The sequence below is a fragment of the Rhinatrema bivittatum genome, chromosome 3 (assembly GCF_901001135.1).
Source record: "Rhinatrema bivittatum chromosome 3, aRhiBiv1.1, whole genome shotgun sequence".
In the NCBI taxonomy this organism is placed as follows: Eukaryota; Metazoa; Chordata; class Amphibia; order Gymnophiona; family Rhinatrematidae; genus Rhinatrema; species Rhinatrema bivittatum.
Window position 1 is genome coordinate 102,002,753 of NC_042617.1, and position 144,179 is coordinate 102,146,931.

General features: G+C 43.6%; 1 protein-coding gene and 1 long non-coding RNA gene across 7 annotated transcripts; one reads left to right on the top strand and one right to left on the bottom strand.

Annotated features, from left to right (window-relative positions):
- Positions 1–1,160: 1,160 nt before the first annotated feature.
- Positions 1,161–29,085, bottom strand: LOC115086978. 2 transcript variants are annotated; one of them, XR_003855378.1, is made up of 4 exons: positions 28,956–29,085; positions 18,476–18,597; positions 5,746–6,075; positions 1,161–2,196 (listed from the first exon to the last, which is right to left on the bottom strand). It is a non-coding gene; the product is annotated as an uncharacterized LOC115086978 (long non-coding RNA). The 2 variants fall into 2 exon arrangements; XR_003855377.1 differs by having other exon boundaries at positions 5,736–6,075.
- A 3,790-nt stretch (positions 29,086–32,875) lies between these two features.
- BTBD3 (BTB domain containing 3) lies at positions 32,876–97,215 on the top strand. 5 transcript variants are annotated; one of them, XM_029593546.1, is made up of 8 exons: positions 32,876–32,991; positions 33,244–33,312; positions 35,172–35,287; positions 49,462–49,694; positions 85,957–86,212; positions 86,668–86,758; positions 87,245–87,363; positions 91,025–97,215. In XM_029593546.1, exons 5-8 carry the CDS (start codon positions 86,070–86,072, stop codon positions 92,055–92,057), a joined length of 1,386 nt encoding a protein of 461 aa, XP_029449406.1. In that variant the 5' UTR covers positions 32,876–32,991; positions 33,244–33,312; positions 35,172–35,287; positions 49,462–49,694; positions 85,957–86,069; the 3' UTR covers positions 92,058–97,215. The 5 variants fall into 5 exon arrangements, with proteins under 5 accessions (XP_029449406.1, XP_029449405.1, XP_029449407.1 ...); XM_029593545.1 differs by lacking the exon at positions 49,462–49,694 and adding an exon at positions 85,481–85,679; XM_029593547.1 differs by lacking the exon at positions 49,462–49,694.
- The last annotated feature ends 46,964 nt before the right edge of the window (positions 97,216–144,179 follow it).

Sequence of the window (144,179 nt, forward strand, 5' to 3'; positions counted from 1 at the left end):
ACGCATAGACCATGGCCCGATGCAGAGGACATGGCCTACGCTCAAGCATAACACTAGACTCTCAGCCTATGCCCGGGCCTGATTCCAGGGCACCAACTGAGACATACGCAAAGGCCCACGCCAAAAAAGTTTGCTAGGGTCAGGAAATTTCATATCTCCCATTTACCATATTCACTGGGGATCTGATGTGGTGACCATGCCCAGGCCCAATGCTGGGGACTGGCCTGGAGGCTGGAACACAATGCCTGGGCCAGAGCCCAGACCTGGGTCCAACTCAAAGGCACAGCTCGGAGGCCAGGTCCCGACACCTGGGCCTTAGCCCATACCCAGTTCCTGACACCTGGGCCTCAGCCTAGGCCAAGGTGTTGAGACCTGGCCTACGAGTCGGGCCCTGGCATCAGGTCACAACATCAGATCCCCGAAGGATAATGTAAGTGAAGTCGGGAAATTTTGCAACTCCAGCAAACTTTTTTGGGTGTGAGCCTTTGCTTGAGTCTCATTTGGGGCTTTGGCATCGGGCCCGGGCCCAGACTGAGACTCTAGCATCACACTCAAGCATAGACCACTACCCCTGCTTTGGGCTTCGGCCTATTCCCTAGGTGAGGACCCAGCCTCAGGCCATCAAGATCTGGCCTCTGGGCTGGGTGGGGGTGTTGGGCCTGGGAAGAGGCTGAGGCCCCAGCATCGAGTCTAGGCTGTGGCTGAGGCCCTGGCATCAAGCCTAGGGCAGGACATTGGGACCAGTCTTCCCAGCCTGAGAATTTGCAGAGCCTAGGCTGAGGTCGCAACCTACCATGGCCTAGGTCTATGCAAGGCTGAGGTTGAGGCCTGGATCTGTGCCTAGGTATCGAGGCCGGGCCTCTGAGCCTGAGCCTGGGTCTTGCATAAGGCCTAGGTAGAAGTTGCGGCTCTGTCAGTGGATCCCCCCGGACCAGGTAAGTAGGGACTGGGGAGGATCCTGGTCCCGGCATTTTTCCAGTGCATGGGAAGAGTGGTGGGGATGGGAGGTCTCAGGAAGCCTCATGACTTTTTTTTTCTGGTTTTTTATTTATTTATTTTGTTTTTTAAAACTATAAAATGAAATAAACATTAAAGAAAAAGAAACTGGTGCAAAAACTCCCCCCCCCCCAAAAAAAAAAAGAAACACATTTTTTATCCCTGTATACCCCTATTCATTTCTCTATTAACATCCCTAAACTTCTTTCTAAATTCTTTAAATTCAGCATCCTGTTTTTCAAGATCAATTTAACATTACAAACCATCAAAGAAATGTCCTTTGAGGAAGCATTAATCAAGGAGTCTAGTCAAGCAACAACTGCCCAAATGGCATCCAAAGTAACTACCTGGAGTTTAACAAAAGGAGATAACAATTCACGATCTGTGGCAGATAAGGCATCCTATGTTCTCAATACAGGACCCTCCACTGATCCATCTCTCCCCTGCAGCATCCCAGAAGGCAAGGGTAACAAATATTTTAAATAAATAAATAGGCCCATGGGCTTCCCCTCAGCTGCTGATGCTCCTGATCTACCAGCATTTCCTTTGACTCCCAAGGCTCGTCTTTTAAAGTCATCATTTGGTGCCTGGCTTACTTCTGGACTGGGATGCTGCTTTTGGCATGGCACAGGATCAGAGTCTGTAGGGGAAAGCAACACCTGCTCTTCCACCAGATCCGGCTCTCCTCTACCAGTACCACAGTGAAGATCCCTTCCAGGACAGCCAGATTCCATTCCAGAAAATGATCCAGCCTCTGCTGGACAAATGATGTCAAGGTCACAGCAGGTAAAGTTCTCACTTTGTCTTTCTCTTTAGGAAAATTTTCAAAAGTTGCACACATAAAAAAAATAGCATTTACGCACATAAAACAACATATACGCCAGCGCCTGGATGCTTTCTTCGCTGGATACAAAAACTATCACATAAAATAATAGTGATGGCATCTAGAAATATGGAGGATATTTGATGAAATAGAAGGACACTTTCTTGTTGAAAAACTTGGATCTTGTCACATGAGGTGAACATTGAATCTGGGATAACAACCAACTATACCCATGATGCAGAAATGAAAATTTCGAAGTGTTACACCAGTGTCAGGGACTCTTCAGCATAAATTTGCACCTTCTATCAACACATTGAGGATAAACTTCATCCTTCTTCAGATACGTTTTTTCTAACAGATGCTTAAGTAACTGGAGTCTGTAATAAGACATAAAAATAATTTATAAGGAGGACTGAAGATGCATTATTTCAACATATAAAAAACATTAAAAAATACTTTTTAGTTTGAGAACAAGACGATTATTACATTTGAATGCCACAAGTGATACATAAGATACAAAAAATGAGTGCAGTCCATGGCAGAGATCTGATGGCCTCCATTTAATTTTATGAGTTTGCTGATGTTTGTAATCTATTTGGTTAAACCAGTTGAGCGATAATTTTGTTTTATTTATGTGCAAGAGTTCACGCACTATTTTCCTCTAGAGACTATTTATTATTTTAAAAACCTCAACATACATGCGTAAATGAGGGTCTGCGAGTAAATTTACACATGTACCAAAGGGGCAGGCGAGGGATGTTCTGGGGAAGGGTCAACATTTATGCGAGTGAGTTGCTATTTTATAAGGAATTTATGTGGATAAATGTGGCACCTTACTTGCATGTCAGGAGTAAGTGATCATAAATATCTTACAAATGAAAAAATTAATGGGTAGAGAGTCTGGGTGAAGTGGGGAGGACTTCAGGCTAAAGAGCCAGGAGGGTCTTTACGAGCTGCAGATGGACCAGGCGAACTGGTAGACTAATTAGTTAAACTGGCTATTTCATTACCGCATGCATGTTAGAAAACCCCCTGAGACTTGTGTGTGTAAAAGTCGAATTTCAGAGGCGTGGGGTAAATGCATCCAAATAATGCGAGCAAAATCTACTCACACATCCCTTTAAAATGTGACATACACATACATGGGTATATCATTTGCACACACTTATCCGGCTAAATTCTGATTATCCTGCTAATTGATCTTGGGCAAGTCACTTTACCCTCCATTGCCTCAGGTACAAAATTAGATATCAAGCCCTGTGGGGATAGGGAAATACCTATAGTACCTGAATGTAATCCATTTTGATGCACACTTTGAAGTGCCGAAAAGCGGAATATAAAAATCTAAATAAATAAGTAAGTAGTAGAGGTGTGAATCGTGTCCTCGATCGTCTTAACGATCGATTTCGGCTGGGAGGGGGAGGGAATCGTATCGTCGCCGTTTGGGTGTTTAGAGTATCGTGAAAATCGTTAAAATCGTGAACCGGCACACTAAAACCCCCTAAAACCCACCCCCGACCCTTTAAATTAAATCCCCCACCCTCCCGAACCCCCCCAAATGCCTTAAATTACCTGGGGGTCCAGCGGCGGTCCGTAGCTAAATCGGGGGAAGGGGAAGGGCAGGAAAACCGGCACACTAAAACACCCTAAAACCCACCCCTACCCTTTAAATTAAATCCCCCACCCTCCCGAACCCCCCCCAAATGCCTTAAATTACCTGGGGGTCCAGCGGCGGTCCGTAGCTAAATCGGGGGAAGGGGAGGGCAGGAAAACCGGCACACTAAAACACCCTAAAACCCACCCCCGACCCTTTAAATTAAATCCCCCACCCTCCCGAACCCCCCCAAATGCCTTAAATTACCTGGAGGTCCAGCGGCGGTCCGGAACGGCCTCCTGCAATTGAATCGTGTTGACTTCAGCCGGCGCCATTCTGCGCCGCCATTTTGCAAAATGGTGGCGCAAAATGGCGGCGGCCATAGACCAACACGATTCGACTGCAGGAGGTCATTCCGGACCCCCACTGGACTTTTGGCAAGTCTTGTGTGGGTCAGGAGGCCCCCCCAAGCTGGCCAAAAGTCCCTGGGGGTCCAGCGGGGGTCCGGGAGCGATCTCCTGCCGCGAATCGTTTTCCGTACGGAAAATGGCGCCGGCAGGAGATCGACTGCAGGAGGTCGTTCAGCCGGGGTCCGGAACCCCTGCTGTACGGAAAACGATTCGGGGCAGGAGATCGCTCCCGGACCTCCGCTGGACCCCCAGGGACTTTTGGCCAGCTTGGGGGGGCCTCCTGACCCCCACAAGACTTGCCAAAAGTCCAGTGGGGGTCCGGAACGACCTCCTGCAGTCGAATCGTGTTGGTCTATGGCCGCCGCCATTTTGCGCCGCCATTTTGCAAAATGGCGGCGCAGAATGGCGCCGGCTGAAGACAACACGATTCAATTGCAGGAGGCCGTTCCGGATCGCCGCTGGACCCCCAGGTAATTTAAGGCATTTGGGGGGGGGGGGGTTCGGGAGGGTGGGGGATTTAATTTAAAGGGTCGGGGTGGGTTTTAGGGTGTTTTAGTGTGCCGGTTTTCCTGCCCTCCCCCTTCCCCCGATTTACGATTTTTTGACGATAAATCGGGGGAATTGATATTGTATCGTGGCCCTAACGATTTTTGACGATTTAAAATATATCGGACGATATTTTAAATCGTCAAAAAACGATTCACATCCCTAGTAAGTAGCACCTTTGCTAATAGATGGACAAATTAGAACTCATCTATATAAGTAGGGACATTTATCCAGCTATATTCTCATTTATCTGACTAATTAGCAGCAGGATGAGTCTGAAAAATGCTACTTGTTCGTTTAAGTATTTTTATTTTATTTATTTATTTAGATTTAGATCCCACCTTTCAGGCACTTCCGAGCAGATTACATCCAGGTACTGTAGGTATTTACATATGTTTATGAGAGATTTACCAGGGTCCAGTCTGAGTCTGTTCTCTGGCCACCCCAAAGACTACTCATGCTGCCTCAAGGTTATCTGTTATCTGGATATGTAAGATAGCCATATGGCAACGTGCATGGAGTTTGGAGTAGCCGGAGAACAGTCACAGGCTGAACATTGGCAAATTTCTCATAAACCTCTTTCTTTAAAGACGAGAAACAAAATAAAAGCAGCTCTATTATTCTTCACAGTTCACAAAACAAAGGCAGAAATACAACTTACAGCTCAGCAGTATTCTCTTTCCCTGGGCTCCCTTCTCTCCCGTGGGCCTCCTCTTCCTTCCTGGGCCTAGCTAGTTATACATCTTTCCCAAGGTCCTCTGACCAGGACAAGGATTCCCTGCTGTATTAGATTTAAGGTGGACCGGGCCAGTTCTCTGGAGCCAGTCTTTTAAGATATTATGGGGTTTTCCTCTGTATACTGCTTCATAAACCAGATGATTTTTTTAAAAGCACTATTTAGCTAGATAAGTCTAAAATCTCTATTTATCCAGCTATCAGATTTAGCCGGAAAGGTATTGCTTTATGACTTACATGGCTATTTGACTTAGCCAGATAAGTAGCGTTTTAAGACTTATCCGGCTAAGTAGCGCTTTCTATCCAGCTATCTTACATACCCAGATAAGTCTGAAAAGCGCTACTTAAATAGACAAGTATCGATTTTTAGACTTATTCGGCTAAATCTGCTACTTAGCTGGATAAGTTTGAAATTGTGCGGCTGGCGGTTTTTACATACATGAGCATGTTTGCATGCATATGTACTTGTATTTTCTAACTTGAGCAGATCTTTTGCACTCAGGTTATATCATTCAGTAGTACATTTGTGTGCCCCAATATGCACACATATATAGGCGCACACGAGCAGTTTGGAAAGTTGTCCTCCCTTTTAGAAAAATAAATTAGGAAGAAAAATAGAGGGAGAGTATACCTGGACACACCTGGTTGGTTATGCTGCCATCCTAACTCCTCTCATAGGTCGGAGGGAGGAGATTTTCTATTTGCTTGACAGAATGTAATTATTCATTTTTTTTAGCACAAAATAAGTGTGTATGTGGTGAGGGGGAGGGGGGCCTCCAAATCTGATGTTGCATTGAGTCTAAACATTTCTTAAACCAGTGCTGGTTGTGTCTTTTGTAAAAGTCTCGGGCTGTAGCTCAGGCTCAATAACACCGCTGCAGCTTCTGAATCCAGCTTGGCTTTGGCAAGGCAGAACTTCAGCCACAGTTCAAAAGGAGCTGCAGTTCCTCCCTTCCCCCTCTGGCTCTGCACTGTAGGAAAAAAAAAAAAGTTCAACATTCATAGTTCAAAAGCAGCTGCAGTTTTATTATTGTTATTTAAATAATTTATATTCTGCCTCTTGTGACTTGTCATCATCCTAGGCAGAGTAAATTAAAAACTTAAACATCTTAAAATCCAATACATACATAAGCAGCTAAACACGAACAGTTAAAGACAACACAGATGTATTAAATAATTAAAACAATAAAAAGATTTTGGTAATCACCCCAAACAGTACCCAAACTTCTCCCTCCTCTTCCTGGCTCATTATTGCAGGAAAAATCAGCTGCAATTTTGTTTCCTTCCCTCTCTGGCTCAGCATTGTAGGGAAAAACAACAATTACAGTTGGAAAACACAGTCTTAAACTGCAGTCAGTGAAGGTTGCTGTTCAAATGTAGTGCCTCTTCCTTTACTAAAGCCTTTATAAGTACTCTTCTCAAATGCTGTTACCGCCTGGGCTGCTTTCATTCATGGCATGTTTCAAACCATAAAACTGTGCCCCTCCCTCTTCGCTGAAGCAATCTCTCTGAAAACTCTGCCTCAAGTCCCTTGCACCAGCTGTGTTCCCCATAAATAACAGTTCCCTTCTTCCCGTTTAAGCAGCTATAGAATTCAGCTCCCAAGGTGCTCTCTGATAGATTGTTCTCCTTCTCTGCTACCAGTCTGGCCCAATCTAGTTGCTCAGGATCATATGTGTAAGGGGGATTGGGGGGGAGAAACACTTATCATGAAGCAGAAATGACTTGGAATTCTTCAGTGGCAGCATATAAGGACACTATCAATGGGAAACTGGGATAGAAAAATAAACCTTATTTACACAGTCACATGGTTCTGTATATAGGGATTGTGTTGGTGGAACCAGCACAGTAGGCAGGAAGGTTACATCCTATCTAGATAACCCTTATAATCCCAAATCTTCCTGTGCAGGGTCAAGTGATGCAGCTGGAGGGAAGTTAACCCTTTGCTCTCTGGGCTAGAGGATAACTTTCTGCTATTGATCCTCTAACACCCCTTCTCAATGGCTGAACGGTGAACCCTAGAGATGTTTCTGTGGCTGTTTCTGGTGAAAACCCTACAACTGTCCATGCCATGCCCTCATGGGGAGAGACTTTTATTTCACAAGCTGCTCTCCTCCTCCCCCTACCCTACCCAGATCCAGTCCTCTTTCTCTTCCTCCTCCAGCCCCCTATTGTTATGTGTTCTTGTGGTTCTCATAGAAACATAGAAATGATGGCAGAAGAAGACCAAATGGCCCATCCAGTCTGCCCAGCAAGTTTCACACTTTTTTTTTTCTCATACTTATCTGTTACTCTTGGCTCTTAGTAACCTTTTGGTTCTATTTCCCTTCCACCCCCACCATTAATGTAGCGAGCAGTGTTGAAGCTGCATCTAAGTGAAATATCTAGCGTAAATAGTTAGGGGTAGTAACCGTCGCAATAAGCAAGCTACACCCATGCTTATTTGTTTACCCAGACTATGTAATTCAGTCCTTGTTGGTTTTGTCTCTATATAGATCCACTTTTCTTCATTCCCCCTGCCGTTGAAGCAGAGAGTTATGCTGGATATGCATTGAAAGTGAAGTATCAGACTTTCTCCCCTGCCATTGAAGCAGAGAGCTATGCTGGATATGTGTGAAGTATTAGTCTTTCTCCCCTGCCGTTGAAGCAGAGAGCTATACTGGATATGCATTGAAAGTGAAGTATCAGGCTTATTTGGTTTGGGGTAGTAACCGCCATAACAAGCAAGCTACTCCCCGCTTTTTTGTGAATGCAAATCCTTTTTTCCACATTCATTCATGTCCTCTAGATTTTATGGATCCACAGTGTTTATCCCACGCCCCTTTGAAGTCCTTCACAGTTCTGGTATTCACCACTTCCTCTGGAAGGGCATTGCAGGCATCCACCACCCTCTCCGTGAAGAAATACTTCCTGACATTGGTTCTGAGTCTTCCTCCCTGGAGCTTCAAATCGTGACCCCTGGTTCTGCTGAATTTTTTCCAACGGAAAAGGTTTGTCGTTGTCTTTGGATGATTAAAACCTTTCAAGTATCTGAAAGTCTGTATCATATCACCTCTGCTCCTCTTTTCCTCCAGGGTGTACATATTTAGATTCTTCAATCTCTCCTCATAAGTCATTCGATGAAGAACTTCCACCTTTTTGGTCGCCCTTCTCTGGACCGCTTCCATCCTGTCTCTGTCCCTTCGGAGATACGGTCTCCAGAACTGAACACAGTACTCCAGGTGAGGCCTCACCAAGGACCTGTACAAGGGGATAATCACTTCCCTTTTTTTACTCGATATTCCTCTCTCTATGCAGCCCAGCATTCTTCTGGCTTTAGCTATCACCTTGTCACATTGTTTCGCAGACTTCAGATCATTAGACACTATCACCCCAAGGTCTCTCTCCTGCTCCATGCACATCAGCCTTTCTCCCCCCATCGAATTCAGTTGATTCGGATTTCCACTCCTCATATGCATGACTCTGTACTTCTTGGCATTGAATCTCAGCTGCCATATCTTCGACCACTCTTCCAGCTTCCTTAAGTCATGTCTCATTCTCTCCACTCCTTCTGGCGTGTCCACTCTGTTGCAAATCTTAGTATCATCCGCAAAAGGACAAACCTTACCTTCTATCCCGTCTGCAATGTCGCTCACAAAGATATTGAACAGGACCGGTCCCAACACCGACCCTTGCGGTACACCGCTTAAAACCGCTTCTCACCTGTGAAAGGACCTCTTGCCTGGACACTTCACACACGAGGCAGTTTAGGGGATATCTAAGAGGGCCTCAATCCACCACACTCACCCTTTGAAGACAATAACCCCAAATTTATCTCAGGTTGGTTTATTATGTAGCTCAGTTATGATAATAGTGCAATAAGACATGATACTTATAAAGATAGCAGGAACAATAACAGTAATAATAAACCCATATGACACAACCCTTATGTGACAAAGTCCTTTCTGCAAGAGTTCTCAGGGCATGTCTTTGATTTCTTCTGCCTCCTTTCTTCTTCTTGTCTTTGTCTAAGTCAGTCCTTTATGCTGTTTTGCTGGGGGAAGAGGGTGGCAAGAGACATTAGGGGTGTGAATCGTGTGATCGATCGTCTTAACGATCGATTTTGGCTGGGGGGGGAGGAAAATCTGATCGTCATGTTTTTTTTTGTTTTTTTTTAAATCGTTAAAAATCGTAAATCGGGGGAGGGCGGGAAAACCGGCACACCAAAACAACCCTAAAACCCACCCCGAACCTTTCAAACAAATCCCCCACCCTCCCGAACCCCCCCAAAATGTTTTAAATTACCTGGGGTCCAGTGGGAGGGTCCCGGCACGATCTCCAGCTTTCCAGCTCTCTGGCTGCGTTGAGAAATGGCGCCGGTGGCCCTTTGCCCTTATCATGTGACAGGGCAAAGGTAGCGCCGGCGCCATTTTGGTTCCTGGCTCCCGACGTCACGCGTGCAGGAGATCGCTCCCGGACCCCCGCTGGACCCCCAGGGACTTTTGGCCAGCTTGGGGGGCCTCCTGACCCCCACAAGACTTGCCAAAAGTTCAGCGGGGGTCCGGGAGCGACCTCCTGCACGCGGGCCGTATTGCCAATCTTCAAAATGGCGCCGGCGCTACCTTTGCCCTCACTATGTCATACGGGCGACGCCCGTATGACATAGTGAGGGCAAAGGTAGCGCCGGCGCCATTTTGAAGATTGGCAATACGGCCCGCGTGCAGGAGGTCGCTCCCGGACCCCCGCTGGACTTTTGGCCAGCTTGGGGGCTCTTCCTGACCCCCACAAGAATTGCCAAAAGTCCAGCGGGGGCATTTGTATTGTATCGTGCACTCTAACGATTTTGGACGATTTTAAAATTATCTGACGATAATTTTAATCGTTCAAAAACGATGCACATCCCTAAGAGACATATCAAAAAGCAGATTGTGTCAGACGTTTCTTAACCTATAGCCTTAAAAGGTGAATTTTCAAAATGATCCATGTATAAAATATAGCATATGTGCATGCATATAGGTTTTATGTATGTATTCCAAATTTTATAAAAGTTGAAAATACGCAGGTGTGTTCACTTTCTTACACACATATATGCATATGAAAAAGGGGTAGTCTAGGGCTTTCTGATGTGGGGCTAACAATTACACACATAAGTGGCTATTTTAAAAGACACTTACATGCATACATTTTCAAACTTACGTATTTCTGCTAATTATCTGCTGTAAGTGATTTTAAACATGTTTGCTGAGTAGTACTGACAGAGTGGGAGGTCTGGGTATACTGGGGAGAGTTCAGGCTAAAGAACCAGAAGAAGGACTGAGAGAACTGGTGCACTAATTGGTAAAGTGGCTAATTTCCTTGACACGCACATGATTTAAAATTGGCCAACTTACGCATCTAAATCGGGACTTACACAAGTAAGTGTATATTTTATACTTTCACGTGTAAAATATACAGATGTATATATTTAAAATTTTGTGCGTTCAATCCATTGATATACATGGTTTCATATGTGCATATTGCATGGTAGAATAATGTGTATTTAATAAAATGAGGATATATATGTGCATATTATAAAATACTATAGCAAATATGTGCATGGCCACATACACACGTATATGCCACTGTACGCAGTTGTTTGAAATGTATCCTCCTTTCTGCCAGCAGGAAGCCCTTGTGGGGAATATGCAAGAAGAACGCAATTGTGTGGGGGATTAAGTGTCAGGGTCAGTTTTCAGCTGCCCTGCACATTTGTAAATTAAGTTAACGAGTTCTGAAGTTGGCCAGGTCCAGAACTCATTGCTGTGAGGGTGTCTGTGTGCGTATGGATTCTGAATACACAAAAGGATAGTCAGACTCATGCTGAATAATCTCATTATACTACCCCTGCAGCCCTGCTTCCTACCCCCTCACTCTCCTTCCTCACCCCATGCTCTTTTTCTGTCCTCCAGCAGCCCTCTGTATCTCTCTCTCTCTGCAAACCCCCTCCCCCCCCAAAGCTCTGTTGTCCTCTCACAACTGTTCTCTCCCACACTCTTCTCTCCCCATGCCCAAAAGATTCTACTGCCTCTCGCAGCATCCAGAAAATGCTTCTGCCACCTTTCTTCATGCCTGCCTTCTGCACCTGTGCCTCAGTTGGGTCTGAAGACACTTTTGCCAGCTACCTTGGCCCCAGGGCCCACAGCTGAGAAAATGTACTCATCCTAAAGTAGGCAGGTGAGTGCATTTTTGAAACACGTCCCTTTACTACTCACCATACGAAAATGAATATTCAGCTTCTGATGTCATCTTAATAATAGGAACACAAACTCTCTCCATTACCAAGCGATTTGTGAATCAACACAAAACCCTGCAAAAAACACACTCAGCACCGCGGTAGCAAACCTGCCTGGCCAAGACAGTACTAACGTCCATGACTTAACATAGCAACATATTTACCTATAAAAAAGCATGACTGCTAATATTGTACTGGGTCCTGGAATACCAATACACCTCCTACTGGGAAAACACAATGAGCTGGACTACTGTAGATCCTTACATAGAAACTCCATAGTTACCTGGCCTTATGTAGCCAGATAACCTGCCACTTAACCGGATATCTTCAAAAGATATACGGTTGAGTAGCGATACTTAAAAAAATAATAATAATAATTCGCTGCGGGCCTCTCAGCCAGATTCCTACACCACCTCCACAAATACCTAAACCAGAATCCCCTCAAATCACTCTAAATAAAAAAAAGAGAAGAGACGACTGAGGGGGGATATGATAGAGGTGTTTAAAATCATGAGAGGTCTAGAACGGGTAGATGTGAATCGGTTATTTACTCTTTCGGATAATAGAAAGACTAGGGGGCACTCCATGAAGTTAGCATGGGGCACATTTAAAACTAATCGGAGAAAGTTCTTTTTTACTCAACGCACAATTAAACTCTGGAATTTGTTGCCAGAGGATGTGGTTAGTGCAGTTAGTATAGCTGTGTTTAAAAAAGGATTGGATAAGTTCTTGGAGGAGAAGTCCATTACCTGCTATTAAGTTCACTTAGAGAATAGCCACTGCCATTAGCAATGGTAACATGGAATAGACTTAGTTTTTGGGTACTTGCCAGGTTCTTATGGCCTGGATTGGCCACTGTTGGAAACAGGATGCTGGGCTTGATGGACCCTTGGTCTGACCCAGTATGGCATGTTCTTATGTTCTTATGTTCTTATGTTTAATGCCACCGAGCCTCCAGCCCCTCTCCCTTTCCTCCCTGGTAAATCTCCCCCACAAAACTATTTCCTTGACATACCCCACACGCCCCCACCCACCACCACCACCACCACCACCCTAGACCTGAAGCCCGATCACCCACCCACCCATTACCTGGAAACAGCACTCCTTTTTAAAATCTGGGATCGTGATACACAGCGATCCCGAGGCTTCCACTGGAAACATAACATTATAGTGACAGTTATGCTTCCAGAGTAATATTGCTAGTAATTAGCTCTAGAAATTGCACTGGAAGATAAGCTGTCTAGAGATGTGAATCGGAACCGGAATCGGTTCGGTTCCGGTTCCGATTCAAATCATGCATTTTTTTTCGTCCGGCCCGATCATTTTTTTTTTTTATCAGCTGCGCCCGATCCGATAAACAAAAAACCCACCCCGACCCTTTAAAACCGCTCCCTTAGCCTCCACCACCCTCCTGACCCCCCAAAAAACATTTTAAAATTACCTGGTGGTCCAGCGGGGATCCCGGGAGCATTCTCTCGCGCTCGGGCTGTCGGCCGATAAACAAAAAACCCACCTGACCCTTTAAAACCGCTCCCTTAGCCTCCACCACCCTCTCGACCCCCCCAAAAAACGTTTTAAAATTACCTGGTGGTCCAGTGGGCCCCGGGAGCGATCTCCCGCTCTCGGGCCGTCGGCTGCCACTGGACGGCCGGCGCCATCTTTAAAAATGGCTCCGGCCATCCAGTGCTCCTACCATGTGACAGGGGCCGGCCAATCGCATGATTACCCTGTCACATGGTAAGAGCAAAGGGCCATCGGCGCCATTTTTATTAGTGGCAGCCGACGGCCCGAGAGCGGGAGATCGCTCCCGGGGCCCACTGGACCACCAGGTAATTTTAAAACATTTTTTGGGGCAGGGTCGGGAGGGTGGTGGAGGCTAAGGGAGCAGTTTTAAAGGGTCGGGTGGGTTTTTTGTTTATCGGCCGACAGCCCGAGCGCAAGAGAACGCTCCCAGGACCCCCGCTGGACCACCAGGTAATTTTAAAACATTTTTTGGGGGGTCGGGAGGGTGGTGGAGGCTAAGGGAGCGGTTTTAAAGGGTCGGGGTGGGTTTTTAGGTTGTGTCCTAACTCCCGTTAGTGTGTACTAACCCGATTAACGATTTTTTCACGATAAATTGGTGGAATTTCAATTGTATCGCACTCTTTAACGATTAATGACAATTTAAAAAATATCGGACGATATTTTAAATCGTCAAAAAATGATTCACATCCCTAAAGCTGTCACCAAAAGATTACTCCAGTAATTGTCACCAGTGCTATTACTAAAGCAACAGTGGAAGCCTCGGGATCACTGTGTACTGCGATCTTGGTTTTAAAACGGAGCACTGATCTGGGTACTGGGCTGGTGGGAGGGCTTTGGGGCCAACGTGGCAGCATGAAGGGTGAGGGGGGTGTCAAGGAGGCAGGGTTTTTTTTTTTTTTGGGGGGGGGAGATTTATATGGGAAGCGAAGGGAGAAAGTCTGGAGGGCAGGTGCCATTAAAGGTTATTTATGTATTTGATTTATAAGGTTTTGAGGGGGACCCTGGCCAGCCAAGGGTTTAGGTATTTGTAGTGGTGGGGTTGATATCAGGCAACGAGACCCACAGTGAAGTTTTTTGTTTTTTTTAAAGGATCGCCACTTAACCGGATATCTTTTGAAGATATTTAGTTAAGTGCCCGCCCAACACTGCCAGCATCCAGAAGCAAGTTGTGCGACACAACTTGCTTCTGGATGCTGGCAGTGTTGGGCGGGCATACAGCTTCAATCTGCAAAGAGATATCTACCATTAAGACCATCCAAGATAGTCTTTGGACAACATGAAGATAAGTTGGAAAAATGCAACCATCCATAAAACGTACTGAGTTGCTTATTTAGGAGAGTTGACTTGGAATATTAAACCATAGTTACCTTTTCAATTCAGCACTTGACTGTGACTTTGAAAAAATTGGAAAATTGAAAGCACTATATCACAAATACTTATTCACAAATTTAAAGTAAAAACGGTACCTGCTTTTGTTGGAATCTCAACTGCTATTATTGGTGAGACTCCCTGCAGTGATACCGGATACCAGAGAAGCAGCACATTAAATCCCTGTGGTTTGTATTTTCCCTGGTTTGTAGCCTGCTGCTTTAACCATTAGGCTACCCCTCCACTCTTTGATCTCTTTATTTTTCTAATCATATTGGTCTCAGTCTTTTTCCAATTTTCTCTCTCCCAACTCATTTTTCAGGTTCTCCTTTTTAGCTTCCATTTCTTCTCTTTCTTCCTGTCTGCCTCACTTTCTCCACTGTATCTGACATTGATCTTTCCCCTTTATCTCATTTTCTATAGTTCTCTCTTCACTGCTTGTGTATCCACTCATAGCTAGATTTCACCCCTGTCTTCTCTTCTCTCATCCTCCAGTTCTTCTCGTCCTAGCTTTGCACCTCCTGAACTCCTCTCTCCATTGCTCCCTCTCCATCTTCCCCCTTACTGGGTTGGTCCTCTTACCAATCTCCAGCAGGCTCCCTCATCCTTCTCCCTAACAGTTGCCCTCTTTCTGGATCTCTCAACCCCCTTGCTTCCCAGATCATTCCCAGTCATCCCTCTCGATCCCTCCCCCTGCCTCCCGCTATTTCCTATTCATATTCATCCTTTTCAAGCTCTCCCAACTTTTCCAATTATCCCTTCATGCTTTTCCACTCCCACTCGCCATCTCTCAACATATTTGTCTTGCATCCTCCATCTCACCTGTCTCTTGGCCTCATTGCCCTTCCCAGTCATCAAGCTCCCTCTTTTCGCCTCTTTTCCCAGCTCTCCCATTGCCCCTCTGTTTCTCCCACTGACACCAGTTTTCTATTTTACCCTTGTCTTACACCTACTTCCTTTTCTTCATGTCCATCTTCTGTACTCATCCACTACCCTACTTCCATTTCCTCCTTCTTTTACCCCCACCTCAGTACTTATGTCTATCAGAGGCAATTTTCAAATGTAACATACTATTGTAGCAATTTTCAAAAGCCCATTTATACATTTAAAGTGCACTTATGCACGTAAAACCTATTCACAATTCAATGGTGTATACCGTAGCAATTTTCAAAAGCCCGCTTACATGCATAAAGTGCACTTACCTGTGTAAAACCTAGTTTTAAGTATGTAAATACTTTTGAAAATTACTATCATCTTTCACTACCCTCTTCAGTCCCTTTCCACTACTTCTCATTCTGTCCCCAGTCTTTCACCCCATCTCTAGATCCTTCTCCACCCTTCATCTCTCCACATCAAATCCCTAGTCCTGTCTCCCTGTCTCTCACTCTCCACTCATATTCACCCATCCAACTGCTGGGTCCCCACAGTCCTCCTCCAACCAATCTCCAAGTAAGCACCCTCCTAATCTCCCCATCCACAAGAATCTGCACTCCACCCCAATCCCCAAGTCCTCACCCTCCTTTAACTCAAATCTTCCCAACACAGTCCCTGCTCTCTCTCTCCAGCTTCAAGGCTGTTCCTCCTGCCTCCCAGGGTCTCTTTCTTCTCACCCTCTGGCACAGACTGGATGGTGCAGTTGGCCAGACACAGTTCAGATCAGTAGTTTGAACTGTAGGTGAGAGGAGTCATGGCAGGAAGAAATACTTAGAAGTACCAGACCATCGGTACTGTTCTCTTGCTGAACCACAAAGTGGAGAAGCAAGAGAAAGTTTGAGCAAAGCAGGCTACATTGCAGGTGAGCAGGTACAGCTGTGGCAGTTCTTCTTTGGCTGCAAGAAACAGCGGTACAAGACTGGTGGCAATAAATCTTTTGCTCCATGTTCCAACCCCAAAGTTTTGCCGCCCATGCTTTTATATTTGCCCCAAATGCGTAGAAGGACCAAGTTGCAGCTTGAATTGAGAGATCCCTTTTAATAGGTCTATGGAGTAGCCAAATGATTAGAGCAACAGGTTGCAAACCAGGGAAGCCAGGGTTCAAATCTCATTGACACTCCTTGTGACTTTGGGCAAGTCACTTCACCCTCCATTGACTCAGGTACAAATTTAGGGCCTGATTTACTAAGGTTTTTTTCCCATTCTGTGAAATTGGGAAAAATGCTTAGCAAATCCGAACTTTAGATTGCAAGCCTTTTGGAGATAGGGAAATACCTGAATGTAATTCACTTTGAAGTGTCACAAAAGGCAGAATATAAATAAAAAATTATTACACCTTGTGTGCAGTTCAGGTTGCCATAAGGATACAGAAAGCAGGAACATAGTGATACAGGGTATAGATAACAGTGAATAGCTCCCCTATGAAGGCTTAGACAGCTAGGACCCCCCCCCCCCCCTTCCCCCCCAAGTTTAGAGAAGAGATATCCTAGATGGGACATGACAAAGGCCCATAACATTATAAGTGGCATATACCAGCAAAGAGGGAACAACCATCAGCCCTGTCAAACAGCACTGAGACCAGAAAACAGTGTGAAATCAACTGCCAGCAGAATCTGAACAAACCTAAGAAATGTACTAAGAGCTAAGAAGCTGTAGAATCTGTGCTGGAGGATTCAGTCAAGGTCAGTAGTACATCTGGGACCATAAAAGGACCATAGAGGTCTCTGAAGGGCAGGCTCACTTGCAATCATCAGCCAGGAAGTTGTAAAGAAAACTACCTCTCACCTCTGGGAGCAATAAGTTATGAATCCTTCATTAGGTCTGGCTGGGCTTTTCCTCATGACCTGGACTAGCTCCCACTGGAAACTGGATGCTGATATCCAGTGGATGACTGGTATGACGCATTTGTTACACTTGCCGGCCGCAGAGCACCGCAGCCGGCCTCACTCACCCGACACCGCTACGCCATGGAGAAGACAGCCCTGGGCTCCCTTGTTGCAGCGGGGAGCCACCGCCATCGAGGCTCTGCAGCTTCGCAGCCATGAGTACCACTGCGCTCGGGGTGCCGCTGACAGCATTGCTATCTCCTTGCGGCTCTGAACACTGCCAGTACCACCTCACTTCCTTGCTCCCTCTCCGTGGCAGGAGGATGCTGCCGACTTCCACTCCTGCATTGGACTCCCTAGGCCCGCGCACCTTTCCTCATCATTTAAAGGGCCCGTGGCGGGAAAAGCTCCATGGCCTCCCTTGTTGACATCATTGCCCTAGACCTATATAAGGCTGGACCCTGCTTCCAGCCTTTGCCTTAGCAATAGGTCTCCTCGTCTTGAGTAGTGCATTGCCGTTCCTTCCTTCTATGTCCCTCATCTTCATCCTCATCCTTCAGACTGACCTTGGCTTTGACTTCAGACTTGACTTTGACTTTTGCTTCATGCTGCCTGACATGACCTTTGCCTGGACCTAGACCATGAGCTACACTGCCTGCCATGACCCTTGCTTGGACATTGACCATGAGCTATGCTGCCTGCCATGACCCTTGCCTGGACCTTGACCATGAACTACACCACCAGCCTCAACCGTTGCACAAACCTCGGCTTGAGTTATTCCATTATTCCGGACCTTGGCCTGAGCACCAGTTTCATTTCTACAGAAGGACTTCCTTCGCTGCAGAGGTCCCACCTAAGTGCAGCCGGCCCCGGCACCTGAAGGCTCAATCTAAGGAGAACGTGGGCTGGTAGTGGTGAAGCTCCAGCTGGGCCTCTGCTCTTCACCAGCCTCGCCTACTGATGGTGGGGATCTGTGGGGCTCCTCCCCATAGGTAGCATCAACTCCCCCTTGATCCAAGGGTCCACTTGCATAACACCCCCCTCATGATCTAAAGGATGCAGGGCATATAGATAAACAGGTATGTTCCTATAGGAAAGTCTATTCTTCTCAAGTATTTAATAACCTTTACAATCTACACACAATTTACCACTTATTCATATTTTCAGTCTGTCAGCTTTCTCACAGTTTGCTGTGCTATCAGTCTTGCCCCATACGTCACAAAATAAAGATATCTCTGTAATATAACACAGAAAGAAATCATATCCTACGCCATGAAAAAGTGCCATGCATTTTTTATAATATGCTCCTTTAACTAGTCATTGTTTTTTAAGATCTGCTGAAAAAATATTAAGTCTAATTTACAAAGTGTCAGAATATGTTAGGGTAATTCAGCATTCTGGGAGCCTGGGGCATCAAGCAGGGAAACAGAAATGGGCATCCACTGAAATGCGAAGGAGAGGAGCACTAACCTGGCATGGTCCTCAAGAAGCAGAATCCAAGAGGAAAGCACAATATTACTCAATGCTATTGCAAAGCAAAATGATCTGCGTATCAGGCCATTCTGGTATTAAATGTATTCGTTTTGGCTCATCTGGGGAAATACAATGTGAAAATAAAGAAGGAAAAAAAGCTCCAAATTAGTGATGGATATTCTTGTCCTTCAGAAAACATGGCCTCAGCCTTTCTGTAGATTAAGCACAATACCCAAAAGATGAATCCCCAGCAGCTAGCCATAATACCTTCAATGCTTGCTGCTCTCAGCTCAGAGCAGCTGGAGCTTACAATTCCCCAAATTCCCTCCAAAATTATAAATGAGTTTCAACTCCTGCTTTATTAGCCTCGTAAAAATAGCAATGCATAGCACCGCTCCTCTCCCTGCTGCCCTGTTCATGCTACATAAATTAGAGTAAGCAATGAAATTGAGTTTCTAAAAGCTGATGATTACAGCAAGCATATTTATTTATTTATTTAGATTTTTTTTTTTTTAGATTCCGCTTTTCACACTTTTTTTCAGCACTTCAAAGCGGATTACATTCAGGTACTGGAGTGTTTCCCTATCCCCAGAGGGCTTACAATCTAAGTTCGCACCTGAGGCATAATGTACAGAGTACACCATGGCATTGTGTCCACGCTGTTAATCTGATTTCTTAAATAAGCATTCTAGGCAGTCTTTTTTAGAATTAAACAAAAAGTTTTTATTAGCAAGAGGAGTAAAGGAACAACTACAAAATCTTACTAAACATACACACAAGATTCTGAAGGGACTGGGGTCAGATCTCTGCCAGCTGCCTGCAAAAGTAGCAAACAAAAGATACCAGCCACTGATCATTTGCTTTAGTCACACCTTTATACCTTTTCCTATCTTGAATACACCAGCATTTTTTCTTTGACCATAGGGTTTATCCTGAGCCGGGAGCATAACATGGGAGAAAGCGCGCGAGATGAGAGTTAGGATCAGGCAGGGGAAGGGAGGGGAGAGGGGGCAGGGTGAGATAGGCGGGGAAAGAGGACAGGAGACCCAGAGGGGAGGGGGGGAAAGGATTTGGAAGTTGCTGGAGCAATTTTGAATCCAAACCCCCTGATTGGCCATAAGCCTGTGACGTAGGGGTAGGCAGCCAGCAGAATTAGAAGGCTGCGAAGCAGGAAAGGTGCGCGCGAATTGCTGACCCGCCCGCCCTTGTTCATATCACTGAAAGTTATATAATATGTGCAATATGATGTAATTGTCGCAGTGGTGGTTGAAAACCCGAGCCCATGTTATGTTGGAATGCTGGAGGGGGGGTGCCTCGTGTAGTTGGAGGGGCTGCTACACTGGAAGACCGGAGAACCATGGGGCTAAGTTTCACGGTAGAGCTTGCTCTCGCTGGTTCGAGGCAGAGCAAGCGGGAAAGGGGGGAGGGGCAGCTCCACCATTGGGGTCAAGGTGGTGGAGGACCAAGGCAAAGGGTAGGGGGAAAGGGGAACGTTGGGGGAGGGGTATGTTGTATAGTTAAAGTTATTGTAAGAGCTCGGGTTAGTTTGTTAATAAACTGCGGCCTATTTTAAAGCCAAGAGTGTTTATTGGGGGGCTGCAGGGGACAGCAATTGAGCGCATGGTGTTTCCCTCCCCATGTTAAAGGTATTCCCTCTACCTTTCTTTGTGTATTACTTTCTTGTGTCCTGAGTACACATCCATCACAGTGCTTGATATCTATGTGATACTTGGCATATGCATATCTTGACGAAGGAAGTCTCCTGATTGTTCAGAGTCTGAGGTTCAATACACAACCCGTCAGCATTTCCTCATTAGGAACAGAGAAGCAATACACAACTTATTATTATTCCTCAACGCTCAAGCACTCCTCCGCCCTCCACCCCCCATGTCACTAACAATCTATATGTGATTTTTGCTATTTAGGAGCAGTAGGAGGGGTTTTGATATTTTTTTATTCCTCCCTTTGCTTTAACCCCACCTTTTTGGGGTATACAACCCTTTAGGAGCATGCCCAATGCTTCAGAGGGTTGGTGGGTGAGGAGAAGGATTAGTGAGAGGAAGAGGAAAAGTGAGGCGCTGAAACCTTCTCTGGGTTTCAATAGAGAGTGGATGGAGAGCAAGAGATTTCCCCAATATCTGAAAGCAAGGTGGGTAGAGAGCTAGAGATTCCCCCTGGATCTTACAGAAGGCAATTCAAGCATTTATCAAAAAGGAATCGAGGAAGAGATTTTTTGAGAAAACTTTTTTGGATTTTGATTGACCAATGCCTGACGGAAGGGCATAGCCCCAGTATCGCAAAATGCTGGGACAAAGATCTTTTGACCCATTCGACCAGTTAACAGATTGAGTGAAGAAAAGGATGTAGTCTCTTAAGGTAACAAACTCAGGAGACTTTTATTTTTTGAGAGTCTGAATTACATTTGAAGAGTTTGACTTTTGAACAAAGTTTGGATATTTTGCTTGGGGATACTTTTTCCAGCCCAGTTCATGCCAGAACTGGAATTACACTCCAGGTAGCCCATTTTTATTGGTTAGGATATTTTCAATCAGGATGAAGGTGCAAAAGCAAGAAAGGAAGTGAACATTGGATGTATGTTGAGTCTTATTTTTGCCATCTTGACTTGGATACTCTTCTTTAAGTTACAGTAAAGACTATATTTTTATTTGAACACCAACTATGGACTCCAGTGTTTTCCTTGAGTGCTCCCTGTGTGGACTTACTAGGAGATGGAGAGACCCTTTTGTGATTCCTGATTTCTCCCTGTTGTGCTGATTTTGTTTTCCCTGCTCTTATTCTATACTATTTGGCACTTCCTGGAACTATTTAATCTAGAGTGTAAAGTGGTCACCAAGATTGTGATTGACAGCATCAAGGGCCCTGGAAGAGAAGTCTTCCTCCCCATCTGGACCTGAACTAAAACCCATAGCACCCCTAGTCGAGGATAAAGCACCAAAACAGAGGAACTGCTACATATATAAATGCAGTGGACCACATCCAAGTATCTTCCCAAGTTGTGGAGGGGGTCTCCTTTACGTCATTGCCCATTTCTCTTTGGACTAAGGGTATTGAGGCAAGGTACACTTCTACCAAGATCATTAAGTAAGCTCCTTGCCATAGTTCAGCCATTTAATGTTAGTTTGCAGATTCCAACAGAACTCTTGACTTCATTTTTTACCAGCACGCTACCTGATGTGAGGCCTTCTCTAGGCTCATGGGACCAAGTATGGCTTCAGCTTCGGGCTTGGGAGTCTATATGGTCCCCCATACCACATAGTTACTCTCCTGGGGTAGTGTACTATCTGTTTTCATCATCACTCAGGGGAAGAGTAGTCAATTTTGGCTCATCCAATGATGTGTATGGGCACAGGGTCTATCCATGAAACACTCTATCCCAGTGACATCTCCGGTCTGGAGATAATCTAGTCCCAGCAACACTGGATTGGAGATTGAGGCCACTGGCATGTCCCATTGGATTCTGCAATTACCAATGCTCAGGATTATTTTGACTTATGCTTGGGCCTTCACTATGTTACCAATCTCTACATCTCAGATTTTCACTAGCTGGCTGTTGATGTCTTCTGGCTGGAGAATCCAGAAGTATAGCTCGTCTGAGACAATTATGGCCTCTGTTCCAATGTACAGAATAGCTTGTGTCAGTATATTATTCATGACAATTAGTACTTTTATACTGAGATTTTTTTATTTGATTACCTGGCTAATAATAGTGTCTGTATTGCAACAGGACCTCCTGTGGTTCCTTCTAAGTCTAGGCTACAAGATTCAAGGATCACTTGTCCCACTGATGTCTCAGCCATTGAGACTAGATGAACGAGAGCATTCTCTCTTCCAGGGACCCTCCTCTCCACATTAGAAAAATGGTTTTCTGGTTACTGAAGTAGGGCTGGGAGTATATGAGTGGAAATCTGCCCATGAACACCGGGGCACATTGAGAGGAGAGGATTACCTTGCTGGTGGCTGAAGAGAATCGGTAAGTACTGCTTTGGGAAATTTTAGAACTTAAAGTTTGGGGGAAAATTAACTATTGGGATATATTCTTTAGTGTGTTCTGTATTAAATAGCTAGTCAGAAGCAGGCAAAAGCCATGAGTTTGTGTTTTTGTATTTCCCTCCCTCTCTCACCCTTTGATTTATAGGCAGGAGACTCTATAATAAAAAAATTAATCATCCTTTTAACTTAAACTCAGGATTGCCCCAGACCTTATCAAGAGTTTAATCAACCCCTTTTAGGTCACACCAGAAAAATAGTGAATACATTAATAAATTTAAAGGACTCTAATTGCACACATTCCTACTCCCATAACAACCTAAACTTAACTAGGAACTGAACAAAATTAAGATGAAGGCAGCAGTCTAGCAGCAAGAGGGGGTCAATGCAGTCTTTTGCATCAAGTGTCACATGTATGAGTTTTTACCCGCCAGTGAGAGGTTGTATGTGTGCACCAGGAGCAAAGAGCTGCTGGCTCTCAGAGAATGAGTCCGATCTCTGGAGGCTAGAGTGGCAGACCTGAAGGAGCTGAGGCAGACCGAGATGTTTATAGATGAGACCTTCAGGAACCTAGTAGCAAAGTCCCAACTCCATTCTGGCAGCCCTGGTTCTGCCTTGGAGGAGTAAGGTCTCCTGACTAGAAAGCATCAACATGGTACAGCAGGAAGTGATCCTGTAGCAAGCATCTGCTCTCCAGGTGATGTATTGTCCTCTCACACTGAGGATGTATCTCCCAGGGCTACTGACCAGGAGGGAAGGGTTAGGTCAGCCATCATAGCAGATGATTCAATTATTAGAAATGTAGATAGCTGGGTGGCGGGTGGGCGTGAGGATCGCCTAGTAACATGCCTACCTGGTGCAAAGGTGGCAAACCCTACACATCACCTAGATCGGATTTTAGACAGTGCTGGGGAGGAGCTGGCTGTCATGGTACACATGGGCACAATTAACAAAGAAAAATGTGGGAGGGAGGTTCTGGAAGCCAAATTTAAGATATTAGGTAGAAAGATGAAATCCAGAACCTCCAGGGTGGCATTCTCTGACATGCTCCCTGTTCCACATGCAGGTCCCCAGAGGCAGGCAGAGCTCTGGAATCTCAATGCGTGGATAAGACGATATCGCAAAGAAGAGGGATTCAGTTTTGTAAGAAACTGGGGAGCATTTTGGGGAGGGGGGAGTCTTTTCTGAAGGGATGGACTCCACCTTAACCAGGGTGGAACTAGGCTGATGACGCTACCCTTTAAAAAGAAGGAGATAGAGCAGCTTTTAAACTAGAACAAAGGGGAAAGCTGAAAGTTGCTCAGCAGTGCAGTATCTTCGAAGGATACTAATGAAGCATTAGAGTTAGGGCATCCCAACAGAGAGGTTCCAATAATAAGAAAAGTAGTCCATGTGCATTTTACTAAGGAATCACCTGAGCTAAAATATTCCAAATTATCCCTAAGTGAAAAGCAGACTGTTAATACAAACAAAAAACACACTTTGAAATGTTTGTATGCTAATGCTAAAGTCTAAGAAGTAAGATGGCAGAGTTAGAATGTATAGCAGTGAATGATGACAGACTTAATTGGCATCTCAGAGACATGTTGGAAGGAGAATAACCAATGGGGCAGTGCTATATCAGGTTACAAATTATATCACAATAAGAGAGGAGCAATTTCGTGGTGGTGTAGCTCTTTATGTCCAGGAAGACTTAGTATCCAAAAGGATAAAGATCCTGCAAAAGACTAAATGCACAATTAAATATTTATGGGTAGAAATCCCTTGTGTGTTGGGGAAGACTATAGTGATAGGAGTATACTACTGTCCATAGGCTTATTGTTCATTGATTTCTGAGGCCCTTGCCAAAGTATCAGTCATAAGCTGAACTTGCATCTCGAGGTCTATGCCAAGGTAGGCTCTTATGATTAGCCAGTGCACCTCCATGGCAAATTCTGCTGTGATCTCTTTATTCTGTCAGAGCTCTCCCAGCTTCCTACATAGATTGGTGGGTGGTTTCCATTGACCGAACCTAGCTTCTTTATCAATAAAGTGTAATTTTCCTTGATATGGAAATTTTCCTTCATATGGAATTTTCCAGTAAATGGCAGTTCCCCTTAGGATTTGTAGAGGTGGTCCACCTTCTTGGCACTTCTCCATCCATGTTTTGAAGCATGTGTGCAAAATGTACCACACACAATTCCAAGTCTTCCCTGCCATCACACGTAGCCCATCTTGGGCCTTCAAACTGACAAAGCTGATTTGTGGTTCCCCAAGTCCAGTTTGCTGCACCATTTACTGATGTGTGTTTTTCTTTCTTCCCTGGCAGAATCAATGTCCCAAGTGCTCGTAGAGAGTGCTAGATAGTAGGGATCTGCATTTGTTTCATTACATTTACAAAATAGAATAAACAAAAAACCTATGAAATGTTGTTGGTTTTACTTTTATTTTGAAAAAAAAAGCTGCAAAAAAAGAAAAAAAAAACAAACCTCCGCTGCCAAGGCTTCCCTGAGGTCAACCCAAGGCTTCCCTGGGGACTCCCAGGGATACCTTGGAGGAGTAAGGGTAATTGATGGACAGCTACCCTCCCCACCCCCCCAAAAAAAAAAAAAAGTAGCCAGGGGCCTCCAACCCCCCCAAAAAAAAATTTCTTGAGAGACTCTCTGATCTCCCCCCCTCCTGAAAAGGTACTGGAATCCAGGAACCAACCCTGCCCCTACTTACCCCATCTTGTGCAGTAAAAGGGGCAGTAGGGATGCCTACTACCCTCCTGCCCCTGAGTCATCCCCTTTTGAATGACACGGATCAGCTTTCAGACCGACATCATAGTGACTTCCTTGCGTAAAGCCTCCTTTTTCTTTTCCCCCTGTGATGGAAGCCATTCAAGAATTAATTGATGTTGAATGGGGTCTGACAATGCTCACTCTCCTGGGTCCAGACTCTCTCTGCTGAGAAAGTCTGCAGGCAAAGACAATGTCAGAGCAATGTGTGAGGCTGAGATCATCTGGAGATGCATCCCCGCCCATTCCATAAGTGATCTATTTCCAGTGACACCTCCTGGCTCTTGGGACCTCCTTGCCGATTGATGTAAGCCACATTTGTTGCATTGTCTGACATTATTCAGACTGACTGACCTTTCAGCCTGTTGCTGAACTGCAAACATGCTAACCGGACAGCCCTGGCTTCCAGCCAATTCATTTTCCAGAGAGACTCTTCTGCACTCCAGCACCCTTATGCCATTAGCTCCTGACAGTGAACTCCCCAACCTAGAAGGCTTACATCTGCTGTCAGTACTAACCAGTCCGGTGGGGACAAGGAGACTCCCTTCCATAGAAAAGCCGCTTGCAACCACCACTGCAGTTGGGAGGAGACCTCCAGTGGCAGGTGGAGCTGAACCAAATAGTTCTGAGACTGCAGGTTCCACAGAGACAGCAGAAAGCGTTGAAGAGGACGCATGTGCACCCTCGCTCAAAGTACCACTTCTAAGGTCGTCGCCATTAAGCCAAGGACCTGCACGTAAAACCATATAGGCGGGCATAGAGTGTTCAACAACAGATGGATTTGAGCTAGCAACTTCCAAATTTGAGCTTCCGGCAGGAACACCTTGCCGTGTGTCGAACCAATCCCCCAGGTATTCCAGCGACTGAATAGGCTGAAGGCTGCTCGTGGCCAGGTTCATCACCCAGCTGAGCTCCCACAACAGGGAAAATCACCTTGCGAGTTACCAGGCAGCTCTCTACCAGTGACCTGGAATGAATGAGCCAGTCATCCAAATACAGGTGTACCAGGATCCCATTCTTTCTCAACGCTGCTGCAAATACCACCATCATCTTGGAAAAGTTTCTGAGAGCGGTGGCCAGACCAAAAGACAGCGCCCGAAACTGAAAGTGCCATCCCAGAACCGCGAACCGAAGGATTTGCCCAGGATACTGTGGTATGCAGATCTGTGGAGGCTTCTTGTGGATTTGCCTCTTCGACTTCCAGCACACAGGAACCTGTTGCAACAGGGACCTGTCCTTCATGAAGATCCGACTCAATTTTGTCTTAAGATATGGCCCTTGAATGGACTTGCTTGCTGAAGTGTGGATACTCTGCAGCAGTGATTTCCACTTGCGAAGAGCTAGAAAGTCTTCTACTTCCTTTGCCTATGTGGGAGTTTGGAGAGTGTGTATCGAGGTACTCTTCCTTCCTTGGTCAAAATTCTGCTTATTTTGGAATTTTTGCAGGATGACTTGAATAAAGACTTGGCTCTTAATTCCTTAAAGGTACAAGTAGGGTCTCTCGCCTATGTCAGGGGTCAGGTGGGTCTTTGTCGGCTCATCCTGATATGGCCCAATTTTCTGAAAGGAGTGAAACATCTTCATCCTCCCTTGCAGTTTCCGGAGTCTTAATTTGGTCTTGGATTTTTTGGCAGGCCCTACGTTTTGACTGCTACGTACTCCGACCTTGAGGTTGCTGGCTTTGAAAATGATGTTCCTTGTGGCAATTTGTTTGGTGCGCAATGTTTCCAAACTGCAGGTCTTGTCGGGAGCTATTTCTCCAGGTGACTCCAGGGGTGGTCTAGCTGCATACTGTTCTTTCCTTTTTTACCAAAGGTGGTCACTGAGTTTCACTTGAATCGGGTCATCTCCCTGCCGTCTCTGGATAAAGAGAAAGATGCAGAGGAGTATCATCTGTTGTGGCCCTTGGATGTCAAGAGACACATTGTCAGATATCTGGAGGTTACTGAGCCTTTGAGGAAGTTGGATCACCTGTTGTCCTTCGTGGCGGTACTAGACAGGGAGATCCAGCCTCGTGGGCTACAAGAGCTCGCTGGATTAAGGAGGTAGTCACGGTTGCATACGTGGATGCGGGGATGCCGTTACCTAGTGAGGTTCGGGCTTATTCCATTTGGGCTCAGGCAGTGTCAATGGGCAGAAGTTAGATTACTGTCTCCCGTTGACATTTGCCGAACTGTGGCTTGATCCTCCTTACACACCTTTTCCAGGTATTATTTATTGACTGAATGTTCAAGATTGGGAGAACGCAGATTTTGCGCATGCAGTTTTGTCTGGACTGTGGGCAGCCTCCCACACTCTTCGAAAGTAGCTTGGCTACATCCCGCTTTTTGTGGATTCATCTGACTGGATGCTAAGAAATGAGAAATTACTACTTACCTGATAATTTCCTTTTCTTTAGGACAGTCAGATGAATCCAGCTTCCCTCCCTTGGCTGCCATGTGATTGCATTTTGTTCCTCCTGTGTACCTACATGTTATAGAGTTTACTGGTAAGTGTAACTTCGGTCCCTAGTCTAGTGTTATGTTCTTATCTGAGCTCAATGTTGCCTATTGGCTGAGTATTACATGGCTATCTATTTTAATCAAGATTTTTGACTAGTCTTGCCACAGCTGCTTTTGAAGTGAGTACTGGCGGGCTGAGGTCACTGCAGGGGTATATATACTGTGACGTCAGCTTGCTCAGTCTCCATCTGCTGGTAGGAGTGCATAACCCACTTGCTCTGGATTCATCTGACTGTCCCTAAAGAAAAGGAAATTATCAGGTAAGTAGTAATTTCTCATTTTTCACGCATGAGAAGGAACTCATTAATGCCCTAAAACATGTAAATCAAATAACCGGCTTGCTGAAACATTCACAAGCCATGCTAATTTGATTTGAAATTAGCTACAACTCTTGAGTCTTAGCTAACTTTTTCTAGGAGCCTTGGGACGTTAATGCTTGTTCTGAAATTCCTGGGATCCTGTTTTAAAGGGGCTAACGGCCCCAAGTAAGCCCTTCCTCTCAAAAACCCCCTGCTGCCCCCAGAAGTGACTGTAGACTTAAAAGTTATAACAAATTTTAAGCATGTTGCAAATCTTGCCCCCACACCCAAACCCCTCTTTCACTAAAAAAAAATCCAGGGCTGGGACCCTCCACTCTAGCATACCCCCTTGGACATCTTCCCACACACAAAAGGATCCCTGTTGGTTTAGTGGACCCCCAACTCGCCAAAATAGCCATGGTGCTCCTGTGGAGGCTTGGAGCACCCCCCTAGGCTCCAGGCCTAGCAGCAACCATTTTCCAAAATGGCACCACCCAGACTTTGCTCCTAACATGTTATAGGGGCTAAGGCTGGGTGCCGGCCATTTTGAAAAATGGCTGCCATCAGGCCCAGAGCCTAGGGAGTGATCCAGGCCTCCACTGGATCACCACGACTATTTTGGTGAGTTGGAGGGGTGGGGGTCCACTAGACCACCAGGAATCATGTCTGCAAGGGGCGGTCTATGGGGTCCACTAAATCATCAGGAATCCTTTCATATGTGGGGGATTCCAGGGGATGGGCTAACGTGTGTGTGTGGGGGGGGGGGGGGCGGGTAGGGGTCCCGGCCTGAGGGGTCTGGACTGGCCTTTCACCGTGCTTAATTTCTTATAACTTATTTTATCATCCCCAGCTGCCTTTGGTGGGACAGGGGGATCTGGTGTATTTTACTACTTTTGGGTGGGGGGCTTACCTGGAACCATCGACTCCTTTAAGTGATAGTGGCCCCAAATTCCCCAGGCTGCCATCTCGTGTTGACACCAAATTATTTATTGCTGCAGATTTTTTCCCCATGCTGCCACAGTATTGTTCCTTGTGGTATTTTACCCTGGGGAAAAATATTGTAAGAGTTACAAAGCTGCAGGGCTATTTACTGAAGCATTATGACTCCCGCAGCTTAATGAATGAGCCCCTAAGTTTGTACATGAGGCAACGGAGGATAAAGTGACTTGCTGAAAGTCACAAGAAGTGGCAGTGGGATTTGAGCTTTGGTTTCTCTGCATCTCATCCTGCTGCTCTAATCTCTACAACAGTTTCATCTATTGTATGATCAATAATTTTTAAAACTAAAATTTGTACCTTCTTTTTTCATTCCTTTGATGAAAAAATAACCATGAAAAATGGAATGGGTGAAGCGAAGTGCCAGGGAGCTTTGGTTTCTTGTCGTGTTCAAAAGTGCAAAGTCCCACTGTCGCTGCCTGCCTGTCTCTGCCGGGGAACTCACTAGAAGTCGAGAGCAGCCCTTTGATGCAGCGATGCTGTGCTCTCTAGCAGGGTAGGGGAGGGATGCCTTCGGAGTCCGGCCACCCCAATACTCGTTCCACAGAGTTCCAGCAGCACATTGGAGTGACTCCAAATTCAAGTGAGACGCTGTCAGAGACCCTGTTTACCCTCCTCCTCTCCCCCCACCCTCCCCAAGTGGCAGCCTGGGTTGCGATCTGCTCCCTGTCCAGCTTAGATCAGTATCAGCAGTTCCCATGGGTGTCAGGATAGGCATTGGGTCAGGGTAGTAATTCCCAGGAGGGCAGACATCAGGTAAGCAGCAGTTATCCTAGAAGAGAGGGGGGGGGGGGGGGGAAGTCAGGCAGCAGCCTTCGATTGCCTCTATGCATTTGGACAGCCGGTCTTCATCCCCCCCCCCCGTGATGTTGCAATTGGCCAGGGATGGTTGGGGTGATGGAGTTCCTCCTTCATGATATTGGCCATTCATCCCCATATAATGACACAGTCATGCTAGAGAAGCTGCTGGAGCTAATTCTGGTAATGGGGTGCACTTTCAGTGATGGGGTGACCATCTCCTTCCCTTATCCTAGGCAACTGCCTACTCTGCCTGTTCCAAGGGAAGGCAGGCACCGAATCAGCAGCAGCAGCAGCAGTGTCCTGCTCTAGCACCCACAGGGTGAAGTGATGCTGGGGCAGTAGCAGTTATGCTTTTGTGCCTTTGCTGGGTCTAGAGCACTGCCGCTCTCTATCCTTATTTGCCTGTGCTTGCCTATCGGTGTCTCTGTATGTTCCTTGCTTCACCAGTCAGTGCCTCACTGCCTTCCCTTAGATTTCAGCCCTTGTCCCACCAGTGAATGCTTATTGCTTGCTGCTGCTGGTTTCCTCTGCATTCCACTTGGTGGCAGCCATAATGCGCCACACACCAGCCAATCAGCTACTCTGTGAGGCTTAATCCTGTCTCCGAGTCCTCTTGGGGAGGGGAGGGTGGAAGGAGAAGACTTCTTGCCCTAATGATCCTGGTCACGTGTCTTGTCCTTGTTCTCTCACTAAGAGGTTTAAAAAAGGTTTGGGTAAGTTCCCAGAGGATAAATCGATAAACTGCTATGACGGTAATTAATAAGCAATAGTAGCTTGTGACAAATCTAATGTTTGGGTACTTGTGACTTGGATTGGCCACTGTTAGAAACAGGATGCTGGGCTTGATGGACCCTTGGTCTGACCCAGCATGGCATATCTTATGCTCTATGTTCTTATGTTGCTAACACTGCACGTATGTTTGCTCTCTTTGGCAGTAGCCAACCCGTTTCCCACCACCAAATGGCATCATCAAATGTCTGTGCTCCATGAGAGCAGTTCCTCTTTTGAGATTCAAGTTGACTATGTGCACTGCTAGCCATTTGGTGCTATACCCCTCTGTCCCCCCCAAAACCTCGCAGCTGCTCTGCCTCCATTATGAGGTGGCAACCATGAGCTAAGGCTTCCTCGCTTTCCTGCTGCAAGTGACGAGGCTCTTGCTAATGTTGTGGGCCTCTGCTGCCATGATTCTTCCTCCTTACTGTGAGGCTGCTGCTGCATCCCACAACTCTGCCATGGGAGGGTTAAAGTCTCTTATCTTGAGGAGATTTGAGTCTGGTGAAGGACATGTTATCTCTCCATCCCTGCCCAAGTCAAATGAATTTGGATACCTACTTACAAAGATGGCATAGGTTTGGCTATCTTTGTGGAGAGGCCAACATTTAGCTCTTAGAGGGATGGGTGATGATATGATGGAAGCTAAGATTAGACGAATGTTTATATAACTAGCTCCATTGTTAATTTTACAGCTGAGGAAATATGTTACTGTATTGGTCCTGGTGTCTTTGTGTGATCTGCTTTTTGCCTTTTGTGAAACTAGGTAGAGCTTTACAATTCCTGTGACTGTGATCTTAAAGGTCATAGTGGCATCTGGGACAGAGATCACCCTTCCAGCTTTGTCCCCCCCAAAAGTTCATTCCTTTTCCCAATCCCCTCTCTGACACAGGGCGTGAGCAAGAAATCACCATCTTTTCCCCACTTCATTGTCTTCTGCTATCAGCAGCATCCCTTGTACCTTCTCTGCATCCACCTGCTTCCTAGATCCATGTGAAATGTCTCCAGACAGCCATGCTTGGATCACAGAGGTATCATCCTCTTCTCCCTGCTTGTCTCCTCTCCTGCTGATGGGGTCTGTTCGCTGCAGCACCATCGCCTGCATATGCTCATCTACGTAGCTAGCAAAAATATAACTGCAGTTCCCTGTACTTCTTTTGAGGTAGAAGAAAAGTTAAAGAGTGCTATTGAATGGCCTGCAGCTGTTTTTTCTAGTTAATTCAGATCTTTCAGCACCTGATCAAACTATTAATTCCTGTCTTAGGGTAGTGACTTCTTGAATGAAACAAAATAAGCTTAATTTGAAACTAGTAATGACTGAGGTGCGCAACCTGAGTGTCATCCTTGATTCCAAACTTAAAATGGAATGCCGTATTGCAAAATCAAAAAACACTTTTTTAAATTGTGCTGTTTAAACTGTGAAAACCTTCTCTAACTACCTTGGATCTGCAAATAATAGTACAGGTAGCATTTTTGTCCCATCTTGATTATGGTAATTCTCTACACACAGGTTTTCCAGTATGCCTTGTAAGTAAATTACACCTGTCGCAGAATTTTGCGGCATGTATTGCCTTTGATTGATTTTTGTTTTAAAATGCTAAATGGATTGACCCTTGTGCATGTGCAAACCTCTGTGTGTAAATATGAATGCTGGCCACAGGTTGAGATCAACTAAATGCTGTCTGCCTTGCTATCCCTAGTCCAAAAGAGAGAAGGGTCTGAAACTGCACTAGGACTTTCTCAGGAATATTCTAACATTATAGAAGGCTTTGCATAAAGCAGTGAGAAGTGAAGCAAACTATTTGAAGTTTTCTAAGGCTCTAAAAAGTTGGCTTTTTTTATTTAAGGTTTTATCTAAGATTTTTTTTTTTTGGAATGGTTTATTTAGCTTGCATTATAGTTCAGATATTTATGGGATTGGGGATGGAGCTTTGAGCTACATCCGAGTTACTGTGGTATATGATATGTTACAAATCTGTTTTGTTTTCCGATTTGCTGTTATTGCTTTTACTAGCAAGCAAGCCCGTCGGAAATGACTGGAAAGAATAACTTGCTTGCTTTGTTCCCACGGCTCCACGATTCTCTTCCGCCACTCACATCCTTTTCCTTAACCTATGGTAAGTGACTTTTCTTGAGTGCAGGAGCAACACCAAAGCTCTCCTGCCCTGCCCTGCCCTGCCAGCAGCGCAGTGCTGACTCGCTGTCTCCGACGTGCGCAAACCATCTTTGGCCAAACACCAAAGCTAGCAGCCCCATCTGCCTATTCCTCTACACAGAGACAGATCTAGAGATGTGGTGTTAGGGATGTGCCTGTCTTGTTCTGTTTCAGCTGTTCACTATTTTGGTTGGGTTTTCTCTGGAGAGATGGTTTATAAAAGGTAAAAATAAATAAAGCTCTGGAAGAAAGAGGGAAGCTAAAGTTTATATCCCATGTGTATAATGAGCCAAGAAAGAACTTTTCCACTGCTTTTCCTCATTGGTTCAAGCATGCTCCTGTTCCGGTACAAGCTGCCAAGCTTCTCGGCTTTTCCTATCTTCTGCTCAAAACTTGAATTTTTTTTTCCATTTGTCAACGATTCCCTCAGAATTACCATGTTAATTTGAAAAACTGAATCTTCTCGTTTTTATAGGCTGATGTACTAAAAGGATTCTTCTATTTTTGGAGGAGAGTGAGGAGGCAATTTCGAGCAAGCTGCCTGGTGAGAAAAGTCCAAGGGTACTTCGTTACCTACCTGCGTAATTTCACTTTAAAAATGTCCTAAAGCTATTTGGGTATAAAAGCACCTATATACTTTGCTGCTGATATACCCATATTTTTCGCTCCATAAGACGCACTTTTTTTTCCCCAAAAGTGTGGGGGGAAAATGTCTGTGCGTCTTATGAAGTGAAAATAAAAAAAATAATAATAATAATTAACTACCCCCCCCCCCCGACTTGCCAAAAGTCCTGGGAGCGATCTTCTGCTCTCTGCCGTCGGCTGCCAGTAATTAAAATGGCGCCGGTGGCCCTTTGCCCTTACTATGTGACAGGGCTGCCCGTGCCATTGGTCGGCCCCTGTCACATGGTAGGAGCAATGGACGGCCGGCGCCATCTTGAGTGGGCAGTCCATTGCTCCTACCATGTGACAGGGACCGACCAATGAGACCGGCATCCCCTGTCACATAGTAAGGGCAAAGGGCCACCGGCGCCATTTTGATTACTGGCAGCCGACGGCCCAAAAGCAGGAGCTCGCTCCCGGGACCCCCGCTGGAACACCAGGGACTTTTGGCAAGTCTTGGGGGGTCAGGAGGGTGGGGGGTTGAAGTTAATTACATTTGAAGGGATGGGGTGGAGGTTTTGGTTTTTTTATTTTTTTTTCCTCGAAAGAGAACGATAAAAGTTTTCTGATCCGGGGAGTGGACCGAAATGACCCTCCCCAGACCCGAAAAAGAAACGGGGACAAAAAAATTGTATGCACGCCCCTAATTTACTCCATAAGACGCACAGACGCCCGGGAACAGAGCTGGTTTAGCACACCATTTTTTTTTTAATTTTCCTCCTCTGAATCCTAGGTGCGTCTTATGGAGCAAAAAATGGTATCTGTGGAGGAAGGAAAAACGCCAGATGTAAAAGTGAAATAGCGATTCCACACGTGCACGTTTCTCCCCGATCCAGGACACTTCTGGGAGCGCCTTCTCTGACAGTGACGGCACCAGCAGAGCTCTTACTGTCCAGTGCTGTTAGAGACAGCACCAGTCTTCAGGCTGAGCTCTGTAAAGCCTTGTTCTCACCATGTGAGATCCAGCTCGGTTTCATTCCTTCTTGTTTATGAAGCTTTGGGTGGTTAGATTTGATTCTTTTAAGCATTATTTTGCCTGTCCCTACCGGGGTACTCACTAGAAGGCGAGAGCAGCCCTTTGATGCAGCGATGCTATGTTTCCATTTTAGCAGCATGTAATGATTTTGACTTTGTTTTGTTTTTGTAAAATGTAAACATTTCAAGGTTTCTGTACAATAATTTGGTATTTCAGATCTGACTGGAATGCTGCTCTGGCCCTGTGAGCCTTTGGGAATTTTCCCTGGGGAGAGGGGGATAAGAGCTTTCCAAGGCGCAGTGACACTTTAATGGTAGCCCTGGGGCACGAGGCCTCTCGTGCCAGTTGCAGAGCAGTCTGTGATCTCAGCACTTCTGCTGCTCCCCACGATGGAGGTACTGACATCAACCTCTGCTGCGTACAAAAATGCACGTTTCCTGCTGCAGCAGAGAGCCCTGTGCCGTTACCCAGTCTGCTCAGTTTAATTGTGGAAAAAATTTGACTTCTGAGAACAGTGCTTCCATTCCATTATGCTGAGGGTGTTATTACTGCTTGTTGTGTCCATTTCAGCTACACAGAGGGCATGGTTGCTTTCCTAAAGTTTTCCAAATCAGTAGCTCCAGGACAGAAAAAAACCCAAAGTATTATATTTAGGAAAAAGCAGTAATTATCACTTGAGCATAAAACAAATTTACAATACAAATGGTCTTGCTTGGAAAAGCACAAAATAACTTCAATGAGTCATTTAACTCCTCTCTTCTCAGGCATGACTTACTGCTGACCATCAGCTTCTGCTCTACTGTGATCTGCTGCACCATATGACCACAAGTTACGTTCCGGCTTTCGACTCCCATACTGCTCTCTTGCTGAAAGACAGGAGGTGGGTGAAAGGTGAAGGATAGGAGAGGGAGATGGGCTGTTTCCAAAGAAGAACATAAGTCTTGCTATACTGAGTGAAATCAAGGGACCATCAAGCCCAGTATCCTTTTTCCAACAGTGGCCAATCCAGATCACAAGTATTTTGCATGTGCTAACTTGCAGTCTCGTGGCCAGTTTAGCCCAGAGCAGCAAAAATTGATGAAGGGGACGGGGGGGAGTACTGGATAATTTTCAGTCTAGTGCCGGTAGTGAGCCTTGCTGTGCCGCCTCTTTACTGTGTATCTGTCATGAAGGCGGGCCTTGCAGCTTCATGTGTGGCAACTGCATCCCTCCACCCCTCTTGCGTATTATTGGTGACAGGCTCCTGCTCCTTCCCTGGACCGTTAGCTGCTGTGAGCTTCTGCTGCAACAGCTTGTATGGTGCAGGCCACAGAGAGACAATTTCTAGAGCTGTTTACATGGGTAAATAGCCTGACTGAAAATTGGCTTTCACAGAATGGTTAAATGTACACATGGGCTTCCACAATGTTCCTATCTTTAGCCGTAGGACATTCTGTTTTTAAATGAACTATTCCTTATTGTCCTCCAGACCAGTTCAGACAACCGGAATTCATCTCCCCTTACTAGCAGATGGAGGCAGCGTACAAAATGTTTGCTCTTATGTCCCCCTCCCCCCAAACATAGCCCGGTGGAGCAGGGAAGGCGTTAATAGTTTCTTAGCAGCTAGTCAGATGAATCCAGAACTAGTGGGTTATGCACCAGCAGATGGAGACAGAGCAAAGCTGACATCTCAGTATATATACCCATGCAGTGACATCAGCCTGCCAGTATTCTCCGTCTCCCATAGATGGTGGGCATGCATCTCCTTTCTGGGGATTGCTTCAAGTTTTAGAAGGAGAAATAAAAAGAGATTTAATTTGCCCGCTCTCTTGCAGTGATACCAAATGGTCCCTCCCCTCAGTTGAGAATTCCTGAGGTGAATGCCTTGGTCCAGTAGCTGGTTTTCTCAGCCAGTGTGGCCTTAGCTGTTAAAAAGGTTGAAAGGCAAGCGGGTGCAGGAAGCCAAGCGCAGAGGTGACTGTATATGCCCTCTCCCCCCGCAGCCGGAGACTGTCTATGTAATCAACCAGGAAGGGCTGAACTCAGGTAAGGTTTAAAAAAAAAGGACAGAGTAGGGTTGTTTTTAAGGCTTCCCCCTTCCTCCAGTCTCCGTGCTTGGTGTGCTATTCTGATGTTTGTTCCCACTCCCAAGGGAGGTTAAGGGACGTGTGGGCAGTCTGGCGGGTTGAGCAGCCAGTGTGGGCTAGGCCCCGCTGTTAGGCTTTTCGCTGTGCGCCACGTGGTAGGCCACGGCAGTGTTGTCGCGCGCCTTTTTCTGCAAATTAGGCTGCCCTCTTCAGGACCATTAGGCGCTTGCTTCCCTGTGCGCACAATTTGGGCCATATTTATGCGCTTAAGTTTGGAAGGACAGAAATGCGTCTAGTTTTGCGACACTTAGCCTTGGGTCACCTAAATTTTGGGTGCCTACATTTGATAGACATTTTACAGTGTGAATTCAGCTGGTCACACACCTTCAGATCACTCCACATGAGGCAGCCTTTTTGCAAGTTGATTTTCCCATAATACCCACTTTTTACATTCTTCCCAAGGTACACAAATCCCTGCAAAATCCCCCTGGATGCCCAATAGTTTCTGGCATAGGTTTGGTTTTAGAACCATTGTCTCAATTTGTTGATGTTCTCTTACATTCTCTTACAACCTTTAGTGTGTAAAAGCCGCTCCTATGTCAGGGACTCTAACCATTTTATTAACATTTTGAGAAATCTTTCTCTGCCCACTGACTCATGTTATTTTTTGGTAACCTTGGACATCATTTCTCTTTATTCAAATATCCCTCAGCAGGAGGCTTTGATCCTGATAGAAGATATTCTTAATCAATGACCAGACCCCATTCATATTTCCACTCCATTTCTACTTACACTACCTTACCAAGAATTATTTTCAGTTCCAGTCAGTGATTTTTCAACAGACTAAAGGGACCGCTATGGGGGCCACGATGGCACCGAGTCTGGCCTGCCTTTGTAAGCAAATTTGAAGATGACTTCATATACCCGTCTTCTTGGTCATTGTTTATTTTTTCATGGCATCAGTACATCGATGGTATTTTGTTTAGTTTGGACAGGGATTGATATTCAGTTCTTTCTTTTCTTATATTGGTTAAATAGTTGCAATGAAAATCTGAAGTTTAATTTTGTTATTGACCCAAATGAAATAGCTTTTTTGGACGTATTAGTATCTATTGAAAATGGTAGTTTCTGTACTTCAATATTTCGTAAAAAGACTGACCACAACACATTACTAAGGTTTGACAGTCATCATCCTACTGCTTTAAGGATGAATATCCCGGCAGGACAATTATTCAGACTTAGACGCCTCTGCTCCTCGCGAGCAGACTTCATAAACCAAGCTAAGCAGATGGTGTTAAGGTTTAAGAAAAGAGGGTATCCTCAGCGTGTAATCCGTAGAGCGTTCAAACGAGCCCTCTATGCTAACCGTGAATATCTTTTTATTCCCCAAGCCAGAGCATCTGATGACTGTATAAATTGTATACTACATTTTTCAACCCATGTACCCAGTATTACTAGCATTATTAAATGTCATTGGTCCATACTTCCTTTATACAAAACCTTCGATCACCCTCTTCGTTTCTCCTTTTGCTGGGGCAGGAACCTTAGAGATATTTTAGTTCATTCACATTTAAATGACCAGACACCGACAGACTTCTTAAGGTTTTCAGGTCATCAGCCTTGTGGATACTGCACGGTCTGCTCCCACACTTCATCTTTAATGACTTTTGAACATCCCATCTCTCGTACTAAGTTTCAATTACAATTCTCTGCTACATGCCAAACAAAAGGAGTGATCTACGTGATTATATGCCCTTGCCTTAAGCTATACTTGGCAAAACATCTCGTCCGATCCGTACTCGGATCATTGAACACCGTTCAAATAACAAGACTGGACGTGATACAGCCCTCTTAGTGTCTCACTGGCTTGCATCTGGACACTCTGAACATGATTTAAAATTTTGTGTAATTGACAAAGAAAAATCCCATTATGGTTTCTTTGCATAAGGCCTCTTGTTTTTTTTTTTTTTCCTTGTTACAGAGGCCATTCAAGAATTGACTGATCTTGAATGGCCTCCAGAGGCTAACTTCAAAGGGGGGTCAGGTTTTGGAAGGCCTGTACCCCCTGGATCCAATGGTGAGAGATCGTTTGCGTTTTCTGAAAGTGGATGCGCTTGTCTGTGCTGTCTCCAAGTGGACGACTATCCCAGTGGAGGGAGGAGCAGCCTTGAAGGATGTGCAAGATAGAAGGCTTGAGGCCATCCTTAAGCAGTTGCAATGACCTTGCAGATAGCTTCTTGTTGTTCCCTGATGGCTCCCTCTTGTTTACTTCCCTCTCAGGAGGTCAATGAATCTGGAGTGAATTCCAGAGCAGTTATGAGCCAGCAGCTGCATTTTTGGCAGATGTGGGCTGCGATTTAGTCCAGACTTCAGCCAGAGAGGGGTGGCTTCGGTAATAGCGGTCAGGTGTCAGTTATGGCTGAGAAATTGGTCGGCTGATGCAACCTCCAAGGCTACCCTTACAAAATTGCCCTTTAAAGGCTTGCTCTTGTTTAGGATAGTCAGATGAATCCAGCTTTCCACCCTTGGCTGCCCTATGGTCCTTCTGCGTGGCTACAGGTTCCAGGGCTTACTGGTAATTGTTAGTCCAGTCCCTAGACTAGTGTTATACATTCTTTGTCTGAGCTCACTGTTTCCTGTTGGCTGAGTACTGAAATGGTTATCTGTTGTTAGTCAAGTTTTTGCTAGTCTGTCAACAGTTGACTTTTGAAGAGAATACTGGCAGGCTGATATCATTGCAGGGGTGTGTATATATATATAGATATATATAGATATATACATACTGTGATGTCAGCTTTGCTCCATCTCCATCTACTGGTAGAGGTGCATAACCCACTTGTTCTGGATTCATCTAATTACCCTAAAGAAAAGGAAATTATCAGGTAAGTAGTAACTTCTTATTCTCTACCTCCAGCAGATGGAAAGCAAAGTCCATGATAGAAATGGCAGAGGAAGCAGTTCCTGGGACAAAGGTCTCTTAGGCCACTTTCCCCATGGAGACCTTGGCCATACAGGGGCTGGATCCCTGGCATGACAGTTAGGTGGCTGTTCTCCCCTCCCTCCAGGGCAATTGGGGCAGGAAATCCCTGGATTTCCCTTGAAGAGCAGAAAGGAAACACTTTCCCTTTAAGACATTTAAAAAAAAAAAAAAAAGAGAGAGGAGCCAAGGGGAAAGGAAACGGATCCATAGTAGCAGGCAGTGACTCGTCCGGGAGTACCCGTTGCCACTTTCTATTGCATCAAGTGCAAGGTATGGAAAACGGGAGGAAATGCAGTGGATGCAGGGCCCGCTGTGTCATGAGTGTAGCCAACTCCTTTTGTAGGAGTTGTGATGGTGCAAAGATGAACGCACCATCCCTGGACACGTAGCCAAGCAGGAGAACCATAGCACAATCATTCGGCAGCCAAAGGTGGGAAACTGGATTCATCTGACTGTCCTAAAGAAAAGGAAATGTTATCAAGTAAGTAGTAATTTCTCATTTCTTAGCGTCTAGTCAGATGATTCCAGAACCAGTGGAATGTACCCAAGCTACTCCTGAATAGGGCGGGAGGCTGCCCGCGGGCCAGTCAAAACTGCATGTGCAAGGGGAGGGGCCTGCGGGTAGAACAGTTACCGCGGAGCTCCAGGGCCCATTAAAAGCAGCGCTCCCCATGAGGCTGGAATAGTCAGATTGTCCCAGGCACTCCTCGGCCACATCTGACTTGTTCCTGGGAGGCTTGCAGCAGGCACTGGAGGAATGTGAGGAGCAGGGGTTTACTCCTGATGTTGATGGTAATGCACAAGGCATTTTGCAGGCTAAAGTCCAGGAAGAAGACCAGAAGAAAAATCAAGTAAGGCTCTACAGCGGTCTGAGCCCTAGCAACATAAGAAGCCAAAAATTGCAATTAGATCAATTTTTACCACTATAAGACAGCGCCATGCTAGATAAAGAGGACTTAGAATCTCTGATAGATTCATAAGACAGATGGAAGGAAGGGGAAGTAATGGAGGAAATGGCAAATGCAGCGGTTAGGCTATTCAGAAGTAAAGAATTGGGGCAGCTGATTGCTAAAATAACTCTTGCCTTAAAACTGGAAGAAGACCAACCCAGGCAAGAGGGGCCAAAAGGGGACGCCATACTGATGGGTGTACAGAGGCCCTTAAAGGCACTCCCAGACCATGCAGCCATAATGGAAATGCCAGGATTCAACATTTAAATGTGTAAGGGCTATGGAAAAATTATATCTATTACAGCAGCAGGGAAAGGAGCAGTTAAGCTGGTTGCTTAAGGGAGACACCATGGTGGCAGCAGTCCCTGAGAGAACCACAATTTCAGTTGAAGGAGGAGCAGCATTGAAGTACCTACAGGATAGGAAGATGGTGTCCTTTCTGGACAGATCATTTTGAATTAGCTAACCTTTCACTTCAGGTAGCCATTTGCAGAAGATATGTAATGAGGGCACTGCTCAGATGGATGCAACAGTGTATGGACCCAGAGACATCCCAATCCAGCAGCATACAGATGACACTATTAGAGTTCACAACCACCTTTATTGCAGAGACACTGTATGACTTGGTCAGTACATTGGCCAAACAAATGTAATAGGGTTGGCTACAAGATGATAAGGTTAGTTTTAAAGAAGCCCATGGTAGGGCTTGACCAAAAGTCTGTAGGCCAGGGAGACGTGGTACAGCAGAAGTCTAGACCACTAGGACTAGTGCATCCCTTTTGAGGAAGCAGGCACGGTGGCATAGATAATGCCAAAGGGGCCCTTGGCAGACAGATGCCAGTCATGATACCTAAGGCCACTCCTCAATCCCACCGATTAGGAGGCAGACTACAGTAATATTATGTGAAGTGGGCCCATCTAATGGGGATCAATGGATCCTAGAAGTGATTTGTTGATGGAACGCATTAGAGAATTAAAAGCCCCAGTAAAGAAATCTTTGTTCAGTCCCCATGCAAGGGATACAGAAGATTAGCGGTATAGGCAGTAATAGACAGGTTCCTGTATTTGCAAGCAATAATATCAGTTCCAGTACAGGAGATAGGAAAAGGCTGCTGATCAATCTATTTTTGTCATCCCAAAGAAAGAGGGAATGTTTTGGCCAGTCTTGGACCTGAAAGTGGTGAGCCAGTCTCTGTATTTTCCCCATTTCTGTATGGAAACATTGAAGACTGTGATTATGACAGAAAAAAAAGGAAGAATTTCTGTCATTGGTAGATGTATCAGAAGCTTAGCCTACATACCAATAAAGAAACAACTTCAGCAATATTTGCATTTTGCAATATTTGGGAACCATGTCCAGTTCAAAGCACTACCGTTTGGCCTTGCAACAGTCCCCAAGACATTTTCGAAATTAGTGGTAGCTGTAGCAGCTGCCTTATGCAGAGAGAGAATAAGGGTACACCCATTCCTGGACGATTGGTTGATAAGAGCAGACTCTGTGCAGGATGGGAAACCAACAGAGTTATACTCAACACTGGAGAGCTTAGCCATTTAGAACCATGTGGCAGCTGTCCCACCTGAGAGTCCAGTTCAACACGAGGATAAGGAAAGTATCCCTACCAGATAAGAGAATCCTCAAATTGTAAGCTCAAATAAGAGGCATGCTAGTTTCAGCCTCCCTGACAGCCTACATGTATTTCTGGCTCCTAGGCATAAGGTGGTAACCTGGGCAAGAGCCCATCTACACCCTTACAGCAGAGCCAATTATTTAGATGGTCACCACAAAGCCAAAAATTCAACAGGAGATTGTCTGTGACAAAACAGGCCAGACAGAGCTGTGGTATAGTTGGCTAGATGACGCCAACCTTTCAAGAGGAGTCAGTCTGGAATCACCAGAATGGGTGACTGATCACATATGCAAGCAGGTCAGGATGGTGAACACATTGCGAAGGAAAAGTGGTACAGAGATGCTGGTCAAGCAGAGAAGAAATGTTCTCAGTGAATCATCTAGAAACCAGAGTAATCAGACTAGCACTAGAAAGCTTCTTACTAATGCTCAAGGGCCAAGGCCATGAGAGTATTTCAGACAATGCATCAGCAGTGGCATATGTCAACAGCCAGGGAGGAATGACAAGTTTTCAAGTGACAGAGAAGCATAACACCTCATACAGCCAGCAGATATTTCTATGCTCATTTTATCGGTCACATATATAGCCAGAACAGTCAACACGAAAGCATGTTTCTTAAGCCACCAAAGATTGGATCCAGGAGAATGGGAGCTGGTAGAGGAGGCCTTCAACCAAATAGTGCCCCCAGTGGGATCTAATGGCAGTACACAAGAATGCCAAGGCAAAATACTCCTTTAGTCAAAGAAGAGAATGGGGATCCAGGGGGTATGGACACCCTAATGCAAATTTGGCCCAGAAAAGCTGTATTGTATGTGTTCCATTAGGGATCTGATGTATGAATATTCATTTATTTATTTAAATATCGTTTACAATATTCTTTTGCCAAGTTTCAGGAGAAGCTGTATCCTTCAGCTTGGTCAAAGAGACTACTGATATCTTTCCTGCTGCACCAGGCTATATAGGGATCGACATCAGGTCAAACATTTTACATGCTCGGCACTTGCTCATTCTCAAAGAGAAGTAATGAGTACTTTCTCTTTCAAATTTGCACGAGCTGCACAGGTTAAAAAGTGCCCACATAGTTTTAAGACGACGCAAGCTTTTGAAAATTGCTGACTTGGAGGGAGGGGGGGGCGGGGAGAAGAGGTGTGCCAGACAGATTGAAGCAAGCGGCTGAATGAGCTTCATTCGGCTGTAGAGCAAAAGGGATGTAGGCCTCAAAACTGAGCCAGAGAGTAGCCCTGCCCATGCTACACTTTCCCCCCTCAACTGGGGCTTTATATAAAGGAAGATGTCCTGTTATTGAGAGGTTCTGGAGGAAAAGGGATCGAGCAATCTGGGAGTCACTGCCTATGTTTGAATCATGACTACTGCTCACCTGCTGTAGCTGTATCTGTTGAAAGTTGGCTTTGCGGTCTTTATGGAACTTTCATCCAAAGAATGACCGCCATCCCCCTTTGAAAAAATGAAACTAGCTGGTTTGTAGACAGGAAAAGGGTAACTCATTTTAAGGGTTATTTTTCAAAACTGTTTCCGTAGGTAAAACGGTGCTTTCCCCACAGAAATGGCATACTACAAAATTCCCTGCCCTATGTACACATGTACTTGTATGCACATAAGCTTATCCGCAGTGAGCCGGGGCAGGGGTTTGCACTTCTGTGCATACTCTTTTCTTTTCAAAAGTATGCATGTAAATTTTCCTGGGAAAACTGTACAGACGAATTAGCAGGTGTGATTGTGTGTGGGTAGGTTTGGTGTCATGATAGGTGCGTACTTTCCTACGGACTGTTTACAAAAGTATGCCCTTTTTCTAGTCTGGACATGCAGATGAATGTTTAAAAAAAAAAAACCCAAAAAGAAACACGTTTCTTCTGTGTATATGGATACAATCTTGTAAACATCGGCCTGATGGGTTTTTAGTAACTGAGTATATATAGCAGCACACAAGCCTAGTAGTGCATGTCTAAAGCTTATACTTTGAATAGTGGAAGTTAGAGATGGAAGAATATTTGAAAAAGTTAATTGGCAGTCATAATTGTCAGTTTTTATTTTTCTTGACTATTTTTTAAATGTTTGGGGGTTTGGCTTAATAAGCTCATTTTTATACTGTTTTTAGGGCAGGGAAAATATTTGGGGGGGGGGTTCTTCTTTACTTCCCATTTGCAGCCCCTCACTGTCCACCTAACTAGCCAACATCTCTATCTCTGTTAACAAAGATTGCCTCCTCCTCCCTAGCTGCATGAACATCTCCCCTCTTCCCCCTGGGCTTCGGCCCTGCTGAAATATCTCTCCCCTTCCCTCCACTCCAACAGCAGCACTATCTCGTCTGGTTGCCCCTGCAGGTGCCAGGAGTGGGATTTTCATTGCCTGCATGACCAGGTGCCATGGATTTTTCCCACTCCTGTTTTGAAGTGTTATAGTGAGGGCTTGAACTGCTGTCTGCACCCCTCTCAGCTCTGCTCTGCTTGTGCTTGTACTTGGAAGAGATTCTGAGGTACTGGAGGAGAGTGAATATAGTCCTGTTCTGCTAGCATGAGAACAAAGAGATGGCAGTCAACTATAGACCCATTGATCTTAACTGCATGGTGGGCAAACCTATGGAAATGCTACTAAAGGGAGAGAGAGATGGGGGTGCATTACCATGAAACAAGTAGATGATAGGAACGAGGCAATGTGGGTTCACAAAAGGAAGATCCTGTCTGGCAGACTTGATTGAATTCTTCAGTGAGATAAAAGTACTGGATGAGTTAACATCCCACTGTACCTCCCTATCTGGAATTCAGCAAAGCTTTTGACTCTCTTGCACATAAAAGAATGGAAAGCAAAAGCAAACTAGTCAACCTGGCAGTAGGTCAGAAAGCTGTTAACTAGGTGAGAAAGAACTTCATAAACTGAACTCAGGGTGTGTTGGTCAGTGGAGTCCATTTTGATGAAAGTAAAATGACCAGTGGGATATCTCAGTGCTGGGATTAATTTTTTTTCTGAATTTTTATTAGGGTGAAAAATGACTTGGAAAAGTGGCAGAATGATTGAGGGCTTGGAAACTGTGCTTAAGTAGCAAAAGTATAAAATCATGTGCCTAGGCTGCAAAATATCTATCAGCATCTAATCAGTTAGGCAGACAAGAGCTGACAGCTGATATATAGGAAAGAGATCTAGGAGTAATCATATTAGGTGACTTGAAAGTTGCTGGTCAAGTTAATAGGATAGCAGGGAAAGCACAGCAAAAGCTGAGGAAATAAGCAAAGGCAGTTAAGCATGGTAAAGAGACTTTTTCAGGTATGTCAGTGAATGGAGGACATGCAGAAGGTGGGGTCTCTGTAAGTCTGTGAGATGAAAAGAGGGATGTGTGGAGGAAGTAAAGGAAAAAACAGAAGCAATAAACACTTGTGCAGATTTCACTGAAGAAGGGATGGAGAAGGGCCCACAAATCTTTGGCAAGAATAGATAGAGAAATGTAGTAGAAAGCAGTTCATTCACAAAAAAGAATTTGCCCCCAGTTTTGGGGCTGAATGGGATGCATCCTTGGACAGAAGTTGGCAGCCTTCTACCCTCTGCATTGGATGTCAATACCTGACCTTTTTTGCCAGTATGCTAAAGGAAAGTGAAGAAATTTCAATTAGCTAGCAGCTAGATCTCTGTCAGATACAAGCATGGTAATAAGGTTCTAACAGAAATGCAGAAGTTTCTGTTTTCTCACACTAGCTTGATGGAATATATAACAGGATACCATCAAGCTAGGGTGAGATAACATAGTACAAAATTCCATCTTTGTGAGACTTTCCTCATTCCAAATGATGTCAAATCTTCACCAAGGTGTATTGTGCTTTTCATACATCTCACTTTACATGCAAAACTGGCCCCTAAACCACCAGCAACACCTCACCTCAACTTATTAGATGGCCCCTCTTGTAGAGAGAGAAATAGTTGCATACAGTGAGGCCCTCCCCAGAGTCTCTCTCTCTCTCTCTCTATCTCTCTCTTCCCCCCCCCCCCCCCCCCCCATGCACAAAAGCACTCTCCCTGTCTCACATGCACACTGCACCCCCGGCCCCCAGCTTGAACAGCTCATTTTCAGCCTTGCCGGCCTGGTCTCTGGTGGCGGCCAGCAGCACCGGTCTTCGGGTATTTGGCCACGCTGGCTGCGGTTAGCACGCGACACACCTGCCGATGCGTGGCAACACACTGGTTGAGAATCACTAGTGTATACAACAAGGTGCATGACTTGGTGGTTGCCTGCAGATAAGTACCGCTTGACTCAAATAGTTGCTTGTGTCTACTGCATCGCCACAGACCCTACCTGGATCTCTGACCATCTCCCTTCCTTACTCTTATCTCTGTCCGTAGTTTGCCCCACATGTCCCTAAATTCTGTAACAGTTTTGGTTACCGTTTTTACCAGTAAGCAATTCAAGGCACCCAAGCATACTCGGTAAAGAATTGTATTTATTTATATTCCACTTTTTTTGGACACTTCAAAGCAGATTACAGTCAGATACAAGCATTTCCCATATGGGAACATTTGGAATATAGAAAGTAAATCCCAAGTGGCTAAGGTTTGAGGGACATGCAGCAGGTCTGGGCTTGCACAGAATAAAAGAAACTGGAAAGGAGGGGAGGGAATTGCAAAAAAAAAAAAAAAAAAAATCAAATAGCAACAAACTTCCCTTTTTCCCCCTCACAAAAAAAAAAAAAAAAAGCAACAAATTCCAAAACATCCTAAGGTAGAACATTTTCCCTAGCTCCAAAAATTTTTGACTGAAGCCCAAGATTTTCTAAATTTTATTTTTCCACCCTATGTACATTGACTAGGATTCCTTGGGGTGTCTGAGACAGAAAAGCCATCTTGATGGCCTTCAGTGAATTATGCTTCAATGTAAGTAAAATACACAGGCTGAGACCCTAGCTTCCTCCACTTCCAGTTTTTTAAAATGAGTACGTGATACCTTGCAGATGTCACATCTACTTAATTTGCTGGGCCCAGCTGCTGCAGGACAATCCTGGATGACTTGTATTCTTTTACCTTCACAAATCCTTTAAGGAAAACAGGATTCGGATTCCAGAATATTTACTAGAGCTGATTTTTGAAAATATGTGAGGGGAAAATGAACACTACTTCTAATTTTCTGATCCAGGTTATTTTTTGACATACCTGACACTAGCAAAATCTAGTTAAGCTAGTGTGTAAGTGTGACAACTTGAAAGGCACAAAAAGATGCAGCCTCGTTTTTTGGTGCATTTAACTTTAGCAGATCAGCACTTTTTAAGCAGTAATGTCCTGTTTTGGAGGCCTGTTATCAGTCAGGTAGTAGGAAGTGCTGATAAATTGAGAAGGAAAAAGATGTGAGTGCCGGAGGTGTCTGACCCTGCCATGCAAACTCTCATTGCTCATTTGTCAGGTAGTGTACACGTTTCAGTTGACAGGCTGGCGATACTCTGAAGTTTAACACTTTAATTGGAATTCTCTTTTTGCCTGGTCTTGCCGGAGTTGAGACTGAGGGTCACGATCTCTGTAGGATGCGTTGACTTGTTTTGCTTGAAAATGAGCGAGTACACCGATTTTGTCAGGGGCAGTCTGTAGCTTGTTGTTTGACTGGATTGTGCTAGAGGCAAATAATCCTGCTACACGCTGAGAAAGTGTTTATGATCTGTTCCTTGCATATAACCTGCAATATTGTCCCTAGCTTGAATCTTCCATGACCAGCCACAATATTGGGACTGCTGTTTGTTCATATCAAATTACCTTTCTTGGCCGCCTTCTGATTTTTTATTTCTATATTTTTATGTTATCTTTTGTATCTTGTGGCTATTAAATGTACAAATAAGTAAGAAAAGAATTGCTAAGCAATTCTTAGTAGCACACTTTTTTCTTTCTTCTGGACAAGATCCATAAGCTCAATGGGAAACATTATTTTGCTTTCTAGCTTTTTTATTTTTTATAGATATACCTATATTTAAAATATGGTTGCTGTAGCTTGAATGGTTTGGGGGATAATGTGTACACAGATGGACCATGTGAATACTTAAGCCAAAAAGGACCACTGAAGTTATAAATGGGATACAAGGGTAGCACATGCTGAAAAGTTATCTAATTAGGCCATTTTCCCTTTAAAAGATTAACTGAGGTGGATTTAGTTGCACTGTGTAAATCCTACCCCTATAACCAAAGCAAGGAGGATCATGTTAGACTAAGAAATAGATTTAAGTACCTTTTAGATCAGCAGTGTGTGTTGCAAAGTACCGTGATGTGGTGTGTCATGGCCCGGCAGCCGTTCACCACCATTTCAAAAATCTTCCTCTGCCTGGCATATTAGGAGCTACCACCCAGGAAAAAGATTTAGGCATCATAGTGGATAATACTTTAAAATCGTCGGCTCAGTGTGCTGCAGCAATCAAAAAAGCAAACAGAATGTTAGGAATTATTAGGAAGGGAATGGTTAATAAATCAGAAAATGTCTTAATGCCTGTATCGCTCCATGGTGAGTCCGCACCTTGAATACTGTGTACAGTTCTGGTTGCCGCATCTCAAAAAAGATATAGTTGCGATGGAGAAGGTACAGAGAAGGGCAACCAAAATGATAAAGGGGATGGAACAGCTTCCCTATGAGGAAAGACTGAAGAGGTTAGGGTTGTTCAGCTTGGAGAAGAGACAGCTTAAGGGGGATATGATGGAGGTCTTTAAGATCATGAGAGGTCTTGAACGAGTAGATGTGAATCGGTTATTTACACTTTCAAATTATAGAAGTACTAGGGGGCATTCCATGAAGTTAGCAAGTAGCACATTTAAGACTAATGGGAGAAAATTCTTTTTCACTCAACGCACAATTAAGCTCTGTAATTTGTTGCCTGAGGATGTGGTTAGTGTAGCTGGTTTCAAAAAATGTTTGGATAAGTTCTTGGAGGAGAAGTCCATTAACTGCTATTAATCCAGTTTACTTAGGGAATAGCCACTGCTATTGCTGGCATCAGTAACATGGGATCTTCTTGGTGTTTGGGTACTTGCCAGGTTCTTGTGGCTGGTTTGGCCTCTGTTGGAAACAGGATACTAGGCTTGATGGACCCTTGGTCTAACCCAGCATGGCAATTTCTTATGTTCTTATGTTTTTATCCATGAGCGGGCCTGGGTGGGTGAGGCAGCCCAAGAAGAAAGCCCTGCTGCAGGGCCACTGCTGAACTCATCCTGTGGCGGCCAGAGAAGAGACCTTGCAGCAAAGAGGCCCAGAAGCGGGAGAGGCTCTGATAGTGTGAATGTGTTTGGGAGAGAGTATGGGAGTGAAAAACCTGTGTGTGTGTAAGAGAAAGACTGGTCATGTTACGTATTGACCTTGAGGTTAGGGGGAGGTGCCACATCATTCCTTGTTTCAGGTAGCAGCTTGCCTTGAGCCACAGAGCACAGATGGTGATGTTGGTCCAATTCCTTTACCTCCTCAGGAGTGAGAAGCAGTGTGACTGGCATGGATAAATTCCAACCTTGAAGGTAGCAGAAGACAACCAGTGGTGTAGTGACGTTAAGCTCTTCCCACCCCTCCAAGGTTGTTGAGGAAAGCAGCCTGGTCTAGGCCCTAAGGAAGAGGGCCGTGAGGACAGAGCTTCAGCAGCCACTGCTACTTCTGGTGTGTGCTACTGGCCTGCAAAGGAAAGGAGTAGGAGAGTTGCTGGAGAGGGTAAGTAAAGGTGGCCCTTTTAAGTTTTTCTTTTTCTCGATTGACTGCCATTTTAATTATTGGATATTATGTGATGTCTGCTGTTTTGGAATATTTGATTGGGGAATTTGTAATTTTTTGTGAGTTTTTCATTATTTGATTTTATCCTGTTTATCAACTATTTTAAAACATTTATTCTGTTTATTAATATAGTTTTATAATATATTTCTTGATTTTTGTTGTATATGAGGCATGTATAAATAGAAATGCATAAAAAAGCAAGAAGCCATACTCGGCAGTGAAACAGTTGGGAAAACAAAAACATGAACTTTATGGTCACTTTATATTTGAGGGTCTGCATGTGTGACCGAGGTAAGGATTTTCTGCTAACTTGTAGTTTCTCTGTAGGGATCTATAGCAGCCTGGCTTGTTCTGTTTCCCTAATAAGAGGTTTATTGATATTTAGGGCTTGGTTTAATATTTGTAGTGTTGCGCTTTCATAGATAGGGTTGTTACTGTCTTGAGTATGTTCCATAGTAACGGTGTAACTTTGTGCAGATTAGTTTGTGAGCATTATTGCATATCTTGAGAGTACATTAAGTGCTTTTTCCATCTATAAGCAGGCTGAATTAACCATGATAAACCAGACAAACTCCAAGCTAGTAGTGCTTTGAGCTCTAGTGAACATGTGCAGGAACTCCTGCACGGGTGTTTCCTCGAGAGCCCAGATGTGCACTCATTCTTTCTGTATACATTTTTCCTTTTTTCTATCTCAGCCTTATTTTCCTCTTGCTTTGCTGCCTCAGCAGGAACTCCAACAGCACTTTTCACATACACACTGGTAAAGTTAATGAAAAAAATGTTTAGCCTCCTGAGAGCAGAAGGTTCGACAACATCTTACACAAGCTGACAGTGTCAGGAAAGAAAGAACTTAGTAGTTTCAAAAGTTGCTATGCAGCCAGATAATGTCCATCAGTGATGGACATGAGCTCTGTTACCATTGCCTAAGGCCCACCTATGATCAAGCTAAGTGCCAGGCCTGTGGTTGGATGTCCCCTTTATCTCAATGCTCAAAATCAGCAAAAATAGAAGGCCTATATCAAGCCCAAAGAAACTGCAGTAAATCCAGAGTGCAGAATCCACTGCCTCATGAAGATGGAAGTCGAGCAGTAGCTTCTCCAAAACTCTCCCATCCATTCAAAAAAACCGCAGGGTCAAGTAATAAAGCCCAGCATGCATTGACATTGAAGTGGTGCCATTCAGAAGAGCCTCCACCTGCATCTAAGAAGCACAAGCATTGAGATGCATCAGCATTGTTGATGCACGGAGTGTTGACATCGACAGCACAGAAAAATCCTAGCTTTTCAACCCGTGATGCATCGATTCAAATACCGATACATGGTGCACCATGACATAATTCATCGACATTCCCTATGCACGAAGCATTGAAGCACCCAGTGCTTAGTGTATCTGACGCATGGCCCATCAAAGTAATATCGAAGCGCCCAACTCGTAGTGTATCGACATACCCGATGCATAGATGCAATTTCTCGATGCACCATCGAACCCTGATTACAGCTGTGATCCATTTTATACTTTTTCAGTCAATGTAGTTGACACACAGAGTGTCTCCATACTGTCCAAAGTGGGCCTCCTCAATGTATTCTGCTGCCTCCTCTAGAAAGAGTTAAATGTTCCAGATCTGCTGACCAGTCCACTTCTTTTATTTATTTATTTATGACTTTAAACATCAAATATTAAATAATACAGGTATATAATTCTCAAAAAAAAAAAACAACTTTGAGAATTTTGTAAGGAAAACAGTTTTCACAAAATAATATCAATTAATATCATATCACTCTTAACCATAAACATCTTCACCTGTTTACCAATTACTAAACCATCAAAGGGAGCTCAACTAAGCAAGAATACTAAAAGAAAAGAAAAAAAGGCGTTCAAAGAAAGCCTTACATAAATACAGAAGTTCAGATTATTATGACATCCCAATATTTATTCTTGGTTAGGGGCTCCTCCCTCCTCTTTATGAGTTCTGTGCTCTTCTAAGAACTTTTCTAAATGTTCTGGTTCATAATATATATATTTAACTCCCTTCACTCTCATAATGCACTTACATGGAAACCTGATGATAACCTGAATATCAAATGTTCTAGCTAAGTTTGCCAATACAATAAACCTTTTTCTCCTGAGTTGCGTCTCTTTTGAAACGTCAGGATAAAACCAAACCTTTTGCCCAAGATAGAGGGAGGACCTATGATTCATAAAAAGCTTTAAAATTTTGTCTCTATCAGAAGATAGAGACAATTTCACCATAAGGGTACCTCTCCCCTCTCTGTTCACTATACGATTTTTCCAGCAATTCAGTAACATTTAGAGTTGTTTCTTGATTCTCCTGATTATTATCTAATCCTTGACTACCAACCCCTAGAAAAAAGGCACTGGTAATCATAGGATGATTATCTGGTGATTATAACAGTATTTCAGTGAAATAGTTTTTCAACTGCTCCTTGGGTGATATAAGTTTACATCTGGGAAAATTAAGTACTCTCAAGTTTAAATAACGAGCAGAATTCTCTAAACGTTCCACCTTTCTAGATGTCACAACTTCACCCTTTATTTATACTACTCTGCACATTTTTTATTTTTTACATCTTGTTCTACTTTCTTCAGTGTTACTTCGTTGCTAGATACTAAGGGATTTATGCTTAACAAAGCTAGCTGCATTTCTTTAATACTAGTATTTAAATTTACGATATCATTTTGCAAGGAGGTCATAGTCTGCCACAACATTTCCATAGATATTTGTTTAGGACTGTCCAGTTTATCATTAGGAGTAGAAGAAAGAGTTAATGATCCCACAAGTTCTTGACTAGCATTTTCCCCCATAGGAGAGGAGGGCTCCTTTCTTCCAAGGCTCTCAGATCTTTCTTCGGTTTCCCCTGATTTCCTTCCAACTCTTTGCTCCACTAGATGACAAATGGGATCCCTTCCACCCATTTCTTCATGTATTGCCTCTTTTACACCAGGAACCTTCTCAAACGGACTCGTCTCAGGAAACGCAGTCTGTATAATGGATGAGCCTGGATCACTGGAACTTGCAATACACCTGGGAGGGGTTGGAGTCATTGGGGCTCCGAGACTAAGACTAACATCGCCTGGCAGAGTGGGTGCTTGCTCCTCACCCACAACTGCACCCAGGCTCTCTGGAGTCAGAGTCTCTGAATGTGGGTAATAACCTGTTATCCTTGTTTGTATGGGAGTAAGTTTTGCAGGGATTGAGGCTTTCTGCCTAACCTTCCCTTTGTGTTTAGTGTGCGGCATAATGATAAGAAAGAAGGAACAGGATTTACTCACACTTCTGTAGCGTCTAACATCAATTTAGTTGAGGTGGAGAGTCTACAAGATTTAATCCAGAAGACAAGCAAGAGGGGCCACCTTCCCGCCTTCGCCGGCCTAAGCCGGACCAAGCTGCGCGACCCTTACAGAGCACGCAGCTTAGGCAGGGCGGCGGCGGTGCGCCGCCAGCTGCCTATTTTATAGCAGCTGACGCTTTCCTGCTGACGCCACCAGGGTCGCCTCCCTCTAGGTCCCGAAGCCTGGGGTCTAAAGTTGTTCCGGGGATTAAAGATGTCCAAAAAGCACTCCCTCCAGGTGAGGCAGGGTTCGGGACTCCTCCACCAGCTCCCGAAGTTCTTTTCTGCCAGCTGCCGTTTTATAGCAGCTGGCGCTCTCCTGCTGACGTCACCGGGGTTGCCTCCCTGTAGGTCCCGAAGCCTGGGGTCTAAAGTTGTTCCGGGGATTAAAGATGTCCAAAAAGTGCTCCCTCCAGGTGAGGCAGGGTTCGGGATTCCTCCACCAGCTCCCCCACTTCTGATCCAGTCTTGCAAGACCAAGCCTTCTACTCCTCCACGGCTCTTGGAATCTCAAATTTTTCATGCAGCATTGCCCACTCAACTCTATAGTGCAAAAGCCAGTTCTGTGATGTCAAATGAATTTCTGTGTCTGCCACCACCTATTAAGAACATAAGAAAATGCCATACTGGGTCAGACCAAGGGTCCATCAAGCCCAGCATCCTGTTTCCAACAGTGGCCAATCCAGGCCATAAGAACCTGGCAAGTACACAAAAACTAAGTCTATTCCATGTAACCATTGCTAATGGCAGTGGCTATTCTCTAAGTGAACTTAATAGCAGGTAATGGACTTCTCCTCCAAGAACTTATCCAATCCTTTTTTAAACACAGCTATATTAACTGCACTAACCACGTCCTCTGGCAACAAATTCCAGAGTTTAATTGTGCGTTGAGTAAAAAAGAACTTTCTCCGATTAGTTTTAAATGTGCCCCATGCTAACTTCATGGAGTGCCCCCTAGTCTTTCTACTATCCGAAAGAGTAAATAACCGATTCACATCTACCCGTTCTAGACCTCTCATGATTTTAAACACCTCTATCATATCCCCCCTCAGTCGTCTCTTCTCCAAGCTGAAAAGTCCTTACCTCTTTAGTCTTTCCTCATAGGGGAGCTGTTCCATTCCCCTTATCATTTTGGTAGCCCTTCTCTGTACCTTTTCCATTGCAATTATATCTTTTTTTGAGATACGGCGACCAGAATTGTACACAGTATTCAAGGTGCGGTCTCACCATGGAGCGATACAGAGGCATTATGACATTTTCTATTTTGTTCACCATTCCCTTTCTGATAATTCCCAACATTGTTTGCTTTTTTGACTGCCGCAGCACACTGTACCGACGATTTCAATGTGTTATCCACTATGACACCTAGATCTCTTTCTTCGGTTGTAGCACCTAATATGGAACCCAACATTGTGTAATTATAGCATGGGTTATTTTTCCCTATATGCATCACCTTGCACTTATCCACATTAAATTTCATCTGCCATTTGGATTCCCAATTTTCCAGTCTCACAAGGTCTTCCTGCAATTTATCGCAATCTGCTTGTGATTTAACTACTCTGAACAATTTTGTGTCATCTGCAAATTTGATTATCTCACTCGTCTTATTTCTTTCCAGATCATTTATAAATATATTGAAAAGTAAGGGTCCCAATACAGATCCCTGAGGCACTCCACTGTCCACTCCCTTCCACTGAGAAAATTGCCCATTTAATCCTACTCTCTGTTTCCTGTCTTTTAGCCAGTTTGCAATCCACGAAAGGACATCGCCACCTATCCCATGACTTTTTACTTTTCCTAGAAGCCTCTCATGAGGAACTTTGTCAAACGCCTTCTGAAAATCCAAGTATACTATATCTACCGGTTCACCTTTATCCACATGTTTATTAACTCCTTCAAAAAAGTGAAGCAGATTTGTGAGGCAAGACTTGCCCTGGGTAAAGCCATGCTGACTTTGTTCCATTAAACCATGTCTTTCTTTTTTTTTTTTTTTTTATGTTGTAATCTTTTATTAGAATTTTGTATAGTCAAACGATACAAAGGAAAACCAAACAGTTAAGTATAAAGTAAGAATAACATACCCGCGTATTGTGGATATATACTGTGCAATAATACAATACAAAGTACAAGGAAAAACAAAGATACGTCCATTACAAATGTGTATAAAAAAAAAAGAACGAACAAACGTGTGTTCAAATATTAAACAAAGCCACCAGTACACATTTTGCGACCATCAACAGAAAAAAGAGAAGAAGAAAATAGAGACAGAAAAGAAAAAAGAAAAAAAAAAGAGGTAGAAGAGAAAGAAGAGAAGAATAGGCAGGCTGTGATGTGGTAAGGTAAAAAACTCACCAAGTGTCAATATCCATATCAGATAACTGACAAGAAGAAAAAATGGGCACTGGTAAAAGTATTGGAATTAGGAATGAGTTGTCAAATAGACGTCTAATGGCTTCCATACCTGCGACCAAGCAGCTAGTCTCCTAAACTTTATGGCCATAGCTTTCTCATATTTCACATACAAACATACCGAATTCCACCAAAGGTGTTCCGAAAGCAAATCACTTCTTTTCCAATGAGAAAGAATGTTGTGCTGCGCAACTGTGAGGAGAAAATCAAGTAGCTTGCAATGGGGGCCAGAAAGGGTTATATCAGGATGAGCTCCCTTTAAAATAGTAATGGAGTAAGATAGAGAATTCTGAAACTGAAACATTTCAGTCACGATGTGCCAAACTTGGGTCCAAAATTTAAACGTATAAGGGCAAGAAAAGAGCATATGTTGCAATGTGGCATTAGGACCTGTACAGGACCAACAATTATGAGATACAAGGACGCCTGCCCTGTGTAATTTCCAGGGTGTCCATAATGCTCTGTGTAGGATGAAGAACATGGACTGGGTAAGGCTAGAGGATAAAGATATGCGCGTCACAACATTCCATACATAAGTCCAACATTCGGAGGAAATGGGAATTGACATTTCCTCAGCCCATAGGATAGAGAGAGACGATTGGGAGGCTTTGTAAGACAAACGAGTAAATAGTTTATATATCCATGAAGCCAGATGTCCTTTTGGACTAAATTCCAAATAAATATCCAGTAAATAAGGGGACTTGTCTGGGAACACAACCTTCCCTTTGGTAGAGAGAAGGACATGTCTGAGTTGGAGCCAAAAATAGAATTGGGAGTGAGGGAGCGAATATCGATCTTGCAACTCTGAGAAGGAACAAAAGGTATTATTATCAAAAACATCTATCAAGGACCATATAGCCACTTTGCTCCAGATTGGCCAATATATAGGATGATTATTAATACGAAGTAGGGAGTTTCCCCAAAGGGGCCCAAATTTCGAAGATTTCCAAGAAAACGTTTGGGGAGGACGGAGGCGTTCCAGCTCTCCAAATGCTTTATGAAGGGAACGTAGGATGGGGTGAGAGGCGATACGCGAAGTCAGTGATACACCCGGAAATATGTGCATGGGAAGTGGGGAGAGAAAAGCGGATTCTACACTAAGCCATCTCGGAGGGGTTTCAGTCGGAATAAAATGAGAAAAATAAAAAGAACCAGCTTGTAAAATGAAAGCTTGATGGTATCGGTAGAAATCTGGGAAATTCACACCACCACACTGCTTACTAGCTTTCAATTTACGCAAAGCTATGCGTGGAGTTTTATGGTTCCATAAAAATGACGTCAATAGTCTATCGACATGGGAATAAAAATCAGCAGAAAAAAAAATAGGAATCATGGCCAAAATATATGTGACTTTTGGAGCTAATACCATTTTAATAGTTTCCAGTCTCTCCCACCAAGTCAAGTGTAAAGGAGACCATTTAAGAGTAGCATTCCTAAGTTGTTGCAAAATCGATGATTCGCAATAAGTAATAGTGTCGCTAGGATCCGTATAAAAGTATATTCCCAGATATTTGAGGCCTTTAGTCATTTTCTGAATTTGGTAATGGGAAAGATCTAAAATTGCACCCTTATGATTGAGAGGGAGGAGCTCGGTCTTATGCCAATTAATCTTATAACCAGAAATCAAAGAATACTGAGAAATGAGAGCAAAGAGAGCATTTAAGGAAGACGAAGGTTGTGTAAGAAATAGCAAGACATCATCAGCATATGCAGAAAGCTTAAATGCGTCTGTTCCTATCGTTATCCCAGTTATATTAGAGTTGGCACGAATTGCCGTTAGCAGAGGTTCCAAAGCCAGGTTGAAAAGCAGGGGAGATAAGGGGCATCCTTGTCTCGTACCCCTATAAAGTGGAAAACAGGTGGATTTCTGATTGTTGATGTAAAGGTAAGCAGAGGGGAAATGATAAATATGTTTTATCCATGATAAAAAGGAAGGCCCAAATCCATACCATTGTAGTACTTGAAAGAGAAAAGGCCACTCGACGCGGTCGAAGGCCTTTTCCGCATCAAGAGATATGGCAACGGACGGCTCAGAATCATGAAATTGTAAATGACTCATATGCAAAAATAGGCGCGAATTGTTGGTGATTAATCGACCTTTGATGAAGCCAGATTGATCTGGATGGACCAGCAGCGGCATGAGATGGGATAACCTGGTAGCTAATATTTTAGCGAATATTTTATAATCAGTATTGAGAAGAGATATTGGGCGATAGTTGGAGGGGAGAGAATCATCTCTTCCTGGCTTTGGAAGAACTACCACACATGCTTCAGTGAAGGCAGAGGACATTTGTGGATTGCTTAAAAGAGAGACAAAGTAAGACTGTAAATGAGAACATAAAGACCCTTGGAATGCCTTAAAGAAATCAGAGGTAAAGCCATCCGGGCCCGGGGCTTTACCGGACTGCAATGAGGAGATAGCCGCAGTGATTTCTGTTACTTGAATGGGAGCATCGAGTTGAGCCCTCTGAGTGTCTGTCAACGTAAAATGAGGCAAGGTATGTAGAAAATCTTGTATTTGTGTTTCTGACGGAGAAGATTCGCTTTGATAAAGTGTTGCATAGAAGTCGCGGAAAGTTTGCAAGATATCTACGTCCGAAGTCAGTGTTTGATTCGTAGAAGATTGAATCTTTACTATCTTCTTTTTATCCAGCTTTTTCTTCAATAGTGAGGACAGAAGATGACCACATTTATTGTTTTCAGCGTAGTATCTAGCCTTGTTTTGAAACAAATGAAGTTCGACTTGATCACTTAAGGCCTGATTGTAGTGAAAGCGGGCTTTTAACAGTGGATGCAAAGTTTGAGGTGTAGGACTTTGAATATGCGACTGTTCCAGCTGTTCCACTTCCTTGAGCAGCCGCTGAAGATGAGCCCTTCTGGATCTGTTCTGATGAATGGAGTAGCTAATGATTTCACCTCTTACAGTAGCCTTAAAAGCAGCCCACACAGTGGGGGTTGGTACATCAGGGGAGTCATTGAATTGAAAAAATTCTTCGATTTTAGTAGTAAGAGTAGACAGAAACGTTGAGTCTGAGAGTAAAGACTGGTTAAAGCGCCATTGTCGATCGATTTGAATTGGCGTCTGGAACTCACAGGTAAAAGTGGTTGCCGCATGGTCAGATATTAAAATCGGATGTATTTTGGATGACCTAATTTTAGATATCAAAGTATGTGAGATCAAAAAAAAATCTATCCTCGAATAGGATGCGTGAGGAAAAGAATAAAAAGTATAATCAATGGCAGTAGGGTTGAGAGTTCTCCAAGGGTCAGAAAGACCATAGACCTGTGCTAGATGTCGCAAGGTTTGTGTGGATTTTGACAAAATAGGTTTAGCTGTGGACCGTTTATCTAAGATGATATCCATAGGTTGATTAAAATCACCGCCAATGATATATTGTGCTGAATCCATAAGTAAGATCTGTGCAAAAACCGATTGAAAGAAGGCCGGGTCATCTTGGTTGGGCGCATAAAGGTTTAGAAAGGTGTAGCGTTCATTCTGTAACAATAATTGTATAATATTCCAACGTCCATCAGGGTTTGCCGCTTGGTGGAGAACCTGGGCCCCTAAATTTTTATGAAGCAGAATAGCCGTTCCCCGTTTTTTCTTGGTAGCCTGACTATAAAAGACCTGGCCTACCCACTGTTGCTTCAATTTAGCGGACTCCACAGACGTTAGATGAGTCTCTTGTAAGAGAGCAATATCAGCATGGAGCGATTGCAGATATGTGAGAATTTTTTTCCTTTTTATCTGATGCGTGAAGCCATTGACGTTCAGTGACGCTATAGTAAATGTTGAAATCTTAGACGCCATAGATAAGGATCGTCGTATGGTTGCCAATATTTCTTCCTGCCAGTGTATTGTCCAAAAGATAGGGAGATGAGCCTTATGAGCAAAAAAAGAACAGTGAAAAACAGAAAAAAATAAGAAAACCTGTGAGGATAGAGGCCTCCAGGCACAGGAAAAAAAAACATACTTTAAGAAGTAGTAGAAGGCCTGAAAAGTGAGCCAGACAGTAAGTCACTGCAAACCTGAAAAATTAACAGTGATGGACCTCTAGATGGACAAGTGGCTCCTCGCCCTCCGCTGCCAGTCAGGTCGATGCGGTATTACTAGATCCGCCAGTACAGAGCCATAGCTTAATAGGTAATAAGAAGAGTCATATGAATATAAAAAGGGGCCTAACATTTCCCCTTCCAAAAAAAAAACCTAAATAGATCAAAGGCGAGGCATTCCTCGCCTACATATGTCCGGACTTCTTTTGTTCTCTTCATTCGGTTTTTGTTGGTCATTAACAAAAGTCCGTCCTTTCACAATATATGTACAAAAAGAAAAACAGAAACTCTAAACCAATGGAGAGGATCTATATGATGCGTCTCATATAGGTCTGCCGTCGTTAAGTGATAATAAAACAAAAGGTATCATTAGAAAAAACAAAAGTAGAAAAGCAGCTACCGATTCAGCTCGGAGAAGAATCGCACTAATGATGAACATAATCGCCAAGGGAAAAGCTGGGGAAGAGAAAAAAAAAAATCCCCAATCCAGTTCCAATGGGTCTCGTTGATGGATTACGCCAAAGCATATTGTCTAACATCCATTCAAGTTACCATGCCAGATATTTCATCTTGTTGTGCGAGATAGGATTCCGCTTCTGCCACGGTATGGAATAGCTTCGTTTGGTTGTTGAAGGTGATCCTCAGTTGTGCAGGATAAAGCACCCCATATTTTGCTCCTAATGCTTGAAGCCGGGGTCGCATCGCAAGGAAGGCCTTACGCCTCTCTGCTGTGGCTTTAGCTAGATCTGGCACAAATAAAATTGATTTGCCTTGGAAAGTGAGAGGAGCTTTGCTACGAGCCATAGTAAGGATGGTCAAGGCTTGAGGGAATCTCAAAGTTTTGAAAATAATCGGCCTGGGGTACTGCGAGTTGCGAAGAGGCCGAGATGGGACCCGGTGCGCATGTTCGATTTCGAACGGATGATCGAAGGTAATCTTCAATATAGATGGGATAAAACCGTAAAGAAAAGCCATCATATCTGTACCTTCTGCTCCTTCTGGGATCCCCAGAATGCGAACATTGCTGTGTCTATTTCGATTAGATAAGTCTTCTAGCTCCTGCTGCAGTTTCTCGATATCCTTTGTTATGCGTGGCATTGGCGCCGTAGCAAGCAATAAAGTAGACGTTTGCGATTCCAGGTCTTCTAGCTTTAGCTGAAAGGATCCCATTTGAGTAGTTACCGTTAGTAAATCTGCTCGAATCGCTGCTGTAGCGTCTATGTTCAGCTGAAGCATATCCTTCAATTGCTTGAGCTCAACTAATACCAATTCGGCCGACGCCATTGTTTTCGCGGCTGGGGCCTTGTCCGGCGACAACGGGTCCTGCTTTGCTCGTTTAGTGCCTGAGCCGGCCGCAAAAGCCGCCTCTATTTTCCCCGATTTAGGCGCTGCCATCTCAACGAAGAAGGAAAAATACAATTAGAGATCAAAAATTCAGTGAATAGGCTCTGCACGGCGATTTTCGTTAGGAGGCTGGACGGAGCAGAGAGCTTAGGCAGCCATCTTGACTCAGCGCTAGAGCGCCCCCCTAAACCATGTCTTTCTATATGTTCTGTGATTTTGATGTTTAGAACACTTTCCACTATTTTTCCTGGCACTGAAGTCAGGCTAACCGGTCTGTAGTTTCCCGGATCGCCCCTGGAGCCCTTTTTAAATATTGGGGTTACATTTGCTATCCTCCAGTCTTCAGGTAGAATGGATGATTTTAATGATAAGTTACAAATTTTTACCAATAGGTCTGAAATTTCATTTTTTAGTTCCTTCAGAACTCTGGGATGTATACCATCCGGACCAGGTGATTTACTACTCTTCAGTTTGTCAATCAGGCCTACCACATCTTCTAGGTTCACCGTGATTTGATTCAGTCCATCTGAATCATTACCCATGAAAACCTTCTCCATTACGAGTACCTCCCCAACATCCACTAAGATTTCATTTTATTTGTAGTTATGACTTGGAGGGCAATTTCTGTTTTAGTCTCCCTGCTGAGTCTCTTCTTGGGTTCTTGATAAGGAAGTGCCCCTTTTAAGAGGTAATTAGTGATGAGCTGCATTTTGTTTTCTTAATTTGTTCCATCCTGTTGGATAGCTTGTAAATAATTTAGAAAGTTAGAGCTTGATGCCTTATATAAGCAGGCTCACCATAGAGCTCCATGATAAGGAGAACAAGTTGAGTCAGTTCTGGTTTTGCTCGTTGTGTACATGGAGATGTAGTTCTGGTTTCCTCAATTGTGGTCCTCTTGTGCTTATTCTGGGACAAAACCAAGATTGGCTCAGCCTTTCCCACTCCCCACCCAATATGGCACTAAATGGTCACCTACCCATAAGGATTCATGTGGTAATTTAAAAAGAATTTGTTGCTGTCTTTTTGTGTGTGTTTTATTTTAATCTTTCTTTCTTTCCTCCTGCATATTTAATTCCTTTTCTTGCCCTTCCCATCTTGCCTCTCTCTCTAATATCTCCCCTCCCAAATGTTCTGCTCACTGCACGTTTCTTCCCATCCACTCCCCTGATTCAGCCTTCTCCATTCTTGGCTGTGATTGTGCTGTGGCTGGCACTGCACCGTGCGTCTTCTGGGAGTAGCACAATGCCAGCTACCACATCTGTTTTGGTGCTTTCCTGTAAACTGGGAAGAAGACACACCCCACACAGTAGAGCAAGTGTGATCATTTGCAGAGCAGAGGTAGCGGGGAGAGAGAAGGGATAGGAGGTGGCAGCAGTAGGGTAGTAGGTATTTGGGCCATCTTCTGCAATTTCTACAGCAAGGCCTAGAATCTGCAGCCAAAGGCAGATCCTGAGAAAAAGGAGGTCCCTACTGCGAGCTTTAGACATTAGCAGGGTGAGTTTCAAAAGTTGGTAATATGCTAGTAAATACTTGTATTCCCATGTAAAAATGGCATTTGAAGATGGTCTCCCCATGAAATGCAGGTGGTGGTATGTGTGCTATATGAGACTGCATGTTTTTACTTGTGTCGTAAAGTGGGGCTTGGGGACAGGTATAGGAAAATACACAAAGGGATTTTCATTTTTAAATCCCCAGGCATACTTTTACCCCATGTACTTTGCACCTGCGATGTATGTGGGTACACAAGTCATTGCAATTTCCCCCAAACTTTGAAAGAGAAATTCCATGGTGGGGTTTCCCTTGAAAAGTTGCTCACAGGTCCGTGGGTACAAAAAGTACCTGAGGGCCTGCGAGCACTATGGGGAGCAGGAAAAGACCCCCCCTTGGAGGCCAGTTTTCAAAACTATATTCCAGGGTAGATTGGCTCACTGAAAATGTGCCTTTACTCAGTCCGGCCTAAAGTGTGCACGGAACTGCTCAACCCCTGCGCTTTCAGCCGGGATTGCAAGGTGGTAGCCCCGGGTTGGGGGGGTGGGCGCATTTCGGGAAGATTTGGAAAACAACTGGCGTACACTGGATTTTCAAATCTGTGCACTTTTTCCCCAGCAAAAGGTTTGCCCGCAGAGAAAGCAGGGGCAAAGCCCATGGGGTCCTTTACACCCGTGGACGGTGTTCAAAGGCAAACTACAGACTTATCTATTCTTTGAAAATTGGGTACATGATACCTGCAGACTTTGGGGGCTGTTTGAAAATTGCTTCTTTAATAGTTTGACTTGCTCTTTTTTTAATTAGGGAAATGTTTTAAACAGTCTGCTCCGAGTATATTGCTGCTTTACCTGCAGAAAACTGACCGAATGATGTGCATGTAAAATTGCAACATACACATTGCATATGTGAACTTTTCTGTGCATAGGGGAAAGGCATTCCAGGGGGTAGAATCTGGTCCTGGTCGGGGGGGGGGGGAATTGTGCACACACATTTTGATTTTCAAATATATGTAGTCAAGTTCTCTCTAAAAATAATGCATGCCAAATGTATGTAATTTACTTTGAAGTGTCGGGGGAATATAAATCCAATTATTATTATCTAATTGTGCTGGGATAATTTTCAAAGCAAATTTATGCACATAAATTTGCTTTGGAAATTGTTCGAACTTGTGTACACATTTGTCGTTTAATTTATGTGCAGTGTTACAAAATTTATCGTAAAATTAGAATTTCATTTTGGTGTATCACATTTGACAGGTCCAACAGTCCATGTACTATACCGGTGATTATTTCATGTTCTTTTCCAAAGGCATTCTTAAAATATGCTTCAGTCAATCTCCACCTGAACGATGAATGACAGGTTACATTTACCTCCGGTCCTACAAGAAACAAGGGGGCACCTTTTCACAGACTTTTAATTCTGATCACAAATCTACATTTTACATTTGGAGACCACCCCCCCTTGTCATGTAATTAGTACTGATATTTTATCAGCAGTACAGAAAGCCCAAGAATTGCTGAGCGCCTAATCTGACAGGTCATTCCTTCTTGTGTAATTTTTTTTTTTTAGAGACCGATCTTTTACCGTTCAGATTTGTCGGTGTGTTGAAATAGCCACGTGTCCCCAAGTGTATAATGTAGAACATTTTATTTCTAGTGTTCTTCATTTTGTTCTGTTTCTGTGCAGCTGTTTTTTTGTGACAGACAGCTAGCAGGATCTTTTTTATGGTACATTACAGCAGCAGGGCTCTGCAGTCATAAGACATGGCTTGACATCCATAGCCGCCAGATGAAAATATGCTGGCCTCATTTTGAAGTATAAGTAGGATAAAATATTCCAATTATCAGCAGAGCTCTCTGGTATGGAAATGTAAACTGCTTTCTGTTCCCCATAGAGAATCCCATGTTTAGTTTGCTGATGATTCAAAAGGTTTTTCAGTGCCATTTTTTGGGTTGTTTTTTTTTTATTTTTGTAATTGCAAGTTTTTGGGTTATGCTTGATTGCATGTGATGGGTTTTTTTTTTTTTTACATTTCTCCATTACCCTTCTATCAGCCACACAATCCTGTCAGCCAGATGTTTGATCTAAAGTCAAAAGTTACAGTGGAGTTTAAAAAAAAATGTTTGAGTCATCTTGGCATGCCCTTGTTTTAAAAAACAAAATAGCATAACTCATTTAAGGAAGCGTCGGGATTTTAGGTTTTAGGAGACTGTGCAATATGAGGTGTGTGTGCTGACACAAAGCGGTGCAGTCCCTGAGGGGGAGGTAGCAGTGAAGTGTGCCTCTGTGTACAAGGCAATGACCTGAGCTAGTCGCATCTGTTTTAATAGAAAGTTCTTGACAGAACATTCAGGCATAATTGTATTTGGCACTTCCTGAGTGAAAATTTAACACAGTTTTCAGAAACAATCTTGTATGGCCAAGTCAGTAGTATGTTCACAGAGTACTCTGCAACGCTATGTACAGCAGAAATTTAGTTGTACGTCAAGGGGAACCTTGTGGGGGAGGGGAGGGGGGAAGAAGTTTGGGAGCCACTGTGATAAGACCGTGCTGCATGCGGTTGTCTCATGCATCGTAAAGCTGGGACTTGGTAATGGAATCAATTCTTCAGTGCCTGGGAAAATGTTCCTTTTCCTGCCTTGCAGTCAACACAGATCCTGAATGCATTTAAATAAAAAAAAAACTGCTGAAGCAGGATTTTTTTTTTTTTTAAAATAAGACCTTGCAGAATGGGGAGTAGAATAAATACCTGACTTGATGCATGGGATATAGTAAATGACTGCTGATTTCTATTATGTGTTAGTTTGGTCTCTCTGTGCAAGTTTGCATTGCCCCTTCCTTTTCATTCTCTCTTACATCTGCTGCAGGAAGTTAGGCAACTGTTGTTAGGAAGTTAGGCTATTTTAGAGATCCCTTCTTTGTTAGGTGATACCAAGTTCACTGACTGATCTTGAGGAAAGGTTAGATTAAAGTTTCCTTTGATTCACCAAAGAGCTAGAATGAGAGGTCACATTGACATTTTAATGCTGGATAAATTTGGTACAGTGGGTCAACAGCCAAGTTGTAAATGAATGACGTTTTTATGTAGCTGCAAAAGATTAAAATTGAAAAAGCGAAGCACCGATCAGTCTTATCGTTGGAAGTATGGTATATAGAACTTATAAGAATTTTATAAAGTCATAAAGTAGTATGGTCTGGTTGCCATGTTAGTCCACTTGAATGCGCAGAAATGAATGTCAACATACCTTTATTAGAAAATACTTTTTTATTGGACTAACTTAAAACATTTCTTGATTAGCTTTCAGGAGCTATACTCCATTAGCTCAAAACAGAATCAGCAGATAAAGCCTAGTGTTGTCTGAATATTCACAGATTGCATTACAGCAGTATTTTGGTGAGAGGGGAGAGTGATGTAATGTTAGCAGAGTATTGAAGACTGACAGGAAGACAGGGCTATGTCCCCAGTAATGGCTGAGGAAACTTGTGTCCCTAAATACATTTTATGTTTGTTATGAAATGTCTGATCATAACAGTTTTGAATGTCGTGGATATTTCTGAAATTCCCTTTTAGTATCCTGATCATAAGGTCATTGATGCAATCAAGAACTCTAAAACTGGATATAGACATTGGAATGAGGTGGGCCACAGGGGCCATGGCCTCACCAAAATCTGGTCCTTCCCACAGAATCACTGTAGGAGAGCCAGAGCTAGGTTGGGCAAGAAGGAGCTGCTCAGTGGCAGGAGGGAAGAACAGCAATGCATCAGTTGCATTCTCCACCTCAGCAGCTCGAGGCTCAATTGTGCTTTGAATCACAAGGGACTCTGCAACTACATGGTTCAAAGCAGCAGTTGGGCCAGGCAGCAGAGGAGAAGGGTGACATGGCCTGAGGCACCATTGTTTTCCTGCTCATCACTGAGGGAGAAAGGAAGACAGAGCAAGGGGAGTGGGGCAGGGGAGGAGAGGAATGGAGAGAGAGAGTGTGGGGGCAAGGAGGGAGAGAGAGAGAGAGAGACCAGCAAGGGGCACAGGGATGGTGGAGAGTGGGTGAAGCTTTGTAGGGTTGCCCCACCCCCAATCAAAAGGCATTTCATTGCCCTGAAACTGGATGTAAAATTGCAGGTGCATTGAGTGAAACAGTAAGCCAAACCATTTTCCAGTAGCTTGTGATGATCGAATAAGGTCAGTAGTAAATCTACCAGAAAAATCGAGGAATTATCCAGATGATTTGTTAGGAACCTCAGTCTGCTGTAAACTAGTATAGAAAACACAAATTTACTTGGTTTGTTGGTTTAGTAGAGTACTGCATGACATGCTATAACTTCTGAGCAGGAAAGGACATTTAGCAATCACTATATAATTATGTAGTGCCTCTGTTATTTCTTATCTGTTAAGTCTATGATAGGTGTTAAAAACCTTACAAAAACTTAATCTTAAATCAATAAAACAATTTGGGGGAAGGAAGAATTGGCTTAATGGCTGTGCTGTGCAGTGGACGACATGGGTTCAATTCCTAGCCCAGGATTCTGGTGTCTGCTGGGGATGCTGTGGAGGGAACATTCACACCTAGGGGTGAGGAAGTTAATGTAGACTTGAGCTGATTCCAGTGTGAACTGTGATCTGTAGCTTTCTCCGTCGATAAGGGATGAATTCGCCATGACACATGAGTGGTGTTATCAGATGGCACCAAACAAAACCAACTCTTCTAGTTTAGTAAAAATTTGACTGAACAAGTGTGATGGTTCCTGCATGTACACTGTCTGAGCCCCTCCATCTCATTTTTGTCCAAACTTCCGCACGGATGTTTTTTCTATTGTTTTTTTTGTCTGCCTCGTTGCAGCTAGAAATTTTGTTCTTGCCTTGCTGCCTAGGTAGCCCCTCAAAAGCACTTTTAAGTGCTACCAAGAAAAGAAGGCAGAAGGTCTAAGAAGAAGCCAGCAAATACAGATTCAAGACCTACATTTTATGGGCACTGGATGTCTATCAAAGATGCCCACAAGCCTTGCTATAAGTGCTTGAGCCTGATCATGGCGTAGTTAATTGCTAAACTGTGGTCGGATGGATCCCAGGACTCAACAGTATCGGGCTTCGAAGATATGGGATCTCTGAAGAGCACTTAAGGGTAAGCACCGAGACTAGTCCAGACACTGGTGCTAATATTCGTCCTGGAATGAGAACTAAGTCTCTCTTTCCCTTGCCTCCCCTCCCTGAAATATGATGCCAGCTTTTGGATCCACCTAAGGCCTGTGGTTGGGAGAGGTACAGAAGCACCTGGCACTGAAAAAATCATGGAAGATGGTACCTAGGTGGAATATGTCTCCTAATCAGAGCCTAAGAAGACTAAGCAGCATGGCCTATGGCTGTGGGGCCATCACTGGCACCTAACACTACTGGAGCTGCATCAACATAATGCCTTCAATATTCAAGGTGCAGAAAGTGCCCTTTGCATTGAAGCATCTGTTTATCCAGATTTTAACCCATCCAAGGCATCATTGGTAGTGTTAACGCAGAGCACACACTCTAAGGTGCTATTGGTGCAAAGGCTTGAGATGCCAGCATTGATTCCTTCTATGATACAATTTTGTTACTAGTTTGTGTCCATGAGAGAGTTGCTGGACAAAATCGCCCAGTGCGGACATCAGTTATCCCGGTGCAGAGTGAAGTCAGGTCGGCATGGAATGCCTGATCTTTCATTGTAGCCAAGTACATCAATTCTTTTACAGCAAAGTAATGAAGACCCTATATGGGTTTCTGAAGAGGATGTCTTTTCTCCAACTCTGGCCCAGAGAGTACAGCAGCCAGTGGACAAACTCATTGAGTTGTTGAATTTCTTTTTCCTCCTTGACTCCTGAAGTGGGGAGAGGAAACTTCTGTACAAAATAGTAGATAGGTTCCCGCTAACTGGAGCCCTTCCTTGTTACACACTAACACGTTGCTCACCACAAAAGTTACCGGCTATAGGAATTAGCCCTCAACAAATGAGAGAGTCTTCTCCTGTGATTAGGGAGTCCCATCTTGAGTCAGAGGATGTGGGAAAGAGTGTCAGCTAGCTCATCTTTCCTCCTGGGCATGTCTGCTCTGAGGCAACAGAGATCTCACCTTAGTTGCCATCTTCTTCATCAGGGTCATGGGTCAGTATTTTCCCCTTGTTAGGATCTGAGGAAAGATCAACTGGAATTTGAAAGAGAAAGACATCAACTAAAAGCCTTGCAACAGCCACAGTTAAAGGTTGGGCCTAGTTTTTGTCAAGTCTCAGGCCTTACCGTGTAGCAGCCCCCACGCTACACGAGCATTCCCCCCCCCCCCCCTCCGAAATGCCCCTTCACAATTGTAAACAATACAATACATCTGGCTCGGGTTTTCCGCCCAACTGCGACGAACATTCAGAAATACAACAAAACATGTACATACATTACCACAGGGTGGGCGGGAGGGAAGCAAGAAAAACAACCACCCGCTCCGCTGCCGAATTCCCAACTGACCTGCCAGCCCCAGCTACACTGACTAAACCACTGAAAGGACCGGGCCCGACCCAGGAGCAACGCTGCTGACCCCAGGCTGCCGGGCCGCAGCACTGGGTTCGGAAACCCGTCTGCCCACCCCGATAGGCCCAGCACTACCACTGCTGCCCGCAAGGGGAACTCGCCTAAGGCCCCTGCCACCCCTGGGGAAACCTGAACCCGGATGACCCCCGCTGCGGCGTGGAGCCGAGCCCCCTTGCCGCTTCCGCTGCACCAGGGGGAGCCAAGTCCGGGGGGGGAGGGAAGCGCCCCGAGTAAAGCGCGCACCCCGGGAATCCGGCAACACCGCGGACAACCCTACCGCCGGAGGCGAAAGTCCCGATGGCTCCCCAAACCCCGCCCCTCCAGGCGCCACAGCAACGACGCGCTCTGGCGCTCCCCCTTGACCGAAATCCCCTGAAGACGCCGACGCCGGCACCACGCTGCCAGTGGGAGGAGGCTGCGACCCCCCCAAGGCACCTCCCATAGGTAAACCGAAATGGGAGCCAGGGCTAAGGGGGTAAGTCGGGGCTTCGGGCTCCGGCCCACTCTCACCGGAGTCCGAGGGCAGCAGCGCAGGAGCGATAGGGGGGGATGTGAACAGCCGCCGACGGGGTCGCCCGGGCACGAGCCCTGCGAGTACTCACCGGGGAAGGTAAAGCCTGACTCGCCGTACCCGGCTCCCGACCCGGCTTAGGCAAAGTGCGGGAAGTAGCCCGCACCCTCGACGGACCTGATCGCTCTCTCGCCCGCCGCATGACGACACAAACACCAAGGCCTCTAACCCGCGAAACGTGAAAAACGACCGCAGCAGTTGTGAATTTGACACCGGCAAGCAGCAAGAAAAACAATCGCCCGCTCCGCTGCCGAATTCCCAACTGACCTGCCAGCCCCCAGCTACACTGACTAAACTCTCCGGGAACCAATACAGAGCAGCGTTTAATCGTGCCGCGCTATCATTGGCTCCCTTACCCCTTAGCCTTTTCCCGACCCTGTCGCCGTTGCCTAGCCACCCGCTCGCGCCCATGTTAACTTCGGCGCCCCCAGATAAACTCAGTTCGCCTTCCCTAACTGTAAGATGTTGTCAAGGCAACTAACATACAAGCCAATGCAATATCAGTGCGTGTTAAAAGGGCGCTCATGATTGAACGCCCACTCCCTTAACATGCGCTGATCCACCTCTCCTGGGCACCCAATTTAATATTTTTGAGCGTTCCTTTTCCTAACCTGACTGCTGGCACCTTTTAATTTTTTTTAGGGGTGGCATTTCTAATTTTTTAGTTCCTCGACTTAATATCGCCACGATATTAAGTCAGAGGAAGTACAGAAAAGTAGTATTTTCTGCTTTACTGTACACATTTTGGGTTCCTCCAAAATTGATGCCTGTTCGGGGCAGTCGTTAATTTTGGCGAGTAAAAATGTGTACGTCGGGCGCACTTTTTTTTTTTTTTTTTTTGCATTGGGGGGGAATAGATAATAACTTCAACATGCATTTACAAGTGATGAGCGCTGTTACCTACGCACGTGATTGGATGCATGTTTTGGACACGCCTAACCCCTGTTTTGCATGGTACTTATGTTCTTAGGTTTTTATCATGGTATCGGACTGGCTGTCCCAAAGGATTTGTTCCAATACCTTTTCTCCCTTTCTTCATTGAGGCTTAGTATTTCCTTGGTGAGAATACTCCTCCATGACATTGCAGCAATTTAATTTATCTTTTTAAGATTTTCTGCAGTATTTTAAAGAATTTTGTCAAGTGTTCAAAATGATTTGAATTTTGTATGTTTATGCCTATACAAGTGACCGAGGAGAAGTTTTTGGTTCAATTACTTTGTATTTTATGAGTGGTTACAGCCTCCAGTCTGCCTAGTGAAATGTATGTTTGAAGGTAGGATGAATTTATGTATTAGACGGAGTATAAAATATAGGGTTGAGAGGTTTTGTGACATTGTGAAAGAATACTATATTGTGGTGGTTTATATTTATGGACGCCCAGTGTCTGAAATATAACATCTGGGGTCGGTCATTGGATGAAAATTGAATTCATGTCTGAATAATGTGTTGGGAATACGTACTATAAACATTACAAGCATATAACTGTGGTTGGGACATTATACCACAACGCACTCCAGTAACCATTGTTATGTATATTAGTTATGTAATATCCCCTGATGAAGCCATTGGTGAAACAAAAGGCCTTTGTTGCGTACACAGAAGGATTGCAACAGGGGCATATGAAAATGTATTTGGATCTTTTCTGTTGTATGGATGTATGTATATCCATGTTTGGGGTAGGACACATATGTTTGTGTAACTTTTGATAATAGTTTTTATGCCAATTTTGTAATAAACGGTTGATTATGATATATGGGTATCTGGATTTGTTAATTATATAGGCAATACCCGTTTTACCTTTTTTTTTTTTTTTTATATGCTATCCAGTCAAAAACAGATTTCAAAATTCCTCCCTGTTCCCTGGCTAGTTTGTCCGGGTAACTCATTACGTTGGGTAAAAAGAGGCGGAGCCGAGAGGGCAGTGAATGCTGATATTCAGTGCTTACCCATCTAAAGTTATCCGGGCAAGTCTGGTCGGGAAAGTAGATATCCTTAAAATTACCCGGGTAGCTTTTTAAGCGGGTATACCCAGAAGAATATTTAGCTAGGCATTTTCTGCTGAATATCTGGGTAAAGCTCCCCGGGTAACTTTCCCTCTCGCTGGCCCACTGAATATTGACCTCATCGTGTCTTAAAGCAGTGTTGTCTCCTTCACCCACACACAAGAACGTTGTTAAAATTCACTTGCCCCCAGAAAATGTTTTGTCTGCTTATTCTGCTGGATTTGATTAATGGCTTTCTGGTTTTTTTTTTCCTGTGGAGGTCTTGCCGTGCAGCATTCGTTCTTTCCATTTCTAGCCAGCACCTTTGCAGTATCTGTAGACTTTCCCCCTTCATTTTTCATGTGTATCCAGTTTGAACTGGAGTGCTATAATGCAGAAGGGGGAGGTATGCTTACAAATTGGAAAAATTTGAATGGCTTTGGCAGCCATGTTTAAATTTAATTGCCAACAGCGTTTCATAAATATTTTTCGATTAATTCTGAGAACGATGATAAAAGAAGTTTGGCTGGGTTACTTAACCTTAGAGCTAGAAGATGAATGTAAGTGCCATGCTAATTAGATAAAACTGAATTAATCAGAGATAGCTGCTTTTGAAATGCATTTGTACTCTGTGTGATATTTTTAAGGTACATTGTACAAATGCTTTTGGCCTTTATTAACAATTTACTGGTAAATAACTGGCAGCTATTTGTTTGGAATAGTGGAATCTGATGTAGTTGTTTGTGTTGTGTTATGGGTTGTCATTTCTGATGTAGCAAATGTGAACCAGGCAGAAGCAGAGTTGGGGTGATTTTGTGACCCTTGCTAACACATCTGCTCCCAAGGAAGACCACGAAGTTTGGCAGAACCGCTTGGACTTTCAAAACTAATTACTTCGCAGTAATGCTAATTGATATCTGTGAGTATTACCAGCAATATGTACTTCTGAAATGCACAGAAGGCTCAGTTTGCTATTAATAATACTTGTTAAAAGTGTAATCTGTTTTGATCAGTCATTAGCAGTTGAACAGCTCTGGCTTATTTCTTATGCGAGCAATTATGTAAGTAAATTTAATGGGCATGGGGCAGAATACTAGGAGGAGGGGGTTCTTGCCTGTGCCCCTCCAGTGATGAGGGAATACCTTCAGTTTGGTGTATTATGCGTGTGTGTGTCCTTTGCAGCCGCTATTTTTTACAGGTTAAACATAACTTTTTATACCTTTTTGCTGATCAGTGAAATTGAATTTCAGATTAGGCTGTGTCCTATTTGAAGCTGATTTCATGAGTGACTCAAACTAGTCAGTGCTTGAAATAAACCAAATAGTCCATGTACAGTGTTGCATTGCAGCCAGTTTCTCTTACTTGGCCAATTCTTTCTGTGAAGCCTCTTTTAGCAGTCTGGACCAAGGCCCACTTTCGTAAAGAGTTCTGTGGTGCGTCCTTTCTTGAAATGCTGAGAGCGTGAAAAGAGGCGAAGTTAGAACAGGGGTGGGCAAATGATTTTGCGCTGGGGCCACATTACAAGTTATCGAGCGCAACAGGGGATAGAGGGTGGTGGTGGCGTGGCATGGCGGGTCCTCGACCAGCAATCAAATCTCCGCCACTTCCTGCAGGCGTTTCAGTATCCTGCAGGCTTAAGCGCCATCATTTTTAGCACCCAAGGAGCCCCTTCAATCACGAATCTCCAGCCTCTACCAAAATCAGAAAAACCTTCAACCCAACAGGTAAAAAGCATTTCCCCAGCTAGCAGACTACCTCACCTTAGTCACAAATGCAGTCCAAAAATGATAAACTGGACTGGAAACCACTAAAAGCCAGACTCCTATGCAGTGCAAGAAATCAAAAACAGAAATATCACCATTCCTTATAAAATAAAGCCCAGTCAGAGTATAGATTTGGATTAGTAAGGGGAAGGAAACCTCCTCCCTTATACAAACCTCCTCCCATATACACACACTCATTCACTCACACACACACTCATGCTCCCTTCTACCCTCTCTTCTCACTCCTCTCTTCTACTTCCTCCCTTTCACTCACCATCAGTCATTCATCCTCTTTCCTTCCGTCACTAACCCCCATACTGCCACTCGCCCGTCAATCCCACTCACTCCTCCTTCACTCCCTCTCATTCAATCCCTTCATTTCTCTACCCTCCTATTCCTCCCCTTCCCTCTGTCAGTCACCCCTTCTCACCCTCTGTTTCTCATTCTCGCCCCTTCCCACTCAGTCACTAGCCCCTCTCTCCCACATACTCACTCATTTCCTTCCGTCACCTCCCCTTCTCACTCATATCTGTCCCTTCCATTTCACTCACCATACTCATCACTTTCCCTTCTTTTCCTCTCTGTTCCTTCCTACACCTCCCTCTCTGTCTCTTCCCTTACTCCATCACTCTTCACCGCAGGGCCTCTCCTCGCTGGCAAGGCGTGGAAACCCTGCCAGCGCTGATGCAGCATGTTTCTCCTCACGCCGACCAACTGGGTTGCCTTCTTGCTGGCGGGGAGTGGAAATTCTGCCAGTGCCACAATGCACCAGGTCTTTCCTCGCTGATCAGAGATGGAAACCCCACCAGTGCTGACGAATGGGGTCTTTCCTCGCTGCTGGGGGGGTCCTCACCAGCACACCAACGAATGGGGGCTTCTCCTTGCATTAAAACGTGCCGATGTTCCAACCTCCCTGCTCAGGCATCATCAAGGGAGATAACTTAGCCTTTGAGGATGATGTTGGGCAGACAGAGTATCGATGGGCTGCACATCATAGAAAGTGTCCAGGTGATAAGCAGTCCACATTAAAAACCTTTAAAGGCTGGTTTTGTCCCGCGAGCTGTAGTTTGCCCACCACTGAGTTAGAAAATGAGCATAAATTTATACCAAGCCCACAGTTTATCATGCACTTAGCTTCACCAGGTTTGTCCAGACTGGCAACAGACCAACAGAAAGCAGGTAAGAGATTCCTCATCTGCTAGGCCGTTGTCAGTCTGATGCATGTAGTGTCTTTTTGGGTGGTTAAATGTAGCCAGCAGAATTCTTCTGAATGGTTTTTTCCACTATTGCCTGCCTGCCAAAACAATAAGGGGCCAATATTCAAAATCCCTAAAACAGCTAGCGTGTCGATTAAAGTTAGTAAGTTATTTGGGATATTCAGAAGGATAAATAATCTAGGATTAAAGTTTATCTGGCCAACTTTTGAATATTGCCGGTTAGGTTTAAAGTCATTTGGAGTCATGTAGACAGATAACTTTAGGCTTAATCGGCTGTATTGAAAAGAAAATAGCTGATTAAATGGCAAAGGGAAGAGAAGAAAATATGGTGTGTGCTTGCAGCCTGAATTGCCATACCCATAATCAAAATGTTAAAAAAAACCCAAAAACACCCCAGGCAGGCCAGGCCGAGCCCCTACCACCACTACAACCAAACCCCCTCCAAGTGCAATTTAAAAAGAAAAGTGGTAGGGGTTCATTGGATGGCTTCCCCCTGCCGCCTGCCTGGTTTACCGAAATAAACAGTTGATGCCCCTGCTCTCCCATCCACCCTTGATGAGTAAGAACTTTTTTAAAAAGTTTACATTTTTTGGTATAAATGTATTATTCCTCGGGGGCCTTGATTTATATTCTTCTATTCTGGCAAATAAAGGGGGGGGGGTGATTTACTAACCCGCAGTTGGGGAAATGACACAAAATTCAGCCAATGGCCAACCATCTTCCTAAAAGGCCCCCTCCCCCCCAAAAAATGTACACAAAATCATGCATTCTTTTCCCCTGACTTCCCCCCCCCCGATCATGTTCAAAAGCAAATGTATGTGTATAAACTTGGGTTTATGCATGTCAGTCCTTTTTGTTAGAAACAGATGACCCAAAACAACACACAACCACCGAGTCACCATACCTCTGATTGAAAAAAACCCACAGATGGCCAGTTCTTAATCCTTAACCCTTCTGTGAAAATAGCGATAGTTAACTTTTGTTGCGCCTCAGGGGGATAAACTCTTCCCATAATTCCTGAGCTGCGACTGAAAACTCTGATCTGTTATGGGCTGAGCGTGGTCCTCTAGGTAGGCATTCTTAATAAACGCTCCTGAGAGTGACAGAGTGACAAGAGATCCCACTTGGGAGCACAGCACTGTAATCTGTTGCCACTTGTGCCGTCCCCTTACCTATAAAAAGCAAGGGGCCAAGGAGTTTAAACTCGGCTGTCGCTGCCAGCAGCAGCCAGTGTAGAGAGGCGGCGCCTGCTAGCACCCTGGCTGCAAGGTTCTTACAATAGTAGTTTGTGAATGAGCCTGGACGGTAAGCCAGCATACAGCATTGCAATGATGGATGAGGCTCACCGCCAAAATGGGCATCATCAGTATAAACGAATGCAGAACTAAAATGAGCAGGGGTTTTTCAGGGAGATGAGTTGCCATTCTTGGGCTGCAGTGGGGGCAGAGTCGAGCTCTATAATTGGGATTATAGACCCATTCTGCCACCTACCTGGGGTGAATCTCTAGAATTTTGAAAACGCAACAAATAGTGGTCAAGTTGCTTTTCTTATGACAGGAAATATTTGGAAAAAAAAAAATCTGCTTTTTGACTGCAGTTCACCAAAAGGTCTGAACCTCCAGCAATTAACTGACACCCCCCCCCCCCCGCCCCGACTGTATCTTATCTGCTTTTTTTTTTCTTTAGGGAAAGCTCTCAATTCCAAAGCCTTCAGATGATTCTGGGTTCTTTTGACTGATTATATCCTCCTCTAAGAGGAAGCGTGAAAGGATTCATCACTCATTTATTTCCACAAGGCTTAGAAACCATGGTAGTCTGGCCAGATCCTTTTGCGGCATCTATTTTTCCTACCTCCTTTCCCCTCAAAACCATGAAACAAGAATGTGCGGCACAAGTTGCTCTACTGCCGACACAGTGCATTCGTAGCCACTACCCAGAGATTTCTGAATCAGCTAAGAAAAAAAAAGAAAAAAACCCCTACAAACCCCTGTTGAAGCAAGACACACTGTAAGGTTTGAGTAACTATCCATCACCTGAGTATGGACAGGAAAATTCTTGGATTAATTGCCACTCTCCTGATTATAGGCAGCGTCTGCTCAGCCACTCCACTTGTGAATTCATTTTCTCCCATAAACAAATGATTCTGTTCACCCTAGACAGAATCCTTTTGTCCCTCTTGTTGAACTACATTAGTATTACCAAAATGTTTGATATTTATGCAGATTTCTTTTGCACTATTTCTTGGCTGAAAGGTTACTTGATTAGAGCATTCCCCAGTGCTCTTGTTTTCTGAATATTTATGCACAGCTTTCTTTCTACCCGAGGCCAAAGTCTTTGATCTAAAAATTCTAACATAGGTCCTGATCTGCTAAAGGGTTTTTCCCTATTTGGTGTCAATGGTAAAAATACTTAGTATATCAGGCCTTCAGTGACTTCTCATCTGAACAAACTCACATCTGTCAAACTGGTTATCCATTTTTTTTTCTCAAAAGGTGATTCTTTCTAAACTCTCTCTTACAAGGTCAGAAAGTAGACAACTAAAGACTTGAATCCGCTTTCTCAGCAGCATTCATCAATAGATGTTATGCTGTCATATATGGCACCTGGCCCATGATACCATCTGTTTTCACTTCTGTGAGGCCTAATAGGCATAAGCACTGCTCTGCCATCACTGCTTTTTTGAGATTTCTGTGTCTTAATGCTTCCTTTAGATGGGTCACTTGATCCTTCAGCAGTGTTATATTGTTCCGAGTAAGAAATTCAAATGATACAATTTTTTTTCAGATGGCCAAGGATATGAGTTCTCCCAGTTGATGATCCAGTCACAAGTGGATGATACCTTGATAACAGCCACATCTTTTTTGAGAGAAAGTGGTGGCTGTTCTCAAGGTATCATCCATATATGGATACACAAAGAGTTCCTTATTTCTAATGCATTGGTACTGGTGTAGGTTGCATATTTGTAAATGCCCTTGAAGCTGAAGCCAAGCTGAATGAGAAGATGCTGGACTGAAAATGTTGACTGTCCACCGTAAATTAATGGCATGAGGACATCCTGTAATGGAGATTCAAGGAGTACAGAAAATCCTTAACTCTGTTGCCTGAATGATGAAGAACAGGAATTCTATATGAAGAATCTTCTATACCATAAATTTGTTGTGTCTTTTGCAGTACAGTACTGGGTCAGTAAGTAAAGGACCTCTGAAAATGGCTTTTCTGCATGAGGAAGATCATCTTACTCTGCCAAAACATACGATCTGTGAGCCAAATAGATGTTTACCTTCAAAGGTAACCCCATCAAGTATGCTTAGAAGAAAAGTCAATAACCAGATATCCCATCTGCTATCAGTTTAGCTGACATTGCTATTAAATCATAGGCTTTGCCTGCTAGGAATTTGGCTCTGCACCATTGTGTCCACCTTAGGACCAAATCCCACTTGTTCATCTCTCTTCCTTTGGAAGTCTAACCTAGTGGTTATCTACTCAGTCTTCAGGGCATACCCAACCAGTCAGGTGTTCAGGATACCCATAGTGAATATTCATGAGATAGATTTGCATGCACTGCTTCTACTGTATGCAGATCTATCTCATGCATTTTCATTGTGGGTATCCTGAAAACCTGACTTACCATGTGTGTCCTAAGGACCGGGTTGATCAGTTTGGAAATGCGCTTTGCATTAGCTCCCTTGACTGTCTCTAAACTTCCCGTATCAAAGTAAAATTAAGAAGACATATCTTGAATCTAAAAGACCTTCCCAGAATGTGAATTACCTTCCTCTCCTCCTCGCACCCGGATAAATATCGTACCTCCCATCTAGTTAACAACCCTATTTCTGGTCCTGTGAATAGCAAGGCTTTCTGGTTGCTGTCACCACTTCCATGCTGAAGGATAGCTCTCCAGGAATGCTAGAGATCTCTCTCTGAAGCAAGTCTTAGGATAGGAGGACTCTGGAGAAGTATTACGAGAGGTTTGGTTTTCCTTCTGTTTCTGGTAGGGAAAAGGAGGCTTTGGAGCTGAAGCTTTTTGAAAAGGGGTTCATCTTGAAATACTTGTTAAACCAGTCTACTATAAAAGGAGTGATAATCTTTCTCAATATCATGCCCACCTCCTCTAGGCTGTCTTTTATTTATTTATTTATTTATTTATTTATTTATATATAAGGTTTTATATACCGTCATTTAGAGGAATCCATCACAACGGTTTACATGAATAACTAATTATAAATAAAATGATTAAAAAAATACCTTCTCATAAGAAGACATGTTTCTCTGTTTCTCCCCACCCCTCCTGTCCTCTGGCATGTAGGGGGGGGGGGGTCTCCTTACTCTTGAATCTGTCACTTAGTGGGATACATTCATTCCCCATTAACTGAGCAGATATATTGCCAGCTGTTTATGCCGTAACAGGTTTCTTTCAACTCCTTCAGTTTGACGTTTGGAGACCTTCTGGTCCGATTCTAGAATCTAAACACTGTAAATTCCTTCTGTCTTTGAGACATCGGGTTGTTTGAAACAAATTTCTTCCGTGTGGGGTCCGGCACTCATGCCCAATCTGAAAATGAATTAAATAATGAAATTAAAAAAAACTTCTTTGAATGTCCCTGACTTAAGCGGCTTGCCGGTCCTACCAGTGCCTTGAAGCACTTCTCGCCGCGATTTTTCCAGGACTCACATTGAGCTTCACGCTACGAGCAAAATTCTAAAAACCTTTTCACATCTTACCTTTTAAGCTGGTTTCCAGCGGGTGTCTCAGCTGCTAAAAAATATATTGCTCCTTACACAATACACAATTTTGGAAATCTCCGGTCCCCCTGACGCAGCTTGATGCGAAACACGGCCGTGTCGGGGTCCTTCGCATTCACAAAATTGTTTACTGTGTATTTAATTTCGTGCACATTGTTCAGTGTGTATATGTAAAATAAACAATCTTTGTGATGTTACACTATTGTTGTCCAGTATACTTTATGCCATACATTTTTTTGTTGTGAATTCTCTATATGTGTGTGTTGTTCACTCCGCCCTCCTCTTGTGCTATGATCCAACTAGGTACCATGATATTTTGCACCAAGACCTTCAACCAGTAGTCCTCTAGCGTTCTGTCTAGTTATCTATTTATTTGTTTATTTAAGAACTTTTCTATACTGGTATTGCGTGATTATGGGAGACCAGAAGGTAACGGTGAAAGTAACTTGGGAGGAGACTTTTGGCCCGACCACAGTCCCTTTAAATTCAGTTCCTGTTGCCAGCCACTTGCCAAGCAATCAGTACAGCTCTTCAGGTAGGCCTGAGCTGCATCACAGGAACCACCAGCCGGTCTGCATACATAGCTGAGGCCTGCAATAATGAGGATCCTGCTTAGCAGGCCAGCAGACTAATGAGAGGAGGAGGAGGAGGAGCAGCAGCAGCAGCAACACAAAAGATCCTTGGAAACTCTTCCTAAAAGGAATAGCATTGGCCTGCTGAGCCTACATCTGGCACTGTACCCTGCATAATACAAATTAGTATAAGCCGCCTGAGGCCTGTCCCCGTGAAGGTTGGGTAAGATGGGTACAAAGTAGGGAGAAAGCTCCCGAAGTAGCTGCAAACGAAGGTGCAGGGCACTGGATTCCAGCCCTGGCTCTGATTGCAATGGAAGCCCTCATGGAGTTCAAGCAGTAAAATTATATTTATACCTTCTAGCTCACTTAATTTAGTGGAATAGTAAGAGAGAAGATATCCAATTAAGTTTAGCTGGTAAACTGTAAAAATAAAATGTATACAAGCAATAGAAAGTCCAACAATGCAGAACAAAATAACCTAAACAAGCCCTAAAAGGCAAGATAATGTGTGTATAAAGCCAGCACACATCCAAATGTGGGCTAATGAAATTGCCTTTTCTGTTATCAGGGATTGGCCTGCACCAGTTCATACGGCACATTTTTGGGTGATTTTTCATTTTCTCTCTATTTTAGTGCTGTCAGCATGTGTATTATGAAAGATTTCATTCCTTAAAGGCCCCTGTTATATATTACTGAATTAGTAAAGTAGGTGTGACTTGGTTGACACTGGGTGTGGCAATTTCAGAATAAAAACCATCAGATGGGCTGGGCAAGTTTCAAAAGCATTTTCTTGGCTAAGTTGACCCTGACTGAACATCCCCCCCCTCAAATGTGGCTAAAAGCATGTGTGGGGTTCCACGGCCTGCATACCATCAGCCGCATTAAAAGCAGATGCTCTGTGGGGCGAACTTAGGTTAGGGAGGAAAAGAACATGGACGTATTCAGGGACTATTTCACTCCGCTGCCACTTAAAGTGAAAGTATGTGGGCACCTTTAACCAGTGTACTTCTTTGTACTTGCTGATTTTCCAAGAAAAACCGCAAGTACCGGAGCCACTCTTTAATGTATCCGGTAAAATCTGGAAAAGGGAGCAGTAAATGAGATTTGTAGATGACCCTATTTATTCAAAATAGTTAAAATGCAAAACAGATTGTGAGGAGTCATTGGGAGAGCCTTGCAAGACTGGGGATCTGGGCATCTAAATGGCCGATAAAGTTTAATGTTGACCCAATGCAAAGTGATGCGCAGAGAGAAAAAATAGGATACTTTTGTAGCATCTCGCATAAGTTACCTCAATTTTCAAAGCGGACGTAAGCACATAAGTCCATTTCAAAAATTATCCCAGCAAAACTATGTGCACAGTTATACCTGCTATTTGGTGTGCTTAAATCCCATCCTCATCCAGAGTCCTCCCCCTGGATGCCTCTCATCTGTGCTCACAAAATTATGTGCATATTAGTTGCATGGTGGGACTACCTTTGCAGGTAAAGCTCTACTTTAATCACAGAAGTCCCTTTTGAAAATGATCCAGTGCTCAGTTGTACATTAGGAGTTAGCACTCAGGAAAAGGACCTTGGTGTTCATTGTTGGAGAACACATCGAGAAGGCAACTTTTAGACTATGTTCAGAAGTGTACCTTTTACCCACAGACTGTCACCTTTCAAAGGATAAACATTCCCCTTGAAAATTGGGTTGGAAAACAGTAGGCACACAGGCCTTGTCCACCTGCTAGTTGTGTGTGTATTTTTTCTGGTCAAATTTAGTGCGTGTGTGGGTAAGTCCTAACCCCCTTCTCCTCTCTGCGTGTACTGTTTGACACTGTTTTACTCATGGAAACACCTTTGAAAATTACCCTCTGAAATTCTCCGCCCAGTGTGCGGCGGTGGTCAAGAAAAGCAAATAGGAATTGTTCGAAATGAAATAGAAAACCAAAAATATCCATAATGCCTCTGAGTCTATGGTTTGTGTGCAGTTTGTCATTCCTTCTCAAATAATATGTAGAAGAACTAGAAAAGGCAGAATAAGAAAAATGATAAATGAAACGGGGCTCCCCTATGAAGAAAGTCCAAATAATTTAGGGTTCTTCATTTTGGAGAAGATACAACAGAGAAGGGTACCTGACAGAGATGTATAAAATTGTATATTGTGTGGAACAAGTTAATAGGGAACGGATATTTAACCTTGCAAATAGTAATAGAACTCGGGGGCACACCATAAAACTAAGTGGTAGAAGATTTAAGACAAATCTAAGAAGTATCTTTTCAGTCTGTGCATAGTTACGCTGTGAAATTTGTTGCCAGAGGATGTAGTCAAGGCTAGTAGTATAGTTGGGTTTAAAAAGAAAAAAAAGGCTTGGACAAGTTATTGGGGGATAGGTCTGTTAGCAACTATTAGTCAAGTAGAAGTAGGGATCACAATGTCTAAGAAGGAGCAACAGGGAGTGGATCTCCTCATTAGCATCCGCTGCATTCTTCCAAGTACCTGCCAGGTCCCAGTGTGGAGGTCAGAGATGGGATTTTGGGCTTGATGAAGCAATCTAAAGGAGCAGGCAGTGCAGACATAGAAAAGACTCATATAGTCAAAAGAAGAATTAGGGAAGAACTGAAAACCTCTCCGGTCTCTTCCAAACTTTAAAACACATGGAGAAAGGGAACACAGGCACACACAACCCATTACAATGGGCCCTCTTCCTCTATATTCACATGCAGGAGAAGGGAGAAGTTGTGTGGTGCAGACATCTGGGCTTAGTAAGTTACTTTCACTGCTGCATTTCCTCTGCTGCTGCTCCCAGCACTCCAAGTGGGTACTACAGGCAGTACTCCGTGCATGCTCTCCCTGTCTTAGTGAGCCTTGGGTTAACATAGAGGCTGAAGAGACTTGGGAAGGGGAAGATGAGTAGGTTCTGCATGTGTATGTGTGCTGCACAACGCTGGGTCCAGTTGTTCATGCCCTGCATGCTGCCCACTACATACCACACTATGGAGCTCATGCTGTAGCTAGGAAGAGGCATTACTCATTCTTAGAAAGAATCTTCTACATGTTTAAGAACCACTGCTGGTGTCCCTTATTGCTGTGAGGTGTTGAGAGCAGTGCCCAGGTGCTAGTTTGGATCTGAGCATTAGGCAGCGGTGATCAGGTCTGAAGGCACCAATGTACATTGGCTGGAGGAACACTGTCTTTCCTTGGCAACTGCTACTTCACCATATGTCACCTAAAACCGTCTTGACGCTTGAAAGGGACCTATTCTGTCTTATTTGGAGGTTTCTCATAGAAAGCAAAAGCTAATGATTTTTGTCAGCTTCAGTATAATGCAAACTATTTTGACTGGAAATAACAAAAAAAACAGCCCAGTACACTGGATCACCTTAGATTAATGTGAAGCATATGTTTCATTATTAGGTGAAATTTAAAAGCCTGACGCACACTAAAATTAGGGGATGTGCAAATATGTAGGACTCGCGTGCGTCGAGCAGATTTTAAAAACCACCCGGATTCGCACGTAAATGAATACATCTCAGAGCTTCTCAAAAAGATGAGGGGTGTGGGTGTAGTTTAAGGGGGGGGGCGGGGGGGGGGGGGGCCTTGGGCAGTACATGGGCATTTCGAGACTTTCACAAAAATTTACACGTGAATATTTACGCGATCCAGCATGTGCCAAGGCCCCCTGCCTCGTAAACTTTACTTCTGCTATGGATGGGCGTGTAAGTACCAGAAAAAAAAAGCCATTTCAAAGAGGTTAACTGGGTGAATTGGGAATGAACTGGTAAAACTGGCAAATGGATTGGCACACGTCCCTTTTAAAATCCCCCCACACAAACACACACACACTTATGTGGTAGAAGCGGGATTTGCACTCACAGGCGCATGCCCACTTAAAATTCAGCGCACATGTGCGCATGGCCAGGCTATCTTATAACATGCTCGCTTATGTTATAAAATAGCCGCATCCCTGGGCACGGACCGACCCATGCATGCATCGGTTTTAAAATTCACCTTTAAATGTATAATATGGTGACCTCAAACCTCAACAGCCTGTGTGCTGCGGGGAAACACTCTCATCATTAGTTTCTCTCATTTTTTTCTGTGCTCACTTTCTATGCTCATTTTCTTTATGCAATTAAATATTATTCAGTCGTTTTTTTCAACGCGCTCTTTTAATTACTTTTGTGAACTTGTTGACAACACCAACACTTATCTTCATACGAAGTGTGAACGCTGTTGACCGGTCAACCCGAGGCTGAACGGCCGTTTCAAGAGATCGCTGTATATAACTCTGTATCAGGGGGTAAACACGCCTCCATTTTGGAAAAGATTCTTCTTTCTGCAACGGAAAACATACAATTTGTAAAATGTTCACTTTGATGTCATTCAGCAAGTGAACAACTGCCACCAATGTTAAAAAAAAACCCAAAAAAAACAGAAAAAACCCAATTTCAAACCAGTCAGGCTACTCATTAGAAGAAACTGTTGAGGTGTATCAGTTTGAGTCTCTATATTATACATATAGTTCATATTAATCTAAGGTGATCCCATGTACCGGGCTGTGTTTTTCTTTTTTTGGTATTTTCATGCGTGTACTCGGTCTGTAGTTTATGTGCGAGGCACAGGGTTAATATAGTAACTGGTATGTTACCTTAAGTTTCAGATGCATAATCAGTTTATTAATGATTTCTAAGTGTTTATATACCACAGACTTTAAAAATGATCTAAAAGATAATGTACAGAACTGCTACTTGTAAACCATTGACTGGGGTTATGGAAGTGGTGGTATAGGCATAGTAGTTGGAATAATGTGCTAGGGACCATTAAATGTTCAGGCTTCAGATTCTGCTTCTTCCATGGATCTTCCTTGTGACCTTTGACAAGACACTTTATTTGCCATTACTTCAGGTTGCCATTTGGACTGTGCACTCTTTGGGCTAGGCAGGTATACCTATATGTATTAGCTATAGGGAGCTATATAAATGCCCTGGAATTTAAATTTCCGGTTTTAGTGCGTTTGATTTTATAAGCTAGAATGCAGTCGTGTCTGGAAAAACTGTTGGCTTAATTAGCACAGTTTAGTGATTTGGGACTGCTGTCAAGGACTATTATGCTAGTTAGAAGGAGAATGCATTAAATCTATGCTGTGACCTCATCTCTATTCAGTTTTCAGTGCAATAAAACAGGACTGAAAGACCCTGTTAACTTGAATGCAAAAGAGTCGTGTCTGAAATTTTTATATGTAATTCCACGGTAATCCTTTCCAAGTGCAGTGCTTTTATTTTAGGATGTTGAATAGAAGATTCTGATCTTATACTTGTAGGGGAGGGAGCATTACACAGTAGTATTTGCGAGCATTGCAGCTGTAGTTGAAACAATTGAGCAATTTCAGAATGAACACGTGAAGTCTGCTTTCATTTGCAAAACGACATGCACCGCAAAATGTTTAGGCTTGGTGCAGACTGCGTATGCAGAGCTTTTGTTTTGTTTTGTTTTGTTTTTTTTTAATTCAATATATTACCCATTAAATAGAACAGTGCAATGTCTGCCCCTTTAAAATTAGAGCTTGTGCATATTATAATAGTTGTCTCTGTGCCGTGCTGCTTGGTCCAATCGTTATTGGTGGCTTAAGCTATTGGCTCCAAGCTCTGGCTGTCTGACTCCATCTGCAGGGCTGCAATACCTGCTCTCTCTCTCTCTCCTCAGATCCATTCACCGTGCAACTTCAGCAAAGCTGAACGAACTAGCAGGGCTTGCATGCACACCTCCTTGCTCACCTAATTCAGCAGGGGAGAGACGCGTGCTCTCGGCACAGTGTGGCTTATTCCATTTCAGAGGGTTTTTGGAAAGGGTTTTCCCAGCAAGAAATCCTGGAATCATGACGGGGATATGTTTAACAAACGAGGTACTGGATCAAACTTGAAGCTAGCTTTCTGATTCAGCACGTGGAAAAGGTCACCTTGGCTTGCTGGAAAAGAAGCCAGATCTCGGCGTTTGCTGTTTCTTTATTAGCAGCTTGAACTCTTTTTTTTTTTTTTTCTTTTATTTCTTTGCGGGTTTTGTTTTTTTTTTTTTTGTTCTTAACCTAGTTTGGCACTCCAGCTGTACACATATAAGCCTCCTCATGGTAGATGTTAAGGGAAGGAACATGAAATGTCTCACCTTCTTCTTGATGCTTCCAGAGACCGTGAAGAACAGGTCCAAGAAGGGCCCGAAGAAAGGCAGTGCCAGCACCAGCAAGTTGCCACCGGTTTGCTATGAAATCATTACCTTAAAGACCAAAAAGAAGAAGAAGATGGCTGCTGAAATCTTTCCTACCAAGAAACTAGCCAGCCCAAACTCCAATACCGTCCAGCAGTTCCACCAGCAAAACCTTAACAACAACAACATTATTCCTGCTCCCAACTGGCAGGGGCTCTACCCCACCATCAGAGAAAGGTAAGATGCGTACCTCGGGGAGAGGGCAAAGCCGCAGTGGGTGCTTCCGTATCGCAGAGCAGGCTTTTTAAAATCATGACTTTGATTTTCTTAGCAATGCGTGTGAGCACAGTTTGTCATAATGTGGAAAACTTTTTTTTTTTTTGTTAAAGGAAAATATTTCTACAGGGCTGTTTGTGTTTGAAGAAATGCTTCGTTTCTGTGGCACATCTGGCTCTCATGTTTTAAAAGGAGGCTGATGTGTTTATTTATTTATTTATTTTAAATCTTCTGGGGTTGGGAGGCAGAAGGGCTACTATTGGGAGAAGGGTCTTTGATCCCAAGTGTGTTTTCTCCTTTCATTTTGGTTGCTTGTTTTTTAATGTTCAGTATTTTAATGTGTCTTGGTTTTGTTTTTTTTCTTTAAGTGACCGGAAAGTAGCCACTCAAATAATTGTCTTGTTTCTGTCCCGTAGAAATGCAATGATGTTCAACAACGAATTGATGGCAGATGTTCATTTTGTGGTGGGGCCACCAGGTGGGACCCAGCGGTTGCCAGGACACAAAGTAAGCAACAGCTGCCCTGTCGGTTCAGACGTGGGGAGGAATGAGAAAGGGAAACATTTTTTTTTTTTTTTTTTCAGTGTTAAGTGCAAAGTTTGTGGATGTGGTTTTTATCAGGCAACAAGGGGTCTTGATTCTCAGATAGCCGGTCCACTCCTTTTTGTATTTCTGGGTTGTTCATGCTTTGCGATGAAAGATGCTGTAAAGCAGGTTGTGAAACCCCTGTTCTTGCCAGCTAGTAATATTTTATAGGAAATCCCTTTCTAATGAATGTTGCGAGCGTTGGAATTTCATTTTTAGAGCAGGCACTTGAAAACCATTTGTTTACAAATTACCCAGGGTGGACCTTTATCTTGATTTCTTCTATGATGAGCCTCGTATGTTTTTCTATTTTTTTTATTTGTATTTCTTTTCAACGTGCACCTTTTTATTTTCATCAGACATGCTTTTGCTTCGAAGCCCAGGCTAAGATGTTTTCTTTCTTGGCAGTATGTTTTGGCTGTCGGGAGCTCCGTATTCCATGCCATGTTTTACGGAGAGCTTGCTGAAGATAAGGATGAAATCCGTATACCAGATGTTGAGCCTGCTGCTTTCCTCACAATGCTGAAGTAAGCATCCTTCCTCTGGAGGGGACTGAATTTATAACCTGCGTGCATGTGCAGGCAGCAGGCAGGCAGGCAGCAGTGAAAATGAGATTTTAGAATTTAATGGGGCAGTGTTCCAAGAGAGTGTAAGTACATATAAGGCTTTTATTTTCCCTGCTTGTAAGTGAACTTCCCATTCTAAGATGTGCACACACGAAGTTCACATGACAAGAATATGATGGGATGGGCCGTGCTACCCCTGCCCTGGTTTTTAGGCACTTCTTTTCACTGCCACTGGGCTAGGTGGAGTTCTGCTCCGACCCAGTTCAGCGGGTCTTATATTCTTCGGATCAGATCTCTAGGAGCAATGCATTCTGCCTTCCAAAAGGGCAAATACAGGGAGCAGGCAGGACAGTAAGCTTAACCTGATCGGTCTCCTAAGTGTTTTAGTACTGAAGGCAAATGTCTTTTGATGCTTTCTTTAATCTTAATTTATGCCCCTCCCTTTAAACACAGTATAATTAAGTTCATTCTCATTATTTTAGTTTCCTGCCATTTGAAGTGGAAAAGCAACTTGAGAATAAACTTGGTCATTTTCCTAAATTGGAAATCAAATTTTGCTGCTCTTCATTTAGTCGTCGTCGTAAACTTGGGGGGGGGTTATGCATTGATAATACTTTTCTTTGCAGAGATGTGGGAAGCCATCATGTTTTTGGCACGTCTCCTGTAACCAAAAATGTGAATTTTTAAAATTCTGCATGTGTCCTGTTTTTTTTTGATTGATCCATTCCTCAGATGAGTCAGAACATCGCAGTGATCTCCCATTTACCATGGTAGCATCCCTGTTGCTGATACACCAGAACAATCGTTTATTTTTTTCCATCAGTTTTCCTATGTGACTAACAGAAAAATCAGTTTTCTTACTACTCCACACAATGGATGCAGTGAATAGTTCTGCATATGAATCCAGGATGTTCTGTTTCCATTTGTTAGGCTGTATAACATTACAGACAACGTGAAGTACGAACTGAGCCCAATGTAAGCAAAACTAACAGTCCCAGTCAAAAATAGATATTTTCAATCGTTTTGCCTTGTTTTGTTCCAGTTCTTCGAATGCCTTTCCAGCATCTCCCTTGTTTTTGTGTCTGCTCTTCTGCCCAATCTTTTTTTCACTCCTAATCTTTTGAATCATTCTGTATATTTTCCGAAGGATGACCATCTTTTCCATGTTACAGGGATTTTGTTTTTTCTTTGCCCTCGTACCCATTCCAAATTTCTTTAAAACTTTTTTTTACATTTGTGTGAACTTGTACATCAATATACTTGTTATTGATGTCTTCCTCTCTGCCTTCCCACCCTGTCTTGCTATGTACTGTTTTTTTATTTTTCTTCTTCCTTTCTGTATCCCCCCAGCTCAAAAATGGGTTCCAGATCTTGCTCCTGAGTTGCTAAATCTAGCTTTCTTCCTATAATCCCTAGTGACTGCTGCTCTCTCTCCCACTTTGATCTTTTGGTAGCAGACAATCTGTGCCTCATTGCCACCTTTAGCCCCAGTCCTGCAGTTAAGCTTATCAAAAGGAAGAGATTGGGTTCTTTTTCAGAGATACCAAGGATGAAACATTTGGGGGTTTTTTGTTTTGTTTTTTAAGGTTTTTAGTAAGCAATGGGTGATAGTATGGGGATAAGCTAAGGGGTCAGAGAAGAAAAGTGGAGGGGGAGTAGTGATGTCCTTCCTGGATGAGGCTCTCGAGATTAAACTGTATTTTATGATGATTTTCACTCAGTGAAGCAGAGCTGACAGGAGCAAACCTCAATAAGGAATACATCTCTAGAAGAGGGATTTCATTGTTTTCCCTTCTCTATCCCTTGCCGCCGCCTCCTCCTCCTCTTATAATCACACCCTGGCTCTCCTTTCCTCTCCAGTCAATTCCTTCTCTTTTGGCCCTTTTATCCACAGTTCCCTACTCAGAAACAAAGCTTCCCAATCCCCGGTTGCAAATGTCTCTTTTCCGGGATCTTTATTCTCAGTATGGTCTCCTTTGCCCGTCTCTTTTCTCAAGCTGCCCGACCGTTGCTATCTCCTCCTCCTAACTTTCCTGCGAGTTACTGTATATTGGTGTTCTGTTTTTCCATGCAGGCAGCAGATTGGACATTTTCTAAACTGCTGACAGATCTGTAGCTTTCAAGGGCCATGAGCTTACCAGGCCTCCCAAACGTACCTCTTTTTAGCCTGGCCCTATGCACCCGACCTCCTTCCTGCCAGTCCTCACTGGGCCATGTGCACCATTTCACTTCTCCCAGAAATGAACATTCTGTCTCAGTGGTTTGCTTCAGACCTCATGTGGTCCCACTTTATAACCTTATCTTCCCTCAGAATCATATCTAATCCAAAGGAATTTAAGAAAAAACTGAAAACTTATCTCTGTTGTATTGCATTTAACTTAACATACACAGACTAACAATATCACTCCCCCTCTCCTTTTTCTATTTCTCTGCTTTATTCTGTGATTATCTCTTTAATTTTAAGCCTTTTAACCCATTCCCATTATATTTTTGACTTGATTGTTTGTATTATATTTTGTTTTGTGTGCTTTACATTGACTTTTATGTATGTGATTTTACTTTGTAAACCGCTTAGACCACAACCATGTATAAGCGGTATATAAAAACTTTTAAATAAATTTAAATTTATCTTCCTTGTTTTTCCTCTTATGGATGACAACTCAGCTCAGGACTGGCTCGTCCTCTCTTTTGCACCTTTTGTAGCTTGCACTCTTTGAACAGATACAGTGAAGGTGTGACCATGTGAAATCCACCTATTGTATCTCAGCAATGCAAGCATAAAGCTGAAAGAAATCCAACTAGATGTCAGCCCTACAACTTATTTTGACCTCTAAGATGTATTTTAGTTTATTGCACTGTCACCTATGTTAATTCCTGTCTAGTCATTGTTTTAATTAGATTTTAAAATGTCAGCGATTTAGAATGTGTTAGCATTTTTAGGGTTTTTTTTTGTACTAATCTCTTGTTTCACTTCAGTGTTTGTTTTTCGGGCAAGCCCTTTTGTATATTACGCTGAACTCCGTGTCATGATTAATCATTGTTTTACTGTGATTGTAAAAGGGGAAGTTAAACTTGTTATGTTAAGAAGCCCCCAGTGTTTGAGCTTCTCCCTTGCACTTGAGAGTAGTATTCTGCCCTTTCATGCACAGTGTTGGTCACAAGTTTGCTCCCTGTGTTGTGCGTGCTCTAGACACGTTAGGTTAGGTTAAGTCTGTCTCTTGGGAGGATGGGCTTCTTATGCAACTCTTGCAACAGTGACTGCTGCCCGTGTTCTTTTTCTGTGAGCTTGCTGAGATTATTTGGTATATCCTCTAGTGATGTGGTTTGCGTCCTTCTCTGCCTGCCTGAGTGGAAGGGCTACAATGAGTTTCAGTACTAAAAGATTATAGTCTTAATTATGTGGCCTTTCTGCACCTTACTAACAGATACACATGCTTCCATTTTAGTGTCTTTTGGCTAAAACGGCATTGCAAATTTTAGCTTTATTGTTTAATGTTAATACCGTGTCATGGGAGTGCCCGTAGATGTCATTACTGGCAGTGTGGAAAACTGTAGGCTATTTTGTTTATTTTTATTTATTTTTGTTAGCAGCTCAGTTTTAAGCATGTGTGTTCTGTTGCAGATACATCTATTGTGATGAAATTGACTTGGCTGCTGATACGGTACTGGCCACGCTATACGCTGCAAAGAAGTACATCGTCCCTCATCTTGCCAGAGCTTGCGTCAACTTCCTGGAGACCAGCCTGAGCGCAAAGAACGCCTGTGTCCTGCTTTCCCAGAGCTGCTTGTTTGAGGAGCCCGATCTGACCCAGCGGTGCTGGGAAGTCATTGATGCACAGGCAGAATTGGCTCTGAAATCAGAGGGCTTCTGTGACATAGATTTCCAGACACTGGAGAGCATTCTCCGAAGGGAGACGCTGAACGCCAAAGAAATTGTTGTGTTTGAGGCCGCTCTCAGCTGGGCTGAAATTGAGTGCCAGCGCCAAGATTTGCCTGTCACCATAGACAATAAACGCAAGGTGCTGGGGAAAGCGCTTTACCTGATCCGTATCCCAACCATGGCTCTTGACGATTTTGCAAACGGTGCTGCTCAGTCTGGGGTTTTGACTCTCAGCGAAACAAACGACATCTTTCTTTGGTACACGGCAGCCAAAAAGCCCGAGTTGCAGTTTGTGAGCAAGGCCAGAAAAGGCCTTGTACCCCAGCGGTGCCACCGTTTCCAGTCGTGCGCCTATCGCAGCAACCAGTGGCGTTACAGGGGCCGTTGTGATAGCATTCAGTTTGCTGTCGACAAGCGAGTGTTTATTGCTGGTTTTGGGCTCTATGGCTCCAGCTGTGGATCGACGGAATACAGTGCAAAAATAGAACTGAAGCGTCAGGGTGTTCTCCTGGGGCAGAACTTGAGCAAATATTTCTCAGACGGGTCTAGCAACACTTTCCCTGTGTGGTTTGAGTATCCCGTTCAGATTGAGCCCGACACCTTCTACACTGCCAGCGTGATTCTGGATGGTAATGAACTGAGCTATTTTGGACAAGAAGGAATGACCGAAGTCCAGTGCGGCAAGGTGACTGTCCAGTTTCAGTGCTCTTCAGACAGTACTAATGGTACAGGGGTCCAAGGAGGACAGATCCCTGAGCTTATATTCTATGCCTGAGAAGACTGCCCCAGGAACAGAGCTGGATATGAAGTTCGTATCCGGCCCACAGTCGCACTTGGTTTTTTTTTGTGATGAGATCATCTGTACTGCAAATGCATAGCTAACGATGCCGTGAAGTGGTTTTGTTTTTCTCTTACAACTAGCCTTTTTAACTAGAAGAAGAAATTGTAATTCAGCTGTAAGGGAAGATTTTGAAAGCAGATTTGCAGAATGTTTCTGTTCAAGGCTTTCTTCTTTTAAAGCATTGAAGTCCAGAAGGACTGAATAAAAAAAACATAGCAACTTCTCCTCACCCCACACTTCTATATACATACACGCACACACACGTTTACAATACCAGTTATTAAATAAAGTAGTGCTAGGGGTCTTTTAAAGCTAACTAGAAGGTTACAGGATGCTTTTTTGGGAGGTGTGTTTATGGAATTTGGAAATACCTGGTCCATTGAATTTTGATATTTTATTTCTGACAGGTGATTTTGGAAGCTAGCACATTTTGAATGTGCGAGACATTTTTGCCAGTAATATTGTAAGGAATAAAAATTCTGTTCAGTCCTCACTGAGAAGCACCAAATACGTTTTGGGAGCAGTGATCATGCAGGGAGGTTGGCAAAGTACCTGCAGACCTGCAAGTGAATTTTCAAAGGGTCACTCCCACACGGGGTTTCCTTCTGAAGATTTGGACGGGGCGCACGCCGCAGGGTACTTTGGTGCCCGCGTAGCTCGAGCCCTTCTTGAGAGCAGGTGCAAGGTGCATGCAGGGATTTGAAAAATGCACTCCCCGAGCCCCCCCTGCCTAACCCCAACTGTTTTTTTTTCCCTGCAGCACAAGTCCGTGCACTGTGAAACAGCATGCATATCTTTACCCACACTGAAGGGCAGTAATCAAACCATGTTTTTACGCCGATTGAAAGCACTAATGGTTATTGCCCCATTTATTGTTGCAATCCTGCATTTTTTTTATTTTTTCCTCGGGAAAGATGTTATTTCTTTCTTTGACAGGAGTCCCTTCTACAGGGCCAATTAGATTTAAAAGCGAGCCATTCTTCCCCCCCCCCCCTTTCCGAGAAGTCTGCTTAATGAACATGTAAAGTGTATAAAAATATTCATTATTAGGCCCATGGCATTGCTAGATTGTAACATTCTCAAGGTGCAATAAGAAAGGCAAAGATGTTAAACTCTTTGCCCGACGCTTAAATAGCATTTAAATGTTTGCATCAGAAAAAGGTATGCCAGAAACACCCCTTCTGTAATTAAAATTCTGATTAATATTTATCACCTCAATTACTGTATTTAGGTAAATTATGCAAGCAATGGTGTCAAACATATTTGTGTAATCTTGAAATAATTTAGGTTTTACCTGTGGCACCAATTTGATGAAAGAAAAATCAATTGTGCTTTTGCCCAGTCCTTAAATTGGGCCTTGAGTCTTTGGAGGGGAAAATAAAAAAGATTAATTGCCAACAAATGTATTTCAGTGATAACCAAAATTTGCTGTTTACTGATCTGCCATTCTCTTGGCTGACCTGTTTCAAGTGATGGAATGTAGCTTGTTTTCTGAAAAATAACCCCTTTTTTTTTTCTCAAGAGTTCTGGTGAAGTTGTACAAAAGTGTCGAGTTTAGACATAACATTTTCTCGCTTGGCTCACTTTTACACACAAAAAAAGCAGTTGAACCTAGTTTCTAACAAGTTTGTTGATGCAAAGTGCAATGGAAGTGAGCCTTCTGAGAGGGTAGGAGCTCCCTATAGGCCATGCAGTAGGTGATGGCAGAGACAGACAAAGGGAAAACACTTGTCTTTAATTCAGTATTACATTTTTGTTTAAACTAACTCAGTAGATGGCAGCAGATAAAGGGCATTTGGTCTGTCTGGTTGACCCTGTTTACATTGCTATAGATATGTCAGCTGCACAAGCTTGAACTTCTGTACTACTACAACTCTTTCATCATCATCCTTCCTCATCTTTCTCATCATCCACTCTAGTTAAGTATATCCCAGCTGTCAGCTGTGCTAGCTTGACCACCTGCAAGAGATCATGTCTTCTCCTTTTGTCCTTGGCTGGGAACTGTAGCCAAGTTGGCTGCTGTCCATGCTCGGAAATTTGCCATCCTCCTCCTCCTCCTTTATTACATTTGAGAATACACCACAACCTTGCCATCACTGCAGATTTGTTAGTCTTAGTTTGTCATCTTGGGAGCTTGATGTAGTTGTACGGCAGCTCTGTGTAGATTGGCTTATCAGCCCATCTTGTTGGCGCTCTGCCATTCGAGGTAGATGAACATATGTTTCTGTATCTATTCTAAAACCCAAGCCCCCCCACTCCCATTTCTTTCCGGCCACTCCTCACTCCCTCTCTTGCCACTACTCTTTGTGTATGCCCCAAGCATGTTTAAATTCTGTCACCGTTTGGGTTATTACCATTGCTGGTAGGGTGTTCATCTAAAAGTACTTCTTAGCAAACATATTCAACCTAGAATAGTATCGTAGTGCTAGACAATAACTACCTAAGCTGCGCAAGGAGGTAAACTAATCATTGGCTTTAATATACTCTGTTATATTGGGAAGATAAGTCAGGGCAGACAGCTTAGGTTTATGTACTCAAGTTGAACGTATGGAGACTCTCTGACCCTTTCTGAATGATTATTTAGATCCTAAAAATAGCATAATTTGTGATAAATAGAGACTTCAGAAGAACATGAACACAGCTTTTCTTACTAGGTTTTGTAATCCTTGCTTAAAATGAAATTCAAATTTAACTAAAAGCAAATCCAAGCCAGTTATTCAGATAATGTTTCTCACTAAATTGAAGTAATGTGTCAAAAACCTTTCTCACTAATTAGCCAATTTAGTTTATAGTTCCTGGCACAGTGACCATCACCCAACAGTGATTTATTTTATCTTTATCCATTGATAAGTAAGACAATTAGTGGTGGTGGTGGGGGGAGGGGGGTGTTTCTAAATTTTATGGAATAGTAAATGATTTTCTAAGGTGAAGACTGATGCTTCAGAGTACTAAATCAATATTACACTAAGGGCACTAAAAGTTAACTTGCACGCTAAGGTCATTTAGTCTGCTCACAAAATTGTGTGCTATGCACTAAAGGCTTACAATGTATGCTAAACTGCCCCCCCGAGCATTAGCGAGAGTGTACTAAGATTAGCGCATATCCACATTTCAGTATATGCAAACTTTAGTGAGAATGCATGAAATAGCATGGTATTTTGTGTAGTGCATGCCTGCTAAGGACTAACATTTGAATACCTGCCTAGGAGCAATGTTACATCTATTGTGCTAACTGGCCCAAAGTGAAGAGCCACCACCACCACCACCACTCCTAGCATGCATTCTTATTACTTATTATTCAGAATTGTCCCAGTCTTCATGGGCCAGAAGGATGCTAGTACTGCTGCAGTTTGCTAACTGATGCCGCTGAGTAACCCTTCACACTATTCTGTGGTAGCAGTGAAGGGCTGCCTTGTAACATTTGGCAGTGCTAGCAGGAGGGCTCTCACATCCCCTGCTGTCAGTGAAAATCGGGATCCTCCAGAAGAGAGGGCCCTTTCATTCCAGAGGGGGTTCACGGGAGGGGATGCCTGTGAAGGATTTGGGGCCCTCTCAGGAGAGGCAGGCAACCTTAATGGTAGGGTTGAGGAGTTGAATGCCTTTCGGCCAGTTAGAACAAGGGATCTTGAGAAGCAGTTTAGTTGCATGCTATACTTGTTTGGATTAATGCGAACGCTACTGCCATGTAGTGTTCTATTGAGGCTACTCTTTGTACATACATGGTAAAATTTAGTGCATAAGCCGTTAAGTGGCATTTTAGCGTGCTTGTAAAATAGTTTTAATATATAAAAAAAATACATTAGCACAAGTTTTAGTACATGGTCTTTTAAATATAAACATTAGTTTACTGGCAGAAATGCCTTTTCTTATGACTTTATAGTTCATATTATACTTATTACTCCAGGGCTATTAGAAATCTATCATTTGACCATTTTAAAGTCAAAATGTGAGATCAAAAGTTCCACGTTCTGGAGCAAGTAAAGTAGCTCTTACTTGGTGTCATTTTCATATTGAGACAAAAGCCTGGTTTTCCCATCTCTTATTCAAATATTCAGAAAGAAAACTGTGCTCCCTTCTCATTTTAAGTGACGAGTATTTATAGAAGCAAATGAGCTTGCTAAACTGGAAGTGTACCCAGCATATAGAGAGAAAACGTTTGATGCTTTTTAATAGAAGGAAACTACACTTTACTGAAGTTTGGAGCTGCATTGTTTCAAAAGTTCTGTAAATTATCTGCCATTAAAAAGTATGTGTGTAGATAGCCTGGAACAAACCTGATGATGATTTTATGACTGGAGCTTAAAATGAAATGCTTGTAATAACTAGATATTCTGTTTTATTCATCCTGTTTTTCTTTCTCAAACCATGTAGGAGACAAAAACATGGGAACGCAAGCTAGTGTGCTAGCTGTATTTAAAGTTCCTGGACTAAAATTTAACCTGTCACGTGTAATATGAATGCTGTTGCATAAAAAACTCTTCACATTGTGCATTAAAACACGGATTTTGCACTTCAAGGGCTGTTTAAATTAAATGGCAGTTTTTGATGGCATGGCCAGACTGCATCAATGCATCACTACAGTAACAAACGTAAAACAGATCTATGTGAAATAAGGATCTATCACACTGTCACTGCTGTACTTTGCCACTAAATGTCATTTGTGTACTTCTAAGGCATCGAACACGAGACTGGAATATAAACAGAGCTTCAGTAAATAGAATATAGTGTTGTATGCAGTTTTACAGTGTGCCAGATATTCTCTGTATGTGTGTTGATCACAACCACTGCTTATTTTTTTAATGTAATATACCTAAAGCCTATCTGAAATAGTATTTAAGTAAATGTTCTAATTTTTACAGCCAGTATGTATTGCACTGAATTGGTTTTTAGTGTTGTGAACTGGCAGCTTGACTTTTCACAGCAGCCGTCGATCTGCTTGAAATGTGCTTTTTTAGCAGGCTTGCAGTATTTATGAAGGAGTAATATGAAGTACCTCATGTTGACTGTACTGTACCCCTCAGTGTAACAGTGCAGATACTGTTGGACACTCGAATGTATATGATTAAGTATAAAAATAAAATTGGTTACTAAATCTGGCGTTTCTTACATTATTATACAATATGAGCAAACCTATATTAGTGCTCATTATGCAGCCTGTTTAGCCAATCAGCTAACAAAAGTTGAATGCAAATTAGTAGCATTGCATGATTTTTATGTGAAAGCTGTATAAGCATGTGATATGTTTTAAGGAAGTTTTATTAGGGCTGGCCCTGTAGCATGTGTCGACCAAACAGCAGACTTGCAAGGGTTCCCCAGAGCGGATTTACTTCTGAAACAACTTGCTAGGCAGACTGGATGGGACCACTGGGGTCTCTTTCTGCCATCATTTTACCACATTACTATGAGCTGCTGAGGCACGCCATCTGTGAGGAGGGATTCAAATCTGGAAGGGGAAGAGACAGAAAAACAAACTACTAACTCGATTGGTTTCCATGTCGCTTTAGAATTTTCAAAATCTTTTTTTTTTCGTCCAGTAAAAAAAAAAAAACCAAAAAAAACTCTGCTTATAAAAGTTATGTTCAATAATGAGGTCAGTTTTCAAAAACCCCAGATAACTTTTCTATTGTCAGGGATATTCAGCAAGCTAAAACATCCCGCTGAATATCAGTGAATAAAATTATCTGGCTACCTTTAGCTGGATAACTTTTAAACCTAACTGGCTATGTTTCAATATAGAGCGGTGCTCTGTCGCTGTCAATAAATGAACTTCTAAATGATGTATGTTATATTTTCTGATTGTTTTAATAAAGTATGTGCCTACACAATAAGTGGTATGAATTTTATCAAAGAATATAAACTTGTTTGCCTAAATGATAAATGGAGTTAGAGAAAGGTTTCATACATAGTGTAGGTGCCCAGCACCACTGTTGAGTGGTCTATAATCATTAACCTTCCTCCTCCTCCTTAAATTATTTTTTGTGGTTTTTTTTGAAATTTATGTTGTCCCAAAGAAAACTTGAGGACTCTTCCGTGGCGATGTAATATTTTTATATGCGTGTTCTGCAAGTATTAACTCTGAGACTCTAAAAGATGTTAATAAAGAGTATAACACCAGACTTCCCCGATTATGGTTGGTATGTCCGTCTTCTTACTGATGATCCCGACATGTTTCAGACGTGAAAGCCTTTCTTCAGGGGCCTTGATGAATCCCGAAAACCAACTTCACGGAGTCTGTAACTCTTTACTCAGCAGTTCCTCAAGAGCTGAATGTCTCTGCCACAAGGCGATCTTCCTCTGTCGATCGCCGGGAAGATTCCCAGCTCTTGAGGAACTGCTGAGTAAAGAGTTACAGACTCCGTGAAGTTGGTTTTCGGGATTCATCAAGGCCCCTGAGGGGAAAGGCTTTCACGTCTGAAACATGTTGGGATCATCAGTAAGAAGACGGACATACCAACCATAATCAGGGAAGTCTGGTGTTATACTCTTTATTAACATCTTTTAGAGTCTCATAGAGTTAATACTTGCAGAACACGCATATAAAAATATTACATCGCCACGGAAGAGTCCTCAGGTTTTCTTTGGGACAACATAAATTTAAAAAAAAACCACAAAAAATAATTTAAGGAGGAGGAGGAAGGTTAATGATTATAGACCACTCAACAGTGGTGCTGGGCACCTACACTATGTATGAAACCTTTCTCTAACTCCATTTATCATTTAGGCAAACAAGTTTATATTCTTTGATAAAATTCACACCACTTATTGTGTAGGCACATACTTTATTAAAACAATCAGAAAATATAACATACATCATTTAGAAGTTCATTTATTGACAGCGACAGAGCACCGCTCTAGATTGTTTTTGTTCAGTTTTATCAGTTCGCTGTACTGTTTGGTGTACCTTTGATAGATTTGTTTCAATATAGTCAGTTTTACCCCAGTAACTTAAACCTTACCTGAATAGCTTTAAGCTTTTACAGCCCTATTCAAAGGATATAGCCATATATGCCCAACTATTGTAAAAAAAAAAAAAAAAGGCAAGTTAGGGTTGTCTGCTCGTGCTTCCTCTCCCCCCTCCCCCCTTCCCCCCGAAAGGTGTTAATGTTGAACCAGCAGGTCGGTGCCATCCAAGGCCCCCGATATCGTGAACAAAAAAAAAAAACCAGGCCCGAAAGGCCCGAGGAGGGGGCCCCACTCCCCGCCACCCAGTGATTCCAGTTTGGCAGAAAGCAATGTGTTCTCCCTTCTGCCCCCAGCCAGCCCCAACTCTCCTGCCTTTGGCGGCAGCTCTAATGACCCTGGCTGCCAGAGAAGCAAATCCGCCTGTACCAGAGCTGCGGGGGCCTGGCCTTTAGGGCAGGAGGGTTGGAGTTGGCTTGGCGTTCGAGAGGACAAGTGTTGCTTTCAGCCCAAGGAGGGGTAGGGGGCTGAGCTGCTGTCTTGGGCTTTTCGACCTGCCTAACTTGCCATATATGAAGGAACCTTTACACGTGACGAGCCGAAGGCTCTGCTTTTCAGCTTGTAACATCTGATTTCCGGTTGCTGCTAAACAAACTGGAAATTCTCCTCTTAGCTGTACATTGATTTAAGTAGTTTAGAGATTGCAGAGTGGTGCTATTGAACAGGAAACAAATCTAAAAGTAGGTCTCTTTGTAAGTTTTCATGGTTTTCTGTTGTAGAAACAAGCACTTTTGTTAATGGGTATGAACAGTAAATATGCATCCGATTTAAAAGCTTTCCATTCAGCCTTATTTTAGGAGCACCTGTTTACTAACAGAGCACAGCAGACACTTTTGAATGTATTTTCAAGGAAAGAGCCACTACATTGACGTTCCTTCAGGACCCGGCCTCGGTCAATGGGATGTGGTTGCTTTTAATAATGTCAGCTCTTAAAAGACTCGCCCTGTTATTTCCAATGTGTAACAAAATGTTAACCAGTAAATTGGGCAGATATGACCTTTAAGTCAAAGAGCAATCCACTGTGATCAGCCTGAGAGCCTCATTTTTACAAAGTACATTTTATCCCCGGAGGCTTGCTCTAAACCACTCTAAGCAGTGCACTTGGATCTGATAAAGCACCGCTAGCTGTATACACAGCTCACACTAATGACTGAACCTCTGGTTGATCACTAGACTTATTACAAGTTCTCGGATCTGTTTTGTAAGAATATAGAGACATACAGACCCTTTCCTACCTGATCCAATAGCTGCACTAAATTAAGAATTAGCCAGTTGTCATTTACCTCTGAAGAAGGAAAAGAGGATCCTTTTCAGAGCTTGGTCCTACCAAATCAGTTTCTTCAAAACAACATTGTGATTTACTATCAGTATAACTGGAGTCTGTTCCCTCTTTCGATTTCCAATACAAATACTGTTACTACTTGTATATTTTTCTTATAAATAATTACTAGAACATCTAACTTCATGACGATGGAAATTGGATTAAAATCTTTTCTTGCATCATGAAAACGTGCTTCAGCAGGTGTTTCTGGCCTCTGTTTTGCAGGGCATAAAGACTGTTTACTTGAGCTTTGAATATTTGCGTTACATGCCTTTTAATAGTTTTTCTAGCTAGATAAGAGTTGTCAGAATAATGCACAACCATATCACGCTGAATCAATATTACAATGCCAGCGTAGCAAGCAAATACATCTTTGTGCGTATCTGTGTTTTGTTAGGCTTCCTTTCCAGGGAAATATCTTAATGAAGCCTGTCACAGAAAGGGCAATAGATAAATGCAGCTGCCTCTCGATGGGTTTGATGGGAGCAAAAATGGGACTTGTGTTCAAGCACAGAGAATCCTTGGTGGTGAAGGAGGTGAGGATAAAGCTGGAGATCAGGTAAGGTGTGCAATATTGGGCCTTGTGTTCTTCATCTACCATCATTCTATATTTCTCTGAACAAAAGCCATAACTGGAAGTAGAGGTGTGCAAGCCAGAAATTGTGATAATCGAGGACTGGTTTAGCAGCCAAACATAAGCCCTAACCAGTAACCATGCACAATCCAGAAATGCTGACCTCAACTTTTTTTTTTTAATCTTGTATAAATTTTCCTGTCTATGCTTGTTCCTTCATCTTTACTCTGATCTATCTCCTTTCTGTCTCCTTACCCTTTTTCTTTGTAGAAATTTTTCAAGCTTTGTTCTATTTTTCATCCCTATTCAGCCACCTTGAATAGCCACAAGCATTCATCTTGTACTTTGTACAGTTACTGACCCTTGTTTATAGTTTGTGCTGTTTAACTTTTCCTCCCTTAGCTTTCTATCCACCATCTCTCTCAACATTTCTTTCTTCTTAGCCCAGCCTGTCCCTCCACCTCTTTTTCCTTATGCCTTCCCCAAACACAGCCCCTCTCTCTCTCTCTTCCCTACTTTTGATCTCAGTCCTCTGACATTTTGGACCCCTTTTCTGTCCTCCTGTGTGACTCTGTTGACCAAGTCGGAGCCGTGCAGCTCTGGGAACTCTATGCTATTGCGGTGCTGACTTTCCCCCAGCACTGTGGGATCAGCATGTAACTGAGACTTAACTGAGCTGATGGCACAGATCATAGAAGAGCAGCTGGTGTGGAGTGAGAATATGGTGCTGGCTCAGCTTATTGGCTTCTGAATGACAAACTGAGCCAGGTTCGATCCTTGCAAAACTGAAAAGCAGAATTTAGAAAATTCTAGGCATACTTGGGCAAGGATTGTGTGAACTCATCTGATTTCTTTTGTTGTGAGAGACCAACGTAGATGGTCTCTCACAATCGAACATCTGTAAGCCTCCTCATAGAATGACTGCCTGGTCTATTGATATTACTTGCAACATACCTTGATTTTCCTCCAAGCATATAACTAGTTTCCCCTAGATAATGGGGACAAGCATGTCAGTCCAGGAAAATCTCAATCTTTTGAGGAGAACATTGTCATGAAATAATAGTGAACTCTAAACGAGTGTGCTGTTCCTTAAATTTTCAGATGGGATCTGATTTAAGCAAAGGTCCTAGAAACACTGTTACAGTTTCAGAAAACATTGAGGCACTGGCCATTCTCATACTGTGAATTTACATGCCATAGGTTAAGCAGTTATGCCTTTCGTTGCTGACTGGATCTTAGTATGTTCTTTATCCTTGTCTTTTTGCCTTAAAAATGTAAAATCTGTGTGACTGTATAATTTTGGTCAAGTGGAGGAGGTTATATCAGCAAGAGAACCCAGGGTTCAAATCCCACTGCTACTCCTTGTGACCTAGGGCAAGTCACTTCCCCCTCCACTGCCTCAGGTACAAACTTAGGGCCTCATGTACTAAGCATTTTTCCCATAGACACAGAATAGAAGAAAAGCCTTAGTAAATCAGGCCCTTAGCTTGTAAGCGCTCTGGAGATAGGGTAATACCTTCAGTACCTGAATGGAATCTGCTCTGAAATGTCACAAAACAATACATAACACATTTCTGTTTAAACAGGCCTTCGGATCTACAGTTTAACAAGTTTGGCACAAAAGCCATTTCCTAGCGTGTAGACAGATGGACTCAGGACCAGGGAGTTTTGCTCCCCTGCCAGCAGATGGAGATGAAGCAAGCTGATGTCACAGTATATAAACTACTGCAGTGACCCCAGCCTGCCAGTATTCTCTGTCTGCAGCAGATGGTGGATGTGCATCTCCCTGTGGGGATTGCTCAGATTTTGAAAAGAGAATTTCAAATCAGAAAAAGAAAAGATCCCTCCCCCAGTTGAGAATTCCTGAGGTGATTTCCTTGGACCCTCAGATGTGTGCCTTGGTCCGGTAGCTGGCTTTCCCGGCGTGGATTTAGATGCTCATTCAGCTGAAAGGCAAGTGGGTGCAGGGTCTGGGCGGGGTAGGGGCCGGCCGGGATAGCACGCGCCACACAACTTCTGCTTGGAGGAGCATGTAAGTTGTAAAACCAAAAAAATTAAGGTAGGTGGGTGGGTTTTAGGGGTCAGGGAGGAAGGGGGGTAGGTAGGTGGTTAGAGAAGTTCCTCCACTTGACCAAAATTCTGCAGTCACACATTTTACAAAATTGGGCATGCATGGGTATCGGATTTTATAACATGCACGCGGCGACACACACATGTTATAAAATCGGCACGTCCATGTGCGCACGGCTTTGAAAGTTTACCCTTTTTCTTGCGTGCTGTGTGGTTGGCCACGATGGCATTTTCACGCTCTTCTGTGTGTGCTTTATTGCACTCTAGCGGAACGTCAGTGGGCGCGGTGTGTCTGACTCTGCACACATGCTGTGCACCCAGTATTGGGCGTGAATTTTGTGCGTACAAGTTTTTAAGCTTGGTGGTGTGCCCAGATTTTGGCCACAGTTTCTGCATGTGTTTGCGGCACTTATTACTGTTGCACCTAAATTTTGTGCGCAAATATTTTGGGCGCTTGCAATTTTTGAGCGTGAGCTGGCTGGATGCACATTCTCTGGGGCTGTGCACTGGTGGCAGCAGTGAGGAAGAAACCTAAGCGCCTTTCTCTCTGAGTTGCCTGGCATATTCGGGCATTTCAACCTGACGGGTCCTCTAACCTGTGTCAGCGCAGTTTAGAGTCTTGGGTGAGAGTTGTCTTCCTCTGATTTCGCTAAACCTGGATCCTCCCAGCCTGATGATGATCTGGTTAAGGATCTGTCTGGAGGTACGCTGGATCTTGGAACTCCCTTGACTGGTTCCTCCGCAGGGGATGGCAGTTCAGTGGGCCCTGCTCCAGTTCCTTCTGGGTTTGACCAGGATCCAGCTGCTTTTTCTTGGGTGGAGTTTTTTAAAGGGTTTGCAATCCTTTCTTCAGGCACAGTCCTCAGCTTTGCCCAATCTTGTCAGGTTGGACCCTCAGCTGGTGGCCCTGCCCTCATCCAGTCATGTTTAAGCACCGAATCACGCCTCTGTTCACTGCGGGTATTTCTGACAGGAACCCAGATGACACTGATGATGAGGCACAGAACCAACACAAATATCATTTAGGTTTTCTATGTTAGTGGAGGAAACCACCTGCTAGAGCTGGTGCAAGAGTATCTGGTGCCCAAGCAAAACTTCAGTCATGCACCCCCTACTCCCAACTTACCTATTGGAACAGCTCCAGTACAGTCTCCCTTCTTTGGCTTTCCCCATACATACATACATGCGTCGCCGGGCCTATGCAAAATAGGCTCAGCGCGCACAGGAGCGGGTTTTCGGGGTTATGCGCATACTCCTTTGAAAATTCGCCCCAAAGTGTATGACAAGATCCTGAAGATCAATGTCACCTTCTAACTTGCACGTGTGCAAGCCCACACACAACATTTCACCTCAGTGGAGAAAGGCAGGCAGGACCACTGTGGCTCAAAGATGATGGGAAGGCCAGTAGGGCCATGGTGGAACCCCAGCCACAGTAGCCTCAAAATTCTGAGAAGGCCGGTAGAGCTGCAGCAGAGCACATCCCTGAAGAGAGCAGGAGTCCCTGAGAGTTTTTGTGTAAGAGAGAATCTGTGTAAGTGTGTGTGTGAGAGAGAGAGCGCCTATATGTGACATCCAGTTTCTCACAGGCACACACACACACACACACACACACACACACACACACATCTATTGTTTATTTGTCGGGTTTTGTATACCGTCATTCAGTGTAGCCATCACAACTGTTTAACAAATTCAAGTACAAATAAAACAGAGGGTAATAAAAATAAAATACAATAACATTCAAGATAAAAATTAAAATACAGATCACATATTAAAAGAATAAATATTAAAAGCATATAAAAGAATAAAGTCTTCCACTGTTAGTGTAGGAAGGGTAAGAGGGTGCAAGGGTTATTATGAATCTTGGTATGCCTTGGTAAAAAGCCAGATTTTTAGCTCCTTCTTAAATGTTTTTAGACTCGATTGTAGTCTTAATTCAGTGGGAGTGGGTTCCATAATTTTGGACTGGCAAGTTGTGCAGAGCGTACTGAAGAAATTGTTAATAGGCCTTTGTTAGCTGACCGTAAATTTCGTTGCGGTACGTGAAGTTTAATTGCTGCATTTAGCCAAGCTGTCTGATCCTCATATATAACCTGTCCTTTCTCTTCCTTCTCAGCCAAGTTCTTATCACCTTGTTATATGTAACTGTCTTTTCCGCACCATTGTTATAGTTATGTTTACTATGCACCCCTGTTTTATGTGAACCAGCACGATGTGACTGCTGTCTCGAATGCCGGTATATAAAAATCTGAAATAAATAAATAAATAAATAAAATATAATTTTATGTAAGATGGTAAGTACCTTGTGTATTCAATTCGGGATTTTATTGGAAGCCAATGTAGTGATGTTAGAATTGGGGATAAGAACATGCCATATTGGGTCAGACCAAGGATCCATCAAGCCCAGCATCCTGTTTCCAACAGTGGCCAATCCAGGCCATAAGAACCTGGCAAGTACCCGAGGATTCAAAGATTAAGATTTAAAATTGAAGAACGAGCATGTCAGAGGTGGGATTCAAACCCACGACTCTATCAGGAGACCCAAACACAGAGCACAGAGAAGAGGTAGCACTTAAATTCAATGACTTTAGACCACTCAGCCATCTTGACAATTGACAAGGATGAGTATGTGTTCATACTTTTTGGTGCCTGTTAAAATTCTGGCAACAGAGTTTTGAGAATCTATGACAATCTCAGGGTGACTGGAAATCAAAAGATCCTAGGTATGGAGAGCAGATTTTAAAATACCTATTTTTAATTAATCGGTGGTGTTTGCTGTTTTGAAATATTTTATTGCTGTTTTAGGAAATTTATAACCCTTTTTAATTATTGGATGTTTTATTCAGATGTTTTGACATTTTTTTTATTAGTATGGTTTTACTATTATGATTCATGATTTATATTTCTTGATTTTATTTGATGTTTTATGAGAAAAGGTCATGTTGCACTACATACAGTATCTGCCTTGTCGTGATTTCCAGTTCAGTTTTTGTCTGCACATTTTTATTAATGCTTTATGGTCTTTTTATTCTGCATTTGTCTCCAACAGATAACTGACACCTGTGAGTATAGTTTGTATAATCTGTGATCTGAATAAGATCTTGCACTTTTCTTAAATTGTTGATGCCAAGCTGTCAAATAATCTTAAAAAATAGTTTTGCTGGGTTGCTAGAACTGGCCAGGCTTTCTTTTTTGTGTATAGGGTCCTTAAGAGCTTTTCTTGTAATGTCTTATAGTCAAGTTGCCAGATACAATTAATGGCAGGCCAAGATATGCATAGTCTAGGGGTATACACTATTTTTTGGTTATTCAGACAAAATCTGAAATTTGTGTTGGAGAATGTATGGCTCCATTCTACTGGTGATGTGTGATCCAGGGATACATGATTAATAGAAAATGAAAAAATATCTTTTCATTCTGTAGAGGCAGCATTTCTATAACTAAAGAATGTGTATTTCTATATTTCTACGGCCAGCGCTGGAGTGATGGTGGCGAATGGGAGGAGTGCTGAGGTCAGGGGGAAAGATAAAATGTGCCCACCCCTGCTAATATCATGTCAATCTGAATGTGTTTGTGGGGGGTGGTAGCCCTTCTCCCACATCCTCCGAGTCTGACGTCCTTAATCTTTGCCCCCCAAGGAGCAGGGATTAGTTGGGGGAGGGAGGCACCATCAATGACTTTTGCATAAAGGACCATGGCCCGTACAGAGAGAAGGTCTGGCGAGGCTGTGGTAGACCTCATCCTGCCGTGGCTCGAAGAGCTCACAGAGTAATTAACAAAAATGTGTGCTCATGAACAAATGTTTTTGCTCACAGCAACCCAATACTTAGAAGGAATGTTGCTGAAGATCTTGAAAGAAAAATTGGAGGATGCCTCACAGTCTATGACTATCTAACAGGAAATTAAGGTGAAACAGGAGCAAGAAGTGAAAATGATGCTGAATAAGGAGGCAGAATTATGGAAAACAAAGGCAACTGAAATGAAGTAGAGAACTTGCCTGAGATGGAAATCCTGGCCAAACAGCTGGAGCAAGCTGAATGAAAGGAGACTTAACACCTAGATAAAGAAAATTAGGCTTGGAGATAGTGGGTGCAAGGTACTGATTGAGTGGGAAGCAGTCCTGAGAAAAAGTAAGATTCCGGATTGAGGTGGAAAGCACTAGAATTTAGATCACAACAGCTCAAATATCATCTGGGAGGGCAATTGAGTTCCAAGTAGACCAACATGGGAACTATGCAAGGTCACTAATGTATTAACTGATGCAGAAATTAAGGTTGCTCTTCTGACAAAGTGGTCTCAAAACTGGAGTCTAGTTCAGGAGGCAACCAGAAACTAAGCATGGACTTCCAGATCCAGCAGCTAGAGAAAGAGAAGGGAGATCTCCAGAAAAGGCAAAAAGAGGTAGAGGAGACTAGGAAAGGGTTAGAGGAACAAATCACCACTTTGCAGTTTGAACACTTGATTATGAAAGGAAGTTAATGAAGGAAAAGGTGGTAATGAGACAGAGGCAAAAGTCATGGCTCATGAGAAGCTACAAAAGACAAAGAATCTCTTTGGGCAAGTCACTTTACCCTCCATTGCCTCAGGTACAAACTTAGATCGAGAGCCCTCTGGAGACAGGAAAATACCCACAGTACCTGAATTAAATCTGCTTTGAAGTGGCTGAAAAGCAGAATATAAATAAATAACCAGAGAGGAATGAATTGATGGTGGATTTGGATCATCATTAGCTGTTCACTGCTCAGTTTCACTCAAGATCACTTGCCTTCCCAGACTTTGCATTTGAGTTTTAGCAATCTTTCATCTAAAAAATAGAACAGAAATAGCATAAATTTGACCATATGCTAGCAGAAGAGAGGGATAATTTAGCACTTTATGCAGAGGAGCAGGACTACATGAAAACAAAAGTCTGAGAAGGAATCACAAATCTGTCCTAAATTTAAACTTTGTGAGAAGCCCTGGAAGACGGGGAACAGAGTCAGGAAGGCTGGATAGGCATCTACAGGTGGCAGTAGAGGACCTTAGAAGCTCTAAAGCTGGCAGAGATAAAAAGATCCAGGAATTGTAGAAATCTAAATGTGTGTTGAAGCAGCAGGTGGCAAAGATGATGACTCAGCTGTCCTCTTCACTGACATTTGGACCCAGCCCATCCTACTGAGGTCATCAGGGGCCAACATAAAATCACAGTCCACTGCAGGAAGTAGTAGTTCAGCCTTTCCATCTCAGCAAGCTCCCCAGCTGCTCCAGGATTTGTTTGCCCCTGTTTTTGGCTGTTGTCCTTTGCAGTGGTGTTTGCATCTGCCCCTCCCACTGATGTGATCACAGGGGACATAGAAATGTGGCCTTCTGTAGGGGCAGGTTGCCATTGAAAATGAAACCAAAGAAAGTTGCCCCTTTGAAAGCAATTGAAGGATTAGGGAAACATTAATATGGGTTCTGACTAATTTGGTTTTATTGGAGGTGTTTTTTTTTCCTTTGCCACTACCAAGAATAGGGGTTGTGAATAGGTAGTGTTTATTTCATTATATTAGTAGCCTTATATTGTATTCTTATATTTGTGTGCTTTCACTGTAATTATGTATTGTTGTGAATTGTATTTTTAGATTTTGGGTAGTGGAGTCTAAGATAGATAATCAAAGGTAAAAGAGGACATGAGACCAAGAAGTGACTAACAAATATCTACAGGACAGAGCAGGTAATCAATAGTTATGAGAAAAGGGTGGAAGCCTTATAACAAGTTAGAGAGGACCAAATACACAGTTGTCCTGCCTTTGGCAGGAATATGATCTCAGAATTAAGACTTTAATCACTAGCCGTGGAGTAGATAGAAGGTGAGAAGAGACACTGCAGGCAATGGAACCAATGTTTGTTATATTAGAAATGAGGTGCTCTCAATATGTAGAGGAACCAGGTCAGGATGCCACAAGGTGACATGAAAGGAAGGCCAAGGAGCTGCCATCAGCAACAGACACGGGACAATTCTTGGGACAGGAAGATCCAAGAGAGGAGTCTGATCCGAGAGAGAAAACTATCGAGAGGAGTGAGCAAAAACATGGTCACAAGCGAAATAAAAGCAGCAAGTGTTTAGACTGCCTGCAGCAGCAGCAAGGGAAAACAAGAAAACACAATACTTACACTGGGTTAGAAACCGGTTGAGTGGGAGATGAAAATGAGTAGTGGTAAATGGAGTTCACTTCAAGGAGAGGGAAGATACTAGTGGTGTGCATCAAGGATTGGTCCTTAGACCAGTTCTTTTCAATTTTTCAGAAGTGATATTGCAGAAGGACTATTGGGAAAGTTTTTTTTTTTTTTTTTGTCTTTTTGAAAATACCATGAGTAGAAACCCAGGAAAGTATGGAAAACATGAGGAGGAATCTAGTGATGCTCGAGAAATAATCTATTTAATTCTAAAAATGTAGTCATGCATTTTTGGCTGCAACAATCCAAGGGTGTGGTACTGTATAGGGAGTAAAATTCTATGGACAAAATAGCAGAATCTGAGGATGTTCGTATCTGATGATCTTAAGGTGGGCAAACAGGTGAATAAAGCAATAGCAAAAGCTAGACAGATGCTTGGGTGCAAAAGCAGAGGAATGGTCAGCAGAAAAAGGAAGTGAGATCAATGCATAGGAGGTGTGCATTTTTTAATCGAAAGAAGGATCTAGAATGAGGAGGAAGAGGGTGAAAGTAGGTAGACTCATCAGTAATCTAAGGAAATCTTTCTTTACACAGATAATGGAGAGCAGCTTTCAAGTGTAGGTGGTAGAGAGAAAGCATGGGATAACCACAGGAGATCTTTGAGGACGTGGTAGGGATTGTACAGTTGAGGAGCTGATATGGAAGAGAAGACTAGACAGGCTGTATGGTCTTCTTATTGCCATCACGTTTCCATGATTCCATGTAAAAGAGAGGGGTAACAGAATGCTAAAGGAATCCGGAAAGGAAGAATTCCATTGTGGAGACAGGTTCAAAGAAAATAGAGAAATGAAGAAGGAGCAAAAACAGGCCAGTGGTTGGATCAGGGAAAATAGGGTCAGCAGGAGTGAAACAAAAGATCAATTGTTGCATTATTTGGTGAATAGGAGGGCTAGGTAATGAACCAAAATTAGGGGCCATATGAAGGCAGCTAACTGCAAGGAGGAGTGGAAAATAGGGCAAGAGTTTCTATAATTTAAGAATTTAATTTAAGAATTTAAGAAGAAAAGGGAAACTGTGCAAAGAGTGAAGTTGGTGGGGAAGTACAAGAGCTTGGGGTAGAAGGGGGAACAGGATTGGACAAGAAGGACATCTGCCCTGGGCATCAGGCTGGAATGAGGGGAAGGGGAGGTTGCTGAAGGCAACCTTGCTTGGGGCATCATTTTATCCAGAGACTTTCCTGAGGGGAGCTCGTGGTATAATGGAATTGATCACAAAGAAAGCAGGACTACAGTTTATCAGGTGTTTTTGTGAATTCCCATGAGAAAGGGTCAGAGAGAGAGTAAAACTGGGCATTGGAACATATTTTTGGATATTGCTGGGCGTGATGGATTTCCTCTACTCCTCTTTGATAACTTCTGCAGTGTTAATCCCTCTCAATAATCTTAGTCTGCATTTGCACTGCTCTTTCCTGTTGGTGAGTTTCTTTGTAGGCTGCTTTGTCTTCCCATCAGCCAGACCCACACTCCATAACTGCTCTGCTGTTGCTCCCACCGCATTGTGCAGCACGATCAAAGTTCTCTTGCTTTCATCTTCCTGTACTAAAGTTACAGGACCAGAATTATGGAACACCTCCACCCCAACTCCCCGACTTACCAATGGCTGTCCCAGTACAGTGCTTTCTCCTTTAGCACCAAATACACAGTTGTCCCTCTGGTGGTGGTGGCTCTTTCCCCTCCTACCCGATATCCTCCTATTTCTCTTCTCCCACTCCTTGCCCTGCATCCCTCTTTCTCTTCCCCTCTATGTTCTGCTTCTCTCTTTCCCTCCCTACCACTCCACTCCATGTCTATCTCCCCTTCTCTCCCCCCCCCCCCACTGCTTGCCTGACCCCCTCTTTCTCTCCCCAACTACTTATCCTGCATTCCCCTTTCAACCCCCACCCACTCCTTGCCCTGCATACTCCTCTTTCTCTTTTTCCATTGCTTTTCCAGCAGCATCTCTTGCCCAGCAGCTCTCCCCTCTCTACCATCCATCCTTTGCCTAGTAGCTTCTCCTCTCTTTCCGCCTCACCCCCTGCACAATAGCAGCCCCCTCCCTCTGCCCAGCAGCAGCCCCTCTCTACCCCACCCCCCCTCTGCCAATCACGTGTTCAGCAAAAGAAGTCCCCTCTCCCCCATCAATCCTCGGCCCAGCAGCAGCCCCCTCTCTTTCTCTGCCCCCAACCTTCTGTCCAGCAGGCATCCCTTCTTTGGATCCCTCCTTCACTCCCCTGCCCAGCAGGCCATCTCCCTCCTATGTTCGTCAGGCTACAAAGTGGTAGATCTTTACTTTATTGGAATTTATTAAATCATCTAAAACCAAGGCCTGTTAGGCAATGTACAACTTAAACATTCATAATTCAGAATGAGAGATAAAATAAAATGAAGTAATAAAATACACATTTCTAAAAAAAAATTCTATGACATACAAATCAGACATATTTCATATAAAACACATTACAGTGCATAAAGCATTCTAAACAGAACAGCTTTGAGCTTTGCCTTAAATAATTTTGTGCATGCTGTGCACCGTAAAGCCTCAGGTAATGAGCTCTAAATCCATGTCTCACAACGCCATGCCCGTTTCAAAGATGGTACATCCACTAAGTGCCTTTGTGAAGAACATGGCAGTCGTGTGGGCTGATAGACTCTAAACACTACAGCCTATGGAGTGGAATTGGCATTAATCAGCTTGTGGACCATTGAACACATCTTAAATTGAGTTCGACAATAAACTGTGAGCCAATGCAGATCAAACACAATTGGTGTAATGTGTGCACAACGACTCACCCCAGCAATTATACGAGCAGCTGCATTCTGTAACAATTGTAAAGGTCTTACAGTACAGTCAGGAAGGCCATTGCAGTAATCCAACAAAAGTAGGATTGATGTCTGCACTACCAATCGAAAGTCCATGTATCCCAAGAAGGGTTTGAGCCCATGCAGAATGTGTAATTTAAAGAAACCTATGCAAACAATAGATTTTATGTGATGTAGAAAAGCTAGGCAGCAGCAATAGCTGCAGAAACGTAAATTCAGCATAGGGTCTATGAGCTATTATGTACCCAGAGCCTTGACCTGTCTCCCACACAAGCTTATTCATTGCAGCATACTGAAAACCTGACTGGCTGGGCTCCTCCAGAAACAAGTTTGGGAACCACTTCTCAAACTCCTTCAGCCTTGCAGTCCTCTCTCCCAATTAATTTTCAAGCTCATAGTCACCCTTGAGACTGGGCTGAGAGTTACGCTCATAGCTTAAGCTTCCAGCACTGCTGCCCAGAGCAAAACTGGAAGTGTCTGGGATTGCAGCATATACTGCAAGGGGCCGCTTTAAGGGAGGGCTTGGGGGGAAGGGCGATGTGGATGTATTATCTTTTTTAACTATTTATTGGGGAGGGAGAAGGAAGTGCCGACACCAATAATTGAATTGACAGTTGGAGGGGTTTTGTGGGTGAGGGATTTCAGCCAGTAAGGGTTTTAGATCTTTGTGGTGAGGGTCAGGGGTAGGGATGAGTTAAGCTGTGAGACTCACGTTTATGGTTTGGTTTTTTTTTCATATAGGAGTGTCACTTAACTGTATACCTTTTGAAAATATCCAGTGAAGTGGCAGGTTATCCAGCCACACAAGACCAGATAACTTTAGGTGTAACTGACCATATTCAAAAACTGACCCATTAGTTTTAAAGTTATCTGGTTTAAGGTAGTTGGATAACTTTAGGAGAGTATATTCAGCGGGAAGTTTATCCCACTGAATATCCGGGACAAGCTATCTGACTAACTTTAGCCAAATAGCTTGTGTGCTCACCAGCTTGCCCTAAAAGCCCTGGAGAGCCTATGACTTACAGCTAGCAGAGAGAGAGAAAGAGAGAACAATGTTATAGGGAATTTGTTTGCAACATATGATTTATGCCAGCCTCTCTTTAAAGCAAGCTGTATATGTCTGGTGCCTCAAGGGCATGGAATCAAGTTATTATCTGTGAAGGAATAGAAGCTGTAGGACAGGGGTAGGCAATGTCGGTCCTGAGTGTCACAACCAGGTCTGGATTTCAGGATATCCACAATGAATATTCATGAGGTATATTTGCATGCACTGCCTCCATTGTATGCAAATATATCTCATGCATATTCATTGTGGGTGTCCTGAAAATCAGACTCAGTAGTGGCACTCCAAGACCAAAGCTGCCTAGCCCTGATATAGAAAAATAAAATCCTTGTTTGCTGAAAATTTGATCAGGCTGTTTTGAGTGGTCTATAAAAGGGTAACAGCAAGCCATCGGTCTTTTCCTGCTCATAACTTGAAAAAAAAATTGTCTTCAGCACATTTATAAACTTTATTTACTGACATGCACTTACGGTACAGTGCGCCCCCCCCCCCCCCCAAAAAAAAAAAAAAAAAAAAAAAAAAAAAACTTATAGCGCTCATCACATGCAAATGCATGTTGATGAGGTTATTAGTTAGTCCCCGGGATACTGAAAGTAAAATGTGCAGCCAAGCCGCACATTTCACACTCAGAAATGCTGCTTTTCTGTATACCCTCCAACCTAATATCCTAATGATATTAAGTCGGAGGAACCAAAAATAAAAAATAAAAAAAAAAAAATCTGCTAGTCTGTCAGCAGGTTAGAAAAACAGATGCTCAATTTTACCAGCATCCGTTTTCCTAACTCATGGCTGTCAGCGGCTTCGGAAACAGCTGTAAAATTGAGCAACTGTTTTGGAACCTGCTGATAGCCACCTCTAAGCTAATACGGAGGTGCTAGGGACGCACTAATGTCTCTAGTGCCTCCTTATTAGCACACCCCCTCATTTAAATAAAGAATCACATGCCCAGGAGAGGTGGCTGGTCGCATGTTGGGAGAGCGGGCACTCAACATGGCTATATCGGCCTGTTTGTGTGTCTAAACCCATACATGATATTGCTAAAAGTAAATAAATAAACAAACCTCACTCAGTTAAATTTTACTCTAAGAAAGTCAATACAAACATACAACATTCGGGAAGACTATTCACAAACTTAGACCTCTTTGCTCTGTAGAATCTTTGTTTTTTGTTGATGGAAATTATGTTTAAATTTGCAGGAAACTGTGGGAAGTAGTAGATCCTGTGTCATGCAAGTGCATACAATAGGGAATTTTTTCATACCAACTTGCAAGCACTCTTCCTGCTGTCGAAGAAAGATCAACAGCTTTGTCCCTTCAACCTAATTTCTCTTTTTTTTTTTCTGTCTGTTGCAAGTAGGTAAATTTTATCTGCATAGTTCAGAATATGAGCAATAGCTTGCCTTGGTTTCTTTTTATTGCTCCCTGGAGCTTCTAAGCAATATGATTTCTTAAACTGAATTCTTCCTAAATTTTCTGCAACCCTCAAATGCTCTGAGATTCAAACTTTACAAATCTGCAATAGCTTGGTGTCTCTGATCAACTCTAGTAGATCTACCATCCTGATATTCTTGTGCCTTGACGTATCTCCCAGGCTTCTAGTTTTTCAAGCTGCATCTTTTCTTCCCCACTGCTATAAGTTGATTCTTTGTAACAAAATCTATTTTTCCATTTCGACAGCCTCACCCTATTAGAGGTCATTCTTTCATTTATTTCATCCAAAGATGACTGCAGCTTTGAAAGCTTATTCTTTAATCCTATAGTTACAGTTTTATTTCTTTTGCAATGTCCTCTCTCAACACACTGACGATAACTTTCATACCAGCGTGTGGGTGAACCTCTACGTGCATTTGCCGGCTCGCGCAAATGGACACGTCCATTTTATAACATACGCGCATATATGCGAGCATGGTAAATATAGGCTGTATGTGTGTATTTGTGCGTACAATTTTATAAACTGAGGTAAACTGAGTCCGCGGCACCGGCCGGGGGGAAGGCCCGATGTCGACGGTGTCCGGCCGCATAGGAACAGGCAGCAGAGGTGAGGAGCCTGCTCGCAGGGGAAGCTCCACAGGCAGGATTCATAACATTAGTCGAAGGTTTCCAAGACTCTAATAGAACCCAGGAAACACAGTCTGAGAGCTGTAATGGCTGGAGGATCATGCGCTCAAAATCCAAACCATGAGGGCCAGTGTTCGGAGGTTTGGTTGGCGCAGGGTACCCTGGTTCTGTGATGGGGTTGGGTGCCGTCCCCAGCGGAATGGGTGCACATGCCGACAGGTCCTGGAGAAGTGGGAACCAAACCTGCCGAGGCCAGGAGAGTGCCACGAGAATCATGGTCTCCCCGTCCTGCTGAAGCTTTGACAGAGTCTTTGAGCGGAGCGGTAAAGGGGGTTACGAATACAGGAGGCCCTGTTCCCAGAGAAGGGAGAAGGCATTGCAGGCTGGATGGCCATTCTCCACTACTAGGGAGCAGAACCTGCCCACCTTGTGGTTGAGAGGGGAGGCAAACAGGTCCACATCCGTCATACCCCATCAGCGGAACAGGTCAGTTGCCACCGCTGGGTTGAGGGTCCACTCTTGTGGTTGGAAGGACCGGCAGAGGTGGTCCGCCAGCACATTGAGATGATCTGGTAGGTAGGTGGCCCATAGAGACATCCCTTGGGAGAGGGCCCAGTTCCAGACCTGCACCGCCTCTTGGCAGAGGAGGAACAAACCCGTGCCACCCTGTTTGTTGATGTACCACATCACAACCTGGTTGCCCGTCCTGAATAGAACTTCCTTGGATGACAACTGATCTCTGAATGCCCATAAGACATACCCATATCGCCCGAAGCTCCAGAAGATTTATCTGGCAACACACTTCAGCAGTCCAAAGGCCTTGTGTGTGTAGGCCGTTCATGTGGGCTCCCCACCCCTGAGGAGAAGCATTGGTGGTGAGGGTCACCTAGGGCGGCATGGGCTGGAAGGGAAGTCCGCGTTCCATATTGGAGGAAGCTTCCCACTGGACCAGAGATACCCTGAGAGGATCCGTGATAGTGACTGAAGCATCTAGATCCTGAGATACCTGCTGCCACTGGGTCCACAAGGTTCACTGGGGTCTCCTCATGTGGAGGCAGGCCAAGGGAGTCACATGGATGGAGGCAATCATGTGGCCCAGTAGGCAGAGCAGAAGATGGGCTGGCACCTTCCTGTTGTTGCGGACGAAGGTAGCCAGCGAGGCAAGGGCAATCGCCTGGTCTCTGGACAGGAAAGCTTTCACTTGTGCCATGTCCACCTGGCACCTATGAAATCCAGTTGAGGGGATGGACAGAAGTGCAATTTGGAGAAGTTGATAATGAACCCCACGGTCTGCAGGGTCTGTACTGTCAAGGCCAGAGCTTGCAAGGCCCCGGTGCCGGAGTCACTCCTGACCAGCCAGTCATCCAGGTATGGAAACACATGGACTGAGCGATGCCTGAAGTAGGCAGCCACCACCACTAAGCATTTGGTGAAGACACTGGAGTCTGATGCCAGCCCAAAGGGCAGCAATTTGTATTGGAAATGTGCATTCCCCACCACGAAGCGGAAGTACTTCCTGTGGTTGGGGACAATCGCAATGTGCTTATGTACCTCCTTGAGGTCGAGGGAAGCAAAGCCATTCTCCTCTTCGGAGGAGCGGAATCAGTGAGCCCAGAGAGACCAACTTGAATTTTTCTCTTATGAGAAACTTGTTCAACACCCTGAGGTTAAGAATAAGGCACAAGCTGCCATTCCTTTTTGGGATGAGGAAATACCTCGAGTAGAAACATTGGCCCTATTGATGGCGAGGGACAGGTTCCACTGCACCCATTGCGAGGAAGGCAGAGAGTTCCATTTGAAGATCGGCCAAATGGGCAGATGAACCCCATGATGGACATGGGGAAGAGGTTTTTGGGAGCTGGCTGAAGTGCAGACGGTACCCCTGGTGGACAATGGAGAGGACCCAGCGGTCTGATGTTATCTCTTCCCAGTAACAGGCAAAGCTGAGGAGCCTGCCACTGACTGGAGGATCGGGTGCCAGGGGAACTACTAGCTGACTAATGCTTCTCGCCGCCAGTCAAAAGCCTGTGGCTGGGGCTTGCTGGGGAGCCGGTTGGGGTCTAGAGGCCCGCTGCTGATGGGGAAAACCCCTGGAACTAGTTTGAGGTGGGCGAGTCCAAGCAGCCAGAGGGTAATACTTCCTCTGCCGATAAAAAAGTTTCCGAGAACCTTGTCTGGAAGACTTCCTGGCTGAGGATGACCCATCTGAGGTACTAGCATATAGCTGCTGGAGAGTATCATGATGGTCCTTCAGCTGCACCACCGCATCCCGGACTTTATCCCTGAACAGATTCTCACCTGTACAGGGGAGGTCAGTGAGCCTATCCTGGACCTCCGGCTGGAGGTCCGAGGCCTGGAGCCAAGCCATCCTTCTGGCATCGATGCCCACCATGGCTAAGCGGGCTGCAGTTTCAAAAACATCTTAAGTGGAACTCACCTCGTATTTTCCTGCTTCCAGACCCAGTGAGGCAATGGCAGCAAGGACTTTCTTTTATTGGGGAAGGCCCTCCATGAAATTCTGGTAGGCCGCAATGCGGGCAATCAGCATTATACCTTGGAAGATCTTCCTTCCCATTGTGTCTAATTCCCTTTGCTCGCATCCCGGAGGAGTGGAGGCATGGTTATGGGAACGCCAGGCCATTTTTAAGGTGGACTCCATGACCACCAATTGATGGGGAGTTGTCTCCTCTCAAACCGCAGGGCCTGTTGCACCAAGTAGGTGGTATCAGCCTTTCTGTTAACTAGGGAGAAGGAGATGGGGTGTTCCCACATGCGGAGGAGGAGCTCATTAAAAATATCGTGGATCGGAACCGCCACGATTTCCTTAGGAGCATCGAAGAACTGGAGGATTTCCAGCATCTTATGACGTGCATCCTCCTCTGTAAGGAGCTGAAAGGGAATGGCTTCAGTCATAGCCCTGACAAACTCCAAAAAAGACAGGTCCTCGGGTAGTGACAGATGCCACTCCTCTGGAGGAGAGGGTTCCGAGAGGGGGTCATCGGAGTATTCTGAGGATGAGTCTGTGAAGTCATCACCCCAGGGGTCACAGGGTCCCTCTTCCTCACTTGGACCAGGACGCTGATGCCGATGTCCGTGAGGGGCATCAGCCCTGGGCTCCAAGGGCTTCGGAGGCCGTAAGGGCACCGACTGCACCGGTGGTTCCCCCGGCATAGAGGGGATTATCGGCCATGGTAAGCCAGAGGGGTTTGGCAATGACTTGGGGAACCGTGGGAGAGGTAACATGGTACTGGCCGTATCTTCCACTTTGAAGGACCCGAGAATCGGGATCACCCCCCCAAGGATACAGACAGAAGCAAAGGGTCATGAAAGAAATTTGTGATCTGGAGGCATTTTCAATCAGGGAGGACACACACTTTGCACACTGTAACTATTAGGGATGTGCATTCATTTCAAATTAATTTAAAAAATGTGATAAAGGCAATTTGCTTCATTTAGGTGGCCTTTATTTATTGCATTCATTTGAAATTAATGCATCGGGCCTAAGTCTAGGCCTGAGCGCAATGCCAGAGTCTCTTATGTGATCCGTCGAGGGTATCCAATGACAAGGCTGGGCCTCGAGTCCAAAAGTAAGGGCCTGGGCCGGGGGTTAGACCCAGGGACACTGGGATCTCAACCAGGACTGGGGCCAGATGCTGCAACCGAACCCAGAGCTGAGTCCCGATGTCTGTGCCTCGGCCTAGGCCAGTGCCTGGACCTGGACCCCAGACCAAGGGCCAGACCGAGGCCTGAGGCTGGGTCCTGATGCCTGAGCCGTGGCCTCAGGTCAGGCCCAGGCTCGTAGCCTAGGCCTTACGCTGCTCCCTCATTGTCCTCTTCTTTCTTCTGACACCATCCATTGAAGTTGTGCCAGGGTTAATTAACTCCGGTGCATTCAACCCACTGGATGTGCCATTTTGATCTACAGCAAATGTATGATGAAAAAGCAGCATGAGGCTTGTGCTTCAGGCCTGGGCCTCACCCGAGGCCAAGGCCCAGGTGTCGGGCTTAGGTCCGGGCCTAGGATTCAGTGGCAAGACCTGGCCTCCAGGCCGGGTTGCAGCATCAGGCCTGGGTCCAAGCTCTGGCCTAGGCCCAGGCATCAGGAACAGGCCTCTGGGTTTGGTTGTAGGTTTGGGCCTGGGTCTAGGCTGAGATCCCGGTGTCGGGACCCAACCTCCAGGCTGGGTCGTGGCATTGGGCCTGGGTCCAGGCTGAGGCCCCAGTGTCCAGCAGCAGCCTTACTATGCCATACACCTCACACAACCTCAGGAGTTCAATACATCCTTTGTCTGCCTATTAATTTCCAAGCATAACCACAATGTCATGACTCTACTGAATTCCTCTGCCTGGATATGCTACCACCGAGTCATGACACCACTGAGTTCCTCTGCCTCCTTTTCCCCAAATGCCACCTCTAAGGCATTTCTCCACTCAGTTCCTCTGCTTCCTTTTTCCCAAATTAATGTCTGAGGCATGATTCCGTTGAGTTCCTCTGCCTGATTTTCCCCAAATGCTACCACCAAGGCATGACTCTGCTGAGTTTCTCTGCCTGCTTCATCCCAAACAGTTGTTGAGGAGAAGCAGGCAGGGAAAGACAGTGGAGTCCTGCCTCAGGAGTTGTATATGCAAAACATCACTGGGGCATGTCTCCACTGAGATCCTCTGCCTCTTCAAATACCACCACTGAAGAATAAATTATCCTTTATCAGCCTGTCTTACTCCAACCATAATCACTGAGGCCTGTGACTTACAGCTGTGGTATGCCATACTCCAACCATTACCACTGTGGCTTGACACAGCTGCAACATGGCATATTCCAACCCTAACCACTGTGGCCAGAAACTTACAGCTGCAGCATGCCATTTTCAAACCATAACAACTGTGGTCTGACCCTTATAGCTGCAGTATGTTATTTTGACACCATAACCAGTGTGGCCTGACACTTACAGCTGTGGCATGCCATGTTCCAACCATTACCACTGAGGCCTGTTACCTACAGCTGTGGCATGCCATTTTCAGACCCTAACCGCTGTGGCCTAACACTCAACAGCTGCAACATTCCATATTCCAACGGTTACCACTGAGGTCTGTAACTTACACCTGTGGCCCACCATACACCAACCATTATCACTGTGGCCTGACACTTCCAGCTGCAGCATGCCATACTCCACCATATCCACTAAGGCCTGACATATCCTGAATAAGCCTGTCTTGCTGCAGCCATGAGCACAGTAGCCTGACACTTCCAGCTGCATCATCCCATGCTCAACCATATCCACTCAGGCCTTGCTCTAACTAAGAGCACCGTGGCCTGAAGCTTCTAGCTGTAGCATCTCATGCTCCACTATATTCATTCAGGCCTGATGTATCCTCCTTAAGCCTGTTTTGCTCCAACCACAACCCTTGGGACATGACACTTCCAGCTTTAGCATGTCATGTTCCAACCATATCAAAATAGTCTTAGCAAGACTCGGGATCCATAATAATTCCAATAAACTTTGCAGTCCCTAACAATGCTACATTTTCTACCTGCAAAGGTATTTCTCAAATGCTATATGGACTTGAAATTGGCAACACCACAGCTTTGGGGGTGTTACAGCTACAGTCCTCACTGTGTTGCTCTGCTCCTACCATTCCAATTTTTTAAAATTATTACCTGACACCATTTTTGCTGCCACTGCTCCAAGCCACTCTTGCTTCATTACAGTACTTGCTTGCTCCGCTGCTCTGTGCATGTTCAAGAACTGGCAAATGGCTTTGGGGTATTATATCCTTCTTGCTGCATTGCTCTGCTCCTACATTCAAATTCATAAGATATACCAGCACCAGTGTTGCCACCGCCATTCCAAACTGGTCTTGATACCTGAGGGTGCTTCCTATTATTCCAGCTGTGTTCAATGTTCTTGCCAAACACCCTTCCCCTACAGTGCCTGCCCACTTTTTGTTATGTCCTAGCCATACATTGCTTTGCAAACTTATTGAAATACTCTTCAGGATTTTAATAGATATGTGAATCGGAACCGGAATCAGTTCGGATTCCGGTTCCAATTCACATGTGGGTTTTTTTGCATCGGGCCCGATCACGGTTTTGTTTATTGGCTGCGCCCGAGCCGATAAACAAAAAACCCACCCCGACCCTTTAAAACGAACCCCTTAGCTTCCCCCACCCTCCTGACCCCCCAAAAAACTTTTTACAGGTACCTGGTGGTCCAGTGGGGGTCCCGGGAACGATCTCCCGCTCCGGGCCGTCCTCCCGCTCCCGGGCCGTCGGTTGCCACTAATCAAAATGGCACCGATGGCCCTTTGCCCTTACCATGTGACAGGGTATCCATGCCATTGGCTGGACCCTGTCACATGGAAGGAGCACTGGATGGCTAGCGCCATCTTGTGCTCCTACCATGTGACAGGGGCTGACCAATGGCACCGGTAGCCCCTGTGACATAGTAAGGGCAAAGGCTATTGGCGCCATTTTGAATACTGGCAGCCAACGGTCCGAGTGCAGGAGGTTGCTCCCGGACCCCCGCTGGACTTTTGGCAAGTCTTGTGGGGGTCAGGAGGGTCCCCCAAGACTTGCCAAAAGCCCCTGGTGGTCCAGCGGGGGTCCAGGAGCGATCTCCTGCTCTCGGGCCGTCGGCTGCCAGTAATCAAAATGGCGCCGATAGCCTTTTTGATTACTGGCTATATATATATCTCTCTATATATATAATTAATTAATTAATTTTTGTATTGAAACTAATAAAATGAATATGGGTTCAAATGAACAAACTGAAACAAATTTTTTCTTGGGCACATCCCTACTAGTTTTAGGAAAATGTAAAATATGCAAATTTTTCTCCCTGATAACATTATCCAACAACTATATCTTATTATGAAATACAAGACTGTCCTTAATATTAGCCCCATTAAAAGCTTGAAGTGCAGAAACTTGGTCTCTAACTAAAGTATTATTAGTCTCCATAACCCCAATTCTGCTCTCCAATTCTGTCAAGTTGAAAACAGCAGCCACCCCGAGAATTCACTTAACTGAAACACAATCCGCATTAGTGAACTCTCGGTATGTGTGACTACCTGCCATGTGTCCTGAAGAAAATATCCGCTGAAGCTGCAGAAGTTTCACCCACTTCATCCTTCTGGACAGGTGTGGGAGGAGAAACAGCCACCAGTACAGGTACTACCCCACTTGCAGGGGCTGATCCAGAAGATATATTTGTGAACTGCAAGTAGGGTTGCCATCTTTTCCACAGACCAGGGCTGGACACTCGAGGACCCAGGGGAGGGAGGCAGGTGGGTTGAAAAAAGGGTCCCCCCTTGTATAAATTTTCTCCCACTTCCCCTGAACCTAATCCAGCATCCATACTGTGGACCCTCCAGTTCATAGTTTTTTTTTTTTTTTTAGAACTTGCTTTTTACCTGACCAAGCTCTGTATTTTCCCTAGAAGCTGCTACTTGAATTTGTCCCAGGCCTAAGTGACGTGAGTGCTAGAAGAAGAGGCTGCAGTACTGATGGGCCTGGCCATGCCACACGATATATGGGAGTAGAAGAGGAGGCAGCTGTGGCAGGCAGCAAAAGCACAAATTAGAAAGGGGCGGCGGTGGTAGCCAGAGGTGTAGCTAGCAGTCAAGGGGCCCCCATAATACCATGTGTAAGGATATTAGGCATAGTAAATAAACCTTTCAGCCTTGAGCCCTCCCCTCCACCACACAGCCTTCTCCACACACAATTAAAAATGATGCATTTATAACATATTTTACATGAGAAATAACATTCAAAGTACAGTATTCTGCGGTAAAAATATCATAACAATATGTATATAATTATTTTCATCCACTGCTGTGGTGCCAGCCATAAAACCCTGTGCAAAAGATACTTGGAACCCATATGGCATTAGGCCCATTTTAACATGTGCTGGGTTTGTGCTTTGCCCTCAGACATGAATTATCATACAGTAAACCTCCCATACAAAGACGGCACTAACTTCCAGCACTCAAGCAGAAACAACACTATCTATGGAAATGCAACACTACAAATATTACACCAGGCCCTAAAACACCAATGCATTCTTATTAGGAAAACAGAATAAGCCAGGCTGCAATAGATCCCCACACAGAAATTACATGTTAGTAGAATATTGCACCTTGGTTATATATGCAGAACACAGACAGACCCTCACCAAATATACAATAAACAGATTATAAAGCATACATAGAAACATGTAGACAAAGGGGCGGATTTTAAAAGCCCTGCGCACGTAAATCCTTCCGGATTTACGTGCGTACGGCCCTTGCGTGCCGGCGCGCCTATTTTGCATAGGCCGCCGGTGCGCGTAAAGCCCCGGGACGCGTGTAAGTCCCGGGGCTTGCGGGAGGGGGCATTCCCAAAACGACGTGGCATTTTGGGGGCGTGCCGCGGTGTTTCGGGGGTGGGCCCGGGGGCGTGGCCGAGGCCTCTGGACCAGCCCCCGGGACCAGAACACGAGCGGGGCTGCCGGCCGGCGCGCGCAAAAGTGTGTGGGGGGGTTAGGTAGGGGAAGGGAGGGGAAGGTGGGGGGAGGGAGAGGGAACAGGCAGCGCCGCTGGGCTCGGCGCGCGCAGGTTGCACAAATGTGCACCCCCTTACGTGCGCCGATCCTGGATTTTATAAGATACGCACGGCTATGCGCGTATCTTATAAAATCCAGCGTACTTTTTAAGATCTACCCCAAAAAGTAAACTGGAAACTGCAACAAGCCAGATTCTATATGCAGTGCAACAATTGAAAAATGGAAACATCACCATTCCTCATAAAACATCAAACAACAAAATCAAGAAATATAAAATATCATTCATAATTAAACCCTTCTAATAAAAAGAATACATATTTCAAACAGCTGATGAGTAGAATAAATCCAATAATTTAACTCATAAACATTTTGAAAATTTTCACAAACACCAATAAAATGTTTCAAAACAGCAAGCACATTAAATAATTCACAATACTTCATAAGAACATAAGAACATCCCATACTGGGTCAGATCAAGGGTCCATCAAGCCCAGCATCCTGTTTCCAATAGTGGCCAATCCAGGCCATAAGAACCTGGCACGTACCCAAAAACTAAGTCTATTCCATGTTACCGTTGCTAGTAATAGTGGTGGTTATTATCTAAGTCAACTTAATTAATAGTAGATAATGGACTTCTCCTCCAAGAACTTATCCAATCCTTTTTTAAATACAGCTATACCAACTGCACTAACCACATCCTCTGGCAACAAATTCCAGAGTTTAATTGTGCGTTGAGTGAAAAAGAACTTTCTCCGATTAGTTTTAAATGTGCCACATGCTAACTTCATGGAATGCCCCCTAGTCTTTCTATTATCCGAAAGAGTAAAAAACCGATTCACATCTACCCTTTCTAGACCTCTCATGATTTTAAACACCTCTATCATATCCCCCCTCAGCCGTCTCTTCTCCAAGCTGAACAGTCCTAACCTCTTTAGTCTTTCCTCATAGGGGAGCTGTTCCATTCCCTTTATCATTTTGGTCGCTCTTCTCTGTACCTTCTCCATCGCAATTATATCTTTTTTTGAAATGCGGCGACCAGAATTGTACACAGTATTCAAAGTGCGGTCTCACCATGGAGCGATACAGAGGCATTATGACATTTTCCATTTCATTCACCATTCCCTTTCTAATAATTCCCAACATTCTGTTTGCTTTTTTGACTGCCGCAGCACACTGAACCGACGATTTCAATGTGTTATCCACTATGATGCCTAGATTTATCCACTATGATGAATAAAGAGTTTTTAAAAATCCTGCACGCTGCATACCTGGAGATTTTGATTTCCAATCACCCTGTGTTTGTTGTGGAATAGTGGGGATGATGCACAAACTTCCTCTTCTCGTTTTAATATACACATACATGTTTATTCGCTCACTTACACACTGTGTCATGCTTACTCTCCACCCCCACACACACACATGTTCTCTCTCTCTCATATTCACACACACACATGCTTAATCTCTGTGTCACATCATTCAAGGAGACACTGCCCATTCCCATGGCCAACCATGCAACAGCCTGAGGGGATCAGGAGAATTCTAGGTAGGGAAGGGGGAGACTGGGGTTAGAGTAGGATGCTGGGCAGGAGGGAGCAGGAGAAGATTCAGCAGGGAGAGGGGAATGGCAATGGAGCGTAGGCTGGGCAGGGAAAGAGCCAGGAACGCGGTATAGTACAGGCCAGGGCAGAGCCTGGAGTTTCAATATAGTACAGTTCAAGGTTTTGTTTAATAGTAAATAATTCCAATTTATTAAGGGAGAAGATTAAGCTGGTTTCCCTTTTTTTTCACAACTACTACTGACTTAGATTGTTTGGCTCAGCTATAGCAATACCAGCCAGTAGAATAAAATAGGCTGCATCAACAAATAGAACAGAAAACAGGGGAGGATGCAGCAGCCCAGGGAGGCATCACAGTGCGAGGCTGAAGCGACTGGCCAGGTTCAGACTTGACAATGAGAGCTAATGAACGGATGCCATTAAGCACAGCCTGCAGTAATCAGTGGGCAACTATGGTGACAACAGGGTGCGGGCCACTGCCGGACTGAGACATGAACTGAGCATGAAACAGGCAATGGAATGTGGCCGGTGCTGGCACAGCAAGCCACCCCCCCAATTCAGAGAAAAAGAGAGGGGCCGCAGCAGGTGCCTCAGTCCCTGGAGGAGCTCAGGGAGAGTAAAGGTAGGGCAGCAGGCTGCAGCTGGACAGGCCAGTTAAGTTAAGAGAGACAGAGAGGTGGGACGAGCAGCTCAAGCTTCCAACAGGCACTAAGAAGGCACCTTTCACAAGCTGAGCCTGCTCTGGACACTTCTGTAGCTGCAGGGAGCCTGCACCCACAGCCCAAAGCAAGGGCAAGCAGCTGATTGGTGCGCCAGGCTCCACAGCTACACCTAATCTGATTGGCCCTTAGCATGGCCACAATAGAACTTTCCCTGCTGCCTCAACTGGGTTATACTGTGGAAAAATCACTGGAAACCCAGACTTTTCAGTTCAAAACCGGCAGGTGGTCACCCTAGTCTGCAAACCTTGAGCTCCATTCGCCGGATCCATATTCTCCATTGAAGGAGGACGAGGAGGTGGCATGTGTTGATCAGAGCTGAGAAACTCCTGAGCCATTGGAACTCACATTCCCCAACACCACAGGGTTGTATGAAGGATGTTGCATGTGGGCATCCACTGGGCCCGTATGAAGGCTTAAGCGCTGAAGTTAAATGAGACAGTTTCCCTTTCCTCTTCTTCCTCCTTAGAATTATCAATAGAAAAGAAAAAGAAAAATGCACAAAGGGATGCACCAGTGCCAGCGTACGGGTTGGAACCTCGCTAAAAGAGGCGCCGGTCACTTCAGAATGACATCACAGTGAAGGCGGCTTGAAAGAAAGGGCGCCTGGGAAATGAACCTCTGGCAGTCCACCTCAAACCGGCTCTCTCCTTCTCCCTCCATGCCATTTTAAATGACTGCACATTCCTATTCCTAAGTGCAAGTCTGTATATCATATGTGCTATATGATTTTTATGTTTTAACAATTATTAATATGTATTGTTTTGTTTTAATGAAATTGTATATTTAATTTTTTTAAGTGTGTTAAGCTGTACTCTGCATGGAACTCAGTACTGTTGGATGCTGCAGAATAGTTTTATAAATAAATACGTTTTTGCTTTGTTTTTGTTTTTTAATAGAAGCATGTGCTATGATGAAGTGGAAGTATTTTAAATGGCGCGCAAGAGCTTTGTGCTAAGGAATCCACGTACTATTGCATGGACCATGAAATTCATTTTTGCTTTTTTCTATCCTGCTTTTTGTTCTCATGCTTTCTTCTTGGTTATACATGGAAGTTTTAATGTCACCATTTGGAGTGTTAAGAACTGCAAACATAGACATTTAAAAAATCTGGCTGCTCGTTATCAAGTTTACAAAATTATCACAAGTACAAGGACATGAAAACTTGGTTATTTATTCAGGCTTTAATAGATTTTCAAGAAGGAATGGGTCTAAAGATGATCCAAGTTATTATCAATAGAAAAGAAAAAGAAAAATGCACAAAGGGATGCACCAGTGCCTGCGTACGGTTTGGAATCTCGCTAAAAGAGGCGCTGGTCACTTCAGAATGACATCACAGTGAAGGCGGCTTGAAAGAAAGGGCGCCTGGGAAATGAACCTCTGGCAGTCCACCTCAAACCGGCTCTCTCCTTCTCCCTCCATGCCATTTTAAATGACTGCACATTCCTATTCCTAAGTGCAAGTCTGTATATCATATGTGCTATATGATTTTTATGTTTTAACAATTATTAATATGTATTGTTTTGTTTTAATGAAATTGTATATTTAATTTTTTTAAGTGTGTTAAGCTGTACTCTGCATGGAACTCAGTACTGTTGGATTCTGCAGAATACAGTTTTATAAATAAATACGTTTTTGCTTTGTTTTTGTTTTTTAATAGAAGATGCATGTGCTATGATGAAGTGGAAGTATTTTAAATGGCGCGCAAGAGCTTTGTGCTAGGGAATCCACGTACTATTGCATGGACCATGAAATTCAGTTGGATAAAGATGATCCAACAGTTGGATCATCCAACAGTTGGATCATCTTTATCCAACTGTTAATTTGCAAAGTTTAATCTGCTAACTATATTCAGAACAAGAAGGCGTTTGGTGGTTCGGTGTCGCTATTCAAAGTTCCTTGTAAAAAGTTGAACCCACATATTGTTTCAAAATACGAAAAATGTTAAATGGTTTATTGTTACTGTTCAATGTTCCTTGTAATAAGCACAGGTCGGACCGCTCCAACCAGGGTAACTTATTGTTTATTGTAAACCGGATTGATTTGTATTGTATACAGGAATTCCGGTATATAAAAATTAAAAATAAATAAATAAATAAATATAAAGCATTTTTGCTGATTTTATTAGCTTAACTGTTTTGTAAATGATATTTGATTGAGCATGTGATTGGTTTTAGGTCATTCTTTCAGTGTGTTGCTGTTTAGTATTTTTTTTTATACAATTTTGATTTTATTGTACACCATTTTGATCTGTATTGGAATAGCAGTATATCAAATAAATAAAATTTAAATCTTGATATACTACACAGAAAAAATACATAATGCTAATCAAATCTAAGGTAAAAAAAAAAAGACATAACATTTATTGCTCTTCTAAGCCCCCAAGTCCCACATAAAAGGAGGAGATCCTAAGAAAAGAAGGAAGATTACATCAATCAAATAAGAAAAGAAATCAAAACAAATGACTAAAGGCTGAGATATCTATCTTAATCACTATTTAGAAAGAGAAATGTACAGTCAGGCAATTGGTTGTCACGTTCACAGATTGTATAATAATCTTGAAATCAAGAAAACTGCTTAAATGCTTAGGGGTAATTTTCAAAAGAATTTACATGTGTAAATGTAACTACTATTGTAGCTATTTTCAAAAGCCATTTATCCATGTAAAGTGCACTTATTTGGACAATAAGTGCACTTTTAAATCTTATGGACAATTCAATGGTATATATTATAGCAATTTTCAAAAGCACACTGTAATAATGTGCCAGTCGTAGCTTAGGAAACAGCCAGTGGCCTAAAGAGGCAGACTCTGGCTATTTCCCTAAGTGCAATTTTATTTAGAGTACAAAGCACAATACAGAAGAAAAACTGCCCACCTTGCAATCCAGACAATAACAAACTTCAAAAACAAAGGGTTTTTGCATAGTCTAGATTCCTGCCTACTTTCTGGGGCCTTTCTAATCCTTCTGGGCCCTGACTCTTTATAGTATGGTGAGGGGAGCCTCCCTTCACCCAGAATTCCTTGCGGGGCTGAACCTTAAGGAGGACTGGGCTAGATGGATATAGCCAGTATCTTAAAGTGGTTTGAGGTAGTTTCCTATACACTCCCTCATATACCCTCCCCCTCAGCTCACCCTTACTAAGGTGAACGGCCGCCTGTACCCGGCTATCAACCTGGACTGGATTCAGGGGAAAAGCTGCTTGTTGTTGCCTATGTCACCTCTGTGAATACCCTCTTGTCCCCTTCTATCTTTGCCTTATGTCCTGCAGAACCTAATGCTTGCAGCTGATTGAGGTGCTTTCCTCGCTGCTTCTTTCAGGGCTTCACCCTCCTAGGCTGCTTGTGGTATAAACGTGTATCTTTGCACAGAGAGGTTTGCTGACAAGACAGATCATTAGAGTTTGAAAGGTTCAAACTAGACGTGAGGTGGCCCCAGAGTATCTCAAACAGTGGGTAGTCCTGTCCAAGTACCAATGGGTAAGGGAGGTGAGGCAGTATTCCCACTTCTAGGCTGGCCTGAGCTGCCAGTGTCATCAATGCATGACTTGTTGGGTATCGTTTCTGGTTCCCTGTACACAGCTGAGCATTACTGTTTTCATATCCTTGAATGATATTGTCTCAGCTAGGTTTCTCCAAAGCAGAGTCCTTAGACTCTCTGAGTCCATTAGGGCTTCTGAGTCCTCCCCTTACACTGGAATCACAAACTCACAAACTCACTCTGTCTCGGTTGCGAGTCTTCCACCAGGTTACAACTGAGAGCCTTTGTTAACCTAAACTCCCTCTCCTTGTCTTCCTGCCAGACACATTCTTGGACCATGTGCGCTTCCTCCCCACAGTGTGAGCATATCTGTGGGTTTAACTTTGAGACCAGAATATCCTTGGGATCGATTACCTTGTTCCTGTGAACTCTAGCCACCTGCATGGGCCAAGCCAGTAGGTTGACATCCAATGACCTACAGTCTTTGAAAAAGCAGTCCTGGCAATGTGGCCTTGTTGTCCATATTAAAAACACTCCTGGAGGTCCAGAGCCTTGTCCCCTCTTTGGAACTTTAGCTTACCCCCCCCCCCCCCCATGGCTTTTTGAATCCAATACTGTTTGTTTTTCTTGCATAACAGCATGCTGTGCTGCAAGCTGTGCTTGGTAAAAGGCATCAGCCATCTCCAGAGTGGATTCCAAGGTAATCTTAGAGAGTTGACATACCCAGCATCACATGGCTGCATGTAGACCTTCTACATATTGCTCAAGGAGGAAGATATTGGTTACTTTGAGGCCTGATTTCCCATCCAGCTGTAGCCATTTCTGCTAAGCGTCCTTGACCTGGTGTAAAGGATTTCAGGGACTTTCCCCGGGACAGATGGTCCTTCTCTGGAACCGGAGCTGATACACCTCCAGGGTTCATCCTGCTTTCTCCAGTTTGGTGGCCTTCATGTCTGCATAGTTAGCCATTCCATTTTAATTTGCTGCCTGAAAAACAGCCTGACTGCTGCCTGACAGCAGGTTCCCCAAATAAGTGATCCAAGAAGCTTCTGCCCAATCCACCAGTTGGGCAGTTTGTTCAAAGTTAATTAACGAAAGCTCTGGGTCTTCCCTTGGGTCTATCTTTGGTAACATTAATGATAGTGTGGCCTGGTTATGGCAGTCTGCACTGCCTGTGCTACCTAAGGGGGTTATTGTCTAAACCTTTATCACGTGCGTTAGGGCCCTAATGCATGCGATAAACCTCTATCGCACGCGAAAAGGGTCTTTTCGTGTGCAATAGGATGCAAATAAGCTGGAGGGGAGGAGTCCGGGTGGGGAGGGGAGGTGTTGGCTGTGGCACCACTGCCGGTGATAATGTGAGGGACATTATAGTCGGCAGAAGTGCAGCGAATAGCACCATATTTTATGGTGGCGCTATTTGCGTGAAAGGCTGCAGCTGGCTGCACTGTGGCCGGCAAAATCGCACTGCTGTGGTGCAAATGACTGCGGTCTTTTGCAGGCCCGCTCCCCCCTTCGCCCCCACCCCCTTTTTCACTGGATTCATCATTCTCTGAAGAATGATGAATCTAGCCCTAAGTTAGCAGTGTACTTTGCTGCATAACTTGCTCTCACAGTGCCTGCTGCTGGTCAATATATGTTTGAAGGGTGGTTTGCAGTTGCTGCTGCCCTGTAGTGAGAATCTTGATCGATTGCTCCATCTTCCTTGCTTTCCCATCTGCTCCAAATGGTATATTTCTCTAGGGGAAGGAGAGGGAAATCCAAAACAAAACAAAAAAAACCTGCTGACCTCTCCAGCCCTTACTTACTGCTTGAACCCTGACTACACAGGTGGGGCTAGCCCCCTTGGCCTGTTGCAACTAGGCTAGGCAAGTTCTTCATGCTTCTTGAGTCAATTAATAGGAAATTAGCTCCTCCTCTAGCTCCCAAGGGTGTAAGTTCTCCCTTCACACTCTTCAGATAGTGGAGATTCCACTCTGCCACATGGAAAGTTTGGCAATGTCTGTAGCCTTCCAGACAACCTGACACCTAGGGATAAATGTCTTGCAAAGCACTGCAGACTATGGGTCCCCTCCTGAAATCCCTTTCCTGCTTGAATATTAGGTAAAATTAGATTTACATAAAGTTTGGAAATACTGCTGTTTACTTTTGCATAATTTACTGGGATCTGGATGTCTGACTGGGGCACATCTGGATAGTTCTTTCCTTTAATGTTTGGTTTCCTTTTTTGGCTAAAATTTCAATGCTATGTGTAGCCCTGTAACTCAGTGTTTAGGGACAAATTGGTGCAGGGGACACACTCAGTCCCAGGGCTAAGTCCAAGTTCAATATGCACTAGTCCTTTTACCCTGGAGTATGAGTTTTTCGAGTTGGGAGGGAGGATAAACCCCCTGGACCCAAGACACGCAGAAGACCGTCCTTTTTCTCCAATTCATTCTCTCTCTCACTGTTCGCTGACCTTGCCGCAGGGATAACTTCCAGCCCCCAAAATGACACTGGATACTTGAGGGGGGTGTTCCAAACAATTGTAACAAAATCTTCAACTCAATCAAATGGTACATCTTCAATTGATCTTCAAGGCAAATTCAGATGCACTTTTGGTCTCAGTCCTGCTCATTTAAGTGAGTGTCACTCAAGGAGGCTGTCACAGATGTGAGCCCTTGGGCTGTGGTGTGGTTGATGCAGCCTATAGGTGAACCTACTAGGCCCATGCCAAAAGCTGGTGGACATGCCCTTACAGGGACTGGAGCTGGTATACCTATACTAGTCCCTTTCCCCGCAGGTTGAGCCCTTGGGGTCCAGGGGCTGGCAAGACTTAGAAACAAAGAATCATGATGGCAGAAAAAGACCATATGGCCCATCCAGTCTGCCCATCAGTCCAATTAATTTAGCATTATAATTCTCATCATTTCCTTAGAGATCTGCTGTATTTATTCCATGCTTTCTTGAATTCAGTTGTTTTTGTCTCCACCACCTCCACTGGAAGGCTGTTCCATGCATCCACCACCATCTCTGTAAAGAAATATTTCCTAAGATTACTCCTGAGTTTTACCCTCTTTCAACCTCATCTCATGACCCCTCGTTCCTGTTCAAAGAGACTCACCTCCTATGAATGAAAAACTTTGAGATTTTTGAATGTCTCTATCATATCTCCCCATCTTGCCTTTCCTCTAGGGTATACATGTTTAGATCTTTAAGTCTATCCCCATATGCTTAAGAATGAAGACACTGACTATTTTAGTAGCCACTCTCTGAACCAACGCCATCCTGCTTATATGCCTTTGAAGGTGCGGTCTCCAGAATTGTACACAGTATTCCAAGTGAGGTCTTACCAGGGACCTATACCAGGAAGGTATCACCTCCCTTGTTCTGCTGACTATTCCTCTCCCTATGCAGCCAGGCATCTTTCTGGCTTTAACCATCAATTTATCCACCTGTTTGGTCACCTTAAGATCATCAGATACAATTACTCCCAGATCCTTCTCTTCCTTTATGCTTAGAAGAATTTCACCTCCAATACTGAACCTTTCCCTTGGGTTTTTGCAACCTAAATGCATTATTCTGCATTTTTTTTAGCATTAAATCTTAGCTGCCAGACCATTCCTTGAGCTTTGCTAGATCCCTCCTCTTGTTTTCCATTCCTTCCTGTCTGACCAGCCTGATACAAATTTGAAATCATTGTCAAAAAGACAAACCTTTTCGATAATCCTTCTGTTATATCGCTCACAAAAATGTTCAAAAGAACTGGTCCAAGGGCTGATCCCTGAGGCACACCGCTAGTAACAACTCCCTCATCAGAGAAAATCCCATTTATCCTTTGTCACCTCCCACTCAGCCTCCCACTCAGCCAGTTTCCATATCAAGGAACGGTGTCAAAGGCCTTGCTGAAATCCAAGTATGTATGTATAGAGCTCTTCCTTGATTCAACTCTCTGGTCACCCAATCAAAGAAATTGATCAGAATTGTCTGACAAGATTTATCTCTGGTAAAACCATACTGCCTCAGATCTTGTAAATCCATTGGATTCCAAATATTGTACTATTCTCCAAGTGTCCCTTATGGGGTAGCCTAACAGAAACCAGGTACGGGCAGCGGTCAGAGCAGACGGTGAAGAGACAGAGTCCGAGTCCATGCTGAGGTCAGGGCAGGCAGCAAGGAACAATGTCAGAATTAAGGCAGAGGTCAGGGCAGGAAGAAGTACAAGAAGTAGTCGGTGCCCATAGCAGAGATCAGTACCAGGCAGCAGGCAAGAGAGTAGTCAAGGTCCTCCTCGAGGCAGAGGGACAATCCTCCCAAAGGCAGGGCCCAGGAATCCACAAAAACTCTTTAAAAAACAAGACCTCAAAATAAGACAAACCCTGCCTCTTTCTCTTTCCCTGATACTCAACACCAACAGTCTCTTCCTTCTTCAAACTCTAAATCAACCACACCAAACACCCTTCTATGATTAAGCAGGCTGGAGACAACATCTTCAGCAATCTTCTGGGAAGGTGCTGATTTGGAATGGTATGCTTCCCTCCTCACTCTCTATTAAAAGGCTGAGATAGGAACCTCTAAATGTTAATGGGATCCAATCTCCTGTAAAAGGAAAAAAAGCATTAGCCATGTTTAGAAGATAAAAGGCCAAGTTGGAGAACATATCAAATTAAAAAGAGAATGAATGGGACTGTATGTTTTTTCTTAATTTTCTAAGAGACAAAGACATATGGCTTTTTTACATTTAAGGATAAGGAAATACCTAGAGTACCTGAATGTAATCCACTTTGAAGTGTCACAAAAGGTAGAATATTAAAAAAAAATTGTTATTAATTACCTTAACTTGCCCTTTGAATTTGATATGCAAATTGAAGATGCTTGGAGTAGATTCATAATAATGCTAGGTCATAACATAGTAACAAAGTAATGATGGCAGAAAAAGACCAAATGGTCCATCCAGTCTGCTCAGCAAGTTTCTTGTGATAGTAACTGCCGATCCCTGCAGGTTACCCCCATGTTTCTATTAAGGGTAGTAACTGCCACTCCATGCAAGGTACCCCCGTGTTTCTATTAAGGGTAGATACTGCCACTCCTTACAGGTTACCCCCATGTTTCTGTTAAGAGGAGTAACTGCCACTCCATGCAGGTTACCCCCAAGCCATTTGTTGAAGGTTGTAATATTTACAATCAAAATCAAGCAATTATCAAACCCATAACCAAATTACTGCTAGCAACATTTTTACAGGGTGAGCAGCCTTCATGATAATTCAGACAATGCTACTCGAATGTGCTTTGTTTTTGGACTTGGCCATGAAAGCAGTCCTGTGCTTTTTCTCTAATGTCTGCATATCAGTAACCCATTATAAAAGACGGGTCCCAGTGTTGGCTGTTCACTGAATCCAATTCCCCTTTTTGTCCCCAACTGTTGAAGTGGGGAGCAATGGTGCAGTTGGTTTAAAAGCATCGAGGTTAACTGGTTAAGAGTAGTAATCCCCCTGCCTTCTGTTTAAGTTAGTAACTGCTGTTCCTCACAGGTTACCCCATGCACCCTTTTCTTCATTTCCAACTTCTACCCTTTAGGTATTCGCAGTCATATATTGTTTTCGTCCTCACCACCTCTTCCGGAAGGGCATTGCAGGCATCCACCTATTTCCTGATATTGGTTCTGAGTCATCCCCCCTGGAGTTTCATTTTGTCACTCCTAGTTCTACAGTTTCCTTTCCAACAGAAAAGATTCAAAATTCATGCATCATTAAAACCTTTCAGGTGTCTGAAGGTCTGTATCATTTCAACCCTGCACTTTCTTTCTTCCAGGGTATGCATGTTTAGATCCTTCAGCCTCTCCTCATAAGTCTTCCAATATAGACTTCACACCATTTTGATCATCTTTCTCTGGACTGTCTCCATCCTATCTCTATCCTTTTTCAGATAAGGGCTCCATAACTGAACAAGGTATTCCAGGTGAGGTTTCACCACTGACCTATTCAAGGGCAATAATACCTACTTTTTCCTGATGGTTATTCCTCTATGCAGTCCAATATTCTTCTGGGTACAGCTATTACTGGCTCGAACTGGATTCCTGTGTAGGACAGGTTAGGCTGGAACTGGTAAAGGCAGGTGCAGCTGAAACAGGAGCTAGGCAGGCTGCACTGGAACAGGTACTGGTCAGGTTGGGCTGGACTGGATACTGACTGGGCAGGGCTGAGGACAAGGACAGGACTAAGGAGACACTGAGTGTAAACACAAATCAGAAGCCAAGGACAGAATACTGGAGCAGGGGCTGGGGTTGGATACATACACAGACTGTGGAAAGATACTGGCAGGGCTGGATACAGTCAGGGCTGGACAAGGGCAAGGCTAGGGAGACTAGTAAGGAGTAAACTGGGCAGGGTAGGACAGAGACCAGACTAGAGCTGCACAGAACCAAGACAGACAAGAACAGGACTAGACAAGGACAAGACAGAACAAAGAACACAGAAGGCCTAAAGGCTACAAGGTAGAAGCTCCGTAGGTTACTATGATTAAGGTCCTTGTGGCCCAGAGGCCACAAAGGAAAGAGAGAGCTGAGTAGGCTGACAGGCAAGGAGCTAGGTATGATAATACCTGGAGGCCACAAGGTAAGGAAAGGCCTAGATAGACCATAAGACAAAGAACAAAGTACCAAGGTAAGAGTGGCCAGGTCAGAGAGCCGAGATGACTCAATGAAGAGGAACTGAGGTCCTGACAAGGGGCTGGAGCTTGAGTGTGGTGTGAACATTGAGGAGGTACTTTGTGAGGCTGTAGATGAGAATTGCTGAGGACTCCTGGTGGAGGGAAGACTGTGTAGTAGGTTAAACCTTGCCATAGAGAGACTATGAAGCAGACGAAACCGTGACAGTTTACCTTTCTTATATGTAGATTTATTGCCTTTGTAATAGCTTTTTTAAATTTGGCCTAATGTTGTTCCACCTCACCCCTTTTCTCCCAGTCTTCTAGTTCTTCCTCCAGGTACATCCCCATTTTGTCAAAGTCTGTATTTTTTAAATTCAAAACTCAGGTCTTTGTGTGATTTCTCTGTATCTTATTTGCAATATCAAACCATACCGTCTGGTGATCGCTGGTGATCAGGTGGGCACCTGTACAAACATTAGAGACATTATCCCCATTAGTGAGTCTAGGTCGAGTAACACATCCTCCCTCGTGGGCTCCATTACCATTCATTTGAACAGAGCCCCTTGAAGGGTATCCATTATCTCTCTACTTCTTATAGATTCATATTGCTAATCAGAAGTGTGTGCTTTGTTATGTGTATGATTTTAATGTATATGACCTTGACCATACATATTTTCCCCTATAGTAGCTAAATTTTCTGTGTTTTTGGATGGTCATGTTATAGTATTGGGAGACTGTAATTTTGTAGCTGATCCTGTTCTGAGTTGTAAAGCTCTAAATCTAACTAAATGTGACAACCATTACATTCTCTAAATATCAAATACTTTTTTAAATGAAATAATTGAAGGATTGGAGGATTATGCATCCTCAAGATTCTGATTTTGCATTTTATTCCTCCTTGCATGGTCATATACTTTAGAATTGACAATATTTTAATCTCTGAATCCCTTATTGCCTAAAGTGCTCTCTCATATTCATGTGAACTCTATCTTGGTCCATGCTCCAGTTTCTATAAAGTTTCATCTAACAGATGTTTCTTCTCAGAAGAATTTGTAGAGGATGAACCTTGTTCTATATTATGATGATACATTTCATTTATTTTTGAGAAATTGTTGGTATAGCAAAGTTGCTTACCTGTTACAGGTGTTCTCCGAGGATAGTAGGATGTCAGCCCTTAGATATGTGTGACATCAGCAGATGGAGCCCGGCAGGGAAATTTGATTTTCAAGTTTCTACTGGTCATATTCAACATGCCATATTGCCATGTATCCATGCAGTATCCCATTCAATCTATAATTTAACTTAAACGTGGAGGAACCATCTCCATGGGGAAGTGGGTGGGTGGGTGGGTTTTGAGAGGACAACACCTATTCCAAGGAAAAGCAGGATAGTCATGCTCTCACATTGCAAATCTCTAGCTGCAGACTACCCCAAACAAAAAAGGAGGGAAAAGCTGAAACTGTGCCAAAACACAAAAAAACTGATTTTGGTGGCAACAATCCATTTAAAAAAATATATATTCTGTCTTTTTGGAGCAGCCTGGAACCTAATGGGCCCTAGGGAGAAGGTGGAGTTGAGTTCTACACCTCAAGTACTCTCCTCAGGACAGACTGGCCAAACCTATTGTTGCATCGGGAGTCTCTGTCCAAGCAATAGTGTGACTGAATGTATGACGAGAATTCCACATCACAGCTTTGCAGATCTCCTTGATGGAGGCTGATCTTAACTGGGGTACTGGTGCTTTCATGGCTCTGATTCTATGAGCCTTGACATGACCTATCAGATTCATATCTGCTTGGGCATAATAAAAGCAAATACAATCTGCTAACCAATTTGATAGAATGCATTTTCCAACAGCGGTTCCAGGTTTATTTCTGTTAAAAGAAATAAATACTTGGGTGGACTTTCTAGGGGCATCAATCTGCTCAAAATAGAAGGCCAAGGCAATCTTGCAGTTCAAATTATGTAGAGCTTGTTAATTTTTGTGGACATCTGGCCTAGGAAAGAATATTGAAAGGACTATGGTAGTTTCAGCTGGATATTTGATTTGGAGAAGAGTGGTAAAGAGGTCCCCATTCTGACTCCCTACTGCCTGATCCAGGAGAACCGACTCTGCCCTTGCCAGTACTACCCAGGTCTGGAAGGGATTGTCTTTTATAGCAGAGGTTTTCTTTCAGAAGCCTGGTCTTACTCCGGAGGATTTTCACCCTGCCTGTGGAGAGTTAGGATAAGGAGCTATGATCCCTTCTGTTCAGCTAAGGAAGGACAGCAGTGTCCTGTAAGAAAAGAAGATAAAAGTATTTTGTTTTTAGAAATGAAGTTTTGTTCTTGTTGTTTGGGAGAGATTTTCCTGTCACCAGTCCTTGCCCATGGGAAGGAGGGACTGGGTTTTGAATAATTTTGGGACTTTCTCTCATCAGAGGTCCAGCTTATACTATCAGAGAGGGATAGAGATAAGGAGATCCTTGTCTCCACTGGGAGTCCACCTTCTAATATCTGGAGGGTTGGATTTTGCCTAATACCTGCCACCTTAGGGACTCTGGCTCAGCTGAAAGAATTGGGAAAAGAGACACCCTTGGACTGTTTATTTATTCTGAGAATATTAGGGGAGGAATTTGTGTTTTGAATTAGACTTTAAGTAATTTTGGTTACAGTAAATTTTTGTTGAACATCACACCAGAGTGTTGTCCAGCCTCTTTATTCAAAGTCAGAGGTGCCCTAAAGCAAAGACATCAGAATAGTGAGTACAGTTGAGAGAATTACAAAAGAGAGACTGAAAGACTATGTCTTGGTACCCGCCCCTGTGTGCCTAGGTCCACCAGAGGTTGAATTCTTCTCCCCACTGGAAAGAACCCCGGCACCCTAGGACTTGCAGTGGACTGTGTAAATCAAGAGTAAAGAAGGAGGAAGAGTTAGGAAGTAAATGGGTCAGAGGACAACAGTGTGCCCCTGCATTCTGGGAGGTCCCCAAAAAGCGGGCGGTTATGCTACACTGAGGTACTTTAACACAGCAGGCGGCTTGATGACACGCATGAACAATTGGCAGACATCAACCGGATGTTGAATGAGGCTGAGTCATGGATCTCTGGCGTTGACAATCAATTGCAATAACTAGAAACAGAAATTGTCACTGTCAAGGTAGATGTGGTTAAACATGCAGAGAAACTGGAGAATCTAGAAAATTGATCATAGGTTCAACCTGCACTTTATTGGGCTCCCTGAGACTACTGGTGCAGCCGATTTGGTAGATTCGCTGGAGGCCAGGTTAATTAAAGAACTGCAGCTGGAAGAACATCTGCTTGAGAGTGGAAAGAGCACATCAGCTGGGAAAAAGACCTAGTGATAATTGTAGATTATGTGCAGTTATTACTAAGGTACTGAACTCCACAGACAAAGCAGAAATCCTGCATGCATATAGGAAAAAAGAGAATATTCACTATGAGAGCAAAAGAATCTTGATATTTCAAGATTATTCTTCTGCATTTGCAGTGAAACAGAAGGCCTTTTCCTTGATATGTGCACAATTTGCTTTACTTTTCCAGCATAATTCAGACTGAGTCATGATGAGAAGCCAGTGATTTGTGACTTGTTGGAAGAGGCAAAACATTTTTCTGCACGAGCTGAGTGAAAGATGATTTTTTTGGATTTTTATTAAGAGTTAAGCGTGGAGTTATTTTCTTTCTCTCTTTGTTTGAGGAGAATTCAACAGCTGTTTACCAATGTACTTAAGTGAGACATGATGAGAGGCTTAGCTGGATGAGATGCCTACTTTTGGGCTACAAGCCTTGTGGAGATGTTTTGTTGAAAGATATTATGGACTAGAAAATGTAATAGAGGAGAAGATGGAATCCTGGGATGTCCTAATAGAAGTAACATGCCAGCAATCAATGCATATAGATTACCATAAATTTATTTTCATATATGGGTGTGTGGGTGTGTGTATATATGTGTATATGTGCATATGCATGTATATCTGATTGTATATGCATCTATGTAGTACAACAAGAAGAGAGAATGCAAAATGCCAATATATTAGACACTAAAAAATGAACATATCCTGGGAAATACATTAAAAGGTGTCAGCAAGCCAGATGGTGACTTAATTCATAAATCAGCCAGTCTTTTCAATCATTCACCTTATACCAGAGACTTTCACGGTTCATGTTCCACAGTACTTTAGACACACTTATAGAAAACCCCAAATAGACTATCACTGTTTTGTTTTGTTTTTGTCAAGATGCAGATCAAAAGCCCTGACACCAGTCTGTGTGATAAACTGCATCAGGGGAACAAAATAATATAACCACTTATGTGATTCTTCTCTTCCAGACAAAAGTCACACATTAAATGGCACAATGAGATCCTCTGGAGGGATGTCAAATCTGAGTTTAAAAAATGCATATATAAAGCTGTTTGCAAATTCTGGCATTCTCTGTTTATTCTCCATTCCTTTCCTAATAATTCCTGTTGGCTTTTTTGACCAATGCCGCACACTGAACTGCAGATTTAAAGGTATTGCTATGATGACGCCTCTTACTATGGAAAGTAATATTGTGCAACTACAGTAGGAGATATTTTCCCTGTGTGCATCACCATGCACTTGTCCACATTAAATTCCATCTGCCTAATATCCCAGACTCACAAAGTCTTCCTGCAATTTCTCAGAATCTGCTTGTGATTTCACTACTCAGAATAATTTTGTGTCACTGCAAATTTGATGACCTCACTCTGTATTTCCTTTTCAGATCATTTATAAATATATTAAAAGCACAGCTCCCAATATAGATCCCTGAGGCACTCCATTGTTTACCTTTCTCCACTGAGAAAACTGACCATTTATTCCTACTCTCTGTTTCCCATCTCTAAATCAATTTTTATAGCAATTTAAGATTACAAACAATCGAAATTTGGAAAAACCAGATTTAATTACAGCCTTGATATGGGGAACAAAAGATAATTTTTAAGTCAATTATTACTCCTAGACGTCTGGCCTTGGACACCACCATCCAGATTTCCCTGCTCTGGATGATCACAATCTCGGTCTTAGCTAAATTCAAAGCCAATTTATTATGGGTCAGCCAATGTCCACAGAAGTTAAACATAAAGAAATAAGAAAAGATGTTGGTCAGTCCATGATGACCCCATGAGAATATAGAACTGTATATTATCTGCAAACAGACGAAACACTGCACATGGCCAACAGTTTACATAAAGTGCTAAATATATGTTAAACAGGAGTGCCAACAGCACAGAGACATGGGGCATTCCTGTCTGCATTGTGTACCAATCCAAACAAGTCTCACCCATCTGAACCTGCTGTTTCCTGTCACTTATATAAGACTGAAACTTTCTTCTACGGAAAAGTGCCATTGTTGAAAGTATGCTGCGGGACAGAGCCGGTCACGGCCGAAGAACAGAAGTGAATCCCCTGAAGAAGGCGATAGCAGACGCAGAAACATTGCCAATGTTGGGAGTTGTGCAGCGTTTATAATGTGGAAGGCAGCACTGACAGAAAAAAGAAAAGAGATAAACTGTTTTTCGGTATTCGAACAGTGCATTCATTATAAAGGGAAAACAGTGGAGTAAAATTGAGCATAGCGGATGAAAGATTGAAAGATTGGAACACCACGGTGTCGGGCAAAATTCAAGATAAGTGGTTCTAAGTGATATGGAAATTTGTGCACTTTTTACAAGGGTTTTTAAAGTTGGTGATACACTATGCATGATTGAAGCAATTTAAAAAAAGTATAAAAAAAACTATTGGGAAAGAGTAAATGAGGTGATCTTAAGTGCCATATTCACGATACTGGTTGCAGTCCTTTGCGGGCAAGAGCCAGACGACTGTAAGTGCACATTATTTTCTGATACGATTTCCCTAAGAATATATTATTTAAATGAATTTAGTGTAAAAGATTAGGTTCCTCACAAGTGTCGGTTAATTTTGTATAGTTATCATGAGGTTTTGCATCTACGGTCAGCTTCCTTTCAAATTCTCTTTTTGCCTATCTTATCAATGTTTTACATCAGACACCAATGCTTATGCTTTTTCCTATTTTCTTCAGTTGGATCCTTTTTCCAATTTTTGAAAGACGTTCTTTTGGCTAAAATAGCATCTTTCACCTCACCTTTAAACCATACTGGCAGGCGCTTTTCTAATACATGGAATACATCTACTCTGGACTTCCAGGATGATATTTTTAAACCACAACAGTGTCTGATGTAAATTCTTTACATTTGTAGCTGCACCTTTTAGTTTTTTTCCTCATTTTATCAAAGACTCCATTTTGAAGGTAAAATGCTAGAGCAGTAGATTTGGCTAATGGCCTCCAGATTAACTCAAATATGATCGCTGTTACATCGCGCAGAAAATCCTGCATTCCACTAAGAATTAGGTCTAAAATGGTTTACCCTCTCATTTGTTTCTAGACTAGTTGCTCCATGAAATCTCCCATTACTATTCTGCCAAATTTGTTAACTTCCATGATTTCCAATAGCATTGCATTGTCCATCTGTTCTTTTTGGCCAAGGGGATATTATTACACCCCCACTACTATACTCTTCCCCATCACATATGGAATTTCTACCCATAAAGATTCTACTGTGCATTTAGGGATAGATTTTAATACGTACGCATGCGTGTCCATGTGCGCGTGCTTCCCGGCGCGCCAGATTTTATAATCCATGTGCCTCATATGTATGCAGTGCATGCAAGGGAGGGGGACTTTTACAAACTCCACAGGGCGATGCAATCTGGGCTTTCCCAGTTCCCTCCCAGTCCGCTCCAATTAAGGTGCATAATGCCCGGCTACACACACAAACCCCAGGATTTACGTGCGCAGGGGTTTTAAAATCAACCCTTTACTCTCCGGCAGGATCTTTATCCTGTCGGACTCTATGCCATTCCTAATATAAAGTTCACGTCCCCCCCCCATCAAGTTGATCCATCATATCATTGTGATATAATGTATGTCTTGAGATAGTACTGTCCCATTGGTTATCCTCTTTCTACCAGACATCTGAGATGCCAATTCAATCTACCTCTTTATTCAGTGCTATACATTCTAGCTCTCCCATCTTAGTTTTTTAGACTTCTGAAATTAGTATACAGACTTTTCAAGATATGCTCTTTATTTGTATATGCAAATTTCATAGCAGCTAACAGAAAATCTGGAATCTTTTAACTGAATCTGCCCTTTACTTATACGCAAATTAACAATCAACTAACAGATTATCTGGAAAAACATAGTACCCTGTACCCAGCACAACACGGATTTAGAAATTATTTTAGTACAGAGACCCTTTTAACTTCACTACAAGATATCATCCTAAAAGGAACCGATAACAGTCAAACTTACTTCCTGATCTGACTGGATCAGGAAGCCTTTGATACAGTTAACCATATTATCCTCCTTGATAGACTAAACAAAATAGGCATTAAAGACTTAGCGCTGAAATGGTTTTGCTCTTACCTAACAAACAGAACCTTCAAAGTAAAATTTCTTGATAAAGAGTCACATCCTATCGATCTCAACTTTGGAGTGCCCCAAGGATCCTCTCTATCCTCTACACTATTTAATATCTATATGCTCCCTTTATGCAGAATTCTATCAGGCCTCGGTCTAACACATTTTATCTATGCCGATGATGTTCAAATTTTAATACCGATCCAAAAGTCCATTGACCAAACTCTAAAGCTCTGGGACATATACCAATCCACCATTGAAAAGATATTAACCCAAATAAATCTTTCTCTAAATACTAAAAAAACAGAAATCCTATACATCTCCCCTAAATTAAGCAAGACAAAAGAGCTTGAAATTCAAGAAGCGGCCAAAAACTACCCCATCTCCCTAGAAGTACGAGATTTAGGGATTCTTATAGATTGCGAATTCTCCATGAAATCCTGCGTTTAAAAAATCATAAGCGATGGTTACTTCAAATTAAACATACTCAAAAGATTAAAACGCCTCCTATTCCCTAAAGACTTTAGAATTGTCTTACAGGCACTTGTCTTATCAAAATTAGACTACTGTAACTCACTATTCTTAGGCCTTCCCGCAAATATAATAAGACCATTGCAAGTTCTGCAGAACT

Bases quoted from the DNA above. Each gene is read 5' to 3' on its own strand.
- BTBD3 (XM_029593544.1), top strand. From the start codon at position 85,899: ATGGTAGATGTTAAGGGAAGGAACATGAAATGTCTCACCTTCTTCTTG. The intron at 86,759-87,244 runs GTAAGCAACAGC...CTTTCTTGGCAG, and splicing joins AGCGGTTGCCAGGACACAAA to TATGTTTTGGCTGTCGGGAG. The intron at 87,364-91,024 runs GTAAGCATCCTT...GTTCTGTTGCAG, and splicing joins GCTTTCCTCACAATGCTGAA to ATACATCTATTGTGATGAAA.